General features: G+C 42.1%; 1 protein-coding gene across 2 annotated transcripts; it reads left to right on the forward strand.

The window, feature by feature from the left end:
* Window positions 1–13,896: 13,896 nt before the first annotated feature.
* slc4a4a (solute carrier family 4 member 4a) lies at window positions 13,897–101,150 on the forward strand. 2 transcript variants are annotated; one of them, XM_071204337.1, is made up of 27 exons: window positions 13,897–14,041; window positions 14,653–14,737; window positions 20,326–20,399; window positions 31,165–31,338; window positions 51,223–51,358; window positions 54,980–55,140; window positions 57,714–57,893; window positions 60,291–60,386; window positions 62,018–62,094; window positions 66,929–67,086; window positions 67,817–67,904; window positions 68,721–68,875; window positions 69,856–69,966; window positions 70,398–70,572; window positions 70,656–70,789; window positions 71,946–72,220; window positions 73,579–73,637; window positions 77,814–77,999; window positions 79,513–79,626; window positions 80,298–80,459; window positions 81,203–81,381; window positions 89,896–89,968; window positions 90,674–90,742; window positions 90,863–91,036; window positions 92,640–92,801; window positions 94,796–94,875; window positions 98,666–101,150. In XM_071204337.1, exons 2-27 carry the CDS (start codon window positions 14,721–14,723, stop codon window positions 98,772–98,774), a joined length of 3,378 nt encoding a protein of 1,125 aa, XP_071060438.1. In that variant the 5' UTR covers window positions 13,897–14,041; window positions 14,653–14,720; the 3' UTR covers window positions 98,775–101,150. The 2 variants fall into 2 exon arrangements, with proteins under 2 accessions (XP_071060438.1, XP_033946415.1); XM_034090524.2 differs by lacking the exon at window positions 60,291–60,386 and adding an exon at window positions 93,704–93,800 and having other exon boundaries at window positions 13,899–14,041; window positions 57,714–57,866; window positions 98,666–98,754.
* The last annotated feature ends 43,029 nt before the right edge of the window (window positions 101,151–144,179 follow it).

Raw genomic sequence — 144,179 nt, forward strand, 5'->3', positions numbered from 1 at the left:
TATATCGCCGTTTAGGAGAAGACTCGTAAACCGCGCGTTCACGCTCAACACCACTAAGGGATGAGCGGAGGTGTGTGCAGTGCTGTCCACACAATGCGTAATAATGGCCCTCCGTGGGCTTATTACGACCGTGGGTAGGAGGTACGTCTGAGACAGAGAAAAAATCCGTGCTGCCTAAACCCAAAAAGTTTAAGGTAGACGGATTGAATAGTAAGCCCTGCTGTTTTATTAACCGATAAGTTAAAAAACCCAGCCGGCTTAGGCAGCGAGCCGTGCTGCCAAGTAACCAATAGGCTATTGGCAGCCGGCTTAACCGGGGAGCCTTGCTGCGTATTATCTTCATTTCATTTCATTTCAAACCTTTATTTATACAGATAAAATCCCATTGAGATCATTGATCTCTTTTCCAAGGGAGTCCTGCTCAAGTAGTTCCACATGAAACATAAAAACATAAATAGAACAACAAAAAAACATAAATAGAACAACAAAAAAACATAAATAGAACAACAAACAATCTTCCCTCTGTCCATTGAACACACGCGCCGCCACTCAGCGCGCCAACCTGCATTTCACACAGGCTCTCATTATGTCCACTGTAACACATTTCCCTGTCAAATAACAGTAAAGTGCCGGCAGTCTCTTCACAGACGCCTGCACTTCACTGTAATACCACAGTACTCATACTGTGAAATGACTTCACAGCCTCTTATTGTAAAAATAAAATACAGTATACAGCTGAATTTTTTCAATTAACAGTAAAATACTGGCAGCAGAGACGCCAGCAATACACTGAAATTATACAGTATTCATACTGTTGAACAATTTCAGTCCATTACTGTAAACAATTAAATAATTCACAGTAACATTCTGGTTAGGGGGCTGCCAGTAGATTAGTGCTGAAAATTGGCTGTAAAATAACAGCAATTGCTTACAGTGTTAAACTGGACACCGAGGTGCGTTCACACTCAACACCCCTAAGGGATGAGCGGAGCTGTGTGCAGTGCTGTCCTCACTGTAATAATGGCACTCGTGGGCTCATTACGACTGTGTGTAGGAGGTAGGTTTGGGACAGAGGAGAAAAACCGAGCTGCCTAAAAACCAATAGGTTTTAAAGACAGCCGATTTATGCAGCGAGCCATGCTGCCTATAACCGACAGGCTAGGGGCAGCCGGCTTACCCGGTGGGCCTTGCTGCTTATTATTATCCATCTGTCCATCGAACACACGCGTCGCCACTCTGAGTAATATTCTGAGAGTGCGCAACATGCTCTGGATGTGCTGTGGTTGTCATGGTGACGAGCCACATCAGAGCCCTCGCCGCCGTTGCCCGTGAAGCAACCCAAGAGGGGCCCGGACCGAAAAGCTGCGAAGGGGCCTCCACACGCTGCATCTCACACCGGCTCTCATCCTGTCTCTGTTTAGGAGAAGGCTCGTAAACTGGACATTGAGGCGTGTTCATGCTCAAAGCTGCTGAGGAATGACCGGAGGTGTGTGCAGTGCTATTCACACAGTGCGTAATAACAGCCCTGGGCTCATTACGACCGTGTGTAGTAGGCACATCTGGGACAGAAGAAAAAAACCGTGCTGCCTGCTAACTGACAGGTTAGGAGCATCAGGTTTAAACGTCAAGCCCTGCTGTCTAATAACCGCCTGGTTAAATACAGCTGGCTTGCGCCACGAGCCCTGCTGCCTGCTGACTGACAGGTTACAGCCGGCTCTTGCACGTCCACACGCTGTATTGCACAGCGGCTCTCATCATGTCGCCGTTTAGGACAAGGCTCGTAAACCGGACATTGAGGCGTGTTCACGTTCAAACCCGCTTGAGGAATGAACAGTGTGTGGAGGCATATCTGTGACATAGGAAACAAGTCCGTGCTGTCTAATCAACCGACAGGTTTTAATGACAGCCGGTTTGTGCCGCCAGCCCTGCTGCCTAATAACCGACAGGCTAAGAGGCAGCCGCTTATGTCATCCGGAGGAGAGCTCTCCTGAACCGGGGGAACGAATCATTAGGCGGCTGCCTTTCCGATGATCTCCGGGAGTTCCTGGAGAATACCGGCTATACGGCAGAGCCGAGATGGCGGATAGAGGGACCCGGTGACCCGGTGTCAGCCCGGCAGCCAAACCTATAGGCTCGGCTGTCGGGCCGACACCGGGCCCCGCCCTGCCTCCCCCGTCCGGAGGAGAGGGAGGATGGGGCCGGGGGAACCACATGGTGATCCGTGAATGGAGGGGAAGGAGGCGCCTGACTGCTGCCCGCCACTCGGATCCAATAATCAAGGGCTTGGTCCACAGAGTAAGACTCCTGGACTAGCCAATCATCCCCGGCCGCAGCAGCGAAAGCGTTCGCTCTCCGCTGTCTGTGGGCCAGAGGGAGACGGACACAATGAGTGCACGACACCTGGGGAGTGAGAGCCGCGTTTGCGTGCTCCAATCCCCGGCAGGACTCACTTGTATCATCTGTGTAAAGCCGCTTCCTCTCTGGAACGAGCCAGCCACAGCTGGTCGTAACTCATATGTCGGCTAACACCGAGCCCCGCCCTGTCTCCCCCGTCCGGAGGAGAGGGAGGATGGGGCCAGGGGGAAATGTTTATTTCTAGTAAACAGCTCTGAAAAGAGCTTGTGCCTGTACAGTGCTTCTGCAACGGATTGCTGAAGAAAAGTGGGAGCAGATTGTAGGGACTACTTCCTATTTATACGGAAGTGAGTCCGTAGGTGGGGCCCACGTCATTGGTGGGCGTGGATTAAGTCTGTCAGTGCTGCACACGTGCAGAGGGATTACCTAATAGCGATAGCCTTAGAGGACGAAGCCTCATACGAAATAGAATTGCTATTTTGCACATCCCTTTCAAGATTTCAATTTTTTCAAAGGTTTATTGACATATCATAATACACAACTATGGTGTATGCAATGAATACAAAACTTGGGTCGCAGGTTCCTCAACAGTGCATTACAAGACATCTATCAATATGTGTATGCCTCCACCATTAAACTGTCATATTCTGCACATTTCTTATACTATCTACATACATCTTATAAGAGTATAATTCATATGTATCAGTTAAAATAAGTGCTTTTCATCAAATATAACAACAATTTAACCGCTAGGCGGTGCACACTAGGTACACACAGTGTTGTGCACCGACAGAAATGTTAAGTCTACTCATGTTTCATGTTTTGTTTAACCATTTTCTGTCTTGTCTCCCACTTCCTACCCTTGTGTGTTTCCTGTGATCATCAGCACCAGCCCCGCCCCTTGATTGTTCCCACCTGTGTCTTGTTCTTCTGTGTTTAAATTCCCCTGTCTCCCAGTGTTCAGTGTCAGTTTGTCTTGTCTCTTGCCATAGTCAGGTCTATGCTCTATTTGTGCTCTTGAAAAGTTTTGTTCCTCACTACGTGAGCGATTTCATTTTGTTCTCATTTTTTGTCATCTCAACCTGAGATTCGATAGTGACCTTTTTTTGTAAAGTATCTTACCAATACTTTACCTCTGTCTCCCGGGTCGTGCAATTGGGTCCTATATCCTGAGTGTCTGAGTTCATAACACACAGCCATAATCACTTTTTATTATTAGTGTAGGACACTTATGTATGTACAACATCTGAAGATGTGTAGTTTATTCATGTTTTCACATCATTTTACAGCATATTGCTATATTATTTCTGTCACAGTCTTAAGGAGAACCCAAATGCAGCACTCGAGAAACCAAGGAGAATTGGTAATATCCTTTATTGGAGATTCCACTGGATCGGAGGAATACCAACCGGGCAGTATAACGCACCGGAGGACAGCGGGCAGAAGGTGAGTCAGGGACAGGCAGAGGGTCAGGGAGTAAGCGAGGCGGTCAGCGTGGATACAGGCAGGGTCGGATAACAGGCCAGGCAGGATAGTCGAGGGACAGGCAGGATCAGGAAACAGGCAGAGCAGGCAGGTCGGGGACAGGCAGGGTCGGAACCGGGTAGGCAATCTAGTGTTGAACGCGGGAGAGACAAGCATGAGGCAAAGTACAATCTGGCAAAGAGTGTGTGTCAGGTGCGAGTTTAAATACTGGCAGAAGCTAATGGGTGCAGAAGAGAAAGAGAGTGAGTTAACGAGTGGGTGTGGAAAACAGGTGAGACAGGTGAATGGAAAACTACTGGTGAATGATGGAGCAGACTATGACAGAACCCCCCCCTTAATGGACGGCTCCTGACGTCCCTAAATGCTAATCTACAGATGAAGGTGGGAGGTGGGATTAGTACTCATCTGAAAAAGTTCTTTCCGCCTCCCTCTCCTGCCCCCTGTGGGAATCTGCATCCTCATCAGAAGCCTGCCCCTCGCTGTCCTCCTCTGACGAGCTGACGGTAAGAGGAGAGACTCTCCCTGTGTCTCTGCCCGTCAACGTGACGGTCTTAGACGGTTGCTCGGGATTACGCCGATGGAACTCCCTGATGAGCCGGGGGTCCAACACATGACGAGCTGGAACCCAACACCTCTCCTCAGGGCCGTAACCCTTCCAGTCCACCAGGTACTGGACTCCTCTTCCTCTGCGACGGGAACGAAGAAGTCGTCGGAGAGTGTACGTAGGCCCGCCGTCAATCATCCGGGGGGGTGGTGGGGGAGGGATCGCAGGAACCAAGGCACTCTCTCGGACAGGTTTGATCCTGGAAACGTGGAAGGTGGGATGGATCCGCAGAGTCCGAGGCAGTCTTAGCCTTACTGCTGCGGGATTGATTATTCTGACAATCTCAAACGGTCCAATGAATTTAGGTGCAAGTTTCTTTGAATCCACCCGTAAAGGAATATCCCGGGAGGAAAGCCATACCTTTTGGCCCACCTGGTAGACAGGTGCTTCAGAACGTCGGCGGTTGGCAGAGGAGGCGTACCGGTTGGCCGAACAGACGAGAGTTCTCCGGGCTTGATTCCAGGTCTGTCGACAACGACGGATGAAAGCCTGGACGGACGGACAGGTAACCTCCCTCTCCAGGGCCGGAAACAGAGGGGGTTGAAGCCCGTAAGCACACTGAAATGGGGACAGCTTGGTGGCCGAACTGACCAGAGTGTTGTGGGCGTACTCGACCCAGAGCAGCTGTTTAGCCCAGGCCGCTGGGTTCTTGGAGACTATACATCGTAAGGTTGTCTCCATCTCCTGGTTCTTTCTTTCTGTCTGACCGTTGGACTGCGGATGGAAACCGGATGACAGACTGACCGTGGCCCCAAGGAGCGTGCAGAATTCCCTCCAGAACACCGAGGTAAATTGAGGACCACGATCGGAAACCACATCAGTAGGCAGCCCATGGAGCCGGAACACATGGAGCAGGACCAGCTCTGCCGTCTCTTTAGCTGAGGGGAGCTTGGGTATCGGCACAAAATGAGCCATCTTACTGAATCGGTCTACCACCGTCAAGATGGCAGTGTGTCCGTTGGACGGTGGCAGACCAGTAACAAAGTCCAAAGAAATGTGAGACCAGGGGCGATGAGGGATAGGCAGAGGTCGTAGGAGACCAGCAGGAGCTTGGTGAGAAGACTTGTTCTGATTGCAAACGGGGCAGGCATTAACAAATTCCCTGGTGTCCTCCTTAAGTGTTGCCCACCAGAACCTTTGCTGGACTACCTCCCATGTGCGTTGGATCCCAGGATGGCAGGTGAGTCTGGAGTTATGAGCCAACTGGAGAACATCAGACCTCAACGTCTGCGGAACGAACAGGCGGTTCGGAGGACAGGCACTGGGTCCCGGCTGGTCCTGCTGGGCAGCCTTGACCCTCTCCTCCACCTCCCAGATGAGGGCGGCGACGAGCTGAGAAGTCGGAAGGATGGTGTCCAAGCCCCTGGGAATGTTACCTCCCTCTCCAAACTGACGAGAAAGAGCGTCAGCCTTAATGTTCCGAGAACCAGGGCGGTAGGAGAGGGAGAAATTGAACCGAGTGAAGAAAAGGGCCCATCTAGCTTGTCGGGAATTCAGTCTGCGGGCCGACCGGATGTACTCCAAATTCTTGTGGTCGGTCCACACCAGGAAAGGTTGACTGGTCCCCTCGAGCCAGTGACGCCACTCCTCCAGAGCCAACTTCACTGCTAGCAGCTCCCGGTTTCCCACATCATAATTCCTTTCCGCTGGAGTCAAACGCTTTGAAAAGAAAGCACAGGGATGGAGTTTTTGGCTGTCCATTGCTCGCTGAGACAGGATGGCTCCCACCCCCATATCAGAAGCATCCACCTCCAAAACAAACTGTCTTACAGGATCGGGTACTCGGAGGATGGGGCCGGAGGTGAACCTCGCCTTAAGGTTCTGGAATGCCTCCTCAGCCGAGGAGGACCACTGGAACATGACCTTAGAGGAGGTCAGGGCTGTGAGAGGAGCGGCCAAGGTACTGTATCCACGAATGAACCTCCGGTAGAAGTTGGCGAACCCGAGGAACTGTTGTAGCCGCTTCCGGGAATCTGGAACCGGCCAGGAAGTGACTGCATCAACCTTGGCAGGATCCATCTCGATGCTCCCTTGTCCCACGATGTATCCCAGAAAAGAGACAGAGGATGTGTGAAACTCGCACTTCTCCGTTTTAACAAACAGCGAGTTCTCGAGTAATCTCCTGAGAACCGCCTGGACGTGGTGCACGTGTTCTTTCAGTGTCTTGGAAAAGATCAGGATGTCATCCAAGTAAACAAACACGTGTCGGTCCAACATGTCTCGGAGCACATCATTTACCAACGCCTGGAATACTGCAGGGGCGTTGGTAAGCCCAAAAGGCATGACTAGGTACTCGTAGTGCCCCGAGGTGGTGTTGAAGGCGGTCTTCCACTCATCCCCCTCGCGAATACGTACCAAGTGGTACGCGTTACGCAAGTCCAGCTTCGTGAATATGGTTGCTCCCTGCAACAACTCAAATGCAGAAGAGATAAGAGGCAGTGGGTATCGATTCTTGATTGTAATGTTATTAAGACCCCGAAAGTCGATACAGGGCCTTAGGGTCTTGTCTTTCTTCTCTGCAAAGAAGAACCCTGCGCCAGCAGGTGATGAGGACGGGCGAATAATCCCAGCCGCCAGAGCGTCATTGATATAAGTCTCCATGGAAACTCTTTCCGGAGCAGACAGGGAGTACAATCGACCCCTGGGAGGGCTGGTGCCGGGATGCAGGTCGATGGCACAGTCGTAGGGCCGGTGTGGTGGTAGGGAAGTAGCCCTCGACTTGCTGAATACTTCCTTGAAGTCCAGATATTCCGGTGGAACTCCTGTAACATCCAGAACTTGGCTGGGGTTCCCCGAGCGTTGAGGCGCGGCAGCCTGTTTCAGACAGATCTGATGACAAGAGGGGCTCCATCCCAAAATGGCTCCCGTCTCCCAGTCAATGTTAGGGTTGTGGCGGCGGAGCCATGGGTAACCCAGGATAAGCGGGATATGTGGAGACCGGAGAACATGAAACTGAATAGTCTCGTGATGGTTCCCAGACAGGAGCATGTGAACGGGTACAGTCTGATGAGTCACTGTCCCCAGCAGGTGACCGTCTAAGGCGTTGGCTGGAACTGGGCGAGATAAGGGAACCCGGTCTATACCCAACTGCAGCATAAGCTCTTCATCCATAATACTCGCGTCCGAACCAGAGTCAATAAAAACTGCAAGAGCCTGAGAGCTATCCGGCAATAGCAACCTGGCGTGGCTCAATGGTCTCTGAGTGGGAACAAATCCAGGGGTTTGGCTCACCAGTATGTTCCCCATTACTGCTGAGCCTTGCCTTTTACCGGGCAGTGAGAAACGAAATGGCCGGCCCGGCCGCAGTAGAGACACAGGTTACGACGTCTGCGATGCTCACGTTCCTCCAAAGTGAGGTTGGTGCGACCCACCTGCATGGGCTCATCCCCCCCTGGTTGCGGCTCTGGAGTGAGGTGAGGAGTCGCAGCCAAACTCGGACGTCGGGGCGCCCAGGCATGTTGAACTTCCGCCGATCGTCGCTCCCGTATCCGTGTCTGGATGCGCCGATCCATGCGGGAAGTCAGTTCAATCAACCCATCCAGTGAATTGGGCAAATCAAACGACACAAGCTCATCTTTGATGTAATCCGCCAACCCACGCAGATAGGCGTCACACTGGGCTGCAGAATTCCAGTTGCTGAGGCGGCTCCGGGTGCGAAACTCAATGGCATAATCCACTATAGATCCATTACCCTGGCTCAGGTTCAATAGTCCTCCTGTAGCGTCTGGACCCACAGACACGGGTCCAAACACCTTGCGCAGCTGCGCAGAAAAAGCGGGGAACGAAGAGCAGGCGGGTGTTTGTTGCTCCCATTCCGCTGTGCCCCACAGTCGGGCTTTCCCAGTCAAATGATTGACCGTGAACGCCACACGAGCAGCTTCAGAAGCGAAAGTGTGTGGCTGCAGTGCAAACAGGATAGAACAGTTCGTAAGAAACGGGCTGCAGCCCTCCGGTTCCCCGGCGTAGCGCTCCGGAGTTCCCACCCGAGGCTCCGGGGTAAATCCCATCAGAGGTGATGCAGAAGCGGGTGTCGACAGCATAGGAAGAGGCGCTGGAGCAGCCACTCCTGCCACTAGCTGCTGCACAGTAGCCGTTAGCTGCTGTAGCTGCGCAGCTAAATAGGTTAGCGTCTGGTCATGTGAAGATGTAGCATGATGAGCCTCGGTGGCCAGGGCGGCTATCGAGGCTTCCTGCCTCTGGAGAGCGTCCTCAACTCTCTCGAAACGGTCTCTTGGTGAAGAGGAGTGCGCTGGGTCCATGTTCTGGCCAGATTGTTCTGTCACAGTCTTAAGGAGAACCCAAATGCAGCACTCGAGAAACCAAGGAGAATTGGTAATATCCTTTATTGGAGATTCCACTGGATCGGAGGAATACCAACCGGGCAGTATAACGCACCGGAGGACAGCGGGCAGAAGGTGAGTCAGGGACAGGCAGAGGGTCAGGGAGTAAGCGAGGCGGTCAGAGTGGATACAGGCAGGGTCGGATAACAGGCCAGGCAGGATAGTCGAGGGACAGGCAGGATCAGGAAACAGGCAGAGCAGGCAGGTCGGGGACAGGCAGGGTCGGAACCGGGTAGGCAATCAAGTGTTGAACGCGGGAGAGACAAGCATGAGGCAAAGTACAATCTGGCAAAGAGTGTGTGTCAGGTGCGAGTTTAAATACTGGCAGAAGCTAATGGGTGCAGAAGAGAAAGAGAGTGAGTTAACGAGTGGGTGTGGAAAACAGGTGAGACAGGTGAATGGAAAACTACTGGTGAATGATGGAGCAGACTATGACAATTTCAGACTCAGTATTTATATTCTTTAATTCAAAGAAAATCAGTGATATCTTTAAAAACTACAAATCCTTTTATATCAGCTGTGCACCGTTATGGTGAAAATATAACCTATCTACCAATTAGATCAAATATAAAAGTCAGCTGAATTAATGTTGATACTGCAAGGAGACGTATTGTGTGAAGAAAAATGGAAGATGTTGTTTAATTACTGATATATTTATGGCAGTTCTTCCAGTCTGTCTAGAAGTCTTCTAATCAGGGCTCTATAAATAGAGAACTACGGCAGATGTGTAATATTTAGGGATGCTCCGACCGCCAATTTTTGGGCCGATCGCCGGAATCAGTATCGGCCGATACCGATCGAGTGGGCGGGGCCTATGGGGATCTTCCATTTAAAGTGATTTTTATAACTCAGTTAATGGGGCTCATTCACTGGCGCTTCCACAAACAACAACCAACATAATTATTACATTCAAATGAAGTACATTATTCAAGTTTACATTAACTTTGGATAATAGCACGTGAGAAATTAGCGGAATCTCTCTCTCTCTCTCTCCTGAAAGCCTGTCAGTATCTCATGCAGCTCACTGATCCAGTAATGAGTGACCCGACAGTGAAGAGTAAATGTAGCTCAGCGCAAGTTCAATCAGGAAGACCAATATCCTCTGGTGTTACACATCATTCAATACTCTCTCCTCTCTCATTAAGTGATCAGGGGTGTTACTCCCTGGCTAGCCAATCATCGCACCCACTAACCCCTTTAAATCTGCTCTTCCCTCTCCGTCAGTTGTCATTTCAGGTGTCAACGCGCAACCCTCCTCCACCCCTTCGCCTCCTGTCTACTAATACAGGGCCAAGCTAAAACCTTCTCCCTTCAGACTGGACCGAACTACTTATCACCACCACCAGTGTCTAGACCCCGAGGCGTTCATCGGAGCGGTTTTCCCCTGCTGAATGATCATCCTGCAAACCGGGGCCTAATCGCCAAAAAATCACTTCATTCACTTGTTGTAATCCGTCAATCACTATTCCTTCATATTATGTGTCCCGGTAATAAACATGTATTTTATGCATCACGTCTCTCCTGATTGAAATATATTTATAACTAATTTAGCTAGTTCCAGAGGTAGATAAAATAGCTAAGTGTGTTAGGTTTAACTCTTAGTGTGTGTTTTTCTCCACTCACCGGTCCGTCACAGCGGGTGGAGCTGCAGGATTTCTGCTTCACACACGTTGCATACCGCTATTTTATTGTCATTTTCGGACACCTTAAAATACTACCAGACTCGTGAAGCCATTTTTGCAAGCTTGTTTTGCTTGCACAGAGAAAAGTGTCATGTATTTTACGTCATGTATTTTACATCATGCGATCAGCTCTCGCGATCGGCATTTTTAGAGAGCACCGATCGATTGGCAGAGTGAGTATCGGCCGATACCGATCGGTGGCCGATCGATCGAAGCATCCCTAGTAATATTTAATGCAGCCGAACTGTGTATTACAATGCCGTTATGTGATGACTTCCAAAGAGAAAAGCAAGCACACTCGGATTAAAGTATTTTCTTTTTTTAAAATGTTTTTTGGATTTCATATCGCATAAACACCATATCCCAACGTGCATTGCGGCTAAACAATCCAATCGCCGAACTTAAACCATAGCTGAGGATCTTGGGTAATCAGTTCAGTGGCTGTGTATATGTTTCCGGTTATTTTATTTTTACGCCAAAAAAGCCAGAGATTATGGAATTAAACAAATAAATAAAAACAAGGATAATTGTGTGTCATTGGTGAGTAAATAACAGTGTGTTATTTAGAAAAAAATAACAAATTAGAAGGACAAAAATATTTAAAATAATACAGATTTCAGTATTCTGAGGCTCTGAGCCCCATTTCTTTTCCTCACTGATGGCAAAAAAAGCCTTTATTTAACCAGGTGAAGCCCCTTGAGATCAAAATATCTCTTTTTCAAGTGTGACCTGCAGCACATTAGTTACACATGTAACATAAAAACAACAGAACAACAATGAGGATGACATACAACATAATGTACAGGGTACAGTACAAACTCTATTTACAGTGACAGGTACCATGAGTATCAAACAGCATGTCACCCAGCCGAGTTTTAAAATGATGCAGGGGAACCAAAGTGCTCAGTTTTAAACATTTTTGCAGACTGTTCCAAGTTAGTGGAGCTGCACAACTACAGTAAAAGCTTTCTTCCCTAAGACAGTCCTAGCACTTGGCACATTTAATAAAACCACATCATGAGATATCAGGCAATAAGTACTTTCAATTCGTCGAGAGATCAGAGAGCAGATATAAGAAGGTAGTTTACCCAGCATAGCTTTGTAGATGAACATGTACTGAGTCTCCGAACAGTAAGTGATGGCAGACCTGCCTTGGTATACAGTGAGTGTACAGTGATGAGTAAGTGCTTTACAGTTAGTAACAAATCTCAGAGCACTGTGATAGGCAGCATCTAACTTTTCCAGGCAATGGGCAGGTGCATTCATATAGATCAAATCATTATAGTCCAGCACAGGTAAAAAGGTCAGTGACTGCCTTTTCCTGGCCTCAAGCAAGAAACAGGACTTGTTTCTAAAAAAGTAACCTATTCTAACCCTCAGCTTTTTAAGCAGATTAATGACCTGAAGTTTAAAAGTAAGAGAATCATCAAGCCAGATACCTGGTATTTATAACAGGTAACCACTTTGAGTACTTGTCCTTGCATAGTAACAATATCCAAAGCAGTGTCTGGAGTCTTTTTAGCTTTTGAAAAGAGCATTACCTTGGTTTTCTCAACATTTAAAAGAAGCTTAAGCTCAGCGAGCTGAGTCTGAATAATGTTAAAAACAGCCTGTAATTTAATAACAGCCTCCTTAATGGAGGGACCTGCACAGTACATCACGGTATCATCCGCATAAAAATGTAAAGTAGCTTCATCCACATTTTGACCTAAACTATTGATATATATAGAGAATAAAAGTGGACTTAAAACAGTACCTTGAGGAACACCATTAGCAATGTTCAACCACTCAGAAGACAGCCCAAAGTGAACACATTGGGACCTTTCAGAGAGGTACTTCACAAACCACCCCACTGCATGGCTGGATATGCCTATACTGACCAGCCTCTGCTTTAAGATGCGATGATCAAACACTTTGGAAAAGTCAACAAATAACTTAAGGTACACATTACACAACAAATGTAGTGCAGTAAAAATACATGATTTACCTCTGAATTGTAGTGAAGTAGCCTAGAAGTACAAAGTAGCATAAAAAGGAAATACTCAAGTAAAGTACGAGTATGTACTCGAGTAAATGTACTTAGTTACTTACAACATATGATGTTGAGCCTGACATGGATGGGTAATATCAAAGGAAATCATAGTGAAGCTAAAACAGGACTCTTTTTTCCGTTCCTGAAAGACCTTGAAACTCTAGTATGACGTTTTCTTGTTCCAGGTCCGACTTGGCCTTTAATTAATTAAAAATTAAAAAGAAAAGAGTAAATCCCATGTCGAATCCAAACCATAAAGGACAAAATCGTTCTATCTTTTTTGTAGTTCTTGAATAGTTTGCTATGACTAGAGCCACAAAAGCGTTTGAATCCCAAAACTATGTCATTAGATCTTTAAATTGAATCTTTTGAATGTTGATAATCCTTGATATACATTTGTATTTCTATTATTGTGTTGCACTGTTGGAGAAGCCTGTGAGTTGTTCATCGACATAACTACTCTGTAGCTAAGTTTCGTATGACAAATAAAGAACCTTGAACCTTGTATGATCTGATGGTGGCCTTAATTGTGAAAGAAAGATGATGACATACTAATTTGTCAGTGTGTTTTTATTCATGGTTCAACCTTTCTACAAAATTCATTAACTTATTTTCAGATGATGGTTGTTTTGTGGTGCCTGGATATAAAATGATCTAAAATGTGACTCTTTGGTGTATAACTCATGATGTGGAGGTCTTGACATGTAATCCTCGTGCTTCCAACAGATGGCGCTGTATATTCAAAATACAGTTGAAATTTAAACGGACAATCCAAACAAGTGTCATATACAGACACTGAAGTTATCCTGCAATACATAATCATTTTGGATTCAAATACTTAATACAAACAACATTTGACTAAACATTAAATGTGCCACAGATAGCTTTGACCAAAATGTAAACTCTTTTTTCTTGTGTAAGGACGCAGGAATATTGTTTATTTTTTTCAGATCAGAGATACTTTTTTAAATTCTAATAATTCAATATTGATACAGAAAATGAATGAAACCGACAATCAAATACAATAGCCCTCCCATTAGTCATCCAGTTTCCGGATAACAACATTTTTAAATAAATCAGTATACAAATACACACATTCTATATATTTTAAGAAACCTTTCCCAACTATCAGTTTTTTTCATTAATAACGTAAGACTCCTTATTGAATTATTGATACATATATTATACAAAAGTTATTATTGCTTACTATTAACATATGACTTTACAGTTGAACTGAACTGTGTGTGTGTTGAGCATTGACCCTGCAGCTGTTATAGCTGCACAATGCCTTGGCGTGTGTGTTTTTATGTGTGTGTGGGTATGCGCGCGTGCTGAAACAGTGATGATGGTGCAGCGTGGAGCCGTTGACCTCCCCCCGGAGGAGTGGCTGACAGGAGGACGGTCCGGCAGCATGCTGAGCGCAGTCCCCGCACAATGCCTCAGACTAACTTCCCCGAGCTGTGGAAGTAGACTTCTTTACCTTCATGCCACCGCAGGGGTGACAACAGAGCCACACACAGAGCACCAGATCAGACCTATAGCGGTAAGTTGCTCCACCTTGAGATTTCCTGCATGTGCGAACAGGCGTCTTTCATGAACATAAATCACCATAATATGAAATCCTACAGCGTGCTTTGAGCGACTTTATGTCACTTTTTAATAGGTTTCATGTCATGCTTTCTGCGTGGCCTTTAGTTTTGTTGAAGCAATTTATCACACGATTAAAGGGTGGCGTGTGCATGAATGCACACCGGGAGCGCGTTTTGTTTTGGCTCAGTTGTTGCGTGATTTATGACCCTGCTTCAAACTCATGTGTATACTATTAAGAGCCTAAACATCTGCAAAAAGTCTGATAATTTTCAGTAAAGTATCCTGAAATAAACAGCTCACGGGACTTGCAATGGTCCACAAAGAGTGTTTGCAATTTGTTGTGTCTGTATTTTACCCTTTTAAAATTAGACTAAATCAGATTTTTGGCAGACCCATATTTGGTCAATCTGTCACGTGCTGAATGTCCTTCAGAATGTTGCTTTCTGATGGTTATATTGTGGCTTAAGAAACTTTCATTTGAGTCAAACTATTTGGTTGTGTCGAGGCTCTGAGTGTGCATTGATTCCACAGAAAGCAGAGATATGACATGTGTTTCTTTGTCAGGTCAAGCATCAGCAGCCGCTCCGGTGAGCCGCTCTGTTCGGGAGATTTATCACACGCAACCTGACGAGATGAGCAGCGCAAAGAAGTAAGCGACTTCAACAAGCTTTGCAGGAGTGGTGTACACGGAGCTGCTTGACATTTAATACATTGAATAATGCACACTTGGATGTAAAAGAGCACACACATCCTCCGGTGCTTAATTTAAGGAAATACATGATTAGATATGATGTGAGCTTGAGTGGTTCAGTAATGTGCTCTGGCTGCAAGAAGACGTTTCAAATATTGCTTCTGTGACAGGATATGCTGAAACTGCTGTATTTTAAATCTGACTTGCATGTAGCTGAGAAACCACCTTTAACTAACCAAACAGGGCTGGGTATTAACAAATCCTGAAAGGTAGTTTATTAACAAACTCCAGAGAAGATCATTACAAGTTTGTTAAAGTTTAAACGTGAAGACATGAACAGATATGTAATGGCTTTAGAACGATCCAAGCCCTGGAGGTAAACATACTTGCAGGTGACCCTGAACACACCGTGCTCTGTTCGTTTCATGCTGCACAATCTCAACTGTGATGAATCAGTCAGCATCCCTGTGATCCTTAACAAGTATCAAAGTGAGATTTTGATATTATAGGCCCTACAATTTTTGGTTATTATTTTTATTATTTCATTTTGTGAACGTGCTCTGAACTGATGTCCCCAATGCATTTAGTTTCTCCGGGGCACATTTTTTCTCAAGTTGTCATGCCAAATTCAACTCTAAATCCACATTTTATAGGTGATATATTTTTTAAACAAATGCAAGTTTCCTCCCCGATGAGAAGGCAGTTATGTTGGTTAATGTTTACTGAATATATCAGTTGTTCAAATTCAATAAAACGTATTAACGGTGTATACTAGATTGTATTTAGTTGCAGTAATTGTATTATTTTGTACTTATAGTGGTAAAATGTCTTTAAAAAGTAATTCAATTTATACTTAAAACATGTGCAGATACCCTGGTGAGTGTATATTGTATTATAGAGTTAAAAAGGCGGTATTGCATCTTTTAAAGAAGACTATCAAAATGGCTTAAGGATTTTTTTCACTTAAGTGCTGTCAGTGTTCCAGGTACACGGCATCAATGTGACTTTGTGTTTTTGTGATTGCTTTTAGAAAACTATCAACAAAATGTTGCCCCTGCTGAATAATTGTTTTATTTCTGATTTCAGGATAGTAAGCAGGTTGTTGTTGGACAATATGTATTGTTACCCTAATTATGCTGTTTTATCTAAAGACAAAAACGGAAAAAAGCAGGAATTCATGAAAGTGACTAAAACCAGCAATATGACATTAATTCAGTGATTTCAAAAGAGCTATTTGATGTTTGTCATCATGATTTAGAAACCATGATTCCAGGATGTTAAATCCCAGTTCAAACCTGGCCTTTCCCATGTGATCCACATTTATTTAGAGAGAGCAGTGGGAAATTTGTGTGACAATTACCATGTCACAAAGCTTTGCATTTCTACCTCATGCACCATAGTAACTTCTGTCAGACTAAAGCCTGGTGTGGCTATCATTAAACAAAAACTGTAATTGTTTATTGTGTTCAGAAGCCCTTGGAGGGGTTCAGGTCAATGAGATATCCGATGACATTCTGCCTACGTTGCATGAGGGATTTTCTAAACTTGATTGGAGTACAGCATACTAGATACACATTCACGTTCGTATCTCATGCTTTGACTACAGTTGATATTATATACCATAATAACACAGTCGGGATGCCTGAAGGCTGTTTGATGTTTCCACGGTTTGGACGCACAGCCGCCAGTTTAGCTTGAGTACAGAGAACACACTCACCTCCTCACACAGATAGTAAATGTAGGCTACAGGCAGATTACTGTACGCCCTACAAGGACAGGGAGACTGATAACATATCTGTGGAGTGAAATATAGCAGCTAATAAACAATCAAGAGTGCAAAGTAACAGCTTGTCAAGGTTTGATTGCTTGTTAGAAGGTTGTTTGATTGATTAGATATTGATAGTCAATACAGACATAACTTAAATTATTGACCGAAGGGAAAATCCACCCTAAAATACTTTAGATTCTTAACAGCGCATTGGGTTGGTTGTGTTATTTGCATGCTTTTTTTTTTTTACCTTTTTACTTATTTTCTTATGTTGCTCTTATCCATAGGAGATAAATAAATGTTAGATTGAAATATTTAATGTACTTCTTTAAGGGATTTTGATAATTAAAATGAATTCAGTGATCTAAAACAGAACAGGCAGAGTCAGAATTTAACATCCAAACTTCGAACAAGTCAAGATCAGTAACCAGTCCTGAATGAATCAAATCATAAGTAGAAGTACTGTATAGTTGATATTGTTGTTAATGTCATAGAAATCAAAATGCCCTTTTGCCTGATTATATGTAGACTTATAATAATAATAATAAAAAAAGATTACTCTGATTTACGCCGTGTAATTGTCAGAGAAGCATCAAACATTTGACCTTAACCCTAACACCTGCGTTTTCTTTTGCATTTTGTGCAATTAAATTCCTTAATTGATGCTTTGTGTTGCAAAGTACACAACAAGATCAGCAGCCTGCAGAGTAAACACACATGTACAGATTTGGCCTCATCACTGAGTTTGTAGTCATATTGATTATTTGCTGGTTTCCTGTTAAAGCCATTTCATGCACACATTATTAAAATATGTGATTGAATAATCCTTTACTTATGGTATCCTATATTCCTTGAGAAATATAATACTCAGTGAAGAGTTTCTTTTATCCCCAGCTAATACACTCTTTTTTGCAATAATTGTTGCCCTTGTCGTTTCCTTCTTTTACTGTGTTAAGTTCAGTGTAGAAATACAACTCTGGAGCAGACATGTGTGGGGGTCAGGCAGAGTGGAGTTTGGCCTGTTATGTCCATGATTGTTCCATAGGTGGCAATGGAGGAAGTAGGAAGGGCAGTATTAGCAGGAGAGCTGCTGAAGTCCAGAGTTGAACTGCTGTGGAATCATGGTGTTGTTTTAAAATGCTTTACCAGACCACCCAGAGCGGGAAGAGTGACACATCAAAGTTAAACTATGATAAGGTGTGTTTGAGTAATCAATCAGATTACATTGACCCAGATTTATTAAAAATACAATTTCTGTAGTGACAGAAAAAACATCTGATGGCATTTTGAATAACATTTTGGATTTTAAAGAAGTTAACAAGTTCAATTTTGGAGTAAATAAACCAGATAGCGTCAGTATGTTCTGAAATTAACATATAAAACTTGAGCTTTAACTTTATTTCTAGAATAATTGTAGTTTGTGTGGTCTAAAAATCGTACAACTAAAGACAGCAAGTGTTGCATTGTTTTCTTTTCTTTCTTTCTAAAAGTATTGATCAGGGAGTTGTTTGTTCTCACATAATCTGCACATGTTAATCAGAAACTCTGATTGGCACTTCTCGGATTGTTGCTAACAGATTTTGCCTCCTGATTTTTCTTTGTTAAATTTCAAAACAAGACACTTATAAACTAAATGTAATAATATGTACAACATGAAGATTAGCATGGCATTATGCAGAGAATGTCTACTCGTGGACGGAACACTCAATCCCCACCAGCTGGAGGAATACTGGGTGTCCCCCTGCCACTCTGCTTAGCCCATGTCGTCCAGTCAACTTTGACCTAGAATGGACTAAGTTGGAAGGTATTAATGACATAAGCACATCAAATGCATTTATCACTCAAATTTAGGGGATTATTGGACACAGATACAACATTTAATTACTAGCTAATTAATTAATAACTAATTAATTAATAGCTTGCACATTCTTTTTTTATTGTTGTTTTTTATATATATTTCTTTTATGTCTTGTAATTGCACTGTAGAGGAACCTGCGATCTAAGTTTTCATACAATACATAACTACAATGTAGTTGTGTATATGTTATGATAATACAACTTGCATCTAATAAAACAGAAAGTAATTCTTTACATGCAAGTGGACAAACACTTCTCTAACCAACACTCAAGAAAACAAGTGTTGAACTCTCGTTAATGCCGATTTCAGATAGTAAATATTTCTCTGAGCCAACACCAGAAAAGGCTACTACACTTTTTCTTTTATTATGTAAGTTTACACATTTTAGTTTTCTCTCACAACAAGGAGATTCTGCTATCTACTGTTAATTACACAAACAATAATTAGTTGTTTTTTTACAATAATCTTTTTTGGATTGCCTGGGGCCGTTCAATAAGTTCATACCTTTTTATCTAAATGTGAAATAAATGCATTGCAGACACACTGAAAATGTGCTTAAACCAACACAGAAAACGCACATACTAACAGTATAACAACGTTTAATGTATGTTCAAAAATATTCAAGTCGAATGTCTATTGTTATCAAGAAATGACACTAAAGAAAACAAAGATTTATGCAATCTGTCCAATCCAAATCATCCAGAGATTTAAATCTTCAAAATTGACCCAAAGTCTATCAAGAACAAATATGGATATTTCCTGGTTTAAACTGCAATTGTTGTCCTGAAATGATAGAAATTGACTCAGCATCCTCAATAACGCCCACAACCACTTCAAAATTGTTCAAATCGGCAAAGCCATTTTTAAACTATTGTTCCTAAACGCTATATTGGTAAATCATGGTAACTAACTCAATGTTTTTTCCTCACTTTATCTGCAGTTGTAATCATATGCAGACTCTATGCATTACATTAATACACACAATGTTGACAATATCTATTTCTTTTAACTGCACATATTTTATTCCATTCTATCTCAATGTAAATAATGCTATATTTTATTTTACTATATTTTTTATTATCTTTAATGTTATTATAGTTTTCTTAAAATAGTTCTCTATCTGTGTTTTGAACTTTCGTTTTACTTTTATGTATGCACCACGACACCAAGTCTCCTCGTAGGTTGACACCTACGAGGAGGGGGGGGGGGGGCTCCCACACACCGTCCTGCTACAGGCTTCTGTGTGTTGTCACTTAAGTAAAGCCGGCGTAATCCTGTAAGGGAGGATGAGTAGACAGACATGTGATGCCCCACTTGTTCCTTAGATGGAGGGTGGTGGAGAGGGGGCTGGCAGGCATTACCAGCCAGATGGAGAGGCTTTGTAGTGTGTGGGCGTGTAGCTGATTAGACACAACACTAACAGATACCTTTTCAGATTCCTACTTCCACTTCAATTAAAACACCTTGATTCAGAGTCGTACGGTGTGGATATATCTCAAAGTTTTAATTTGTCAACTTTTCTTTTTTTTGCGTATGGCCAGCGCCAGTCCCTTTGGTCAATACGCTCTATTAGCAGAGACTTCCTGTCCTCTCCCTAACCCCCCCACCTCCAGATTAAATCAATTACATCCTACCTATCGACTGCGCACTTTGCCCTCCTCAAGGACGACCCACATTCTCACACTTGAGGGTAGTTTAGTCACAGGGGAGCAGATCTCAAGGTGCTATCTCAGAGCTGCCAGGCAGTCCCATAGCGTGTCTGTCAATGAGTCTGTAACGGGTGGAGATGAGCGCCACCAGCAGCACCAGACTGAACGCAAATCCAAACTTACTGTATCCGAATGAGCCGAGGAACTATGGAGCCATGTTGTCTCAGGAGGAGAAGTGTGAACAGTCTTTCTTCCTCTTTTACTACTACAGGATGGAGGATGAGGCGGTGCTGGACCGGGGGGCGTCCTTACTCAAGCACATCTGTGACGAGGAGGAGGTAGAGGGTAAGTTATCCTGTTCCTGTGCATTCAAATGTCTCAAAATGTGATTTGAAGAGGTTTATTTGACCTACCAAATAATATAAACTACAAAACAATAGTAACTCAACTCGCAAAAAACAACAAAGGTGGTGCATTATAAAACCTTTACCAAGGTTTAGCCTCCAACTGAAATATTTGTTTAGTACCTTGAAGAAGTTCCTCAGACATAACTGAGTCTGCTTAACAAAAAGTACGACCTTAAGCTAAGCAATTATTTACATTTCTGACGCTTTCTTTTATTTTAAACAACTCACCTCGTCTGAATTGATTTTAGAAGCATTCATTGACATAAACAGGAAGGACTTTATCTAGCGTTTTTTAAGAGTGCCACATTTCTGGCCCTTCCTGCACGTACACAGTGACGCTCACCTGTTAACGAGCTGGCATGAGAGAGATGTAGAACACGGAGCATGACACCTTGTGTTTACCTCACTAATCCCCGTAAATACCCTCAGGACAACAAAGAGGATACAAATGCCGGTATGCTCATGTCTTCAAAGATTGCCTCCTGATAAAATGACAATTGTATTCTATTGGCATCTGTATAAATTGATTAATGCCACCAGAAAATAGCCAGTAGCATTATTCATTAAAGTATAGATCTCTATTCGACAAATGAGTGATGAGACAATGATATGTTTCTCCCTTTTTTATAAATGACACAACCAGATAAGGCATATATATTTATATATCTGTGGTGCATGATATCAAGACAATCTAATTTCACAATATTTTTGACCAAATATTGATATCAGTATTATGTCGATATTGTAGGGTTGACCATACACAAAGTATTTACACAATGAGAATCTTGTTAAATAATCCCCAGTGATGTGGATTTGATGACTAAGCAGGCAAAGGCCAATAATAGAAATGCTAGAACAGTCTGGTAAGTTCATGAAAGAACATTGCTTTACTGAGACATGCAGCCTTTAAAACCACCAAAGGAAGCACTTACCATATCCAAAATGTAACCTGTTAGACCCCAAGCCTATACAACATATAATAAGTACCCTGTATCAAGATTGATGCAAAACAAGTGACATTTGACCTTTTTAGAGAGGTTTAGCAAAAAAGACTCCACCTCTGAGGTGATTTGGGTGGAAATTAGCATTTTTACCGTTTCTCTGGAACCCATTGGTCGATTTTGGTGATTGACATCTCTTTCTGACCGTTAGAGCCAATAGAATCGAAGGGGAGTTTTCACATAGACACCAACGTTAACACAAAAAGGTGGGGGCTTTGCGCATGTAGTTTTGCATGAGAGCAGTGGTTGCATTAGACTTTTTCGTTGTCCGTCATTTTGACGGACAGGATCGTAAAATTTCCGTCATAATCCATTATTATCCGTCATTTTATTTTTCATGTTTTAATGATGAGATGAGACCTATTTAATATTTATGTTTGGGTACTGAGCAGCAAATGTTCATTCATTCATATTTTAATGATTCATACAGAACTTTTAAGGGCATGGAGAAAAAAAAGATAAACAGAGACACCGACCGTGTGGTCACTTTTCATGTCAACACGAACATGAATGATTTATTTGTTCCTGCACTGACAGCAGAGGGGGGCTGAGGCTGCTAAAAACACCACGACCATTGTGCCTAAACAGGCAAATATGAACAATGCTATCGTTTTAAACGAGACAATTACAATCAAAATATGAACAAAAAATTTACAAGAACAACTCAATTGACCTGCTGTAGCCTAGCCTGAACGCTGACTTCTGCATCGTCGTGCACCCTCGGACAAATCCGTTACTCATCTTAGCTTTTCTACAGATGTCTTCCCTCCTCAGCCACTTAAACTCTTGCTCCCACTGAACCCGGTACTCCCGCTTGAACTCCTTGCCACTTACTTGCCCCTCTGCCGCTGGCTGAACATTGTCAGTTTTAGTCTTACTGGTTTGTCCTTCATCCTCCACCGCATCAATCCCTCTTTTCACCTCGTTTATCCACACCATCACAATTACTGGACTTATTAAAAAAGCTTCGGACGATCAGCTGCCGTGACATTTTGCGATTGCTAAAGCCGGTTAAACAACGAGGTAATCAACGAGGTCAAAAACAAGAATAGACAATAGCTACTTAATATACACACACTCGCCACCAACTGGACAGGGGTGTGAATTACTACATAATAGTAACAGACTACAGTAGAGTACAGTAGATTGCCCTCAGTCGACCTGGCCACTAAGGATGTAATATAATGTGGGCCGCTGGTGGACATTTTGGCGCTGTTCCGAGTTGTCTTCTAATCTGTCAAAATGACGGACTGCTTTCAGATTTTTCCGTCATTGTTAGAAAAAATCCGTCATTGACGGAAAATATTCGGTTAACGCGACCTCTGCATGAGAGTGAAGCTATCTCTCGCTCTGACATCTGGAAATGGAAAAGCAGGTTTATTGCTTATGGATTATCAGAAATCATTTCAAAGGGACACAGACACATTGGACTAACCTATGGATTAACTTCAGCAGCGTTTTTATCGTTTGAATGCCATTGAAGACCACTTTTGACCAGACAACGACCATGGTAGGCCCTGTTGCCGGTTTTAGCTACCTAGCGCCACATCTTTTGATGTCTGTTCTTGTTATTACCTCCGCAAGTTCTTATCATAGAGTGATAATGTATGTACCAAACGATTCTGTGTCATCTCACGATGCGAATCGATGGGTTGGATGTGCAGAAAAGATAAATAATAAGGGTTTTACGAGTGAGTTTCTGTGCTGTAATCTGTTAGCATTTTACGCTCGTTGCTAATTCAGAGGCTTTCAGTTTTTCAGCATTGTGGGTTTAAAAAAAAAAAGATCAGTTAGCTGAGTTTCTTCCAGTTACATGGACCTAAAACATTCATAGTTTATTACATCTTAAGAAGCCCTCAGACACTTTTGCTTGCAGATGTTGTGATTTCGGCCCCTTCGGCGGGTCTGTGGGGTTTAAGAGGGAAATAACATCTCACATCATGATATTGATATTATATCGATATCATAGCCCTATCCTTAAATAGATTGGTAAGTTTTTGTAGCAACTTTATTACTTCAAAAATGTTTTATGGCAGTGTTTTGGAGTGACAGCTTTTATTTCCATTTATATTTATTTGTTATGCCCAAAACTCAGCTCATTACAATTTCAGTAGCCCTCAAAGTCCCCTCTCCCTCATTATGCTTCTTGTTCGGAGCAGGGCTAGGTTTACATGGTGAGGATTTTATTTTGGGTAATAGTCCAGCAGGTTAAAGGGCCTGGCATAGTGACAGTTTTACCACCAAAGAACTTCATGGTTTGTTTTGTTTTTTGACTAAAGTAGTCAATGGTTACACACCATTTCAATACTGTTTGTCTTTTTTGGCAAGGATAAAACCCAGGACAAAATGAGAACACAAAGTTGAATTCCCTCTGAATGACAATGTTTGTTGTTTACTAAAACATCAGTTCTGTCCGGTCCCATTAATTATTAGATTACACTTTATAAGCAAGCTTGAATGCCTGGCAACTTGTTTATGCACTGAATAGAAATACATGTTAAGCATTGGCTGTTTAAAAGAGTTTTCAACACAATAGAAAGGTTTTTTAACTTTAATGTAATGTAAAACATGCAAAACCACTTGTAAAAACACTTTAAATTAACTCAGTTATCTACAAGCTTGAAATACATATAACAGGGTCAACATTGGAATTTTCACATCAGTCCCTCATGCTGGAGGACAACATTTTGTCAGGTGTCACCTCAGCTTGAACCCTGCCTCAGCCTCTCTAACTTCCTGTTCCTAACCAGCATCTCAGCTGTGACTGCATGTGTCCTTGACTGCTGACTAATTCTCTTTTTGGAGTCTTCACTGTTCAGTCTCTTCCCCACTGCTCGCTCAGAGCCCACAGCTTGACTGATAATAAGAACAATAAGAAGTAAGATAGCTTGTCATTTCACACATTGTACAAAATGAAAGTCTGGAGGATCCTTAGCTCACTTAATTATCTTTTTCTGATACTGATTAGTTTGTGGTTTCACTCAAGCCAAGATGGATCATTTACTTACGCATGCAAATAAGAACTCTGGTGTGACCTTAGGTGACATGATTGTACTCCATTGATGTACACTGAACATTTTTCATGTGATGAACTCAAAGATCTAAAACATTTTCTATATACACAAAATAACCATTTCTCTCAAATATTGTTCACAAATCTGAAAAAATCTGTGATAGTCAGCACTTCTCCTTTGCCGAGATAATCCATCCCACCTCACAGGTGTGGCATATCAAGATGCTGATTAGACAGCATGATTATTGCACAGGTGTGCCTTAGGCTGGCCACAATAAAAGGCCACTCTGAAACGTGCAGTTTTGCTTTATTGGGGGGGTCTGGGGGGGTCCGAAAACCAGTCAGTATCTGGTGTGAGGGGTAGGGGTAGGGTTAGGTTGGGGAAGAGCACAGGGCTCCGGAGGTGCGTGGTGCACTGGCTCTCGGTAGATAGGTGTTTAAGAAAACATTAAAAACCTCTGTAAACATAAACCTTATAAAAACCCTTTTAAAAGCATCATAAAAGCTCCGTAAGGACACGACCGTTTCAAAAGAATGGTTAAAAAGTGCAGAGCGGAGCTGGACCACGGAACGGCGGCAGAGTATGTTAAAAAGAAGATCTCCCCGTCCCAGGTTCTCTGGAGGAAGTGTGTGCGTGTGTGCGTGTGTGTGTGTGTGTGTGTGTGTGTGTGTGTGTATGTGTGTGTATGTGTGTGTGTGTGAGTGTGTGTGTGTGTGTGTGCCGATGTTTTTACGTGTGTGTGCGTGTGCGGAGCTTGTCCCAATGGAATCTGTAAAAGACCCTAAATGATAGGGGGATCTAAAATGGCCAATTTAAAAGTGATTCCAGTCCTATTAGTACAGTATAAGCCATGCATAAAAAACATTTAGAAGTGTAAGTGAAGTTAAAACACAAGTGCAATGATAAAGATACAAATAATTAAAACAATCTCCCCAGTAATATTAATTTAAAAAGTAAAGGGAGTGTTAAAATTAACTAATAATAATAAAATAAAGGAAGGCACACCGGGTTAGTAAAATCGTGTAAAATGAACTGGATGTCACTGAAAAACAGAAACCACTAAAATCAAGGTCGGGTAAGTTTAAAAGATTCCAAAAGGCAGATGTTTTTTGGCTCTGTTTAATTAAAAGGGTAGCAGGTAGGTGAAGAGTTTCTCTCTGCGGGTGGTCTTCTGGCCTCCAGGTAATAAATTCATTTAAAATAAATATAAATAAACAAATAAAAGCCTCCCTCCTCATGTGGCTTTGATCATTATCAGATAAAAACATATATACATTACAAATATAAAAACATGTAAGAAGTAATAAAAACATAAATATGAACACCATTAAGATAGATAAGATAGTGCTAAAAACATGCGATAAAAATGTAGCACACCAATAAAAAAAGTCCAGATGAGGAGGATCTATAAATAATTAATAAATAAATATAAGTGCTAAAATGCGTGGAGGGCGGATTAAAACAGGCTGACACACCCGCAGAGAAGGGAATTACAATCACCCATCTGCAGGGGAGAGACCCTGGGGGGAGAGGAGATCACACAGGTTATTAAAGTTAATAAAACATGTTTAAGTCGTGGGAGGCGGACCCATCAATTGTATTTTTCATTTAGTCTGCCCGGGTCAATGGTGCCCAGGCGATGGATCCACCTCCACTCCGCCGCTCGCCTCTGGCCCGTGATCCAGCCGCTACTGCTCTTCAGGCCCATAGACTTACATTCTGAAGGCCATGGAGTTTAAAATGGTTGTATAAAACGCTCGTGCCGTCCCCGTCTCTAATTCTATATTGATGTTGTTTAATTCTGAGGCTGATCTCATTGCGCGTTTCCCTCACATAGAGTCTCTGGCAGGCCTTGCACCTAATTGCATAAATAGCGTTTTTTGTGTTAGGTGTCAAGGCCTGCCGTACATTGCTCCCCTCTCGAGAGAAGGGATTGAAAACGTGGGGGAGGCGAACGAAAGCAACCTCAGACACTCGAGGCGCCTCCCTAGTTGTAATGCTTTTACTCAGTTTGGTATGGACTAGGAGGTCTTGGAGATTTTTGTTACGCCAGTTCGCCATTCTAAGGCAGGCCTGTGCAATAATCATGCCGTCTAATCAGCATCTTGATATGCCACACCTGTGAGGTGGGATGGATTATCTCGGCAAAGGAGAGGGGGGGTCTGGGGGGGTCCGAAAACCAGTCAGTGTCTGGTGTGAGGGGTAGGGTTAGGGTAATGTTGTGAATAAAGTGGCCCATGGTGGTGGTGGGGTTATGGTATGGGCAGGCGTATGTTATGGACGACGAACACAGGCCACTCGATTCACAACATTACCCTAACCCTAACCCTACCCCTCACACCAGATACTGACTGGTTTTCGGACCCCCCTAGACCCCCGCAATAAAGCAAAACTGCACGTTTCAGAGTGGCCTTTTATTGTGGCCAGCCTAAGGCACACCTGTGCAATAATCATGCTGTCTAATCAGCATGGGATGGATTATCTCGGCAAAGGAGAAGTGCTCACTATCACAGATTTTTTCAGATTTGTGAACAATATTTGAGAGAAATGGTTATTTTGTGTATATAGAAAATCTTTTAGATCTTTGAGTTCATCTCATGAAAAAAAAAAGAGGTATAGCTAATTCGGACAAAAAACTGTCTCCCCCCCACTGATCCAAAAGTATATTTTTAAAGCCATTTAGCATTAGCATGCTGCTAGTGCTGCGTGGCCGTATGCCATCCTCCCCACTGGTCTGGTCAGGTCCCAGCGGCGCGGTTACTGGGGAAACTGGCGGTGGTGTTGCCTCTCCTCAGAAATCTAGTGAGCTAAACAAACCTCCCGGCATACACCATATTTTAATTCATTCAGTGTGTGCTTACAGGCAGCTCCAAAAGAAGTTCTTCTTCCAAGCAAAAAAAAGAAGAGGAAGTTGCCTCACAAAGCTGCTCTGGCAGTGTGCAAATCTTCCTTTCGAGCTCCTTGACTCGACTATTTTTTATTCTTTCTCTGTCACCCTCCTCTCTTTCTCTTACATCCTTTCTTGGCTCGTTCAACCTGTGCAAGCATCTTCATGCTCTGCTTTATTGCTCATCTATCAGCCCGAATAGCAGCGCCGTCTTTCTTTCTGTCTGTCTATGTCTCTTTTCTCTTTTGTTGTTCCTGTCCAGCCATCTGCTTCTCTTGTAATGCCCACTTTCTGTATGTTAAGTCTGATCGCTTCATTGTTCGACTCTGATATTACTTAATGAACCACTGTGAAGGTAAAATGTAACAATATGTTGCGTTTTTTTAATTCCATTATGATCTCCTCATATATATCCTAAACTATATAATAATAATAATAATAATACATTACATTTATAAAGCGCTTTGAGCACCAGGAAAAGCGCTTTATAACTGTAATGTATTATTATTATTATTATATTCTCATAAAGACAATCGGATTTCTTATGCTGTACTCGACAAAGCCCTTAGGAAGTGAGCCAGGCATCAAAGCACATTTTCTTAGTGGCCTAACGGTGCTACTACAGCTGTCATGTCAGTACGTGATGTCATTTTATATGCCCAAAACACCTTATCCCCATTTGTTTACATTGGCAAGAAAATGTCTGTAAATCAGTTGCTGATTGTTTTTTGCTATATCAGCTACTCAGGTGGAACACTTGAACAACCCTTCTTCAAATTGGTTCCTAAAAGTTGTTAAATGTGCTAAAAATGTTGATGCTCCAAAACTCAAATGTAATGTAAGTGGGCCTGGTTTCCACTCCATTTCAGTTTGGTACACAACATGACACATGCCTTGACTTGACATGCCGACTTAGTGTGGCATGTTAACAATGTCCCACGTGTACTTGCAGCATTGTAAAAATACAGACACAAATATTTTCCACATGTCATGGTTCCAAAGGGGAAAAGATCCTCTAATAAACTGTCTGAGCTTCAGCATCAAGCTTGCAGTCTCATTGGTCACTCGCACTTTCCTCCATCTTGGCAACACTTAATTCGCAGGATGTTGCCAGCTCAAAATATTATGCAGCATCCCACATTTTTTCTTTCACACTAGAAAAGTGTCAGGATGTGCAGTATTCTCTCATCATACAATGCCTTTTGGAAATGAAGGAGCTGCCCAGAGCTTGGAAAAAATGTCCCTTGTCCCTGATATTTGTAATGTTTTAATATTTTAATGAAATTGGGAGAAATAACTAAAAACATCACAGAATCATAAAATAAATCTCCACAATTCCCCCAAAAATCTCAACTTGGAGTTTTGTTTCTAGGTGAATCTATGTTTTGATGCCGTCGGGGTTTTAGCTGTGTACGATTGATCTAGCGCTTTTATGTTATCCCATAAACATTGGATCGGTGGCGTCTTTGTTGAACCAAAAGCCAAGGCTGCAGCCCAGTAGTGTGGGTGATGCGGGTCTGTCTCCAACTGTTTTCTTCGGGATAGTTCCTCTTAATCTGTCCCGTGTGACGGGGAAAAGTTACCGAAAAAGACTGATTGCGGAAGTTATAGTAAAATAATCACCAAATATTTGTTCATACACATCTTTTATATATATTTCATGGCTTGAAATGCATTTAAATCGCATCAGCTGATGCATTCATATATTTTGATAATGTATTTAATTTTTGTATTTTATAAGATGTAACAAGCAAATCGAAATGCACAATGTTTTATCGCCATTAGAAATCAGCAACTAGCATGCTGCTCTCTTAAAATCTTATTTTTATTGTTTATTTTCAGATATCTTGGAGAATTAGTTCTCATTGACATCAATGGTATAAGCACACTACAAACTGATGTCTGATATCTAGTATTTAACAACTAGCCAATATCTGCTCAGTGTTTTGGTTTCATTTACATGAAAACCACATTGAATTCCATGACTTACAATATCCCTTCCCATTTTAGGTGAAACAGCTCAAACCTTTTTAGATCTGTCATGTCTATAATACAATAGCATAGCTTTGTATCCACTTTGGTGTCAGTGAATTTAAATGAATCCTAAAAAAACAGGCATTGTGTAACCATAGAATAATGGCTGCTGTTGTTCTTCAAGAGAAAACATTGTTTGTTGTGTTGAGGGTTTCAGCCACTTCCTGGTTGGGTCATGTGCAGTGCTTGGCTCAGCGTTACCCGACGCACTCCAAAAGGAGACGTTTGACTGATAGTATAGAGCCTTTTGTTTCAGCAGGACGTTTGATGTTTACCCTGAAAGGTTGCTTTTAATAGCCTTCCTCTACTTCGGAAGGCAACCTTGTGGCACCAAAAACGTGGTCAAGAATGTCAGTTTCAATACAGTGTCTGGGTAACCGTATTGTTGAAAGAAAAGTACACAGAAATCATCAAGAGTTATTGATTTATTATAATTTACTTGAACTACAGTATGACATTACTTAAACTAATAAAGAGCAAACATTAGTCAGCTTACAAAGTGTATACTACAATGGATATTAAAATAATTAAAAGCAACCTTTCAGGGTCCATTGTGTAATAATATGACTGCTATAGAGCATCTATCTAAAAGTTTCAATGTTATTGAAAGTGAAACCTAATTAGTGTTTCTGAGTTCTTTCTTGGTCCATGCATGAAAATTGGGCCTTTAGTTTTCCCATAAACGCGCGACAAGCACATCGCGCTTCTATTGGCTAGCGTTCTGACGCATTGTATGTGATAGGCTAAGGGGCGGGACATCTCTAAGTGGTTTACCTATCACAACAGAGCCGGCCAGCTAACCAATCAGAGCAGACTGGGCTCTGGTTTCAGACAGAGGGTGAATAGAGGTGCTGCAGCACAGGCAGTATGAGAAAAATAAAGAGATTTTTGAACATTAAAGCATGGAGACATGTCACAGGAGAGGCACAATACAAATATGAACCTGAAAATGAGCACAATACTCCTTTAAAAACACCAAATAATAAAGTGGCATAAATATCAGAAATGTTTCGAACCATTCCAGTTGCACAATCCACGTGTTTCCTGTCTATTATCATTTGCAGCATTTTACAAGCATTAACGTCAGCAAGTTTAAGGGGAGCTTCAGATCTTTAATGTTGTTGTAACAGAAAAAGATTTGCAGTATGGTTCATTGCTGTGTAAACACACGTACATAATGTATCACTCAGGTATGATTATATTAAATTTCACCTGAAATTCCAGACTAGCAAAAAATGTAATAAGTTAGGAAGAAAATCCATCTAAATGGTATGTTATCAACAAACAGTCTGGTCTGCTTGGCACTTGTCTGCTAAACCACCAAACTACATGTAAAACTGTCCGGCTGTTGGTATTGTGCCAAAATAAATACATAGCAGGGATGTAGTCATGCATGCAGTTATGGCGTTTTCACTGCTATATCTTACTTCTTTTTCTGTCCAAATATTTGTTTTGACAGTGTACTGCAACCTCTATAACCCCGCTCCTCTATGCTGACTTGAGAACGTGAGAATGTTCCCTGTTTGACTGAATTGAGAAGTGGTCATGTTTGGGTTCAGGTCATGTTGTAATTTATGTGTTTTGCAGTATAGTTATCACATTGTGATTCTCTAATTATTCTATCTTTGCACTTCTTTATAGGAGTTTTGGTCATGTATTTAGTACATATTTAAGATCTCAACTGTGAAGCCTAGATGCATTACAGCAATCTGGATTTGTCAGGATATAGTGTCAGATAATTTATCAGCTGTTCTGTTTTTGTTGCAGGTCACCACACCGTTTACATCGGCGTGCACGTGCCCAAGAGCTATCGGCGTCGGAGGCGTCACCGTCGGAAAACCGGCCACAAGGACAGAAAGGAGAGGTTGACGGAGAACACCTCTGACAAGTCGGACGCAGAAAACAACGATGAGCCCAGCAACAGCATCCTCAGACCTCTCAGTAAGTCTAGATGGACGTCCTGTCGGGGCGGATTAGGGCTCATGTCGCTCTTTTCTGAAGGATGCTCTCTTTTCCAGAATAAATGCCCCTGTAACTCTACATGAAAAGTTGCTGAGTCCATTTAGTGGCCAGAAATAGCTGTGCGTGTCCTGCTGAGTTAAGAGTCCGTTTCAGTCAGAATTTTCATTGGAAGTAATGGCTACTCGGATGTAATTGTACTAGTGCTGATTTGGGTGTCTTAAGGATTGTGTGTAGGAGCATGCTGTGCTTTTGTCCTTGGTTGTAGACATACGTGTATCACTCTTAGAGTGCATGCCCATGTGTGGGGTTCAATTTGTGTTAATGCTTACGTTGGCTGGAGCGTCCTCTGTCCTTTATAGAGTATAAAGTGCGATATGCCCTCAGGCGGACCCTCAGACAAAGAGCTCCAACCAGTTTGAGGAAAACTGAGGAAGAAAGGGAAGAAGAAGCGTTACATCCATTGGGTGACATCTTTCATGAATTGGAAGGGGTTGAAATATAATTTACAACAAGATATATATTATGTGTCGTTGCAGGTTCGGCCCCATTGTATCACAATTGCTGTCTGTCTGGAGGGCGGTAGAGAAACTATGTGGCTGCCCCTATGCATGGAATCCATGTTCCCCATTATTTAACAATGCCAGATTGTTGATTGGGGGCCATCCCATTCAGTTTCCTCAGGGGAAAGTGAGAGGGGTTCATATACTGGGGAGAATCTATGGAGATGAAGGTCTGCGTTCGTTTCAGGAGCTGTGTACAACATTTGATTTACCTCGTTCTTCCTTTTTCTTTTATTTACAGTTGAGGTCGGCTTTAAGGGCTAGCGGTGTTCCACTGCAAAGTCCTCTATCACCACACCCGCTGCATACAATTCTACACTCCACTAGAGGCACAAGTGGCCATGTTTCTAAACTTTACTGGTTCATTTCACAACACACTTATAGACCCCTGGCGTTAGAGGCGATATGGAGGGCCGATATCCCAGATCTGGATCCAGAGTTTGATTGGGATGAAGTCTGGTCCAATATACTAATAGCTTCTAGGAATCCTGACCAACAGCACATACATTATAATTTCACTCATAGAGTTTACCTTACGCCTAGAAAGCTCTGTTTAATGAAGACGTCACTGGGTTTTGTTTCTTTCTTTAGATTTGTTTTGTGCAAAAAAACCAAGATATTATTAAATAAATAATGGTAACTAATAATATAAAATAATCATAATGGGCGTGCACTGTAGAAAATAATAATCATTTCAATATCATTTACATTTTCCGAATTCCTCTCGTGCATGCACGTGAAGTGACAAGAGGACCAAAACAAAATGTGATTGTTATACATCGCTTGACGTGGGGGATTTATTTCAGGACATAAATCCAATATAGATCTAACTGGAGTTGCACCGCTCTGTGAGGAGCCTTCAAAGCAACTGAAGAAGGTATTACAGGTGGTATTGTTTCAGATATCATCCAGCTTGCTGTTTAGAATGAAATGCATGAGAAGCTGTGTAATCTGAGTTTTTCTGTCATTAAGTCTTATATCCCACTACATTCAGGTTTAGTATTACCATGTCATACTGTTGTAAATTCCCCTTGTTTTCCTTGATCTGCGTTACATCGTTCGTGTTTTAGTCAGGCACATTTAGGGACAGCTAAAGTAGCGCAGCTGCGGGTCCTAGAGCTGATTAGGTTGCGCGTTCATATATATATATACAGTGCAATCATTCTTTCATGCTAAATGAAGCTCTGTTGCTTGGATATCACTAGATCCTGTTACAGTGTAATATAAGTACATAACGATCGATGTGTATATTAGCATAATGACTAGCTAGCCGCTAGCTGCTAACTACCGCCTCGTTAATATCAAATCCATCATAAGAACAAATCATTACCATGCAGTCATGAACGCATGGTGCTGTTACATGTACGCAAATTGACGTGCTTGATGTGAACGAGCATTTTGGTTAAAGTTGCGCATGCTCTATGAGCGCACATAGGGGTACTTCTCAGGCATGCCGGGTAATCTGTGACGTTTCACTCTCTCAAAAGTTATCATCATGCGCTAATGAGCAGCTCTCATAGGAATGAATGAGGCCCGCCTCCCACGCTGTATCCAGTTCTTATTATACATCCATGCTCCACACTCGTTGCTTTGGAACAGCCCTCAATATGGCAGACCCTCCGCGTGAACGCGCAAACGGAGGGGTAGGGTGTAGGTGTAGGGTGTAGGGGGCGGTTTGGGAATGGGCCATAGTGTGTGGATCAGGTGTGAATGAGATGCTAACTTAGCCTTGATTAGCCATGTGTGTGTTTGCAACGTGTCTAATGTGTTTTAGCATCAATTAGTATTGCTGTTGCTTATTATTAATAACCAGAGTCTGGTTAGTTATTGTAATGTGAACCTTATTTCTATTTCTGTGTATTTTGCAGAAACCATTCATTCATCTCTACTCTACATTCATTCATTCTCTTCTCTACATTCATTCATCTCTACATTCATTCATTCTCATCAAACCCATTCGACATCCTGTGTGTGATTCCACATAAAACATGATGTATTCTGTGTTGATGATCAGAACCAAGCTAATATAAAGTCCAACGACTGTACTTCCTGTCTCCGTGCCAACTCTCTAACCGGAGTGCTGTTTTGGATAAAGCGGCTCCAGCACAAACATCAAAACATACATAAGATTCCCCAATACATACAGTGCGTGTTATCATTGAAATCCAAGCAGTTCCTACTAATGACCCATTCTGATCATTTCCGTGAACTTAATCATTTCTAGCGTCCTGAAGATACAGCTTAAGTTACTGTAGCAGATATTTCCTCTTTTTTGTTTGTTTGCCATTGGTGTCACAACCTGTCAGATTTATACTGATTATATTTGTTTGTATGGATATAAGATATATGTATATATATATATATATATATATATGTATAAACAGCAATGCAGTAACTCTTTAGCCTTGCCGGCTAATATGCTCACACTTCGTTAAACAAGATTAGTATTTTTATTTAAACAGTCAAGGAACATTTTCTTTTGGGAGTTTGGTTATTGTGCTTGTAGTTACGTGATTGCGAAGCCGACTTTTATGTTGGGGTCTTACACTTAATGCTTGAATGTGCAAGATGAACTGGAAAATGACAGCTTAATTGTTTCTTTCTATTATTGTAAACTGCATAAAGTGTTACAAAAAAGATAAATACAAAGACTTGGCTAAAGAAAAACCTATTCTAAATCACTCAAATATCCATTGCAATGATTAGGCAACTGATCAATCAAAACAAAATAATCACTTACTATTTGTTACAAAAATAAGTACATACATTTGTTGACAATTACCTGTTGTCCACTCGGTAAGGCAAGATCTTTAAAGATGTTTAAATCTGGAATAAAACCGCTCACACCCACAACTGGTGTAAACAAGGTGATGTCACCTCAAAGTGCTGTCCCATTCATGTTTATACAATTTCAGGCCCCGAAGAACCCTAAACCCTGAACCCTTACGGCCCTTCCACACAGCGGCGTGCGTTGAAAGCTTCACCATTCACTTTGAATGGGGTGACGTCACTTTTTGCCGAACTTCATTGTGGGAAGCGATGCGGAGCTTTGCTGGCGTGGCTCGCGGCAAAAGTTGAGCAATGTTCAACTTTTGAAGCCTCGGCAGAAGCCTCAGCCAATCGAATCGTATGCCAGAACAAGCTCTAGCCCAGGGGTACTCAAATAGAAATCTTAAAGGTCCAAAATAAATGTTTCAATAAGAGAAAGGTCCGTTTATTACGGTCATTCAAACTTTTAAACAATTGCAACAAGATTCTTAACACGAGGTTGCAAAAACAAAAATAATCTGTATGCAGCAGTTTTCATTGTTATTGTGTCTGTGCATGACCCCTCAGAGTCGCAGCCTCACGGAGCGTCCACACAGCAGCGTACGTTGACGCTTGGCGGTGGGCATGTGAAGCTTGGGGATTTTTTGCGAGCAACGCGACCAACAACCAATCACATGAATCTCCCGCCCCCGACATACAAAGCAATAGCAATGTTAAAACGAAGTAAACTGGATATAAAATCCCCAAAGAGGCGAAAACCTACCAGTTTCACCCACTGTCTCTGCCCCCTCCCTCCATGCCTGGTTCCTCCGGTTTGTATCCCGGTAGATGAACAGAGACTGATCATACAGCACCGGGTGATTCACTACCGCTATAATGAATTTTCCCTCCATTTTTTGTAATATGAGGAAATTACCTGCGTAGTCTCTCCCAGCATACACACGGTTTGATTGGCTGGAGCTTGTACTGGCAGATTTGCATAGACGGGATTTCATTGGCTGACGTTTCTGCCGAGGCGCCAAAAGTTGAACATTGCAGGAAGCGAGTAACGCTCCACGTCGCTTCCCAAAATGCAGTTCGGCTAAAAGTGACGTCACCCCATTCAAAGTGAATGGGGTGAAGCGTTGTAAGCTTCAACGCACGCCGCTGTGTGGACGGGCCGTAAGAGCTGCACAGTTATGAATCAATCAATCAATCAATGTTTATTTATATAGCCCAATATCACAAATGTTACATTTGTCTCAGTGGTCTTCACAGTGTGTACAGAATATCAGTATGAATAAAGGCAGCTGCACCCTCTTTCATTTAGCATTCCCATTATTGCTTTATAAATGTCTTGCCCCCTTGTGTGTCCACTGAGGTTCGTCAGGCCCAACACATCTTCAACAAACTCCCTCTTTGCCTCATCATAAAAACTCACAAACACCAGCAACTGAGCTTTGTCAGTGGTGTCAGTGGACTCATCCACAGCTAAGGAAATGCACAGTGCATTTTTTATTCCATCACAAATCTGATTAATCAAATCACCAGCCAGTATTTATGTTCTTCTGGTTGCTGTGGAATCTGAGAGGGGGACCTGTTATTTCCTCTTTTTGTTTGCATTCAACATGGTCTCCATCACTTCAGTCATGCATTCTTTTATACTTCAGTTATTATCCAGTGGAGAGTCCTTACCTACTGGCCTAGTTCAATCAAAGTGGTTACTTTTTTTTGGCTGGGCAGTGTAGTTTTACACACCGTCTTATTTGACTTTCTCAGGACTTAAAACTGTTTTTTGGGGGCAGACCCCCTCAAAGAAAAATATATTTTTAGGGCTGTCAAACGATTACAATTTTTAATCAGATTAATCACAGCTTAAAAAATAATTAATCACGATTAATCACCATTCAAACTATGTCTAAAATATGCCATTTCTTTATGTAGGCTATATTGTTGTGGGAATGGAAAGATAAATGAAAGAAGGCGGATATATCCATTTAACATACATATGTATGTTTATTATAAAAAAATTCTATGTGTCAAAATGAAAGACAGCCCACACACCTATCAATCATCAAACCGTGGGGTCTTAATTCATTATGTGTTGATTTCTATCAACGGCGGAGTACTTCAGGAAAGTCAACGGGGGGGGGCTAGTGGAGTACTTCGTGACCACAGAGTGTTACAACCTGATCTCACCAGAATGCGTGACTCCACCACGACTCCTTAACACCACAATGCGTGGTGGAGTCACGAACTTTGTTACATTTGCGTGTCGGCACCACGCAAACAACCCCAATGTAAAGTGAATGAGGCTCCTTTGTCGTGGTGCACACACGCATTTCTACAACGTGCATTGTGTGTAATGCAACTGTTATTTTTATTAAATTAGTTAGTTTTTAAGGAAGGCCAGAGCTTCAGCTGTGTCAAATAGATTGTTCCCTTCAGTTAACGTTATTTAAAAGATAATGATCATGTCCCCTGTATTGTATTACGAGCGTCCATTCCCATTGGATAACGGAGAATTTTACACCCGGAAGTAAGTAGCCTATTCCCCTTACTGTCGATTGATTTTACAGTGATATCTGCACTACTCATCGACTAAAAAACACCAAATTGTCCTTGTTAATTACACAACATTGATTGGTTTGAATTGTGTACAATGCTTTTGTATTTTCCCCCTTCGATTCGGAGAAACAAATATATTTTCGGAGTTTTTGGACGGCAGAAGACACTACACTACCCAGAATCCTCAGCTATCGTTTGGGACTACACCATGTGCTTAGCTTGACAAACCCCGTGATCAGTCCTCAACCTCTGTGATTGGATGCGCGACGTTTACACAGAGCGTCCAAAAGGACTTTGAAATGGAATGAAACCCATCTACGGCACACTATTCAAAACAGGAATCGAACGTGTCCTACCCCCCCCCCCCCCCCCCTTAGGTCACAGGCTCCTCCAACAGTGCTACGCAATAAAACAGATACACAGAAAAAATAGTGAAATAATGCAATAAGAGTCTACAAGTGATTGGAATATGATATATTAGATAAATAATTTCTAAGTAGCAGCCAGATGAATGTTATTTCTAAGTTCAGGTGTTTAATAGTCTTCTGGCCTGTGGGATGAAGCTGTCTCTGTGTCTGGTGGTTTTAGTCCGAATGCTGTGGTACCGCCTGCCAGACTGCAGCAGACAGAACCGTTTGTGGCTGGGGTGATGGTGGTCTTTTATAATCCTGAGGGCTTTCTTTAAGGTTAACCTGGTATTTTTAATCCACTACATTTATTTTAGTTACTTTACAGATTTGGATTAATGATGTGAAATATAAACAACCCTTAAATCAGACTTTAGTTACACCTGAATGAAATTCAGTGAAGGTGATTGTCAAGTGCCAACAATCAGGCGAGATATTTGATAGTTGGTTGCTTGAGAAGACTAAATATTTATCTGCAGATCCGTTTAAAGCATATTCATTACTCGTTATTCTCTAATAGTTCATTAAAGACTGTATATAATTGCTATTTTGCACATCCCTTTCAAGATTTCAAGATTTTCTAAGGTTTATTGACATATCATATACACAACAGTGTAGTTATGCAATGAATGAACAACTTGGGTCACAGGTTCATCAACAGTGCATTACAAGACATCTATCAATGTGTGTATACTTCCACCATTACACTGTCGTATTCTGCACATTTCTTTAATTAAAGCCTTATTAGTTAGCACATCCTCCTATCAGGCACTAAACTGTTTTACTCTAGATATCATTTGAGTATCTTCTTGATATTTTCTATTCTATATTTATATAATTGACCTTCTACTTTCCCACTATTTTGTATGTACTCTTAATATTTGAATGTTTTCATAAAATATAACACATTCAAAAGTGCGTTACAAAAATGAAAGACATTAAGAAAAAGGCATTTTAAACAGTCATTAAAAAGCAACACAATCTTCCTGCATTGCAATTACTCTAAACGTGTAATAACGTGCTTTAACCAGTAGGTGGTTTGGGTTAAAAGGCTGTCAAGTTTACAGTGTTAACAAAATAAAATATACTGCTGTTTCCGGTTTAGTTTACGACGAATATTATTTTGCACAACACAAAAGCGATGGAAAAAACCCATAGCAACCAAAAAAAGATGGTCTTAACATGATCCAGTCGTCTAGTAGTTAATACAAAACAATAATATCAAAACAAAATATTACTACTAACTTTATTGTGAAATTAAAACAGAACGGTAAAAGAATAGTTTCCGGTGTATTCTGATGCCCGATCTCTGTAGATAAATAAAGAACTAAGACAGATGTGTAATATTTAATGCAGCCAAACCATTTATTACAATGCATTCATGTGATGACTATCAAAGAGTAAAGCAAGCACTGCTGAATAAAGTATGATTTTCTCTTTTACGAAACGTTTTTTTTTCATATGGAATGCAGTTGGAGGTCAACCAATCAAAGAACTTGAGGACTGATCACGGGGTTCATGGTGTAGTCCCAAACGATAGCTGAGGATTCTGGGTAGTGTAGTGTCTTCTGCCGTCCAAAAACTCCGAAAAAATATTTGTTTCTCCGAATCGAAGGGGGAAAATACAAAAGCATTGCACACAATTCAAACCAATCAATGTTGTGTAATTAAAAAGGACAATTTGGTGTTTTTTAGTCGATGAGTAGTGCAGATATCACTGTAAAATCAATCAACAGTAAGGAGAATAGGCTACTTACTTCCGGGTGTAAAATTCTCCGTTATCCAATGGGAATGGACGCTCGTAATACAAGACATGATCATTATCTTTTAAATAACGTTAACTAAAGGGAACAATCTATTTGACACAGCTGAAGCTCTGGCCTTCCTTAAAAACAAACTAATTTAATAAAATTAACAGTTGCATTACACACAATGCACGTTGTAGAAATGCGTGTGTGCACCACGACAAAGGAGCCTCATTCACTTTACATTGGGGTTGTTTGCGTGGTGCCGACACGCAAATGTAACAAAGTTCGTGACTCCACCACGCATTGTGGTGTTAAGGAGTCGTGGTGGAGTCACGCATTCTGGTGAGATCAGGTTGGTGATCAGTGTTAACGTTGTGATCAGCTGTTTTAGCGCAGTTCTCCAGTGAAGGGGGGGAGTCTCCAGAGGCGCGGGAAGGTATTTTGAGTGGGGGTGCTGAGGTGCTGGACTTCAGTGAACACTATTACGGGCACTATAGAGCACGCACAAAAGCACTCCCCACACGCAAACACACTACACCCGCGACTGTTACAATGAAGGCTCGATAATCAGCTCACGGCATAGGCTATAGGCAGGGGTAAAGTGCTATTTTTTGCGAGTGTGGAGCGGACCTCACCTCCTCTAGGGGGGACCTCACCTCCTCTAGGGGGGACCTCACCTCCTCTAGGGAGGTCTGGGGGAATGCTCCCCCGGGAAGATTTTTTTTAAATATTGAAGTTAAAAGCATCAATCTAGTGCACTTTGAGAGCAACATTAAGAGATCTATGGATACCTCTCTCAACACCCAGATGAAACACAACTGTAAGCAGATGTTCTTTTTCTTTATGGATATTTTACAAATCACTCCCCTTTCAAACTGTATTCTTGTTTTACTGCCATATAGTATTTCATAACTGTTTTTCCTTTATTCTCTTATTTGTTTTATAACTATAATGATCATATGAAGGTGTGCCGCGGAAATAATCTTTTGAATAATTTGTGACCAAACCGTTTGAGACCCACTGAGATAACTTAGACTAAAGTTAACTATCTAAACACTCAGAGAGTCCTTTAGCTCACCTGAGCCTCTCAGTCTGAGAGGAGAGCTCTCCTCCAGCTTGTTGTGGAACCAACAGCTCCGTATGTCCGTTAGTGCAGCTAGCTAACCAGATGCTAACAACACGGTCCCTGCTGCTGGCACCGGTCCCGGTCCCGGTCCCGGTCCCTCTCTCTCCCTCTCTCTCCCCCTCTCTCTCTCTCTCACACACTACATGCGCTATTTCCACACACACACACACACACACACACACACACACACACACACACACACACACACACACACACACACACACACACACACACACACACACACACACACACACACACACACACACACACACACACACACACACACACACACACACACACACACACACACACACACACACACACACACACACACACACACACACACACATTTATTTCCATGCAACTTTCTGATTGGTCTGGTGTCTTGCCTCTGTTGCATTCACTGAACACTGGAAATTACAGACCTGCCGTCCTCTCTAATGTCATGATGAGGTTCACGTAAAGCACGGTTAATGTATTATATTATTGAGGTATAATTGTCCGGGGCTACAGAATTGTAGCTAACAATGTGGAATTTATTGGCTACATATTACACAGATTATGCACAGCGGGAGCAGCAATAACCGTCAAATAATAATTCAGACAGGGGAGCTCCGCACCCCCTTCCCGCGCCCATGGGAGTCTCCCTCCGCAGCCGGTTGGCGTAGTTTTGGCACAATTCCGTTGTACAGACCGACGTTAACAGCAGCCGTGTCTGTGCACACGGAGACCGACTCAGTCGTCCAGTGATCTAACCGCCTTCTGGAAAAGCTTCACAAGTACGTCGGTACGCAAATGCGCTTTGTGACACAAGTGACGGTACGCATTTCAGATTACGCACATAACCTGCGTACCAGTTATGTGCACGCCTGTCTACAGCAAAAGTATTCTCCGTCGGGACTTCCTGCAACAACACCACGCCGTTATCTTGATTCTGATTGGCCAGAAGACATTATCAAAGATGTTCTATTGAGAAGACGATCACTACGTGACAAAAAGTTTTCAAAACCGTTTCTGTTTTCTGCTGTCTGTGCAATTCTCGGCGCGAGTTGGCGGACTTTATTTGGGGCTAAGTCATTTCTTGGTATGGGTGTAGCCTACTCCAGCCATACCCTGGCGCTGCTACTGGTGGGATATATGCGGCAGGCCATTCTGCACATGCGTTAAATGCGTTAAATATTTTAACACAATTAATTCCAAAAATTAAATACCGCCGTTAACGCGATAATTTTGACAGCATTAATATTTACACACCTACGGTCATCATCTTAATAGTTTTGTATGCTCATCCGTGAGCAGAGCATCAAGTTGACATGTCTATTACAGCTGAATGCGGCGATTACCATTTTGTTCAGCAAAACGCCTCACAAACTGATTAAGATCAACAGCTTTAGTGCGTTTTGATTCAATGCTGTGTCCAGCCAAACTGACAGTCTCTTCTCTGTCAGTGTAGACCGCAAACACCTCATTCCTTCAGTGCTTGGGTCCGAATGCTTCTCGTTTTGCGGCGTCCCGTTCAAATGAAATCGACGGCAATCATATGTCCACGCTCGCGCCAGGACCGGGGGAGGGGTTACATGACGTGCATCTTGTGCTGCATTCACTTGCACTCGGACATTGGAGACTTTCTCTCATAAATGTCTGATGAGCCACAACTTTTCTTTCAAAACAAAGCTTCCAACTGGGGTAGGTGAAACTAGGCTACTAGCTACAGTACAGATGGAACTAGATGAGCTGTTAACTCTCGCTCTGAATTTTGTTTTATTAAACTCTCGCTCTGACTCAGAGAGGTTGAAAGAGACGAGACACACATTTTTCCCACCCGCATTCCGTGAAGACCCGCCCTACTGTGCCTCTGATTCGCAGATGTTTTGGGGGGGAAAAACGCTGACGGGATACTGAATGTGATTGGACCAATGCGTTGATAGACACACACAGACAGTGGAACAGGACATGCAGAGCGCTGTTTGCAGTCTATGGACATAGCGGATCATTTTGACTCGTTGCGTTGTGGCGATGTCTCGCAGATAACACAGATAATACAGATAATACATATGAAAAGTATAATTTGCTCAGAGTCCAGAGACAGTTGTGGTTCGGTCCGGATCCGGACCGGAGTCCGGACTTTGAGGATGCCTGCTCTAGCCAATCAAACCGCTGCTTGTGTGTCAGGGGCGGGAGATTCATGTGATTGGTTGTTGGTCGAGTTTCAGACACGCCCGCCGGCAAGCTTCAACGCACGCCGCTGTGTGGACGGGCCGTTAGGGACCAAATGCCTTGGGGGTGGAGCATTCGGCTTGTGCCATCTATTCACATTTTACTCCCTCGCTTTTCCATTACTGATTATGCTTTATATCCAATCCATCATAGCTGCATCAAGTCTTTACTTGCCTGCCAAAAATCCAATACATACAAAAAAATGTGTCAAAGGGGAAATAAATCCTATCCTTGATTCCTGAAAACACCCCATGAAGTCAGCATGTGAAACCCTACACACGGAATATGTGAAACCCTACACACCTGGGTTTGTTTACAGCAACACTGGTAATTCTCCATTCATGGAAAATGCGACTGTTGGCTGGGGAAGCATTGACATTTTAATAACAGTCAACACTGTGCTGCTGGCTCTGCTGGTTCATATGGGTAGAGTAGCGTAAACGCTGTTTATGTTATGTAGAAATCTCTCATGGATTTAAGGGGTTAATAGATGGTCCTAAGTCCATTTTTTTTAAAGTTACTAATATAAAGAGTTGCTGCCTGTACTGGTGAAACTATCAATAGAATAGCAACATGTCTGATTTCAGTTTTCTGAAGCATCCAAACACAGCTGTATTAGCAGGACATTTTGAAGATAACTCACTGTGATGCAGAAACATTACAAAAAGAGCACATAATGTGAGAACCAATTGCGCAACAAAAAATGTATTTCCTGTCTTTTGCAGTTCTAGAAAAGTCCTTCAAAAGAACATCCCCCTCATAAGCATTAGTCTTAACGTACCGACAGTATGCTGAGAAAGAGTTTTAGTTTAAGAGGGCATACTCTTATTTTCTGGTTCATACTAGTATTTTGGGTTTCTACTGTGAGAAATGTTCATACTTGTTCAAATATACCTTCTGTCTCCGATCAGGGGGATGGGCGATATATTCTAATGAGCCAAATCTGAATGGTTTGTTGAATCCCATGTTTTGTCAAGCAGGCAGCCAACAAAAAAACTGACATGGTTGTCTTCTTGAATCTCTTATTCATTGATTCCCCAAGTTCGTTTCTAAGTGATGATCACTATTCTTCTCAAATATATTCCTTCCCTTGGTGTTTTGGTAGGGACAGCGCTCCAAAGTCTCCCATTGGGTTGACAGTGAAGGCAAGAGCATGGTTTGACTTGATCTTGTTTAGCTGACCTTTCAGGGTCAAAGTAGCTACATTAGCATGCAGCAAGCTATTAGGGAAAGCTAGTGAGCTAGCCTACTAACCTTCAGACGTCATGAATGTCATAGGCATTACACGTAAAATGGAGGTCATTGCCATTTAGATTTTTAGTAGAGGTTTTCAAATCAGTGTTAACAATTATTGCTAAAGAGAAGGTTTTTTTTGTGATCTGGTGACTCCAAAGCAACTCTGCCTTTGTAAAATGTTGGTACGGCAAAAACTGGAATTTGTAAGGCATGGAAAAATTGACAGGCATGCAGTTTACCTAATGTCCTACTGTTATTCACTTCCCTTCCTGTGTTATTCCCTCTGGGAATCATGCCTCCCCCCAGGGGGACGGCCCTTGTCTGGATTGAAATCCCCTTGTTTGGTCAGATGGACGCTGCAGGGAATGAAAGTGCATCCTCCTTGTTACATGTGTGTCCACTGCAGGGACATTTGACCCCTGCTCGTTTTGATGATTATGTTTTTTTCAAGGCTTTCCCCCCCATCCTTTTAGATCCAATGTCCTCTCAAATAGGATTTCAAAGATTACTTAGGAACTCTGTTCTCCTACAAATGGGTTTAACTTCACAAAGTCAGACAGAGCAAGCCATGACTGCCGTGATGTTTGCAGTTTTTTGTAAATGATCTCCAATGTCTGTTGCTTCACTGGAAGAATACCCGCTTCTCTTAGAAATGAATGTCTTGAGATTTATGGAGGGTTTCAAAGTTGATTAGATAAATACAAAGGTCAGGCAAAAAACTTGATTATGTTCCCTTCTTGTTCCTGGAAAGGTGGCATTTTGAATGTATCCAGCATTCCTATGGCAACAGTGATCCCTTTACAATTACAACTATTACTTTAAAAGTGTATACACAGTGCGATGTTCCACTTGGTGGTGAATACTTTCCATGTGTACATGGAAGCATCCAAATGTATTCTGGTGAGTTATTCAACTATGATATAACGTAATGGCTTATTGGCCTTGATGATTCTAGTTGGAATAAATATTCAAAACATTTACTATTACCCTTTAACGTATCACAAATTGAGGGGAGGTTTTGTTAAAGACCTTTGTCTGTGCTCACACAGTGCCAGCAATGGGAAAATACTCCCAAGACATGGGAGATATTCTTCTGTGTCATATCTTTTAATCTTTTTAATGTATATCAGTAGAAAAGGTCTGTCAATATTGATTGGATAAACTACTTACACTAAACCTTTGAAGGCCATTGTTTTTGTTTGAATTCTTCTATCTGGACATGAGTTATTGTTATGATGAGTTAATATTCATTGATTTGATTCTTAATTTAACATTGCCCCCAACCACAAACATTCAAGCCTTTTTAACCCTTTGTCTACATGTCCCACATAGGTCTTCTAGCTTCATTGTTCAGTGTTAATAACCCACAAAGGGTATTTAAAGAGAAAAGGACAAAACGTATTTCTCAGTCTAGTCTAGACAGTACATTTGATGAAATTGCACTGTAGTAAGGATTATACGCATTATCACATCTAATATCTCATAGGAGTTTAGTTTTTTACTACTTTTATTCAACCTGCCTCCACTAATTTACTTCACCCAAATTGCTATGATTCTGTATCTTTGAACACGTTCTTTGATACGTCTTGACACTGGCCTGAAGATACTCTATCTAACAATAAAGTATCCACTAAAATACATACGTCATTGATATGGTGAAAAGATCAGTACCAATAAAACAAGGCTTTACCTTAAAAGGTACGTTTTCTTTTTGTTGAGTGACCAATCAATGTTAGCTTTGGCAGGCAAGTATGTTTTAAGATAGAAATAAAAATGGCCTGGCTACATTGATCCAACAAAAAAGAAGAAAAATATGACATTGTTTTTTTTAAATTGGAATCCGTCATTGTGCGCCTCTGCCACTTGCATGTGACATTCTGTAAATTCATCATATGTCAACTCACAGCTCATTTATTGATGCGGGGGTGGCTAACTGGGAAAGTGCCTGCATGTCTCCCTGACAACAGGAATAATGGCAATATTTCTGCGAGTTTCTGGAGAATCAGTGCATCATGCCCTTTTCCAGACAAACTTAGAATTGCACTTAACCCTGCTGTGATCAGTTGCGTTGGGCTGTTTACAGTGAACGCACAGTGAACATGTGGCTGTGCATTGAGTTCACCTTTTTTCATTTCAGGTTGTGTCCCCCAGCTAGTATTTGTTCGGTTCTCATCAGAACCTGCTCTGCTCAGCTATCACAACAACATGCCAGCGCTAGATGGTCTGAGTATAAACAGTGTGCTTTCAATGAACCACCCTCTGGCTGTTACTCTGCATTCAAGCCAATCCCTGTTTTCTGCCTGTGAGCTAGCTGCCCTGCATACTGAACCTCAGACCTTGTGGCACGAAAAACATTTCCTGTACACTCAGTGATCCTCTCTTTGCTATGAATGAGCGATGCTGAGTTGCATTATTATTGCATGTACAGTCACAGACAATGAGCATGCTATTAGACCCCTTAGCCTTACACCGTGCTGAGTTTTTCCACAACGGTCAGAGGGGATGGAAGGTATTCGTGTAGGATGCATGTCAAGAGTGGGACTAAACAGGCCTTTAGAGGCAGTCACACTAAGCTTTCTGCCGGGCAGCGGGCATTCTTCCTCCATCCCCTATCCCATGAGCCTCTGCTTCTGGGACAAAGTCCTCTTTGTATGCCCATGGCTCTTGGCTAGTGCACACAGAGCTTTGAAATTGCGTTTGAACGATGGGATTTTCATCTCTATCCCTCCTTTTCGTGCTTGCTCTCACCCCTCTTTGCTTTCACTCTGCTCTGAGTCTCACCCCCTAACCCTTCTCACCCACCCTCCCACCTTTTGTAATATCACCAACAAGGTGCTTGTGTCCAGCTTGAATATTCTGGACAGGCAATATCAGTTTTTCCCTAACAATTTAAATATTTATCTTGGATAACATTTTGACCGTCTGCCTCCCTACACTGCACTTCAAGAACCTTAAGATAATTTCCTTTCTAATTGTATTCTAATATTTCAAATGTTCACATATTTGATTGTGTTTTATAGGTTTTTGTGCATGTAAATGGTCTGCAAAGGCTAAAATCCCAAAGTTCCCTCCAGAGGGAGTTTCTCTCTCACACACTCCCCCCCTGCCTGAAACACCTCCATTGGACTCCTTTGTTTACTTCTGCAGCATAGTGATCTTATTAGGTAACACTTATGCTTCTATTGGCTAGCGCTCCAACACATTGTAGTTGATAGGCTGATGGGCTAAGGAGCGGGACATCTCTAAGCGCTTGACCAATCACAACAGAGCCGGCCAGCTAACCAATCAGAGCAGACTTGGCTCTGGTTTCAGACAGAGGGTGAAAAGAGGTGCTGCAGCACAGGCAGTATGAGAATAATAAAGAGCTTTTTGAACATTAAAGCATGTAAACAAGTCCCAGTAGAGACACTAAATACAATTATGAACCTGAAAATGTACATTATATGGCCCCTTTAATTCTGCTGAGATGATGTATTTTCTTCATCAGGATGTCTTTACATTGATTTCATAGAGAAGAATAAAAATGTGTGTTTGTGGGTTATTTTATCATAATTATACTTTAATGGCGCTATTAGTAAAGTTAAAAAACAACACAGAATTGCTGTTGCTGTATTCCTTTACTGCTTTTTTATTTAACTGCATGCCCATAAGAAATACAGCAGTGACTCTCCTTGCAAGGCTTGCTTTTGTTTGCATGCAATTATCCCCATATAGATATTTAAAGCTTAATTTAACTGTTTACTGTAATCAGCTTGAATGGCTGTGGTTATGAATGTCAGCTAAATGTGTGAAACGTACTTGTAAATTATTCTACCCAAGGTGTTATTAAACAAGTAGTGTTGACTTAAGCTAGTTGTAGCCTGTGAAAAGTGTGTGTGTGGCTGTGTGTGGCTGCATGTGTGTGTGTGTGTGTGTGTGTGTGTGTGTGTGTGTGTGTGTGTGTTTGCACGTGTAGACAGTTTGTCCTCCACCTAGTAATCTTCCAGCTGCTTGTCTGTCTCGTACCTGCTGCTATTATTGTACCTGCCAAACAAAATGGGGGCGGGGGGGGAGTTCAATCCCTTTAACTTTTTGACTGCTGACTGATTGAATGATTGAATGAATGAATGATTCACTCAATGTGGTTAGTGTTATAGTGCAGAAGTGTGTATGTAATTGTCTCAATTTCACCTTCAAGGGAAAGACCTTAAAGGGGCCCTATTATAATTAGTTTTTTCTTACCATTCCTGTTGTGTGTTGTATAGCTGATATATAGGTATTTATGCCATGTGTATGTAAACCAAAAGGGAGTTTCTCTCCCAAATACCCCTACCCCCCGCCTCCATTGTAGTCCTTCTGTAACATAGTGACATCACTACGTAACACTCCTGCATCTCTTGGCTTGCGCTCCAACAAATTGTACGTGAGTAAGGGGCACACATCTCTAAGTAGTTGACCAAAAACAACAGAGCCCGCCAGCTAACCAATCAGAACAGACTGGGCTCTGGTTTCAGACAGAGGGTGAAAAGAGGTGCTGCAGCACAGGCCGTATGAGACAAATAAAGAGCTTTCTGAATATTAAACATGTAACAGGTCACAGTATAGGCACACAATACAAATTAAACCTGAAATGAACTCAAACGGGATCAAAGTTATTTCTCTGTAATCCAGCTATTTTAAGGAATTCTTTATTTTAGAGCATGGCATACATCCATTTCATCACATGGGTGGTCATTTTGCCACAACCTGCTTTTTTCTCGGGGCTTCTATGTCCAGATGAATAGTCCACAGGAAAAACGGATTTTATTAATCAACTCTCTGATGCTGCAGTATGAGTGAGCTGTTATGTAATCAGGAGGCTTTGTCACTCGCTTACATACAGATAGTTGTGCTTTTGTACTTGTGAGGACCTTCACTGACATAATGCATTCCTTAACCCTGAGCTCAACTATCACAACCACATGCTGGAACATGGCTGTGTCCGAAATCACTCACTCATTCATTTCTCCCTAATCAGTATTTATGGAGCTCTATAGGACTTTATAGTGAACTCATTGCCAAATAAAAACGCTTTTGGGCACTTGAAGACGTGCCAGATAGACAGTGGATCATCCATGACAAATATGGAAATGTGACAAATACATATCAAAATCTATATTTTAAAGTTGCCTCTGAGAGAGATATTCTGAGTGATTTAATTCACCTTGTAAGCATCGTATTTATCTATACCTTTTTTTGTGTCAGAGAGAACAGAGTAGCGTGGTATCTTGTTTTCAAACTCGGGGGGCAGTAGGTGTATTTTTCTAAACGATCCTTTGCTAAAATTATTTCATGCCTTCAGAGCAATACATGATTGTACGCTATAATACATTATATAAATAAACTTTGAGCGTGGTACACCTGGAGTACTGCAATTTGTATCGCTATCTCCGACTTTTATTTTTGTACTCTATTTTATATTTTATTTTTTGATTTCTTATTATTATTACACTTATTTGTTTAATCTCTCAAAGTGTATCAGTATCCCTTGTTGTGAAGCACTTCGAGATTTGTCTTGGCAGATGAGAAGCGCTATATAAATTAAATATATTATTATTATTATTATATTATAATGTATTATAGCTGGTTAGTGAACATTGTTGTAGAATACCTTTCACGATCTATTGTGGGATTTTAGTCAGTCCACCAAGTAGCGTATTATAATTCTCACCATACTTCTAGTGGCAAAATCACTATAGTGAACCATATAAAGTTTAAACTTGGCATATTTCTACCCTCAGTTGTACATATAAGTAAATACAATAGAGATTCGCTAACGTTAACTAGCCAATATATGAGTGGTTTAAAGTATAGACTAAAATATCATTTGAATTGCAGTCAACATGTCAGACCTGAAACCTGATTGAGTACATAATTTGATTGAAACTAGCAAAACATTCACAGGACTTTCATCTCCAACTGAAAAATAAATGTATAATTAACTGATGCAAACCAATCTAGGGCCTTTCATTTAAGTTGAGCTATCATTATGTTATGAGGTACACCTGCACTTTAACATTGTTGCAGCTCATAAGACCTGATATCTGCTTCAATAATGTCCTTCGGATTAGGTTGGGATGAGTAGTTACATTTGAAGCAACACCGGGGTATGGACAATGTTGGAGTCACAGTTACTGTATGAACAGTGATAAAAAAACGGATTTTTTTTCTCCCATCATGCAACATTTGCAAGACAAGCAACTTTTAAACACAAGGAGTTTAATTTCCTAAGCAGAGATGCCATCTTTAATCAATTTGAGCTTTTCAGTAAAACTTAAAAAAACAGTAAAACTTAGTAAAACAGTAAAACTTTTCAGTAAAACAGTAAAACTAGTAAAACAAGCTCCAATGATTCCACTCACAATGATGTTGTGTGGCTGTTTGCTAAGGACAATAATCCTTGTGTACAGTGCTCTACACACATGGGTCTGCTTTCATGAAAGAGGGTTAGTGATTGTTTGTGGGCTTCCTACTTGAAGTTCAAATATTGTTGCCACTTGTTGAAACGAGCTAAGGTGGTGTCTACCATTGGCAACATGTTTGGATAGCACTAGTATAATTCATATATCAATCCTGTTGAAATTATGTTCTGTTGCTCTTTAAATATTCAAATGGGAAGACAAGGAAAGAAAGAAAGCCAAGCCTCTGCTGGAGAATAGGCCAGTTTGTGAACCATTTCCTAATTGTTAATGAGGGGCTCCAGGGCAGCTTGCCAAGGCTGGAGGGCCAATAGCGTAGGCCTATTTGAACAGTAAAGGGGGGGCAGAGAGGGAGAAGGGGCTAGCTGTGGGGACTCTGTCACTGAGGGGACAACTAAACCCCATCGGCCCCCTCCTACCTGGTCCACAAAGTGCTGGAGCAGGCAGCTGAGAGTGACTGTCACTTCCATCCGGGGCTTTAATGAGGGTTCTGCTGCTGCTTTAGGACTCTGGTGAGCTTGTGTGGCTTACTATCTGAGGAGCAAACCCAGGGTCAGCTGATTTGGAGAGTTTAGAGGGGGGTCACCGAGTTATTAAAGATGTCCAACAACAACAATAACCAAGAGGAGAAGGAGGAAAAGGAAGAAGACACGGAAGAGAAAGGAGAGGAGGTCATGGTGAAAATCCCCCCACCTCCATCTCCTCCTGAGGTCAACGGAAAGGGTCCGACTGAGGAGGACAAGCCGGACCCCAAACCCTTGCCCAACGGGCACCAATGCCAGCCTATGAACCGCAGTATTTTTCCTCTCTCCGCAGTTTCACCGGCAGCCGAGAGGATCCGCTTCATACTAGGTGAGGAAGATGATGGCCCGGCACCCCCTCAACTCTTCACGGAGTTGGATGAGCTGCTGTCGGTGGATGGACAGGAGATGGAGTGGAAGGAGACGGCCAGGTAAGGACCACAGTCTGACACTCAGGTTCAACAGAGCTGTCAGTGTTCCATTTTGAGGGACCCTCTTCATTATTTGTACTCGATCATTTAAGAAATCACAAACTAAATTCTTGATGTCAATCTTATTGACATTTATTTTAATAAGTTCACTTCAAACATCGTTTGGAGCTTTGGATGTTTTTTCAGTCACACCAGTGGCTGAAGAAAGATCCTTGAATTTATTCTTACATCAGGGAATTTTGTTGTCTGCATTGAATTGAAAAAGCGAGCACACAGGGTTCCCCAGGTCTCTCCTGTGTGGCCCACTAGTGGGAGAGAGATGGGCTCATTGTTTTATAAATCATTAGCGCTGGATGAGTGAAGCTCTCTCAGGGGGAAACTGGATCCCTGGGCTGGTGTTTGAGGCTCCACATGAGTTGATCTGTTATCCTAACCTCTGACCAATTGTACTGCTGAAAAAGTTACATTTTGGTTCACTCTTCGTCAAATGACTTGCAGCAGAATTGTACTGAAGAACTTAGCCAAGTTATGATGATGCATTTGTCCTGCCCCTGATGCACATATGTGATTGATATTAGCTTGGTAAAACATTTGCTTTAACTGCGTCACGATGTCAACATTCAAAAAGTTACATTAGAGCTTGACATTCAGGCAAAAATACAACCCTTTAGGGATAGTATTTACCTTAGTTTTACCTGGATTGGATTAGATACACACGTCAAAATGTAAATTAATTGAAAGTGCGTCATAGCATTTGACACTTTCGGCTTGAGAATAAGACTTCTGATCATGTAATGGCATCCATCTAGGAAAAAACCTAACTATCGAAAACAGACACAATGTTTTTCACTGATTGATTCCCAGGTATGAGGTAGAATTGAGTGTCATATTTCCCAATGTACAATATTAATTATACAGGGGAACACAGTTACAATAAATACATAAAACAAGTAGAAACGATCAAATAAGGTTAAAGGGAAAAATACAAGTTTTTTCTTCTCTAAAGGGGATATTTCTCTGCAGTCAAGAGTTTCAACTGAAATACCACAATACAAGTGTACACACAAAAAAAATCTATTCAAGAGGATCAGCAGGACTGAAAAGGTTGAAATAAGAGGCCAGTTCAACCCTTTAAATCATGTCAGTTACTTATTTAAAGCGTACATTGCTTATTAAAGTTGGCATAAATCCATCCTGCATCTTAATTCCAAATTATTATTCGGCAAATAACTGCAGAGATTAAGACCCGTTCCAATGTCTCACCAAGTGCACTCAGTGGACCCAAACTAAATAAAAGATCTCACAAGTGCTGGGTAGTGCTGGCCGTCTGCCAAGTGCAACTTTTGCAGCCAAGACTGAATAAAACCCTGGCATAAAGACAACTGCTCTGTAACAGTTTAGTTTCTCATCTCCCTGACTCTGAGGGGGGGGGGGGGGAATGGGAAGTGATTAAAGAGATACATGAAGGAGATAGCAATGACAGTGACCATTATCTGAAATGATTCTCACCTGTCCATCACACAACACATTTAATAATTAAAAAAACATGAATTAATTACAAAGAGGCAGTTTTGAAGTGTTATTATTAAAGTAGAAGGGGAATGTAGTCGTGGTGTCATTTACTTGACCAAATGCCTTAGAATGTATACATATTTAAAAATGTTTTACATAATCTGTTAATACTTGCACCCATACAAGATCATTTTAAGATATACTTTGGATGTTATTTCCAATATTAGTATATGGACAAACATGACACATACATATATGCACTGCATTTGTGTCTTATTTAATGTATTATGTGGTGAGTTTCCAGGTTATATTGGCTTCAACTCTATCAATCCAGCTTGCATTTACAGCTCCATACATGTAATATAACAATGCAAAGAACTATATAATATATTAAAGGTCCCATGTCATGCTTTTCTGGTTATTACCGCCCCCTTGTGCTTTTTCTGCATGTAAACGGTCTGCAGAGTCACACACCCTCAAAGTACACCCTGTAGCGAGTAAAACTCTAACGGAGCGTCCACACTACAGCTCCAAAAATAGCTTGGAGCTGGGCGTGTCTGGAGCTTGGGGATTTTATTCAAGCAACACGGCCAACAACCAATCACATGAATCTCCCGCCCCCGACATACAAAGCAAAAACCCCCGGGGATTTTATGCGAGCAATATATATATATAAACTCCCCAAACAGGCGAAAACCTACCAGTTTCCCCCACTGTCTCTGCCACCTCCCTCCATGCCTGGTTCCTCCGGTTTGTATCCCGGTAGGTGAAGAGGGTCTGGTCATACAAAACCGAGTGATTCGCTACGGCGATAGTTAGTTTCTCCTCCGACTTTTTTTGAAAATATAGAAATGAACGGCGGGATATCTCTCCCAGCTTAGACGCGGTTTGATTGGCTAGCGCTTCAGCTGTCAGATTTTGGGAAACGGGATTTGATTGGCTGGCGCTGGCTACTCCGGCGTCCAGGCGACCAGAAGTTGAACAATGTTCAACTTCTGGTCGCCTGGGTCGCCTGAGACGCCTCGCTCGGCTACCCACAATTCAGTTCGGCGAAAAAGCGCGGCTACGTGACGTCACCCCATTGAAAGTGAATGGGCAGCTTGGAGCTGCTTGGAGCTTTCGACGCTCTCGACGCTGTAGTGTAGACGGGCCGTAACACAGAAAAGACCTGTCTGTGCTGCCCCAGAACACCTCGTTGGAGATTTCTCTTTTCCATTTCTCTTTTCCATTTGTTTCTTCTGGGAACCAAGTGATGTAACCGACCCAATGGACCCATTGGTCCAAATGGACCAATCCGCGGAGCCGTTACGTTACGTCCGCGGATTGGTCACACACACACACTCCACCTTTTCTCAGCTGCAGCTCCACAGATTTGTCAGCCTGAGACGGCGGGACACGTGTGTGTGTGTGTGTGTGTGTGTGTGTGTGTGTGTGTGTGTGTGTGTGTGTGTGTGTGTGTGTGTGGGCTCGGGCTGGTTTCGGCTGGGTTTCGCTGTGTCTCGCTGTCTCACCTACCCCACGCAGCAACTAGGAAACCACACCAGTAAGCCAGCTCACACTGTCCGCTCCTCGCAGCAGCGAGCCTCGCAACGTCCCGCCAACACGGCACCCAGACCCCACGGCACCCAGACCCCACGCAGCATTCTCATCTGTTTGTCTTTACTGGTGTCATTTCCTGGTTGCTAACAAACGCCATTGTAACACATAAACACTGATGTTCCGCTGTAACGGTGGTGGACTCATCAGAACAGAGTGGGCGAGCTGACCAATCAGAGCACACTGGGAGGGGGGGGGGGGCAGGAGCTCCAACAAGCCATTTAGGGCAGAGAGTCAGACACATACTATCTGTTAGGTAGCTATTGGTACCTGTTTATGTGGATAATTATGTAAATGATGCTGGATGATGTCCTTTTGTTGTTCTGTTTATGCTTTTATGTTTCATGTGGAACTACTTGAACAGGTCTCCCTTGGAAAAGAGATCAATGATCTCAATGGGATTTTATCTGTATAACTAAAGGTTTGAAATGAAATGAAATGAGTTACTGTATGTAGCTGTCTTCAGGTTCCAGTGTAATCCTATCCTTGTTCTGCCCCTTTTCATTCCTCCAGGTGGATCAAGTTTGAGGAGAAGGTAGAGAAAGGAGGTGAACGCTGGAGTAAACCCCACGTGGCCACGCTGTCCTTACACAGCCTCTTTGAGCTGCGGACGTGCATAGAGAAGGGCACCATCATGCTGGACCTGGAAGCTTCCACTCTACCTCAGGTTGTTGGTAAGTTGGCTAGAGTTGGTGTTTTCTCAGTACTTGACCAATATTAAAAGAGCACACATTTTTCACAAAAAGGTTCAGAGACTGATTGAAAACAGAAAACTTGAAATTCTTCATCCCCCTTTTAATTCTTCTTAATATAGAGTGCTTTCATGAGACTCTCCATGCTGTATATGTCTTTCAAAGTCGTCGTCATCATCAGTTTGTAACACAGGCTTTCTGTTGTAAATGTATCCCCTTCAAGCCCAAACTAAAATGACTCAATGTCTCGCAGACTTTTCAAAACTCTACAAGACCCACAGAGGACATTACACTTTACACAGGCAGAATACTACTGTTCATGACTCCATTCATTTTAAAATATAGAATCTGGGGATTGCCCTTTTAATAGAAACGTAAGTCACCTAACGTCCTAACCATACCCCACAGTAACCATTAAAAAAACATTCATAGAAAATAAATGTTATTGTCTCTTTAAAACAAAATCATTCTGCGAAAAATTATTCTGCCAAGGCTTTTTTTATGGCATATAATCACTCCAGTGAATGACAGAATTCTGCAACATGTTGAGTTTTAATGTGTATAAGTCTTTATTTTAACTGTTACCCAATGACACAAGTGAAGGTCAGAAGAAAATTCGTCTGCCAGTTAGATGTTGTTTGCTCTGTGATGTGCGATGTGTTGCGTGCAGGTTTATTGATTCCTGCGCATCACACAAGGGGCTCTGAGGATTTACTTCCTTCCTCTGTTTGGCTTTAAGTGAAACAAAAGGTCGCTTCCATAGTCAAGTCCATCCAATACTGTACTTTATGTTGGAACAGTGAGGAACTCAAATAGTAGTTTGTAAACGGACACACACTTCCTTATTTGAGGACAGCCAACCCTCTTCCTTTTTGTCTGCATGAGGGAGCAGGAGGAAGAGTTACCAGTTGCGAGTGATTAATGTGATGTAATTGAGAGCGCTGCACGGACTGAGCGGACACAGTGGAGCTAGGCCTCTTGCTTTGAGGCCGGCAGGCTTGACTGATGGGCCATTAACAGCGCTGCCCCTCCACGAGAAGAGGAACTCCCCGAGGCTTCTATCTTTCACCATTCAGGCTCCTGACCTTCTTTTTCAAAATAGCCAAGACCTTTTGATTGAGCCGTTTCATGATGCCAGGAAGACTTTCATACAGGAGCATTACAGTCTGGGTGGCACTAATTAAAGCCTTGCAAAAGTGAAAGGACTTTTTATGTCGCCTCACGCATTTGCTTTGTGTTGTTACTAAATTAAGACTGCCGAAGGCTGCACGAAGGGAAAAAATAGACCCATGATAGGGAAGAACAGAGGATCTACTTTTTGGGCAGCATGTGCATGTATCACAAAGTGTTTGTTTTGTATTCATTTTTCTTTTTGGCTCCAAATTCTTGATGAATTCATGTAAGAAAAATAATGATGTGCTAAAACAATTCAATTCAAATTTTAATGTCTATGTTACATACACTGAACAAAAATATAAACGCAACACTTTTGTTTTTGCTCCCATTTTTCATGAGATGAACTCAAAGATCTAAAACATTTTCTATATACACAAAATAACCATTTCTCTCAAATATTGTTCACAAATCTGAAAATATCTGTGATAGTTAGCACTTCTCCTTTGCCGAGATAATCCATCCCACCTCACAGGTGTGCCTTAGGCTGGCCACAATAAAAGGCCACTCTGAAACGTGCAGTTTTGCTTTATTGGGGGGATCTGGGGGGGTCCGAAAATCAGTATCTGGTGTGAGGGGTAGGGTTAGGGTTAGGGTAATGTTGTGAATCGAGTGGCCTGTGTTCGTCGTTCATAACATACGCCTGCCCATACCATAACCCCAACACCACCATGGGCCACTCAATTCACAACATTACCCTAACCCTAACCCTTACGGAGGTTTTTAATGTTTTTTAAACACCTATCTACCGAGAGCCAGTGCACCACGCCGGGCTCTGCGCTCTTCCCCAACCTAACCCTAACCCTACCCCTCACACCAGATACTGACTGGTTTTCGGACCCCCCCAGACCCCCCCAATAAAGCAAAACTGCACGTTTCAGAGTGGCCTTTTATTGTGGCCAGCCTAAGGCACACCTGTGCAATAATCATGCTGTCTAATCAGCATCTTGATATGCCACACCTGTGAGGTGGGATGGATTATCTCGGCAAAGGAGAAGTGCTCACTGTCGCAGATTTTTTCAGATTTGTGAACAATATTTGAGAGAAATGGTTATTTTGTGTATATAGACAATGTTTTAGATCTTTGAGTTCATCTCATGAAAAATGGGAGCAAAAACAAAAGTGTTGCGTTTATATTTTTGTTCAGTGTATAAAGTCAGTTGACATGAGGCTTTGCTGGTGTTTTTTCCGCCCTGCAAGTTGAATAAATGTAGGTTTTTACGACGAAATAAGCAATTGCAAGACAATTCTAGTTTTTGGCGGGTCTAATTATATAGTTGTCACATCTTGAAAACAGTGGTTAAACGTTCTTCCCTCCAGAAAAAGAGTGAAATCATCGTTCCTCACCCTCTTCTTTTCCTCTCCCCTCTCTGCACCTTCAGAGCTGATCACAGACAACCAAATAGAGATCGGCCAGCTGAAGCCAGAGCTGAAGGACAAAGTGATGTACACGTTGCTCCGGAGACATCGCCACCAGACCAAGAAGTCCAACCTGCGCTCTCTGGCTGACATCGGGAAGACGGTCTCCAGTGCAAGTAGGCTGTTTTCCAACCAGGAAAACGGTAATACTGATGCCAGTGTGGTGCAGTCTTCTTTTCTTTTTAAATGGTGTAAAGGAAACTAAATCAGCTACTTTACTCCTATAATTAAATAAGCGGTAGTTTCCCGAACCCTTAGTTACATTTAGTTTTTTCTATTGTCACTCAAGTTATAATGGGTGAGTAGTTTGTTTTTTACTATAGACCTGATCGACCCTTGAACTTTATTTTTAAATATTATTATTTATGCTAATATAGTAAAGGATGGAAGGTGTTTTTTATACAACACATTTCAACAGAAGGAGATTCTTAGTGTTTTACAAAAATTAAAACATTATAATATTACATTTTTATATTTTTTTAAAAGCCAAGGAAAGACAAATAAAACAAGCTAAATAAGAACAAAATAGTTATACAATACAATAATAAAAGTGACAGTGCATTGTAAGATATGAATAGTTATTTAATGTAATAAAAGGCAACAAATAAAGTCTCCATGCAGCAGATGTGCAGTTTTTTGGCAGTTTGTTCCAGAGGATAGTCACTGAACGCTGCTTCTTCACTATACTTTCTCACCAAACTATTTACAACATTTCTCATTCAACTAGAGAAATTACATTAGATGTCTGTTGCTAATCCATCCTTCTAACATCATGTACTCACTGAGGCAACTGTACTAACTGCATTTACAGTTGCTTCATATAGAATTGCAATAGCAAGACTTAGCTGTACATTCTGACTCTGAAGAGTTGTTTTATGACACTAGGTGTGAAAAGTCCAAGGCCAAAGGAGAGATCATAAACCTGAGCCAGTCATTTGAAAGGATATGACTACCTGAGAACTAGAGAGATTATAATTTAAAGCGAATGCAGTCAGAGGTTGACATAATTCTTGCTTCTTTCTTTTTTCATGTTGTTGACATTTCTGAGAATCATGTTTAGTTCACTGTATAATGTAACAACTCATCACACAGGGAGGGCTGTCACTTTGCCTCACTTAAAGTTATACCAGAACGTTAATACCAAGAAAACTGATTCCAAAATAATGCAAAGAGTACACAAAAACAGTCAATGTAAAAGAACAAACTTATTTTTTAAACTAATGCTAAACTTAATTGGCGATCTTGACAGAATTGTAGCTGCTGTAGGATCTGAATTTAACAATAATATGCCCCATGTTTTATACAGAGCCCTTTGAAATAAATTCACTCAACATTCTTTAACAATTTAAAGTAACTATTTTCTCAGCACAGAGTTGCAAGAAAACAACGCTTTATAAGTGATTTACATTATCATGGTTTCCTCAGGTTCAGTCTTAAATTAGATTTAAAAAAGTATATTATTAACATAAACATGATTATATAGGTCTACTGTTGTTTTTTTAACTGCAAATCCAGAGGGTCATCAAAGTTGCTCGGTGGAACAATGGAATCCATAATAAAGTGCAAAATGTAGCATCCCCAAACAAGTGTTATTATCATTTTGGTGACTGCTCTAAGATTTGAGATGTAGCTATATTTTTAGATAATACCCTGTTTAATGCATGGTTTAGCATTGGAGCCTAAATGAATCCAAAAGCTGCCTTTGTATGAAGACGTTAACATTAGGGACAATTAACAATCAAACAGGAGGAACCGCACATGGATTGAATGGATGAACCAATTTAACTATATGTATGTGTTGTTTAAACAGGTCAATTCATTTATGCACTTTAATTATTCTAGAATGTCCTTCAAATGTCTGTCCATATGTCTGCAAAATACAAATAGGTATTACATTTTGTTCTTTACCCTCTTTATAACGTCTTGAACTGAAAGCTACATGCCTTTGATCACTCTACAGCAGTGCGATCTAAAGTAAAGTGACAGCCCTGACACACACTGATATCTAAAACACAAATGGGTGCTTTGATTGTAACACATTACATGAATGAATGTTTCATTGTACTGACAATGTAATTAATCTGTTAGCAGCCATGGGTCCTTGGAGAGTGAAGTTATTAATGACCTGCTATCAGATTTATGAAGCCGGTTTATGATTCCATCAAAAGAAAAGCTCATGGAATGGCCAAATGGAAACCTGTCATATAAAAAGTTCTGAGATAACGAGCTTCACTGATAATTATAATTGATACTAAACTTTACAAGGATAAAGTACATCCTCTAGTTTATTATAATACAATTTGGCTCCTGTCAACTCTCTAATGGCCCATTGCCTCCAGATGTAATGACCCCACTTCTCTTTCCTTACTTCTCTGCACATAAAATGACATGTTTTCCTCTTTTAACTACTTGATTGTGTTTTCCTAACAAACACCTTGCTTTGGCTCAGTGGGCTTGTCTATCAACTCTTCCTTCTGTCTCTTTTCCCTCCTTTGCTGCTATCCTGGATTGGGTTTGTTAACCTGCTGCTACTAATAAAGCTCGTAGTCCTCTTGACAATTCTGTGACTTGCCTGTCGGGTCACATATCAATGGAGGACTTGCAGAACCAAAGAAGTACCAGCATGGACTGGCTTAGTAAGTGACCTGAACCACGTCTACGTTCACACTGCAGACAACCGATCCGTTCTGAATCATTGCTAGTATTCGTATGAACAGAAACATTAAACCTATATATGAATTCATTTGACCAACTGAGGCCTCTTTAAACATACCAAATATAGCCAATTTGACATGCCAACCCAAATATTATTTCTCTTAAAATGCCTCAGTAACTCTTTCAGTATCCCATATCCATGTGACTCACTGGAACATTTGACTTTCGTCACATCATGTAAGTGAAAACGGTCAAAATGGTTAGCTGCAGTTGGAACGTAGTCATAAAAGCTGTAGTGTAAAATGTCACCTGTCCCAATGTATAAAGTACAGTAGTAGTCAGTAATTGGCTTTATGTAGTAGTGGCTTTGAATAGTTTTTCATTCCTATTAGTTTAACAGATTTTTCTACCGAACGTAGAATAGCTGTTTGACGGCGAGGTAAAATATTTTAAATATAGAGTACACTAAACCGATATAGATTTTTTAAAATATATTTACCCTGTCTGACTGACTCTATACAAGTCCCTCATACAACTCCACTTCCAACTCTGCCTTTATTTAAATGTTATTTCCAAATCCTTCAATCTATATTTGGCTAGGAATCCTGTTGACTTTATTACTGTATCTACTCTACATCATTTACACCGGCTGCATCATACTGTCAAGCATGTTATTACCCGAAATCCTCAGGTGGCAGTTGTAAGAAAGGCTACAGTGGCTTCAGAATTTGCTCTCTGAGATGTGTACCGCTGTGGATACTCTCTCTCATCCCTGGCATCTCCAGGAAGAAAGTGAGGTCACGTTCGGCTGTCAGATCTTCAACGCTCAAGTTGGTGGGTTAAAACCGGTTAAAACCAGAAGTCAGCAGAGCATCAGTCTGCTGTTTACCTGCCTCATAGGAGGAACACACTACCGCTTTGATGTAAAGATAATCCAATTGTCTCTACAGTAAAGCTCCAGAGTAAGGATATGCTCAATATGAGAAAAGCTCATTTGTGTATTTATATTTTTTTTAGGAGGCAATGCTTTGGGCATTTTAGCCAAGTCTACACAAAATTTTTTTTCATGATTGTTGTAGAATTAAGTGGGCCAAACACTGATTGAGTTGTTGTGCTGTATGGTGTTAAATACCATATCAAAAATGGTTAAAAGAGTTGCTAGGGTTTTATACTGGCGGAAATGATCAAGGTCAAGGAGCTGTTGATCTGTCTTTACAAAAAGGCAAATAGAGTAAAAGGGAAAATTCCACATCCGACTGAAAATTGTTTAGGTGTGGCTGTTTTTCAATTTTCTGAAGACTTTATTCATACCAGGGCTATCCTTATTAGACAATGAACATATGAGTACAATACTTTAAAGTTAGCTTAAACAGTGACCATAATTTAGTCAGGAATGTGTCCTCCGGTGTTAGTTAATGGTGGCTGAAACATCTTTATGCTTTCAAACACTGTTGCCTTGTTATTCATGTTGGCGCTGCATGGGGAGCAAACTGTCTGGGCCACTGGCTTTTTTTGCGGTCTCTGCCATCCTTTTTACCCCCACTTTAGTTCTTAGACCAGCTTCACCTTCACCAAGATCTAACTCTATAGGGTTGATATGTTTTTTTTACAGATAGTCCTACTACAACTCCCCGGAACCGGACCTCCAGCAGTATGAACGACATTTCTGACAAACCAGAAAAAGAGCAGGTGAGTCAGCCTAATGACTTGATTGTGCAAGTTCATTTGTTAACATAGAATACAAGAAAAACATTTGTGTTACTTGGAATATGAAGCTGATGTTTCTGTTGACAGATGGCAAATATTTTATGAACAGATTCATCCAATTACGATGTCTTAAAATCTCTATGAGAATTATTGTGAACGTTTTTACATATCAGATAAATCTAGGAAGTGTAGAAATCATAAAAGAAAATCTCCAAGGTTCAGCTTATTTAAATAGCCAATTGAGAATTATTTGTAGGTGCTTGAACAACATTGAAAAAGTTGTAATAGATTTTTTAAGAAATCAAAAGCTAAATATCTCATTGATTGTGTCGTGCAAAAAGAAGTGTGGTAAACGTGCTATTGTCCGTCATTTATTCCACAATTTTTTTGAAATGACTCAGATGCCTTTTAAAGTATAGCTTGACCAAAAGGACAAAATCACTGGCTGGCGTTGCAAAGCTAACATGTTAGCCTGAAGTAGCTTTATCCACTGCAGAGGTGCAGGAACCAGTCAGAGCAGTCTGTGGCTGCTGGCTCAGAGCAGAGTTTAGATTGTCTAAAGTCCACTGTCCCATCTGCTGTCGTCATCCCCCGGCCTGCTGCAGCTGGATCCAACTTTCCACAGCCAAGTCTGTAGTACATATATCCAAGTTCTTATATAATATCTCTACTTGTTGAAGCGAGGATGACGCTTAGGCAAAGGATCTTTGGAACAATGACTAACAGAAAGACAAATGAATGCTAAATCAATGATTAAGTGACAACGAAAAGTACACACCCAAACATACGTTCATTCTTTTCCAGTCCACTACAACTTTAAGATACAGTATGTCATAGATTATCTGTCCAACTCAGAGGAGATATGGAGGACTTTCTCTTTGTGTTTATCAATGAATTTCCCTCATTTTTGTAGCAGATGAAGTATTTTAGCTTCTTCAATAGTTACCAAGCATCTGGGAGAAAATGAACGCTGTCTTAATTGGTTTTGAAGCCAGTCAGTGCAGTATAAAGATTATTTAGCTTTTACTAAATCATGTACTTCATAGTGTTTATATTTATATTCATATGTGATGTAGAAGCACCTATGCTGGGCTCAATGCACTCGTTGCAAGTTAACGTATTATACTCACTTTCAGGTTCGCGTTTCTTGGGTTTCTATTCATTCAAATGATTCAGCGTTTTTCTAAAAACGTATTTTTTCTCAATATTTTCTGAGAATACCTGTATTCTCTGTTTTAAATGCTTCGAACCCATCCTTTCAAAAACATCCCCGTCAGCACTGATTGGTTGGTAATTCCGAAATGGTTTGATACTTTTAAAGCATGAATAGGCCCAAAGAGAAAAAAATCACACATTTTATAATAAAAAAAATACTTGAAATCAAAATGTCTTATTATAAGAGACCTTACATTCCTTAGTTTTGGTTTGATTTTCCATTTTGAGGGGATTCTTGACTTTTGAGATGGGATTAGTGGCAAAACTAAACTATATATTGTAGAGCCGATGAACGGGAGTGAGAGGTGGTGCATTCAGAATGGACTTCCAAACTTTATTATTCTTTAATCAAGAAGACGTAAGTACATGTGCTGCTCTGTGTAACCAGCTAGCATGAATGATGTCAAACCCTGGTACCCTCACTAACGGGTCCGGGTTGCAACACACACGAATCACACTGTGAATTATATACCAAGAATGTGTCACCACAATATCACATTATTTTGCCAAAGGTAATGTAGGAAATATGCATTGGTGAGATGCTTACACCTTAATGTAAAAACCCAACTGTGAACACCATTGATAGCGGAATAGTTAGAGTTCACAGCAGCCATTGGTTCATCTCACACCAGAATAGGCCTCTGCATGGGGGGAGAGAATTAGGTCACACCAACCCAGTTAGTCCTCTTGTGGGTCAGACATGCAGACAGGATGCACATCTCCTAAACTGAAGCTCTTCCACACCAAATTAGACTATAAATACCATTCAGACATTTCCTCTGATCCCACAGGCCCTCATTACTGACCACATGTCACCTCACGACATGAAGTTAGAGGCAGAAACACATTCAGAAGTAATATTCGGTGCTAAATTATAAAAAGTGTAGAGTTTCTATCACTAAAATCTTGGTTCATCGCTGCATTGCTCGACGGAGAATGTTGTGGTACCTGGTGTGTAACACATCTTATCTATTTGAATATCTGCATATTTTTCAACCATCCCAACATAAATCAGGCAAATATCATTAATTCCAACAGCAACATATTTATAGAAATGTAGAAGCGTAAATAATACACAATTTTTTTGTATTCTCTGTCAAAGCGTCTTTGAGTTTCTAGAAAAGCGCTATACAAGTCTCATCTATCATTATTATTATTATTATTATTATTATTATTATTATTATTATTATTATTATTATTATTATTATTATGAGAACTACTACAGGTAATGAAGAATTATTATGTTTGGGGAATGTGTAAACTAACCCTTTTAAGAGGTAGGGAGCAGTACAACAATTTTAACAAAAAGTAATGTGATTTAGGATCTTAAAAATGTGTACAAGTAGATTTGTGCATCATGGCGGTTCAGACTGAAGTGTGACGGGAACACATGCATGTGCGTGTGGATTAGCAGTGATCGGACTCAGGTCAGGGTGTGAAGTTACGCAGGTTAACTTTCTGATCAATCATTTACAGACAAATGTCTTTCTAGTATGTGTGGCTTACAAGGCTCTAAAGCCGCTAATGGGATGTGTTTGGATCTTGCCAAGAAGAACAAGTTTATGAGATTCAAGTCCTCAGAGGTTGATGGCAGTTGAGTGCATTATCTGTATTTTTGGCGGGCCGGATGACAAGTGAACAACAGCCATTTTGTTCTTTTTGTCCTGTTTTTAAACGTTGTTATTGGTTGAAACCAATGATGAAGAAAAGAAGTCTCTTTATTTACAGTTTAATTCTTACTTTATCTTATTTTGGACCCATTTTATTTTACAATGAGGTTACATTTCAAGGTTGGGGGTTCGATCCTAACCCCCGCAGTCAGCATGCCAATCTGTCTTTGGGCAAGATGCCCTCCAATTGGAGTTGTATTTTGTATTTCTATTCCAATCGAATGGCAACCTCTGCCTCTGCATGAATGCGTGTGAATGGATGAATGCTAACTCTTAGATGTAAACGTTTTTTAGAGGTTGTAAAGACTGGAAAAATGCTATCCATTTCCCCTTACAATTTGGTGGACAAAGTCATTGTGACCTCACTAAACAAGTTGTTAGCCATAATTCTTATATAAGTTCTATAAATTGTTTTGTTTTCTAGTATGTGTGGCTTACTGGCAGCTTTACTTTGATTTTGATTTGAGTTGTTTGTGATCTAATCCAATTTAAATCCTGGCTCAGTGGATTTTAAAAAGACAGATAGTAGTCTTCCTCAGTTTGGTATTCACAGGTATGGACAGGTGGTTTATTTTAACAAGGCTTTACATGAAATAATCCTTATAAAATAGAAGAATCCTAAACAGCAAGTTAACACTGTTGTCCAGCTAGAATCAGAGGAAAATAAAGTGTTTATTTTCATAATGCGCCAGAGTTGAGATAATGAAGCATTATAGATTCTTAGTGATCTTATTAGTCCAATCCATTTGGCATCTTTATTGCATTGTGCACACATTTTGCACCTGCATGTGGTTACAGTTGAAATAAAATGGGCAAATATTACATTTCACCGCTTTGATATAAACTAGCTATTGCGTATACATATTGACCAACAATTTATATTCTGTCCAGTTTCACATAACTTTGCAACATGTTTTTACATTATCTTAAGGTTTTTTTCATAGGTTGCGAATTAAATAAGTGCATCTTTCTATTTATTTGAAACCAGTGGACCTATGGAGCCTCTTTACCGCTGAATAAGAACTTACTTACTTCTGTTTTTTGTTTATCTGAATTAATTGTCTTCAAAATTCAAGTTGAACTGTTAAATAAAATAGTGTTATTTGCACTAATGTTTATGCAAAACACACTTGAATGGGGCCATAAATGATTCAGAGGTGCTTTGAATTGTCACTTGCTGGGTCTCAGTAAATGATTCCTGCTTGCTCTGCTGTTTGAAAGTGAATAAATAACCCACTAGTTTTCCATGACAATCTTGTCTCGATGTCTATGGTTCTTTTTCTTTGATCTATTTATTAATGATTTCAATCTGGTCATAAACATTCCACTATTTTTATTATATGGAACATCTAATGAAGCAAATAGCATTGTGGCATAGAAATACGAGTAGATTAAATGAATGTGGATCTTCTCAGTCCAATTTACTTAACAACGAGGTCATTCTTACTTGGTTCTCTTTTCATCAAACAAGCAGTGTGTGTAGTTATTCTTTAATTGGTTAGATCTTCCAACCAGCCATTCGAATCCAAAAAAACCTACGTTATCACTCGTATATGTTCCAAGAAAGAACAGAAATTAAACACTTTAGTGGGTTAAACATGCAAAAACACTGGTATGTTCCCTTTCTTTTACAACTTGGAAACAGCTTCTCAAAAACACATTTGCAAGACTTTAATGTCTTTTTGAGTTGTTGAACCTGTGAAGCCCAGCAGGTGTCTGACCCCATCTTTAGACATCTCACCATCACTAGAAGAGAAAGAAATACGGACCTCATGTTACTAATTGTTTCTCACCTAGATAGCTTGGGAGCCTCCTGGTTTGGTATTTAGGCTGAAAGGGATTGTCCTGTTTGATATAGGTTGTTTAATTCCGTGTCGAGTAGCTTGCTGGTGTGAACATAACACTTAATGTCTCCTCTTTTGTACTTTCAGCTGAGGAACAAGTTCATGAAGAAGTTGCCGAGAGACGCCGAGGCCTCCAATGTGCTGGTGGGGGAGGTGGACTTCCTGGACTCACCGTTTGTGGCGTTTGTTCGTCTGCAGCAAGCTGTGATGCTGGGAGCCTTAACAGAGGTCCCTGTTCCCACAAGGTGGCTGAGATTTGTGTCTGAACTAAAGGAATTCTTAAATATAAGCTCAAGTAAAACTAGTGAAAGCTGCATAAGTCCAACATGTCCTAACAGATACCAAGGTTTCATAACGCCAATAGAAATCTGTAAAAAGATTATGATAAAAAAAAGTCTGAAAATATGCTCCCGAAACAAACACAAAGTGGGTACAAGTAGGGCATCTATATTTTTTATTTATCTATAATTGCATAGTTAACACAACAGTTTGGATTAGTTTGTATAGGCTTTTCCTTTATTGTGTCTAACTGTTTGTTCTCTGGCTTTTGATGAGGTTCATAAAACTACAGGTGTGACACTAAACTGGTGTCAGTAGTGTTGTTGTAAACAAGGAGCCATAAAGCAATGCTGAAGTCCTGTTGAACTCGTACGTTATATTATGTCCTTAAGAGATTTCTCTGCTATGTTGACATATTGTGTCATAGGCATATTAATGTAAAACACATATGTAGCATGGCAAATATTTGGGAGGGATTTCAATGGATGGATTGGACCAAATGATGATATGTGTGCTTGTAGTGAGTGTGTCCAAAGCTTAGAAATATGTGAATAACTGTTCACTCAAGAGTTTGTTCTGTTTAGATAAAAGTAAATAAAAATGAAAAGATTTATACTCAATTCAAAGCTGTATCCATTAAATGACGACACATTACATTACATACACACTTACTCAATGATTTTGTCCCATTGGCAGATTTTTATTCATCTTGCTTGGACCCAAAGGCAAAGCCAATTCGTACCATGAGATTGGCCGAGCCATCGCCACGCTGATGTCAGATGAGGTGAGACTGCCACTAACACACATCAGCTGTAAGCCTGTCAAGATACTTACATCATCGGCTTAAGCCCAGAGAGAGGCGTGTTGTTGCAGTAACCTATATCTGACTTACAGTTGTTGCTTTGCCAGTTTTGTTAACAAAGGTCCTAGCCATCAAGAAATGGATTGGCAGTAAATAGGATTATAGACCAAAAGGAATGAATGACTGCTAATAGCCATGTCTGAAACGTGTAATATTTATTCAAGTTACATTTTGTTCAATTTTGTGAAAGAGCTTATGGTATTGTGGTATTCAATTGGTTAATGTTCTCAGCTGTTGATCCATTGATCCTGTAGGGTGACAATCAATTTCACAAAAACATGAGACGCGTACTTCCTGTTAGACCATCATTTTATTCAACCATTTTTTAACACGGTATTAATTAATAAAGTTAACCAAGGAAAAGTATGTTTTATGAATTAGGAATACACGTAAAGTGGTCCTGTGAGGAAAAAGTGTTTAATTTTAGTATTCATTGTATCAACATTTGTATATTAAAGTATATCGACCAGATACAAACCTACATTTAAAAAATGTTGCTTGCAAATTCGGTCTAATGTGAGCAGTAGTAGTTTTCCAAATGTATTCAGACACAAATAGTACATTTCTAGTCTGAAACTACACACTTTGTTGGTAAAATACATCCAAAGGGTTTTGGGATGATCAACATTGCTCCATTGGTGCTCGATACCACAATCATTTGTTTGTTCTTGGTAGGATATTGCATTTGGCAGACTTCATTTACACTTAAATGCCTCGTCCCTCTCTGTTTGTGTTCAGGTATTTCATGACATTGCGTATAAGGCCAAGGACAGAGAAGACCTGCTGGCCGGTATCGATGAGTTCCTGGACGAGGTGATCGTGCTTCCTCCTGGAGAGTGGGACCCAGCCATCAGGATAGAGCCTCCCAAATCCCTGCCCTCCTCTGACAAAAGGTCAAACTCTTTTAATGTGAAGCTATCATAGTCCTAGTTACTGATGATTCTTTAGCTCTGCTGAATATACACACAATGGTTTGTTTAACACTGCACAATGTTGGCGTTTACATTAAAGAGCACGCTGTCTATTAGTTAGACACACTTCCAGGTAGCAGACCAATAGAGCTCACATACAGCTTTATGTCTTTACACTCTATAGATTTCTACCTGCACAGACGGCCGTGGGAAAAATAATTTCACTTTCTTAGAATAGTTTTCTAGTAACTAGAGGATTGTAAAAAGTGACTTTCCTAGTTGTTATCTTATCTAAGATTACACTGATTCTACAAGCTGCGTAGTTGTCCGCTGGTCATTCATTAAACCACACATACAGTTGAGGAATCTTAAGACTTACTTTTTACTTGCAAAACATTCACCTCTGTTATACAGTATATCCAGTGAGGTGTTAAGCTTTAGAAGCAGCTGGAATCAAAGTGTAAAAAGTGTCTGCAACAGGTTCCAACAATGGAAAATCACATATTTGAATCACCTGAAAACTAAGAAAATGCTAGCACGTACAAGACTATCTTGCATTAAATATGTAAAGAGACACACATCTGTCGATCGGTATGCTGTGTATGCACTGACTACGTAACGTTATAGAACAGCAAAGGTTGCAAAATCCCTGAAGTGCGTCAAGCTGTACAGCAAAGTGTTTAAATAAATAAAATATGAAAGTGTGTTTTATTTAAAACTCGCAGTTTAACTCAGTAAACTAGAAACATACTGAATGTGGGCACTGATCAATCAGACTATTTAATCACGCGCATCGTCTGATTTAAAACTCAAGAAAAGAGGCCATGAGAAAATGCTGACACTGACATTTTCACAGCAAAAAACTGCAAGCTGTTACCTTCAGTAGTGTTAAAAAAAAAAATAACTTTAAGGTGAAGTGCCCTGCAAAACTGAACACAACTGTGTGTTTTTCTGTATTTCAGGAAAAACATGTATGCAGGAGGAGACTCTCATATGAACGGAGACATGCCTCATGATGGAGGTCACGGAGGAGGGGGACACGCTACAGGGGACGAGCTGAATAAGACCGGAAAGTATGAAATTGTGGAGAGAAAACAAATATTTCTAAATATCTGTTTTTATACAAGAATCCGGGTTCCTGTGGATCCTTAACTAAATAACCATTGAAAAGTCTTAGAAAAGTTACTTGCCTTAAGCAGTAGGAGCAATGAAAAATGGACAGCTTGTGTATATTCATTCATCTTTCATTCTGTTTATTCATTCCAAGGCATTTCAAACAGTACAACATGAACATTCAACAGCTAAAATACATTTTAAAACAGTACACAATAATCCAGAGAAAAATGTCAAAAATGCCAAAGCACTGTTGCATAAGTCATGTTTTTGAAAAAGATTCTTGTATTGCAGTTCTCAGCATACTTTAGGTACATATCCAACATATGTTTCTCTAGCTCATTGGTCCATAATGTTGAAAAAAACACACCCTTTATTTCACTGTTTTCAGGTTTTGTGGGGGTCTCCTACTTGACATCAAGAGAAAAGTGCCCTTCTTTGTCAGTGACTTCACCGATGCAATTCACATCCAGTCCTTGTCGGCCATTTTGTTTATCTACCTGGGAACTGTGACGAACGCCATTACTTTTGGGGGTCTGCTAGGGGACGCTACAGAAAACATGCAGGTCAGATTGTGATTTTTGTTGGCAGTTTTCCAGAGTGTTTATGTTCTGAATGATTCCCTTACGGTTCCCCTTCATGTGTGCAGGGTGTGTTGGAGAGTTTTCTGGGCACAGCGATCACCGGGGGGATTTTCTGTCTGTTTTCCGGCCAGCCTCTCATCATCCTCAGCAGCACAGGTCCTGTTCTGGTGTTTGAACGGCTGCTCTTCAATTTCAGCAGGTACTTTCTCCATCTCCTGAGTTTTCCAGAGGCCCAGTAGCTAATTATGGATGGTTCAGATCTTGACAAGGAATTTATAATCATTGTAAACTTGGGTTGGTATTTATGAAGCTCCAATCCGGCCTATGAATGTTAGTGTTAGTCATGAAGAGTATCAGGGCGACTGTGTAAATATTTGGGTGTAAAGAATGTTGAATGTGCAGAGTTTGACACGTCGCATTTCATCAGCTGAAGCTGGAGAGTCTTTTAAAATACAATTTTAAGGGGTGAACGTTCAAGCATGATTTGTGGCACAACAAATAGGTTTGATGCTAATTACCGTTACAATATTCAATTTGCAAAAGTGTGATAAGGAAACCTAAAGCATCTACATACCTACACAAACCATGTCTGTGAAGTTTTTTGCTTAAAATACCAAACAGATCACCCATTGTAGCCATGCCTCATACTGCTCATACCCCTCTATTGCAGCCCTGTTAGAGAAACGCGGATTATGGGTGCTTAGCTTTTTTTTTTATAAAGGAGGCGGAGCTAATACCTTATCAGAATTCTACCGGAGATAAAGTTAAATTCTGTTGTGATAAAACGCCATCCTGTTCTAAACCACATCAAAGATTATTTCTGAAACAGTATGGAGCACAAATGCTTTTTCTCTTGTGGGTTTATCACAAGGTGAGTTCTTTTTTTATTTCCTGCTTTTTAAACACATGTGCTCTCCAGTACAGTTTAGCTCTGAGCGTTAGCGAGGCTTGTTAATGCAAACAAAGACGAGATTACGCCCGTAACACGTCAGGCATTGTTTCTGATAGCAACTTTCTGTGGGTCCGCCGCCGATATTTATGTATATAAGACATAAAAAAGGGCATTTTGCATGATAGGTCCCCTTTAACTCAACAAGTGCTTTGTGTTGTTTTTTTCAGCAATAATTTAATTGCCAATGTACAATCGAAATAGATGCGTTTTCAGAGACAAGACAGATTTAATCAAATAAGGGATATGATATTTATACTTTATTCATGAAATGTATGGAGTTGTTCCAACTTTAACTACTATATTCTCAAGATGTTCTATTTTGTGTCACTCTGTTCGTATAAAACCTATATTATATATTTCTGATTATTCTTTGATATTTGGTGTGTTTATTTTTTCCATTCAGAGATAATGAATTTGACTACCTGGAGTTCCGCCTGTGGATCGGCCTGTGGTCGGCGTTCTACTGCCTGGTGCTCGTGGCCACTGACGCCAGCTACCTGGTTCAGTACTTCACCCGCTTCACTGAGGAGGGCTTCTCCTGCCTCATCAGCTTCATCTTCATCTACGATGCCTTCAAGAAGATGCTCAAACTAACTCTCCACTACCCCATCAACTCAGATTTCAAGATGGACTACGTGACACAATATGAATGCCTCTGTATGGCCCCGGCTTTTTTAGGTGAGATGTTGTACTTTGGGGTGTTTTTACACATGGCTGCTTATTAGACATTCATATGGATTAACCCATTAGCTGTTACAGGTTTTGAGATCAGTTTGCCAACCAACCGAGCGAAACATTGAGGAGGCAGTGAAATCGTTTTTAAATCGTTTTTACCCTAGTAAAATAAATCCAAATCAGTTTAGGTTTAAAGCCCTTTTGCTACAGGGAACTAAATAAGTTATATTTAAGAAAACGTTGATTAAAAACAGTACATTTATCTTGAACAATACAGAAGATGTTCCTGTGAACTGATGCCTTTTTTCAATGTGTTGATGATACGTCACAGCTTGCCTCTTTATTATATGTTCTAACTGAGGTTGGGAGATGAAGAGGGGGCAGCCCTTCTGGTAATCCTCTGCGGCTTTTGCTGACACAGGCTGTTGCCCTCTATATAAACTGTCTATGGTTGTAACAAAGATGGGACATGGATGGAAATGTTGGTTGGTAGATATTTGTCGATGAGATAACCTATTTGGGGCATATTTTGTTAGAAATGTTGCCAGCAGAACTAGAGTGACGTCATTGAGCGTAAAACCAGTGAGCTACAGCACCCCCCACCCCCCACAGTCAAATCTCTTAACAATTGGATTGTCTGGCAATTCTGTCATTTTCATTGCACCAACAATATTTTGAATGGCCTCAGCATTTGATATAAATGTTCTCAACTTGTCATTATAAGGACAGTGCAGAAAAACATTGTCAAGCTTTCCTAATTTACATAATTTACAAAACATGTTGTTTAACATCATTAAAATAAAAATAATCTACCAACTTCAAAGGGCCAGAGGAAGGATTCCCTGTGTCAACTGTGAAACTTAAGACCGTTTAATTATTCATGAGTTTGCTAAAACACAATATCCAGAATTAAAATTGTGCTTGATATATTCGTAATTTTTCTTCTTACAAAATATCTTGAACCACATTTCTTCAAATTGACCAAGTAACTTTCTTCTAACAGTGTTCATGCTGCAGGATAAACTACTTGTATACATGTATTATAATTCAGTTGCCTCAATAATGAAATGAAGCTCCATTGCCAAAAGAGAATGGTGCGGTTTATTCAAACAAAAACCTTCATATTCAATCTAGGTTCTGACATATGAAGCAAATGATTCCACAGTCTTATCATTTACCTTTTTTGCCTTATTGATCTAGGAATCACAACCATACACTCCCTGAACAGCCGACATATGAGCAAACTCTCGATAGACTAAAAGACAGTGTGCTGCTGTTAAATCATCGTTTCAGACAACTTGTCTTTTTCTTCGGATATTTGTTATGCATGCAAAATTCAAACTGTTGTTGTGTTTCCTCAGTGAACAGTACAGATGTGGTTGGAGATGCTTCAAGCTGGTACTGGAACAACACTGAACTGGTAAGAGATCCTGTTTTGATCCATGTTTATTTTATTATTATTTTCTTTCTGCGACCGAAAAAAAGAAAGAACTGTTACGGTATCACTAGGCCACCAGGGTGGGTGGAGGGGGTTAGGAGGACGGGACTGAGCTGACCGCCCAGGGGCACAGCAGAGGACCAGGAAGGGATCTCGGGCGGACGGCCCGGGGGCAAGGCAGAGTTCAAAAAGGGGAATTCGGGCGGACGGCCCGGGGGCAAGGCAGAGTTCAAAAAGGTGTATTCGGGCGGACGGCCCGGGGGCAAGGCAGAGTTCGAGGAGGGGCGAATACCACAACTCTCAGGGGACCGGGCAGCAGGGTTTCCGCTAGGATTTTTTCTCGCCGGTCAAATGCCCGGGCAGAATTTATTTTACCGGACAAATTTGAAACTTACCGGTCATATTTCAATAATAATAATAAGAGTTATGTAGCAGAGTTTCCGTTAGCAGGTAATTACCGGACTATGAGCAGATATGCTTCAGTTTAAAACTCAGTTCACGGGGCTCATTTTTATATTGCTTCAGTTTATAATCGTAACAGATCGAAAAATTCAGATTCATTTTTCAATAAATTATTCCGCAAACAACAAACAACATAACTATTACGTTCAAACAAACTACTTGTAGTAGATAACGTACATTATTCAAAAGTTTACATTACATTTGAATAATAACACGGGAGAAACGGTTCCTCTCTTTTCCCCTCTCCCTCTCTCTCTCTCCTGACAGCACGTCAGTTTCTCATGCAGCTCGCTAAACAGAGGGCGGGGCTTCAGGTGATTATGCAGAGCTGCGTGTCTCGGTCAGACTCAGCAGCTGATCTGATCTCTCTCTCGCGTCCTGTTACACTTCACTCGCGTTTATGTCCATATCGATCAGATCCAGCTCTCCTGATCGGCCTTTATAGAGAGCACCGATCAAATTATTAAGAGTGAATATCGGCCGATAATGACCGACGGCCGATCGATCGGAGCCTCCCTAATTATTACCAGACATTTTGACCGGCAGGTTTTGAATTTACCGGTTTTTAATAAATTTTACCAGCTAAAAACCGGTAATTACCGGCTAACGGAAACCCTGCCGGGCAGGAGCCGGTGTTGACCTGACAGTAACCAAAGCCGGTGGGACAGGTGTCGGCAAGATTCCCCACGGAAGAGGAAAAGGAGTTGGCAGGACCCCCGGCGAGACATGTGATGTCGAGGCCTCCAACGAAACAGGACATGGGGTTGGCAGGATCCCCGGCAGGAGAGTAGTCGGCGGGGCCTCCAACGGCACAGGACATAGGATTGGCAGGACCCCCGGCAGGAGAGTAGTCGGCGGGGCCTCCAACGGCACAGGACATAGGATTGGCAGGACCCCCGGCAGGAGAGTAGTCGGCGTGGCCTCCAACGGCACAGGACATAGGATTGGCAGGACCCCCGGCAGGAGAGTTGTCGGCGGGGCCTCCAACGGCACAGGACATAGGATTGGCAGGACCCCCGGCAGGAGAGTTGTCGGCGGGGCCTCCAACGGCACAGGACATAGGATTGGCAGGACCCCCGGCAGGAGAGTAGACGGCGGGACCTCCAACGAGACAGGACAAAGGGTTGGCAGGACCCCCGGCAGGAGAGTAGTCGACGGGACCCCCAACGGGACAGGACAAGGAGCTGTCAGGATCCCCAGCGGAACCTCCAACGGGACAGGACACAGGGTTGGCAGGACCCCCGGCAGGAGAGTAGTCGGCGGGGCCTCCAATGGAACAGGACATAGGATTGGCAGGACCCCCGGCAGGAGAGTAGACGGTGGGACCTCCAACGGGACAGGACAAAGGGTTGGCAGGACCCCCAGCGGAACCTCCAACGGTACTTGAGTAGGAACTTGAGTGGGAACTCGAGAGGAAACTTGAGAGGTAACTCGAGAGGAAACTTGAGAGGTGATTTGAGAGGGGACTCGAGAAGGAACTTGAGAAGAAACTCGAGAGGGAACTCGAGAAGTGTCTTGAACAGGGACTCGAGAGGAGATTTGAGAGATGACTTGAAAGGGAACTCGAGAGGGGACTCGAGAGAGAACTGGAGGGGTGACTTGAAAGGGGACTCGAGAGGGGACTTGAGAGGGAACTCGAGAGGAGACTTGAGAGGGAGAGGAAACTTGAGAGATGACTCGAGGGGGGACTTGAGAGGTGACTTGGAAGGAGACTTGAGAGATGACTCGAAAGGGGACTCGAGAGGGAACTGGAGGGGTGACTTGAGAGGAGACTTGAGAGAGTTGGTTCGCCAACAGAACATGGGGGCTGGAGTCAGCCGGTATGCTGACTGGACTCGGGGAGCTGGCGTCGGCTGGAGAGCCAGCAGGAGACGAGGTGCTGGAGTCGGCCGGTACGCCGACAGGACACGGGGAGGTGGCGTCGGCCGGAGACGAGGGGCTGGAGTCGAATCCATGGCTGCTGGGGCCAGGACTGAGGCTGGAACCATGGCTGCTGGGGCCTGTACTGGAGCCGGAACCATGGCTGCTGGGGCCGGCACTGGAGCCGGAACCATGGCTGTTGGGCACGGAGCGGAAGCCTGGACCCTGGCTGTGTAAGCCAGATAATGGAGTATGGAAGCAAAGCTGCGTGGGCCGGTACTGGAGCATGGAGCCATGGCTGCTGGGGCCTGTACTGGGGCTGGAACCATGGCTGCAGGGGCCAGAACTGGGGCCGGAACCATGGCTGTGTGGGCCGGTTCTGTAGCCGGGAACCATGGCTGCTGGGGCTCGGGCTGCTAGCCTGGCCTTGCGAAGACTCCTCTTAGCAGCCTCCTGAATACTCCGTGGACCTCCATAAGCCAGACGAGTTCCGGAATACGACTCCTGGACAGGAGCAGGAACTGGGGCAGAAGCACGGGTTGACTTCAGGCGGAACCCACCAAGGCGTATGGTGCCAGGTTGGGAATTGGGAGACATGGAGCTAGCATGCCTGGGGCTAGCAGGCCGGGAATCACATGCTTGAAGGAAGTCCAAAATCCAGTCAGGTAAGAACTCAACAAAACATGGTTTCTCTGCTGCCAACCGGAGCGCCTCTACCAGAGCGGCCCTCTTCTGCCGAACACTGGACGCTCCCTTCCACCAATCGAAGCAGCAAGCCAGATAGAAGGTTAAATGCTGTAATTCAACCTCCCATGGATCGTCTGCTGGGTCCATTTGTGGTCGGTTCGTAATGTTACGGTGTGTGCAGGAAGCAGGACCCAAATGCAGATTAAAGTGTCAAAAATATCTCCTTTATTTCAAGGCTATACTAGATACAAAGACAGAACAGACCACTCACCGAAGACCAAGTCAAAACACAAGACAAACCGACAAAGACAGACAGAAAAACCAGAACTTAAATACTTAAAGACTAATCACACAAACAAGACACAGGTGAGGAGGGAGGAGAAAACACAGGGACACCAGGTGAACACAATCGGGTAAATTAGACACACCAGGGAAACTAACGACAGGGAACCACAGACAGAAACAGGCAAGACAGGAGGTCAAGACCTTTCAAAATAAAACATGAAACAAAAGACAAGACAAAATACAATACAAACAGATCGTGACAAGAACAACTAATAGAAAAGTTAAAAAGACTATTGCAATATACATATATATTGTCTCAGTTTAATATATAATATGTCATCAGTGGTGGAAGAAGTACCCAGATGTTTTACATATGTAAAAGTAGCAGCCTGACAGTGTTTTACAAATACTCTGTTACAAATGTTTTTCATTTAAAAACGTACTAAGTAAGTAATAGTACTCACAGTACGTCATCTATGTACGGTAGTTTACTGTGCTATTTCATGGATTTAAGTTATGCAACACTTTGGTTTGAATGCCGCTGGAATTCTTCGACAATCTTAAAAAAGACTCTTTGAAATTGGGTCACAATTTACAAACCAACTCCGTTTGGTAAGAGAAAGATAAGAGTTGAAGAAGAAGGTTTTGCTTGTCAGTTCAACAATATTCGGATAAGCACATTGTTTCTTATTTGAGGTTATTGTGACACTGATTTTCTGATCTCTGTTTACTCCAAAACTCTCAAAGTCAGAGTTATCAGTCCGCTCTTCTCAGCCTCAGTGTCTTCGCCTGCTTTGGTGGGACGCACAGTTTCATGACTGCTTTTACCTTATAATGAAGATGCTCTTTGTTTCTTTTGTGCAGCCAATGAACGCCACATGGTCGTCCCTGTCAAAGACGGAGTGCTTGAAGTACAATGGAGAGCTGGTGGGGAAGGCCTGCGACTATGTCCCCGACATCTCCCTCATGTCCTGCATCCTGTTCTTAGGCACTTACGCCTGCTCCATGTGTCTGAAGAAGTTCAAGACCAGCCAGTTCTTTCCCACCACTGTGAGTCATCGTCACACACATTGGCCCCATTCCAAACTGACCCCTACACTCTCTGACTCGTGGCAGAATGTACTCCCTCTATAGTCATACTCAAAGCTAATGAGCCTCTCCTCCTTAAGGTGTAGGGCTGAATTCATGGATATAGGAAGAAACAGGAAGTGCTGTAGCCATAGTTTTGTATCATCCAAAATGAAAAACACAGACAAACACTAAACCCTTTGAGCCCGATTGCCCCCGCCAGAAAACACAACAATATTCACGAAACTGTGTCTCAGGGCTTCTTAACATTTAACAGCCTATTAATGTGTCATACCCACTTAACGAGAGGAAACTCAGCTAACTCACGATATTCACCATTTTTACCTAAACAAAACACAAGTCTAGCACCAAGCCTCTGAATTAGCACTTAGCGAAATAATGTTAACGCACTTAGCACATAACTCACGGTAACGATATTTTATACTTCATGCTATCTGCACAAACTATATATCATATGAAAGCTGAGATTCCATAGATTCCATTGGTATAAGTATCATCACTGGGCGTCCAAAACTCACTGCAGCGAAGGCAAGCAAAGACAACATACAACTTCACTTTACGGGGCCGAAACTGCAAATACGTCTTACCTTTGCTGTTTTCTGATCAAAGGTTGTGTTCAATGGAATTAAAACACATTTAAACGCTGCTAAAGGTTAATCCAATGTCTCTGTGTCACTTTGAAATTATTACTGATAATCCATCATAACATTTATGGCAATAAACGTGTTTTTCATATAGAGTGCAACGGAGCTTCCGGTTTTGGGCATGCTGCATGCACATCATTTTAACTCACCAATGGTAATGTTTAGATGGATTTAGGAACTTCCCCTCGATTCTATTGGCTCTAACGGTTAAAAAGAGGTGTCAATCACCAAAATCGACCAATGGGTTCCAGAGATATGGCAAATACACCCAAATGACCCCAGAGGTGGGTTTTATTTTCTAAAACTCTCTAAAAAGGTCAAATTGCACTTGTTTTTCATCAATCTTGATCAGTGTTGGGTGTAACGCGTTACAAAAGTAACAGAGTTACAGTAATGTATTACTTTTTGCTGTAACGAAGTAATGTAACGCATTACTAATGAAATGTGGGTAATATACTACCCGTTACATTACATGTCACTTGTTAGACGCTTTTATCCAAAGCGACTTACTTACTCAATACTGTGGACAATCCCCACAGGAGCAATTTGGGGTGAAGTGTCTTGCCCAGGGACACAACGACATGCTGACTGCAGTTGGGTTTTTGAACCTCAACCTACTGCACCACACGCCTCCCGCACTGCACCACACGCCTCCCAACAACACTTGTTGGTTTAAATCTCACTGATTGTGGTGAACCCTTTACGTGACGGTGTAAATGAAGTGGGAAGGGAGAGATTGTAGGGCCCGATCTGAATTAAAATCTTGTGTCCAAATGTTTGATCAGCAGGTTACATACAGTACTTAACTGTTTCTATTGTTTTACACACAGGTGAGGAAACTCATCAGTGACTTTGCCATCATTCTGGCTATCTTGATCTTCTGTGGAGTGGATATGCTCGTCGGAGTGGAAACTCCTAAACTTATTGTGCCAACTGAATTCAAGGTGAGTTCCTTCCTATCTCATGCTGCTGCTGAGTTCAAGTGCAATTCTCTATTGGTGCATTACTTCATAAAACATAATTAGAACCAGTAGATTCTGGTTGCTCGCAATTCTTAACATTCAACCTATGTTGTTCATTATATAATATAATTATAATAATAATTATAATTAAATAAAGTCTTTTGTCAAGTAAGTTTGACTGAAATGACAAAATCATTTGCATTGGCTAGATTCAATTGACTACATTTTTCCATATATTCAGGCGTCCTAAAAAAGGACTATTGATAAAGCATCAAGAGTAAAATTAAACATTTGAGGAAAAAGTTAAGAGAGAAGACCTTGAACATTACTAAATTACAACTTTGTTTCCCTAGCATAGTGATATAATAAAAAATACTGGCTGTTCTTAGAAAGCAGCAGCATTAGCTGAAGTTAGGGTTGGTTGATCCACAGCTCCTCCTGTTTGTCTATATGTCAAAATTACCTAGATACAGTGAACCCGGAAAGTGCTTTTCTGAATTTTAAAGCGCCATATGCATGAAATGTAATCAATCGAGCGGTTTTGAAAGATTATCTGAAGGAAGGTAAAGTGATCAATAGTTTATGCGCTAACAATAAAGGAGATGAGCAACATTGTTTATTGATAGTAAACATTATTTCGTCCTCCCCAACAGCCTACAAGTCCCAAACGAGGCTGGTTTGTGCCCCTGTTCGGAGGAAACCCCTGGTGGGTTTACCTGGCGTCAGCTCTCCCTGCCCTGCTGGTCACCATACTGGTGTTCATGGACCAACAGATTACTGCTGTGATCGTCAACAGGAAGGAGCACATGCTGAAGGTACAGAAGAAACATTACTGATGAAAAGTGTGTTCAAAGCCACAAAATGTGTTACCCAGCAGTTAAAAGTCTTCCAAATGGTAAATACAGTTTAATACTCGTACACAAGGTCGATATAGATGTAGTTTTTGCCCTACCAAGGAAGATTAGCTATACAACATTTCCCAGAACCTGCCCAAAATGTAGTGCAGCATAACTTGAACATTGAATTTCATTATGGGTGAAATGCTTCAGTCTGCATTTTGGGTTTTAAAATGAGAAATCCCACAAGAACAACAACAAAAGTTATCTTAGTCCTGACCTGATTTATACGAGGATTTTCATGCTGCAGCTTGTACAGGACACTGGCTACCTTCACACTGTAGTTACATATTGTTGTCATTCTTCTCGTGAGGGTGAGAGATGTTTGCATCTCTCACCCTCACCAGTCCTCACCAGGTCAGTGACTGGACACAGTTTGGTTCAGAAAGGAACCACTTGAAATGTTCGCAGGGTCATTGCTAGAGCTGAGCAAGACTGCCATTGATTTCTGCGGTGTTACTGGTGTCTTTAAAGATAACTTGGAAAGCGCTATGAGAGAAAGAGCCGACACGCTACTGTATTAATCAGCATAATGGTGTTATATAAACATGGAAAAGTTTTCTGCTGGTTTTTACATTTGCCTGTGCTTTCAGCTGTGCTCTACATACAGTCTATGCCTGAGCATGCACAGCCTCTGACCTTGTGTTTGTTGTCTGTACTAGAAAGGGGCAGGCTACCATCTGGATCTGTTCTTGGTGGCTGCTCTGCTTATTGTGTGCTCCTTCATGGGTCTGCCGTGGTACGTGGCCGCCACAGTCATCTCCATCGCTCACATAGACTCTCTGAAGATGGAGACGGAAACATCGGCTCCTGGAGAGCAGCCCAAGTTCCTGGGTGTGAGGTAAGACTGCTACAAGGTGTTATTCACATAAAATACACGTAACAGAAAATCTTATTTATCGAAGGGAACTTAATTTTAAAGGATGCAATGTAAAGCATTTAAGTAAGATTCATAGTAAATGAAGATAATACAAAGTCCTTACTGCATTAAAACAGTTTCATAATGCTTTGTAACATTGTTCATAACACATTAAAAAGCATTTTATAATGACTTATATGGCAAAGTATATCTCATAAATGCTGGTCACTAAATAACTTTCTTTAGCAAGTATCATATTGTATTATAATTAAAGTAATAAGTCTTAGAATAAGAGTCAGAATCAGATTTTTTTTATTTGTCCTGCTGGTTATAAATGTGTCTTAGTATGTCCATCAATAACAAGATAAATAGTTTCACGTACTGTATGTACTTGCATTGTTTCTTTAAATAAAGTAAACAGTCACTACCTATAGTACTGATACCGTCCACTAGACTCCTAGTTACGTCGCGAACTGCGTACGTGATTTCGTTCAGCAGCCAAATACCGCGAAATAATCTGTGACGCATTTGTGTGTATTGTGTTTGTTTCCCGGGGAAACCCTCGCAAGAAACACCGGCTGTTGTTATGCCTGCTGTGACGTTAAGTTGCCGCTTGTAATTATGCCGTTACAAGCTTCAAAGTTGTATTTATCATCTGGATTTGGCGAAACAAGTTTAATATTCTAAAAACCAAGACTTTGTTTATTTGAAATCAGATGAAAACAAACTGTCACGGACCCTGCCGTGTTATCTATTATTACTATACATTTTTCATTTATAATTTCAGCGGAGTGAAGGGGAGCGGTGGTAAGGAACAGCAGAATGCGGGCTGACAGGTGTCTGTGTTGACATTCCCCTTATTGTGGAATAAGGGAATGCAGAGACAGGCTATAAGTGTTTTAGGTTCAAGTTAGACAACTAATGTCTGGGTTAGTGTTCATGACTTCATGTTTATGTCATCTAATGGTTAATCTCAATGCACACACATTTTCCGTGCTTTCCAATAGTTTAAAATAGTTTTATTCCATTGTTAAATAACCTGTTCAATACAAACATGCCACTTGTACAAATTAAATAATATTTCTGTGAACTGATATTTGTTTAGTGAGCTTATCCGAGGATGTTCCCTGAAAGATTGTAAAATGTCAATGAAGATGTCAGACTTAGTATATTTGTTAATAATTACATACAACACATGGAATTTGTGTGTGTGTTTTCCAAGTGAATCTGCAGCCCCCTGGTGGCCAGTACATTAATTATGTGGCCCCCACCACCATCCAAGTTGCCCATCCCTGATTTAGAGTGTCCTAAAACCACATAATAATGCATTTCAACAGTGATGATTATATTGAGTTATAAAACACTATGGTCATTGCAAAAACATGTCAGGAAGTGACAATTATAAACTAATAGAGACTGAACTTTAATCATTGAAAAATGTTTTATAATGTGCTATATTGTAATGCCTATAACTATGATTATGCAGTGCTTGTAAGCAGAATATTACTCATTAAGATGCTGCGTGCACCTGCCATCACAGTTTGGTCGATATGACTATTAAATCAAATAAAAAAACTGAGAAACAAATCTGATTGACACTATTCAAACCCCCCCCCCCCCCAAACAAGCATCAATCTCATTACGCCAATCCTGATTGGCTGGTGATCTTGACGTCAGCGTCAGGGAATTACCCCCTATAAGTAGCTTGCGCCACGACGCATGCGTCATTCAAAGACCTCTTCTCGCTTCAGAGCACATCTCTATAGTAGCCGGACAAGCTTAACGGTCCACAGACTGAACCCAAATATAACCATTTCGGTCGACGGGCGCTCGCCGGCTACTCCTTCTGCTTCGCAAGAAGACGGTAATACTAACGCCAGTTAGTATTAAAATCGACCTTGCCGTTTCCTTCCCCGGAAAGTAAGGTACGGTTTAGATTTTTCTCAAGCTAGCTACGCACCTGTTGCTAGCTAGCTTCCCCTTACTACCGACACCACGGTAGGGAGGACGCTTTTCTTTTTCTCTCTCACGGAGAAAAGGATTAGAAGTATATTGACACACCAGTCAATATTCTTTGAGAACAAAGGACCCACACCGTCCCTTTTTCTCCGGATTAAGGACGGGTTGGTAACACTTTTTCTCTCAACGACGTACCTGTTACGAGCGGGTCCTCTCCACGCCACGAACAAGATGGACGCCTCTCCCCCTCACACCAGAGGAGTCAGGGACTCGGAAGCTCGGTCATGCGGCTGCAGGTTGAAGATAGCAGGCACAGACTCACACCAGGTCTGCTCGTCCTGCCTCGGGCTGGAACACACCCAGGAGGCTATCGACAACCCCGGCTCGTGCGGGCATTGTGCCCGTTTCACCCGAAAGAGCCTCCACCGACGGCTAGCACACCAAGCTAGTTGGAACAGGACTCCCTCATGTCCACTGATTCGCCGTTTGGCAATCAAGACACGGGGGCGTCCGCCGCAGAGACTGAGCCCCTCACTGTGTCGGTCTGGGGCTCACTAACAGCGGCAGCTGCGGAACTGGGATCCCACGCCGTGTCAGGCCGGGACCCGGTGGCGGCAAGAGACGCGGGAACGGAGCCCCACGCCTCACCAGGCGGGAGCTCTCGGCGAGACCTCACCATGGTCTCGCCCGCGGAGGATGTCCTGGAATTAGACTACATGGAAGGCCCCAATCCAGGGTGCCTCCTCCCTAGACTGCGACGGTATGGAGAGGCTCGGCCTGCTCCGCATACCGCCGATGAAACTGCTGGTAAACTACAGAGGATGGGCCCGTCACCAAGCAGGAACCCCACGCTGCCAGCGAAGGTGGACCGTTTCCAGTCGACCATGACTGAACGGTCCTACAGAGCCGCAGCGTTGTCCGCCAGGGCTCTGAACGTGTCCTCACTGCTAACCGCATACCAAGCGGAGCTCTGTGAGGATATGTCGAGTAATCCTGGACCGGCCGTTCTGGACAAGTTGGCCGCGGTCACAGACATTTGTCTCTGTGTCCAACGCTGCGCCGTCCAGGCCACGGGAAAAACAATGGGGATCATGGTGGTGCAGGAAAAAGCTAGATGGCTCAACCTCACCAACCTCCCAGACCGGGAAAAGGAGGATGTGCGGCTCCGCTCTTGCCTCCATGCAGAGGAGATGCGAGTCGAAAAAGAAGGAGGACGAGGCCCTCCACCTCGGCCTCCCTCGAAGGGCCCAGCCGCTGCCTTCGCAGCGGCAGCCCTTCGTCCAAGCTGCCCCGAACCCTGCTCGGTTCAAAACACCGAAGACGTAGAGGTCGCAGCCCATCCCGAGTCCCCAGCCCAGGCTGGAGACAAGGGCAAGTTGGCCGAGAAAATCTCCGGTTCCGGCTGCAGCTCAGGCTCAGCCAACCCAGAATTTTGGCCAGCAGTCGAGGAAGAAGAAGCGAGCGGCGTGACAGCCCCTCCTTCTCCCCTCCGTGAATATGTTCCCGCCGCCTCGAGAGATGCCTCAACGTCATCCTCAAGTCCGCATAAAACACATGTCACATCTTTCTGTCTGAATAAACCATTTTCCGCTGATGCATCCAGGCTCCGGCCAAGTGCGCAGCTCAAAAAAAAATGAAAAGAAAGACAATAAACAGTCCGTTAACTATAAATCCCCTTCTGAGAGCAGCTACGGCCTCTCTCAAAAGGCGGATAATAAACGGGTCTGTGAAGGCACCACCGCCACGCGCATGCGCAGTGCCAGTTGGGGCTTTAAGGGCACTACCGTCACGCACATGCGCAGTGCCGGCTAGAGCTGTAATGGACAGCCCGCCAATTCTTCCCCTTTGGAGAGTAGCTACGGCACCTCTCAAAGGACGGATTATTGACGGGTCCGTGAAGCCACCGCCACACACATGCGCAGTGCCGGCCGGGGCTTTAAGGGCACCACCGGCACGCGCAGGCGCAGTGCCGACTGGAGCCGTGAGGGCACCACCGGTACACACATGCGCAGTGCCGGCTGGAGCTGTAAAGGCACCTCCGTCACGCACATGCGCAGTGCCGGTCGGAGCCGTAAGAGTGACATCCCAGCTGGCTCTAAGGAGCATACAGCAGGAGATACTCACGATGTCTGCCTGGGCTTCTCAAAACAGTTATAATTTATCTGTTTTCACAAACCCAGAGAGAGTCAACCCATATTCTGGAGAGAGAGGTTCTCTCTCTCCTAGAAAGAAGGGTTTTATCTATAATGCCCACCGAGCGGAGTCAGATTACGGAGGAAAATGTCCTCGTAAAGCACCCGCTCAACATGGGCCTCATAATAAAACTAAACCCCGAACACCACGGCTTACAGAGAGTTTTGGTGATTATGAAATGCGTAGTGGCACTACACCCGACTTTTCCAGTGCGGGACGCGCCTACGGGTGCAGTCCTTTCACGGAAGGTGGTCACCACGGACGCAGGTCAGACGGGCTGATAGGGGATTTACGAAGGTCGCCCGGTGAGAGGTCTCTAGAACAGAGACTTCCAGCGGGCACGCGTAAACTACCCGGAGCTTTTAGCGGTGTTCCCCACCCAAAAACGCTTCCTGCCTTCTCTCAGAGGACTTCATGTCCTCGTGAGGACAGACAACACGATATCGTGTATGAACCGCCAGGGGAGATTGCGTTGTCTCCAGTCACACACACTGGCACACAAACTGATCCCTTGGAGCGGCAGACGTCTCCTCTCTCTGAGAGCGACACAGGTACCGGGAGTTATGCACCTAGGGACAGAATTACTGTCCAGAGGTGCACCACTCTATGCAGACTGGACTCCTCATCCAAGGATTGGGAGTCCGCTGTGGGTGCGTTACGGCGGAGCCGCGTTAAGTCTGTTTGCAAGGGGAGAAAATGCTCAATGACAGCTGTTTCTCTTTAATGCACGATTTAAACGCACCGTTAGGCGGGGACGCACTCGTACACGATTGACCTCCGGGTCCTCTGTACACGTTCCCACCCATGGTTCTGTTACCCTTAACTCCGGCCAGAGTGAAAGAGCAACGCCACACACTTACTCTGATGTTTCCACCCTAGCCCGCAATATACGGGCTGGCGGAGATATATCAGCTGTTGTGCGGGCAGCCATGGCAGCCCCCACCACGCAGGGACAGATTGTCTCAGGCGATCCTTCACCCACGCCCAGAGCACGGGGCACTATGGGCCTGACCCGTGAGTGGTACAATCTGAATACAGTGGGACTCCCTCAGAAGGTGATAAACACTATTCAGAGTGCGAGAGCTTCCTCCACCAGGTCTCTTTACGACTGTAAGTGGAGGGTGTTTGAGGAGTGGTGCCTTCAAGAAGGGCACATCTCTTTTCAATGTCCTGTCGGGGTGATTTTATCATTCCTACAGGACTTGATCGATAAACACAGAGCTTTCTCCACGATCAAGGTGTACCTGGCTGCTATTGCTGCCTGCCATGTGGGCTTTGAGGGTAAAACGGCTAGCCAACATCCCTGTCTCCAGGTCGTTGGTGCCCTTATGGGACCTGGCAGTGGTTTTAAATGGGCTCAAAATGACCCCATTTGAACCCCTGGAAGGAGCTGACATGAAACATCTGTCACTCAAGACAGTGCTGTTACTGGCCCTGGCATCCGCCAAGCGGGTCAGTGATATCCATGCACTGTCTGTACATCCCTCATGCACTCAGTTCGCCCCAGGGCAAACGAGAGTGTTGTTGAAACCCAACCCTGCCTTTACACCAAAGGCGGTTGGTTCATGTACCCCAATTGACATTGAGGCATTTCCTCCGCAGCTGGTTTCCTCCGGGGAGCAGCAGCAGGATCTATTGTGTCCAGTCCGGGCTTTACACACATATATGGACAGATCAAAAGAGCTTCGTCTTAATGACCAACTCTTCGTGTCCTGGGCTAAACCTCACAAGGGTAAGCCTGTTACTAAGCAACGACTATCCCACTGGATCGTGGAGGCGATTGCTTTGGCCTATACGAGTCAGAATCTGCAAGCACCTTCGGGTCTGCGGGCTCACTCGACTCGGGGCCTGCTAACTAGCTCCCTGAAAGCGGGTGACTCCACTGTAGCAATAGCCTGCATGTGTTCTACAACATACCGTGCAATGGCTTTATCGACTTTTCCCTGGCTAGCAGTCCCTTGGTTAAAATCCAGCCGCTGTTGCTTAGGTGCAGGTGGAGTGGCGTCGGCTGAGTCTCTGTGGTCTTAGCTACTAGCTTCGTCCCAGCATGTTGTTTTTGCAGATGTTTTAAGAGATTTGAATGACTGGTTTGGGCAGTAGATAGGCTCTTTGACCCGCCAGGACACAACTTACATTTAACTAAAACGTTATTTTCTTTGTGCTCGACAAAAGTGAAATAGTGAGAATATCTCCAGGTGGAGAAACTAGACTTGAGCTCCGCCGCCGCCATGATAGTCTTGTTAGTAAACAACACAAACACGCCCACAGCCTGTCTCCGCATGTCACACAGGAAGTATTTAAGTACATTTACTCAAGTACTGTACTTAAGTACAGTTCTCATCTCTGTTCACCTGGCTGTTGACTATATAAAAAAACTAAAGCAGTAACGGAGTAACGCACCATGTCGTAACGGTAACTGAGTTACTGAATTTAAAAAGTAATGCCTTAGACTTAGAGTACTAGTTACTGCCAAACATAACGGCGTTACAGTAACGCGTTACAGTAACGCGTTACTTTGTAACGCGTTAGTCCCAACACTGGTAGGGACATACTGTCACAAGCGGGGGGGGCGATCTTTCACCCACACCCAGAGCGCTTGGCTCTATGGGCCTGGCCCGTGAGTGGTACAATCTGAATACAGTGTGACATGAAGCTGACCCTGGCAGCTGCCAGGCGAGCCAGTGGCACTCATGCTCTATCTGTACAGTCTTCATGCACTCAGTTCGCCCCAGGGCAAACAGAGTGTGGTTGAAGCCCAACCCTGCCTTTATCTTAAGACGGTTGGTTCAGGTACCATATTTGACATTGAGGCATCCTCCCCGCCACTGTATTCCTCCGGGTAACAGCGGCTGGATTTGCCGTGTCCAGTCCGTGCTTTATGCACGTACAGGGACAGATCAAGGGTGCTTCATCATAATGACCAACCCCTTGTGTCCTGGGCTAACCCTTATAAGGGCAAGCCTGTGACTAAGCAACGGCTCTCCCACTGGTTTGTGGAAGCAATTGCTTTGGGGCCCATACGAGTCAGAGTTCGCAGGCACCCTCGGGTCCGCGAGCTCTTTCGACTCAGGGTCTGGCTGCATCCTGGGCTCTGTCCAGGATGTCTCCCATCCAAGACATTGGTGCAGCGGCGAGCTGGTCCTCGCCGCTCACTTTTGTCCGCCTCTTAACAGGCTGGACGTTCTGCTCCCAGTGTGACTCAAGCAGTGCTGGGCACCTGGTTGAGTCAGAGCTCTACCTGTTAAGTTCTGGTTGGTTTGGTGATTTTCGAGATAAGCTCGTCTGACAATACGGGAGCTACAGTATCCCATAGTGAGACATCGAACGGAGTGTTATAAATGAGAACTATAGGTTACTTACGTAACCCCAGTTCTCAGAGTAACATGAAGTGAGATGTCTCACCAGACGGCCCTCCTTGCTATGGTGAAGCGAGAAGAGGTGCTTATTTTGAATGACGCATGCGTCGTGGCGCAGGCTACTTATAGGGGGTGAATTCCCTGACGTTGACGTCAAGATCACCAGCCAATCAGGATTGGCGTAATGAGATTGATGCTTCTGTTTTCTCCGCGATGAGGCGCATCCCATAGTGAGACATCTCACTTCATGTTACTCTGAGGACTGGAGTTACGTAAGTAACCTATAGTTTTGTGATGTCTTTTATAACTAACACATAAACCATGGACTAAAAACAAGAAATATCTCGTAATAAACTCAACTGTAACTATTTTATTTAGGTTGTGAATTAAGCTTAAAATATATTTACACAGAAATCTGTTAAATTGTTAATATTATCTCCCCGTTAAAAGCACAAAGGGAAGTGAATTAAAAACATATTACAGAAATTGCACTTTAAAGAAACATGTTACAAAAAAAACAATATTTTCTTTTTATCCCTTTAGAGTTTCGTAAGGTACAATTCTCTTACTCTATGTACACCAGGTAACTTGCAATAAGAAGGTTAAAACATAATGTTTTGGAACATGTAACTTCATGTTCATTATGAGACAGTTAAGACACTTTTCTTGGTGTTTTCTGAGTTGTTTTTTGTGTTTCTGTTGGGAGACGTCCCCGGAGCGTCCTGAGGTGTCAGCTGTAAGCTGAAATAACAAAGTCTTGAAACATCTACAACAACTTTGAACTTCAACAAATGTTGGGGGTGTTTTTGTGTTGGCTTAACTGTATGAGATTCAGGAAATGGTTGATATCCTCAAGTAATCAACACTATTATTATTATTATTATTCAGGCTTTTATGGGATCTTGTCATTGTAGGAAAGAAAGAAAATCATCCCAAAAAAATAAAATAAATTAAACACGATGACTGAATTATTCTCTCTTTTTTGCAGAGAGCAGAGGGTCACTGGGGTGGCTGTGTTCATCCTGACAGGACTGTCTGTATTTATGTCTCCTATCTTAAAGGTAATTCATCATTGTGTCTACATGTGTAAGCTTCAAATGTATTCTTCCCAAACCTTTAGAAATCAGTGCAGCAGATGTTGGATATGACCACCAAAATGATGAATGTTGCTTGAGTCCCTGAAAGACCATTTTGTGTGTGCTTACTGCCCTGTCAAGTTGTCATTTCTCAATCAATAAAGCCCTTGAAAATGCAATAACTGCAACATTAACACAGACTAAAAACAGTTTGATCTGAAAGGTGGTTGTGCAACATAAAAGAGCATTCATATTTGTATAATCGACAGGACACAAAAATAAAGATAAATAAGCTTTTATTTCTGCATCTGTAAGTCCACAATATTCACACACTGAACTCTGATCTTGATGAGGTCATGATAATACTTCAAGATGAATAGAGATTAACAGTTTAAAATGTAAACGTATGCGTTGTTGTGTTACCATTGGGGTTCTATACAGGAAACAGAAAACCTCTCGGAGACATTGTTTGTATTAATATGTTATGTGTTATAATAGTTATTAAGGTTTACAAAACTAGCCCTTTTATCCCACTTATTCTTATTTTTGCATTTTTTTACAAGGTGATATTAGGATGATAGTTGGGTATTATATCGTATAAACAAATATTATTAATTACTGCTTCTATTACTCAGTGAAAGCTACACATTTGTTTAATGTGTATTCATTGTTTCTCTCTGTTTGATCTAGTTCATCCCCATGCCAGTGCTGTATGGAGTCTTCCTATACATGGGAGTTGCCTCTCTCAATGGAGTGCAGGTAAATGTTGCATAATAACGTCATAAACATAATACAGACACATGTCATGTAAGAGTTTCCAAGTAACACTGCATGCCAGACACTAGCTGTTTCTCTGATACACACTCTGTCCGTCTGCAGTTCATGGATCGTCTGAAGCTGCTCCTGATGCCAGCGAAGCATCAGCCGGACCTGGTGTACCTGCGACACGTTCCCCTCAGGAAGGTCCACCTCTTCACCTTCATCCAGATCCTCTGCTTGGCTCTGCTCTGGATCCTCAAGTCCACCGTGGCCGCCATAGTTTTCCCTATCATGGTGAGAGACAATTGTTTTAACGTTCAGCCAAAATAATAAAAGTGGCTACTGGCAATATTTAAAGGTTGCCCTTTCATGTAGTGTGTCGTATAGGTTTTTCTGCATGTAAATGGTCTGCAAACGCTAAAATCCCTAAGGTCCCTCCAGAGGGAGTTTCTCTCCCACACACTCCCCCCTGCCTGAAACGCCTCCATTGGACTCCTTTGTTCACTTTTGCGAGATAGTGACATCACTATGTGAAACTCGGGCTTCTATTGGCTAGCACTCCATCGCATCGTATGTGATAGGCTAAGGTGAAGGACATCTCTAAGCGTTTGACCAATCACAACAGAGCTAGCCAGCTAACCAATCAGAGCATACTGGGCTCTGGTTTCAGACAGAGGGTGAACAGAGGAGCTGCATTACAGGCAGTATGAGAATAATAAAGCGCTTTGGAAACATGTCACAATCAAGGAACACAATACAGATAACATCAGTGTGACTGAGAAGCCAGTTGAAGGTTGAATACATGATTTGCTGGAGAAAAGAAGCCTATGATTGATCTAAATTGTAAGGGCAACTGATCAAAATGTGGCATTGGAATCATTTAATTTGTAGTTGTTGTAAATCAGACACAACCAACTCAGGTGAAAACTCAAAACGAAAATAGTGCAAATAGCTAATGTGAGACGTCATTTATAATCACCACAAAAATAATTATCTTGTCTTTTTAAAGGATAAGTAAAAAAGTCTTGCACAATCATAGTGAATTATCACCCCGCTGAATCACTCTGTGTACAAACGATAGGCTCAATTTACGTGTTAGAGGATAATTTTTCAGTCAGACAACTCACGTGTTTCTTTAACATGTTTATTAGAAGCAGCATATAGTTAAGTTTGGCGACTAGGCTCGGGCATCATCACTCCATAGATATATATAGCACGATGAGTGATGATTAAATAACTAACCCCCGAGCCTACAGATGGAAGCTGGGGTGGAAGCTGGGGTGGAAGCTGGGGTGGTGGTGGGGCAGCAAGCAGCAGCGACGTAGAGGTAGCTGCGGCAATAGCAGCAGCAAGCAAAGCATGGAGAGAGATCTGGCAGGTTCAATAGTGCGGCATATTAAGGAGACTCTGTTTGGTTGTTTGCAGAGTGGCAAGGGGGAGTTATGTATGAATGCAGCATAAGTGCTCGAGTTGACTGCCTGAACTAGCTCGCAGGCTTCGCCCCATAAATGGTGATAAACCACAGCAACTGTTATGGTGTTACATAATTATAGTTCAGGGTCACTAATGCAGCACTCAAGACCATACTCACTGAGTGATTGTACTTGATGTTGTATTTATTCTATTAAGAGGTTCTACTTTTATCATGTGCCTTATTTAAGTATAAGTTTATAAAACAGATTAAACATTTCTTGACTGAAACCTATATAATGATATGGTTAGAAATACAACTAACCTGCTTGATTTTGGCTTTTAAATCATTAATCATTGAACATAGTATTTTTATAGTTTTGTATCAGTCTTTTTCATCAGCTCACATTTAAACTGATTATTCATTTGAACAAATGACTTCCAAAGTACCTCTTGAGTCAACTCTTATCCACCTGTTCTGCTTTAGATCCTCGCTCTGGTGGCCGTCAGGAAAGGGATGGACTACATGTTCTCCCAGCATGAACTGGGCTTCCTGGACGACGTCATCCCAGAGAAGGACAAGAAGAAGAAGGAGGACGAGAAGAAGAAAAAGAAAAAACGAGGCAGCATAGACAGCGACGCTGAAGACGTAAGGGGTTTGAGCTGAAATAGTATACACTGTAACGCACAAGCTAGTATCTTTGCAGAAACAAGCTTATGACTCATTTTGTACATGTAATGTGTTGCACATGACAGCCCATTTCCAAGTCCTAATGACCCTGCTCCAAACTCCCAGGTTTCTCTTTATTTAGCAGCATGTACCATCGACTATCCATCCACTGGTAATACAATCAGTGTAAAGAGAAGAGGGTTTAACAATTCAACATACTTTGAAATCTTTAAAACTGTACGTCCGGTCAGGGAATATAACTCTACATATGGCAATTAGTGCATTTTAAGCCTTTAAATAAGGGCTATTTAAGTGATTTATATTTACCTCAACATATTTTTATTTGACAGAGTTTCTTTCCCAATTTATGTCAAGGGAAAGGGTCTTTTTGGGCCCAGTGACATCAAGTGACTGACTCTGGTGTTTAAATACCATCAGGTTCATTTCTCCTCAGAAAATTCACTCGTGGACATTGCATTTTGTGAGTTTTTAGTTTTCAAAGATCCAGTTCAATAAGATGAAGCCAGTTTAAAAAATGTAAAGAAAATATGTAAAATGTATTTTTGTAAGATCAACTCAGTGTCTCTACTCTAACATGATTCAAATTGTTATTAGATATAAAGATCGATGTTCCTAAATGAAGCTCCATCCCCTTACATCCTTACAAACAGACAGAAAGGTTGATCACATCACGGTGATATGATTGAACCCACCACAAAATGTTTCCATGTTGCATTGTCTCTTTCAGTTTCGAGAAGCATGGAAGTATGGAATGGAGCCAGAGATCCTAAGCGATGTTTAGCAATGTTTCCTTAAAGAAAAGGTTATCAGGTTTTGTGTGTAGGTCCCGTCTCAGGATGTGTGTTTCCTCTGTCCAACAGTCTGACTATCCTCCTTACAATGAGAAAGTTCCCAGCATTAAAATCCCCATGGACATGATGGAGGAGGAGCCTTTCTTAGGTGATAAGGCCTCCGACAGTGAGTAGACCCGAACTACCTGCAGCGGGGGGGATACTTCTTCCTCTAAAGCACTGACTGACTCCTGCTCTGCTTCCTCATTCAGTGTCTCTGGTGGCTTCCAGAGTTTATCTTTCCTCTTCGTCTTTCACTGATGTTCATTATTTCATTCTCTTTCTTCTTGCAACTGCAGTTTTGCTTTTGTTCAACATGCAATGAAATGAAATAACTTTCTCCTGCTTTTAAACTTTTCTTCTTGAATTGTGATGCTATGTTTATATTTGTCTTTTGACTTTTGCATTCTTGCTTGACCTAACCTTTTTTCCCTTCTGCTTAATATATTCATTGTGGACTTCCTGGTTCATTTGGTTTTAGACTTAGTTTTAGTCATCACAGTTATTTAAGCTATGCATAAAAGAGCCTGTACGACTGACAGTTAGCACACCTACATCATTCTTGACTTATTATGTAACTTTTTGGTTAATTAACAGTTAATGTTTGAACAAATCACCATTTACTACATTAAATTAACTCACTAGCTTTGTTTGTACTTTATCACTACAAACTATAGTAAAAACATTAGTATTATCTGGTATTTTTAACAACCAAAAAGTAGTACAAAATGTCTTTTTTACAGAAGTATTTATAGGAATATACACCATAAACTGACAAGGAACCCCTACAACTGAAATTGTTAACTGCACCTTAAAACACTTGATAATAAGCTTTTGAACTCGGTTTGATTTCGGTTTTTTGGCTTTTCTACTAAATGTAGGAAGTACTGTCAAAAATGTAACATGGACGATCTAATCTATTCTGAACACAAGTTGTCAATCCAACCTAAACTCTTGAAGCAGCTGATAACACCTGCTGCTTCCTTCTTTCTGCTTCAAACGGTTTTTCATTTTAATCATCTCTCTGTAATCGATTAACTGATTCGTCTGATTGATATTCAACTTTTTAAAACTTGTGTCATAGCCACATGCAAGCTAAATGCTATTGGCTTTCATCTGCAGGAGAGAAGTCCACATCATCCCTTGAACGACACACATCGTGCTGAGCAACTTCGCTACTACCAGGCCAACTACCTGTCCAGGTGAGATATGAGAGAGTGCAGCTCAACAGGCCGCATACAATTATGAAGAGGGACAAAGCTAAATATAGGCAGCTCTGATTTACCTTTTCAATTCATTCTTTGATGACTGTGGCATTAAAGTCGCAAAAGGTCAGAAGGCAAGCTAACTAACTATGATAGCCTGATCTTTAAAGGGCGGCTTTTAACTTGTAGTATTATGATTATATGGTGAAAATGGTTTAGCTGCTAAATGCTCCACAAAAGGTCTTTAATTAATTCAGTTGACTTCCCGAAAGGAACTGCCAACTGGGGGCTACAATATTTATATTTTACTCATTGTAGAAAGCTGAAATTGTGTTTAATTATAAATGATATTGTAATCTTGCCAACACACATTCAGATTAGAAGTATGTTACCTGCTGAATAACAGAAATGAATTGCTTCAAATTAGTACAATGTAAATATATGTATTCAGTAATTGTTTACTTTTTTTGCAAAAAACTTAAACTGTTAGTTGGTTCAATGATATATGCCTCTATTTGACTCCAACGTCTTCTAACTCATCATCACATTTTATTTTCCATTCTGACAAAAGCGACGAGGCACATTTAGGAAATAGAGAGAAATATTTAGAGAAATCAATGATAGATTCCAGTCTTTTTATGAGCACTGACCTCGTCACTACATGAATGTAAGTGTATGTTGCGTGATAAATATACACTGTGCTCACTGATATGAGCTTAAAAGGAGACAATCAGTTTTCAAGAGGCAAAACAAGCCTTGGTTTTTGGGCAATATTTAAGAGCAATTAATTAATGAGATGTTCAAGAAGAGATTAGATTTCCCCATCATGACGTCCAGGGTCCACTGTTATGCTCCGGAATTACACAATCTGCTCTACGGTTGTTGCAACGGGATTAGTGTTTTGGGACAATGTGTGAAAAAGCAGCTGGGAACACAGCACATCTGTGATGACGACCAACAACTGCACAGGATTTGTTTTAGTATTTGGTTTGGTCACATTTTATCACTTTATTTGATGACAATATTGCGGTCTAGATAAACATAATTTTCTTTTCTTTAAATAAAAATGTGCTTAATATTGTATGTACTTGAGCGTTAATTGAATCTGAAGAAAAAATGTCCTGTCCTGACATGATAACACTTTTAATTAAAATAAAAACGTTTTAAAAATATTTTAAATACATTCTATTTATTTGATGGTCATTGGTACTTTTTACATACATAACTGGAAGTAAAGTGTGATCAATACAATGAAATGTTGTCCAGGTCCTTGTATATGAACACATACTTGGCCAATGTAAATGATTCTGAGTTTGATCTCATGTTATACTTTCAGATATCTGGCTACATAGCTGTGTCAGTGATGTGTAACGGGGCATCAATCATGTTGTGATGACATTAGGGTCTAATAATAATAATAATAATAACTGAGATTTCTATAGCGCCTATCCCAGGAATAGGGCGAGTACACACAAAACAAAACAAAACAAAGGTCAGACAGACAAAACAACAGATCGATTTAAGGGCCGAAAGCCTTGATGAACAGATGGGACTTGAGGGCCCTTTTGAAGGCGTCCAGTGTGGGGATGTTGCGAATCTCCGCAGGGAGAGCGTTCCAGAGGGTGGGGGCTGCCACACTGAAGGCTCTGTCCCCGAAGGTTCTCAGTTTGGTGCGGGGGGTGGTAAGCAGGCCAGAGTCTGAAGACCGCAGGTTCCGGGGTGGGGCATGTGGGTGGAGGATGTCCGATAGGTACTGGGGGGCAAGGGCATGGAGGGACTTGTAGGTCAGGAGGAGGACTTTATAAGTTATGCGGAACTTGACCGGCAACCAGTGGAGGTGGATGAGGGTGGGAGTGATGTGCTGCCACGGCTTTGTGTGTGTGAGGACCCGAGCTGCACAGTTTTGGACATACTGGAGCCTGTCCAGGGTAATCCTGTCAAGACTGAAGCCAAATTGCTTTTAGCTCATATGACATCAGAAATCAGCAATCCACAATCTCTTGTTTTATTTCTGCCTTAAGACACCAAAAGAGAACTCTAATGCAGACAGTCAAGTATGCATAATAGTATTTGCATTACTAATGATAATTTCACTTTAGTATTCAGTGTTTAATCATTTTGTGCAAAGATGGCACTGTTTGTCAGAGCACTTCATCCTTCTGGGATTTCATGAAGAACAGCTCCAACGCCTGTGTGTATGGGAACGCCTCTGGTGCTGGTCCATTAACTGCCAGTGTTTCCCACAGATCTGAAATATATTTGGGGGGGTGGTGGTAGCGGGGGGGGTAGCCCCTATAGTTTAAATCTACTACCCACACATGAACACATTATTAATTTATTTTTGGTTCATTTATAGTTGTGAGTGTGTCTGTGCTCCTGAATCAGCCTCTCCTGTCTCCCTCCTCTTCCCCCTGCTCCTCTTTGAGGCAGAAGCAAAGACTAGTTTTCTCTCAACAAGTTTTAAAAGTGTATCTTACCTTTTTATTTATTTATTCATGCATATTTTACTAATCACATTACATTTCATTTAGCTGACGCTTTTATCCAAAGCGACTTATAATGACCGATTACAGGGACATTCTCCCTGGAGTAACTAAGGGCTAAGTGCCTTACTCAAGGGCACACTAGTGGTGGTGTTCCTTGCGGGATTTGAACTCACAGCCTTCCGATCTTCAGCCCACCTCACTATCCATTAGACCAATCACTACCCTCTCAAATGGAAATATGTGTTTACATAAATGGTGACCACACCGTTTGAGACCCACTGAGAACTTAGACTAAGTTAACTATCTAAACACTCAGAGAGTCCTTTACCTCACCTGAGCTGAGCTTATCCCGAGCTTGAATGACACACAGAGACCAATCAAGGGCTTTGATTTATGGTCTGTATGACAGTGGCCATGTCGGCAGGCCACATCATGTAGACAGCCAGTCACCCTGTGTGAGGCAGGCCACTTAACAGGCCAGAAGGAGGCGAGATCAGAGCAAGGGAGCGAGGGATCATTGTCCACAAGTTAATTGATCGCAGATGGCGTCGTGGTCACGGACGAATACACATGTTTTTAATAAAAAAAAAACAAAAAAAACCTAAATGGGTCGCGAAATATACTTGGTCGACCGTTAATATACCTGGGCGGCCCGCCCAAGTATAGTCTATGTGTGGGAAACCCTGGTATTACTACCCAAAGTGCGAATAACACTAAAACGTATGTATGCTGACACTAATGATGAAACTGTTGTTCCAACTCTTGTAGTTTTGAAAGATGTTTGTAATGTTACGTTACGTTTCTGTTTAGTTCAGTTGAGTTTTTTTGTATCTATAAAAGCTAATTTCTATTGCAAAATATAACAACAATTGACCCATCCAAGTTGTAATGAACCAGAACAATCCTTTCAAAAGAACATCCTGACATTGTGGACTTATTGTGTGTCTTATTCACTGTTTTGACGATCCTTGACGAGAAGATTGTTGCTACAGCTAGTTAGCCTAGCTTAAAACAAAAATTAGAAGCGGCCCTTAACAGCAAGCCTGCCTCTCTCCTAAACTTAAAACCCCTCACTTATTAACAACTCTAGTCTAATAAAAGTCGAACATGTGTATCACACTCGAGGCAGATTATACTTTCCAACAAAGCGAGACCAGCTGTTTTTTCGCTCTTTATGCTAAGCTAACTAGCTGCTGGCTCCAGGGATAGTGTATTTTTCAAAATATCAACTATTCCTTTAATTATAACATTACACTACCATCCCATCATGTATCCAAACAATACATATGTTTGTGTTTCAGCCCTGAGATGAATCCCCTGAAGACTGTGCCTCGGATTACCATCGACATGGACCCAGACGATGATAATTCATTTTACTGGAAGAGCAGAGGATCGGAAACGTCTCTGTAGAGCACCGAACCACCGCCAGGCGACTCTCTCTTATTTCCCTTTTTAAAAAATATACATTTTAACTCCAAAATCCTCTCCACCATTTTCTGAATTTGTTCAAAGTATGTGGGAACGAAAACAAAGGGAAAACACTGAGGAAAATAAAACCACCTTATGTAAAACCATTTCTTATCTGACACTTTTGCTCACCTCTGCACTGTAGGCTGATAGCTCTTCCCTCTTCCTCTTTGAAACACTTCCCACACTTTCACAGAAATGCTGCAGCTCTTTGACCTAGCATGAAATCCCTCCCTGCTCCTTTTTATAAAAATATAAATATCATCGGTCTGAATTTTTTTATAAATCAATTTACTCTAATTACGATTTCCTGTAGCAGGAAAATTATGTTTTTTTGTATAGCTCTACCTCTTGTTTTAGATTAAATGCTTATTATAAACAAATGCAACATGTTGATTTTTGACGTGGCATGGGCTTTTGCTATTTTCTCTTTCCTCTTGAGAGTTGAAATGATTCAAGAGGTTCACTGTATTATAGCTTGTGACAGAAATGTGTTTAAATTAAATATTTGAAGTTAATTAACAATGCATAATATATGATGCAGATGAGGTAAATATTGTATTATCACTTTTTCATGTGGTTTTAATTCCTCCACCTTCTCTTTCTAATTCTCTCAACCTTTCTGTAACGTTTTCACTTCAAAACTTTTGTTACTCTTAAATCAAATCCTTTCTTTATCTTTTTTTTTTAAATGATTATTTTGTGTGTATGTTGGTAACTTTTTCTTATGTCCTTTTTCCCCCCTTTTGTGGGTAGAAAACAGTTGAGCGATACGTTATCATCAGAATTTCCTCAGCCAAACTTAAATAATACCTAGGAACGTATTTCATATAATCGCTTTTGCTGCACAAACTACTTTACCTAAGTGGCTTATAAGAGATCGATTCCGACTGAAAATATTATCGTGACGAGGAATTATGAGAAGGGAATCAGATCCATGTGAACTTCATGCAGCGGGTTTATTTCTTCTTGTCTCAGCTACTGTGGGAACTATCTGATGTGAAAATGGTATCACTTGTTTCTTATGTTTTATATATATTTAACATTTGTATTTTCTTCAAGTCTTTCCTTATAATAGTACTACTCAGATGCAGTACTGTGTGTACACCAGGGAGTTATTGGTCGCTGTCTTCATTATTTTCTGTACTTTGCAAAGTTTGCTTATTCATACGGGAACATCTGTGTGCAAAATGTCTCCTTAGGTTTTCATCCATGTCCAGAATTTGCCTTGAGTAGTTAAAACAAAATCTAGAAAGACTTAATGCCACACAGGAAGGTAGCATAAAAGGATAACTTCCTTTACATTCAAACTAGCTAAAAGTCTATTTTATTTGAAAAATACACATTGAATTTGAGACATTTTGAATGGATACATGTTGGCTAGCATATCCTACACATACTGAAGTTAAATGATTAGCTTTAAGATTAATTTTGTTCTGGATTGTAGATTTTTTTGTCCTTGACATCTTTCTTTTTATTAAGGTGTAGCATTAGGACTATATTGTTTCTCGTCCAGTATGGAGAGGAATGATTACAGCGAACAATAACTCAATATGCTTGTACATAGACTTGTTCAAATCCAAACATCTCCTCAAACAAGGATTTATTATCAATCTGCTGAAATTAGGCAGAACATGTTGTACAAACTTTGTTGCTACAGAGCGCCCAGCTCGTCCACACTGTCACAGCCAGAGATAAAACGTTGACTTTTATTGGCCAGTATTACCAACTAAATCACTGTTTTTCATTACATTATCTCCACTTTATCTCTAAAGGGCACACTGACGCACTTTCTCAAAAGTAGGATTTCAATTCTTAATTCTTCTCTGTCTTCATCACCACTATAGAAATAAATTCAAACTGAGTGATTCATGAGCCGCCTTCCTCCTCTGTAAATCATGTACATATAAAGGCACTTCGGCTCAAACCAAAATGCAACAAGTTTCTTCGTACCATCGCGGTTTTTGTCTTGCAACTCGTTTTTGTTTCAGTTCATCAACCTAAGTACCAGCATCAGCTAGCCTACACTCCACATCAGTGTTTTTACTCGTCAGCTGCAGCAAGGGGACACAGCGTGTGGAGAACTGTTAGTTTAAAGTGTGTTGTTCTGTCAGCATGTCGGACACAAGTCGACAACATCAAATGAAGTATCTTGTTAATGATGTTAATTTTAGCCTACGGAATACATACAGTAATGATACAATGTTTCTTTTGATTAACGTTTTGTGACTTTTTAGAAACAGGTGAAATGGTTTATTTTAGAATTTATATTTTTCAAAATGAAATGTATATTGGAAATAAACTGAATTATCAAACAGTGATGGTGTGCTGCTTTTCAATCTGGTGGAAGAAAATAACGTTACATGAAAGAGAGCAAAGAAGATTTTGAATCATTTGAATTTATAAATATGCTTGATATATTACTCTGTTATGATACATTATTATATAGCTGAACAATGTCAGCATGGCTTTCATGTGGAATATGAACGGTAGCATAACGATTAATTTATTAATACATTAAAAGCATATTAAACAACTATTCTGTTATTTCGTTATCAATTCATGATTGAGAGTCTTAAATGTGATGATTTACTTATTTTCTCAGTTTTAAATCAATGCATTTTATTTTTACATATTTCTTCAACACATAACATTTCAACCACCACACCTTTAAGCTTTATCAAATTGTTGCATTTTTCAATAATTTATCTAAAATAATGATAATAACAAATAATCAACAGAACAATCATGATGTAAATCATTAGTTGCAGTATCTCAGTATGCACTACATTTGCTTACACCAAATAGATATTTTTGGAATGAGAAAAAACTGCTTATCTTCTTTGGGTCTTCATCTTTCTGCATATCAAAGTATAGTACATGCCATGAAAAGTAGAATGGTATTCTGCCCTTCTTGCCAGAGTTTTAGAAGGATAGCAGGTCCAGTGGCTCCCTCTAGTGTTTGCGCAGCTGCATCACAGCCTGCAGGACACACACACACACACACACACACACACACACACACACACACACACACACACACACACACACACACACACACACACACACACACACACACACACACACACACACACACACACACACACACACACACACACACACCACGCACACACACACACACACACACACACACACACAGCTGATATCAGGTTCACCAGCAGGGTTGCTCTTTCACACATATTTACAGAAAAAGCTTTTATGATTATGGTTGCTTTTATGTGTTTTCTTTATTCTGTTTATGTTTTCATTGAAACTGATACAATGAACATCTCTGTCTGTTCAGATACTTCAGATACTTCAGGTTTGAGTATACTTTAAACATTGACATATAAACTACATTTCTCTAGGGTTATTTTGTACCCTATGTCCAGGCTACAAGTATAACTAGAAAATGCGTGTGGATGCTGTAAGCTGTGCAGATTTGTTGCCCATAACACACTTGTGGACAAATGATTACATTTGAGGTTATTTTCTGTATGACTACCTGTTGTTTACTTGCAGAATCACTTCACATATTAGAGCGATATGTCTCCCTCATGATGATCTATCAAATGCTCATCCCATTGTACCTTGACATCTTGAAGAAAAACATGTTTTTCTTGCATGCCTTCAAGGTGAATACAGAATCTAAAAACTGGAGAAAACTCTTCACTTTTCTGGTTTCAAAAAGCGTCCTTCAGAGCCACAAAGTACATCATATCCTCCTGGGACCCAGCCCATTGAAAATGTCCACTGTAGTGGACATTTTGTTAACATGCATCTCCTTTTACTCTTTTGAGCTACTCTATCAATCTCTGATGTGTTGTACAGAGGACATCCTGGTCTTTCCAGTGATATGGCATTGGTTAAAATTGCATGCTGAGAAGTTCCTCTTTCTTTTCATCCAAAATGGCTGGCACACGAAAAACAAAATTGTATAGAAGCAGGAGGAGAAGTCAAATATTGTTGAATAATTGTTATTTTTACCATAAAAATCATATATATTCTAGTTTATTAACATGTGAGGAACTATATAATTAGTTCTGAAAGCAATTAAATAATTCAAGTTTTCAAATAACAGCCCTTTTATAAATGTCCATTCTAGTGGACGTCAGGACTATCTTCATGGACTTTATGACTCAATATTGTTGCAGGAGACGGAACTGAAGCAGATATTTTCTGCACCAGATAGTTCAGGGAGATTGTGAGCTCTCAGATGATGAGAGAGATGAGGATTTCACACCTGGGATAGAAGAGGGTCAAGAAGAAAGGGGGGGGGAAAGATGCAGGAGGCTCCATGAGCGCACAGATACAGACAGAGAGACAGATAGGGACAAGCTGGAAAGACATGGCCCTCTGTGGGCCAAGAGTAGCACGTATGTCTTATTGTTGTTTTTATTTTAAGTGGAGCTATAAAAATGAGAATTGCCTCAGGAATGTCAAGTTTGTTTCTATGAGCAGGTCAAATGGAGACAACATCCATAAAACTAGTCAAGATGACCCTACAGCCCGTGCTGACTGGAGTCAATGAGGTATTTTCCCATTACATTGACTACAAAGTCTTTGAAGATCTGGAAAGATTCACCAAAAACCAAACTAGTTTTGTATTGACCAAATAAACAGCAATGTTCAGATCAATTACTTATTCATGTTTTAAATAAAGGTGAATGTATTATTGTATTTATATCACTCTATAACCATAATACGTTACATAGTCCATCTGTTAATTTTGGCTGTCTTTTCAAACTAATATGGTCCCGACATCCTCTACAGTGGACATACTGTAACATTTTAAAATAAAATAAAATAAAAAAAGTCTAAATTGCAAGATGTTTTTTTTAACCCTAAATAGGTAGGAAATCACAAAAAAAAGGAAATTGGAAGACACTTTTTTTCCTCGGGTCCCAGGAATATACTTATTTTTCCACAGGCTGTCCTTGTGGCAAGTAAATATATCCTAATGTGTGTAATTAGTGGAGTGGCCCTTTCACCAAAAACTTGTGGGGACCAGTTTTTTGTCCTTAAATGAGAGGTGAGTGTACCGATCAGTCTTTGTTTCCTGTTCTATTTTGAAGAGTGTTCACATGTGTCATGTCTGTGTATAGCCTACTTCCTGTTTCTGTGTTTTCCCTCTTGTTTGATAACCTGATTCTCTTCACCGTGTGTTTTTGTGTTTCAGCTTCCCTCCCCAGGTGTGACTAGCCTTTGTGATTACTCTTGCATGTTTAAGTTCTGGTTGTCTGTTAGTAATGGTCAGATCCTTGTTCTGTCTTATGTGTGTTGGAGAGTTTCTCACTTTTGTTTAACTTGCTCTGCTTTGCCTTTTCACCTGGAATTAAAGGTATTTTGTTGTTCAAACCTTTTCCTACATTTTTAGTCCATTCTGCTCTCAACCATAACAGGGAGTTCCCCACTACCACATTACAACGAACTAATTAATAATTTAAAGGAATATTTCACCCTCATATTACCTTGAAGCCTTGAAAATACTTTCTCACCTGCCTTCACGGTGAATAAAGATTCCCAAAATATTGAGAAAACTCTTGAGAAATGGAAGTTAATTGGGGCTGCATATAACAACAGAAACACTTTTTTTAATATTGAAAAAAACATCTGTTTTCAAACTCACAACTCGTAGAGCATAAAGTCTTATTTATCCAGTCGTATACTCACTATAAACACGTGCATTTACATCTGAGTATATAGGAGTGTGCGGTTTATTTGTATGTTAACTGTTGTCTATTTCTGGTTACATTTTCACAGTTTGGAGGAAATGGATACCAAATGTGGGTTTATTTGTAGACTTTCGTGAAGCACTTTTCATGGATATATCTTGATGTGCACGCACGCACGCGCGCGCGCGCACACACACACACACACACACACACACACACACACACACACACACACACCACACACACACACACACACACACACACACACACACACACACACACACACACACACAAATGTAGTCAAATGTAATGTATGAAATGTACTTTTTAAATGTTGGCCATGAGAGTTGTGCAATAGGTCGCCATTGTCTGTGTATTGTGTTTGTTCAAACTGTGTATGACTGATGATATTTGTACAGTATGTCTCTTAATGTCCACTATGTTTGTATATGTACATGTAAGCGAAACTGCAGGACGGAGTCCAGAACAAATTTCCTTACGGGGACAATAAAGTATATCGTATCGTAACGTACACACAGCTGAGTTCAGGTTCACCAGCAGGGTTGCTCTTTCACAAATAATTACAGAAAAAGCTTTTATGGTTATGGTTGCCTTTATGTGTTTTCTTTATTCTCTTTATGTTTTCATTGTTACTGATACAATGAACATCTCTGTCTGTGTTCAGATACTTCAGATACTTCAGGTTTGTGTATAGTTTAAAGATTGACATATAAACTACATTTCTCTCTAGGGTTATTCCTATGTCCAGGCTACAAGTATAACGAGAAAATGCGTGCGAATGCTGTAAGCTGCGCAGATTTGTTGCTGAATTTAGCTGAAAATTTAGAAAAAGCTGAATATTGTATTAGTTGAATGGTCTCTGTAGCTGCTTTTAGCTACAATTATTGTATGGATGTATAGTCTTATCGCAAAATTATTCTCTGTCGGGACTTCCTGAAACAACACCACGCCGTTATCGTGATTCTGAAGGGCCAGAAGACATTAGCAAAGATGTTTTATTGAGAAGACGATCACTACGTGACAAAAGTTTTCAAAACCGTTTATAGTCTTCGGCATTTCCAGACAAGTGGCTACTGAAATCAATCTTACTGTCTGTGCAATTTACTCGGCGCGAGTTGGTGGACTTTTTTTTGCTTACTTTAACATCATTTTTCATGGTGGGGCTAAGGTGGGGCTATGCCATTTCTTGGTATGGCTGTAGCCTACCCCAGCCATACCCTGGAGCCGCCACTGCACATACAGTTTTTTTAACCGTTTTTTATGATCATCCGTGAGCAGAGCATCAAGTTGGCATGCCTATAACAGCTGAATGCGGCGATTACCATGAAATGATTGAGATTGAAAGCTTTAGTGCGTTTTGATTCAATACTGAGTACAGCCAAACTTGACTGTCTCTTCTCTGTCAATGACCGCAAATACCTAATTCCTTCCGTCTATAGCAGGGGTGCCCAACCAGTCGATCGCGATCGAGATGTGTCTAAAAATAGAACAACAACTTTCTGTTTTATCATTAATGTCCTATAACATAATCTTCCTGTGCCCGAATAATGCACTTGAACGCATCAAAGCTTTGTGATTGGCATGACCCCATGTGTCGGGGCGTTGCTGGTGGGCAGTGTGCACTAATTATCTGACGTTGTCCGTGTCAACAGGAGTGACAGTCCGCACACACACAAGACCAAAATTATGGCAGAAGCAAAAAAGCCCAAAATATATAATTTTCACTCCGAGTCGAAGGATGATTATTTTTTGGTTTATTCCAATTCAAAGTCCATCTGTCTCATCTGCAAGGCGAGCGTGGCTTTACCGAAGAAGGGTAATTTAGAGGGGCATTTAAAAATGGTGCACAAACGCTACGAGACGGAATTCCCTCCTAATTCTGCCCTACGCTCTTCTGGTCATTGCGTGCAACATAGTGTTATCAACAGCTCCCGGAAACGTAAGTTCTAATATTACACTAGATAGTAAACTAGAATGCTTTTCAGCCATAAACCTTGAACAATTAAATTAAATGATTTTCTCTTCTAAACCATCGTATGTTAGACCCAATTCCAACTAAGCTGTTGAAGGAAGTTTTTCCATAAATTAGCACTTCTTTATTAAATATTATGAATATGTCTTTATTATCAGACTATGTTCCACAATCATTCAAAGTAGCAGTGATAAAACCGCTTCTTAAAAAGCACAACCTCGATCCAGAGGTTTTAGCCTACTATAGACCTATTTATAATCTTCCGTTCCTCTCAAAAACACGCAACAGCTGTGTGATTACTTAAAAAACAATGATTTATTTGAACATTTTCAGTCTGGCTTTATAACATATCATAGCACAGAGACAGCTCTGGTTAAAGTCACAAATGACATTCTAATAGCCTCTGACAAGGGACTTGTTTATTCTTGTTTATTGTTTAGTTTATGCTATTCTTGTTTTGCTCGATCTCAGTGCTGCATTTGATACTATCGACCATGATATCTTATTGCAAAGACTAGCACTTAGTTGGCATACAGGGAACTGCTTTAGGCTGGTTTAGGTCCTATCTATCTGAACGCTCTCAGTTTGTACGCGTCAACGATGAATCTTCCACGCAAACCAAAGTTAGCCATGGAGTGCCACAGGGCTCAGTGCTCGGACCTATTTTGTTCACATTATATATGCTTCCGTTAGGCAATATTATAAGGAATCATTCTGTACATTTTCATTGTTATGCGGATGATACTCAACTATATTTATCAATCAAGCCTGATGAAATTAATCATCAAAATAAAATTCAAGACTGCCTCAAGGACTTAAAAACGTGGATGACCTTAAACTTTTTGATGTTAAACACAACCAAAACTGAAGTTATTGTACTTGGCCCGAAGAATCTACAAAACAAATTATCTAAAGATATACTAACTATGGATGGCATTAATTTGGCCTCCAGTGAGACTGTAAGGAATCTTGGTGTTATATTTGATCAGGATTGATCCTTTAACGCCCACATAAAATCAATTTCAAGGACCGTCTACTTCCATCTACGTAACATTGCAAAAATCAGGCATATCTTGCCTCAAAACGATGCAGAGACACTAGTCCATGCATTTGTTACTTCAAGACTGGATTATTGTAAGTCCTTATTATCAGGGTGTACCAAGAAGTCAGTCAAGTCGCTTCAGCTGATTCAAAATGCTGCAGCTCGTGTACTAACCAGAGTTAGGAAAAGGGACCACATTACTCCTGTTCTGGCTGCCTTACACTGGCTCCCTATAGAACACAGGATATCATTTAAAATTCTTCTTCTCGACTACAAAGCCCTTAATGGGCAGGTGCCATCTTACCCTAAATAACTCATTATACCCTACTGTCCTACTAGGGCATTGCGTTCCAAGAATGCAGGGTTGTTGGTTGTTCCTAGAGTCTCTAAAAGTACAATGGGAGCCAGAGCCTTTTCTTATCAAGCTCCACATTTGTGGAATCAGCTTCCAGTTTGTGTTCGAGCGGCAGACACCCTATCCGTTTTTAAGAGTGTAATATACCCTGTGATTATGTAATTAAACCATAATTGCAAGATTTTGTTGTCATACGTATTCTGCCTCCAGATTGTATTTGGCAAGATATATGTGGCAAGATAGCCCATCCAACTGCCAGTGTAGACAGTGCTGTAAAGATTGGAGAGACGATGTTAGAACAATTTGAAAAGACCTAGCTAGAGGGATTTTACAACACCATCTCAAGCAAAGTGAAGACCATGGCAACAACAACCAAATCCATCAAAATTGGCGACTCCAAAATGTATGACCTAAATGTGATCTATTTGAGGACCATTGCACTTGTCTCTAGTGACCACGATGTTGACGTGTGAGCTGGCACCAGTCCCAACTGCCATGTTCACAGAGGACGGAATGCGAATTTGTAAAGCCAAGTCCACACTGAAGAAGTCACTCCAAGTTAAAGTCTCCAGGAGGAATGCCGGTGATGCAGCACTTCTTTGGACCATACACTGGCCAGCTGATGGTTCTGTCACTGATTTTATTGATAATGTTAAAACACGGCTGATTTCATACCTGTCAGAGAGTGACGTCTACTGTACCTCATCTTTGACAGATACTATGATTACAGTATCAAGTCTGTCACCAGAGATGTCAGGGAGACGGTGGTCAATAGGAAACATAATCTCCTCCTATCAACTAAGCTACCAGCCCAGAAGGTTGTCTTGTCATCCATTGAAAACAAGAAACAGCTCAACCTATTACTATGTAAGGAACTGACCGAAGACAGGCTTTTCCATCTACGGGGCACAAACAAACACAAGTTGGTGGTGACAGGGGAGGACTCATGCCCCATCGAAATCAGGATGGAAGAAAGAAGGAGCTGATATGAACTAGAAAATCAGAATGGAAGAAGCTGACACCATCATTGTCCAACAAGTCCTGGGGTGTGCTGGAGAAGCCCTTCAAATCTCTGTGGTTTCTGATGACACAGATGTGTTCGTCCTACTCCTTCTGTCACGATTCTCATGTTTTGTCACGTTTGTAGTTTTGTCTGTGTTGGTGTTTTTCTTGTCCTTGGGTTTTATTGTGTAAAGTATTCACCCCCGTTTCCTGCCTGTCTGCTTTATGTCTGTTTCCCTCCCTGATTACCTGATTGTGTTCACCTGTTGTCCTTGTGTTTCTCCTCCCCTGCCCAGCTGTGTCTTGTTCTGTGATTACCCTTCTGTGTATTTAGTCTAGTCTTCCCCTGTGTTCCATGTCGGTTCATTGTTTCCCCTCCATGTTCTTCCACGGTCTGTGTTCCTTGTGTTGCTTTGGATATTTTGGATTCTGCCTTGTTTTTGCCACAGCTTTATTATTTAATAAAGCTCGCTTTTCGTTATTCTGCTTTTGAGTCCTATCTGCTTCACCCATTCGTAACAGAATGAACCGACCAAATTTGGACTCAGCAGATTTCAATGTTTTGGCCCCACAGGCGAATGTCTTGGGTATTCTCTGGAGTACATTTTTTACACCTGGAAGAACGCCTCATCGAGACGGGGTAAAGAGGCTGCTTTGAAGGAGGCACGCCGGGAGGTTGCTCGCAAGCCCTGGCTCAGGAGCTTGTTGCCGGAGTGGCTACAAACCTTTTCAATTAGCCCTGAAGAATTGGCACAAGCTTCTAACCCTTTCCTGGGATCCAACTACTGTCCTGTTGAAGGTCCACAGAGTCTCCAAAGAGCCTCTAGGAGACGCAGGGCCAGGATTCCAACCCGTGCTCCAACAGCCATGATCCCGGCTTCAGTTCCGGTTTCCACAGCCATGGATCCATGCACCAGTACCGGCCCGCAGAGCTATGTTTCCTTGCTCGATTACCTGGCCCACACAGCCATGGTCCAGGCCTCTGTTCCGGTTCCAGCGGCTCCAGTTCCAACCGCAGACCTTTTCTCAGGAACCCGTCTGGCGTTTGGAGGTCCACGGAGCCTCCAAAAGGTCTCTGGAAGATGCAAGGCCAGGATTCCAGCCCGTACTCCAGCGGCTCCGGCCCCAGTTCTGGCCCCAGCGGCCATGGTTCCGGCCCTGGTTCCGGCCTCAGCAACCATGGTTACAGCAGTTCTGGCCCCAGCAGCCATGGTTCCGGCCCCAGTCCTGGTCCCAGCTGCCATAGTCCCTTCTCAGGTCACTTCTCTAGTCCCTTCTCTAGTCCCATCTCCAGTTCCCTCTCGAGTCCCCTCTCCAGTCCCCTCTCGAGTCACCTCTCGAGTTCCATCTCTAGTCCCTACTAAAGTCCCGCCTCTAGTCAATTCCCTAGTCCCATCTCTAGTCCCTCCTCTAGTCACTTCTCGAGTCCCCTCTCGAGGTCCCTCCTTTAGTCCCTGCTCTAGTCCCTCCTTTAGTCCCTCCTCGAGTCCCCTCTCTAGTTCCCCTCTCAAGTCCCCTCTCGAGTTCCCTCCTCTAGTTTCTCCTCTAGTCCCTCCTCTTGTTCCTCCTCTCTCCTCTAGTCCCCTCTGGAGTTCCGTCTCTAGTTCCCCTCTCGAGTCACGTCTCAAGTCCCTACCCAATGTCCTGGTCTGCCAACTCCATGTCCTGTCCCGTTGGAGGCCCCGTCGACTACTCCTCTGCCGGGGGTCCTACCAATCGTATGTCTGTCCCGTTGGAGGTCCCGCCATCTACTCTCCTGCCGGGGGTCCTGCCAGCTTCTTGTCCTGTCTCGTTGGAGGCCCCGCCGACTGCTCTTCTGCCGGGGGTCCTGCCAGCTCCTTGTCCTGTCCCGTTAGAGGTCCCGCCGACTACTCTCCTGCCGGGGGTCCTGCCAACTACTCTTCTGCCGGGGGTCCTGCCAACCCCTTGTCCTGTTCCGTTGGAGGCCCCACCATCACCTGTCTCACCGGGGGTCCTGCCAACTACTGGTCCTCTTCCGTGGGGGATCCTGCCGAAGCCTGTCCCACTGGCTCCGGTTCCTGTTCGGCCGACACCGGGTCCTGCCCGGCCTCCGGAGCTGTCCGGTCTTCTCCCTCGAGCCCGGCTCCCTGAGAGCCGCGGTCTTCTCCCTCGAGCCCGGCCCCCTGAGTGCCGCGGTCTTCGTCCTCGGGCCCGGCCCCCTGACTCTTCCTGCCGCTGCTTTTGCCCTCATGCTCGGCCCCCTGAGTTTGCCCGCTGTGGCCTTCGCCCCATTTTGAACTTTGCCTTGGGGGACCCAGGCCCGGGACCGCAGTGTGAACGTGGCTCTTGACACAAACTGGAGAACCCAAATGTATGACCCAGAGACAGTCTTGAATGTAACACAAATTGTCTTTTTAATGTCATTGAACGGAAAATCCCGCTTAACAGAGTAAGTACTGGAATGAGTTCTGTTACTATTAATTATCCCTTGGTTTCAACTTGGTTTGGCCAAGCCACTATGGTGCATCTCAATAAATTAGAATATCGTGGAAAAGTTAATATATTTAATTTAATGCTGTCAAAATCATTGCGTTAACGGCGGTAATTAATTTAATTTAAAATATTTAACGCATTTAACCTATGTGCAGAATGGCCCGCCCCATACATCCCACCAGTGGCAGCGCCAGGGTATGGCTGGGGTAGGCTACACCTATACCAAGAAATGGCTTAGCCCCACCATGAAAAATGATGTTAAAGTAAGTAAAATAAAGTCCACCAACTCGCGCGCAGTAAATTGCACAGACAGCAGTTAGTAAGATTGATTTCAGTAGCCACTTGTCTGGAAATACCGAAGACCAGAAACGGTTTTGAAAACTTTTGTCACGTAGTGATCGTCTTCTCAATAGAACATCTTTGATAATGTCTTCTGGCCAATCAGAATCAAGATAACGGCATGGTGTTGTCCCGACGGAGAATACTTTTGCTGTAGTAGGTGCACATAACTGGTACGCAGGTACGCATACGCGGCAACAATCTGAAATGCTTACCGTCACTTGTGTCACAAAGTGCATTTGCATACCGACGTACTTGTAAAGCTTTTCCAGAAGGCGGTTAAATCACCCCCCCCACCTGTGTTGATAGAAATCAACACGTAATGACATAAGACCCCACGGTTTGATGATTGATAGGTGTGTGGGCCGACTTTCATTTTGACACACAGAACAATGTTATAATAAACATACATACATAGGCTACTGTATGTTAAATGATATATCCGCCTTCTTTCATTTATCTTTCCATTCCCACAACAATATACATAAAGAAATGGCATATTTTGGACATAGTTCGAATGGTGATTAATCATGATTAATTAATTTTTAAGCTGTGATTAATCTGATTAAAAATGTTAATCGTTTGACAGTCCTAATTTAATTATATTCAATTAAAAAAGTGAAACTCATATATTATATGGATTCACTACACACAAAATGAAATATTTCAAGGCTTTATTTTTTGTAAATCTTGATGATTACGGCCTGCAGCTAATGAAAACCCCAAAATCATTATCTCAGAAACCGGAAGCACCACAGTTGTAGGTCTTCCGGTTTGCAACGACATAGGGTCTTACAAATATATATAAGTATATAAAATATCTAGTATAGACTAGTAATTACACTGCATCAAGATTATGTATATATAAGAAAAAGATGTTGGTTTATTTGAGATATTTCTAGATATTCTAGAAATGGCGTTTTTCGGTTGGTTCTTTCTTTTTTGGTTACTGTGATCTTCTACAGTACATTGTTGGTTACTGTGATTATCTACAGTACATTGATGTTTACTGTAATTATCTACAGTACATTGTTGGTTACTGTGAATATCTACAGTACATTGATGTTTACTGTAATTATCTACAGTACATTGTTGGTTACTGTGAATATCTACAGTACATTGATGTTTACTGTAATTATCTACAGTACATTGTTGGTTACTGTGAATATCTACAGTACATTGTTGGTTACTGTGATTATCTCCAGTAGGCCTACATTGTTGGTTACTGTGATCTTCTACAGTACATTGTTGGTTACTGTGATTGTATACAGTACATTGATGGTTACTGTAATTATCTACAGTACATTGTTGGTTACTGTGATCTTCTACAGTACATTGGTGGTTACTGTGATTATCTACATTACATTGTTGGTTACTGTGAATATCTACAGTACATTGTTGGTTACTGTGATCTTCTACAGTACATTGTTGGTTACTGTGATCTTCTACAGTACATTGGTGGTTACTGTGATTATCTACATTACATTGTTGGTTACTGTGAATATCTACAGTACATTGTTGGTTACTGTGAATATCTACAGTACATTGTTGGTTACTGTGATCTTCTACAGTTCATTGTTGGTTACTGTGATTTTATACATTAAATTGTTGGTTACTGTGATTTTATACAGTTGGGACTTTACTACTGCTATTTCTACAGTAACTCCAGAGTTGCTGTAATCTTTGGTTGGAAACACGGTATTATACTCTAAAATTGTATACAGTAATTTACTGTGCAAAAACACTGTAAATAACTGTGGATTTCACAGCCATTTTTTACAGTGTGGGTACGAACTATCAGCAACATCTATGCACCATTACTGCAAGTCCTCTACCAAGCCACTGCCTTCATCTACCAGAAGATGCCAAACTTGTCCCAGATTACATTTTGGAGATGATCAGGTGCATGTGGCTGCAAGAGTGAGACCCCTTGCAACTCCAAGAAGTGCAGTTGTAAAGTGCATGGTTTGCCATGCATGCACAATGTTCTGTGCATGCTTCAGGGTGGGTTGCTCAAGATCCTAACACTAGATGATCATCAGCAATATTTGTAATGTGTCATTTCTATATGATAATGAGCAATTATCTGCTTGCCTTTCCTTTTTGTTGTTGGCAATAAACGCCACGCAGTTGCTTGCATTGTCTTTGCAGAATTCACTGCACTACAAAAGTATGTTTTGCTGGGTCAGCTTGAAAGGGTTTAATTAATTTAGAATACAATGCACTGTATGAATATAAACATTGGGGAGGGCAAATGTGATGCATTTGATTTGAATATATTTCAATATTATTGTCCTGTCTCGTTGGAGGCCCCGCCGACTGCTCTTCTGCCGGGGGTCCTGCCAGCTCCTTGTCCTGTCCCGTTAGAGGTCCCGCCGACTACTCTCCTGCCGGGGGTCCTGCCAACTACTCTTCTGCCGGGGGTCCTGCCAACCCCTTGTCCTGTTCCGTTGGAGGCCCCACCATCACCTGTCTCACCGGGGGTCCTGCCAACTACTGGTCCTCTTCCGTGGGGGATCCTGCCGAAGCCTGTCCCACTGGCTCCGGTTCCTGTTCGGCCGACACCGGGTCCTGCCCGGCCTCCGGAGCTGTCCGGTCTTCTCCCTCGAGCCCGGCTCCCTGAGAGCCGCGGTCTTCTCCCTCGAGCCCGGCCCCCTGAGTGCCGCGGTCTTCGTCCTCGGGCCCGGCCCCCTGACTCTTCCTGCCGCTGCTTTTGCCCTCATGCTCGGCCCCCTGAGTTTGCCCGCTGTGGCCTTCGCCCCATTTTGAACTTTGCCTTGGGGGACCCAGGCCCACTAGATGATCATCAGCAATATTTGTAATGTGTCATTTCTATATGATAATGAGCAATTATCTGCTTGCCTTTCCTTTTTGTTGTTGGCAATAAACGCCACGCAGTTGCTTGCATTGTCTTTGCAGAATTCACTGCACTACAAAAGTATGTTTTGCTGGGTCAGCTTGAAAGGGTTTAATTAATTTAGAATACAATGCACTGTGTGATGCATTTGATTTGAATATATTTCAATATTATTGCATGAAATCTGATAAATCCTTATCTTTCTGGGATTTAGGCGTTTTGGGCATGAAGGGGTCAATATCTGAAAATGCTAAAAGGTTATCAGTGGGCACCCTCTGTACTCCTATTGAATAGACATTGGAGAGAGTAAATTGGGTGCATTTGATTTGAGTATTTTGCATGAAATCTGATAAATCCTTATTTTTCTGGGATTTTGGCATTTTGGCCATGAAGGGGTTAATATCCAAACATGCTCAAGGGATATCACCGGGCACCCTCCTGTATTTTGAAGAGGTACCTCCAAGCTACAAGAAACAGCAGGAAAAAAAACGTTATCAGATGAAACAAGGTTCATCCAAAAATCAGGCTTTGGCTCCCGGACTAGAATCACAAAACAGCCGGTCGTCAAGGGCCGGCATGATTCGCTGACGGCCGTCACTGCCCTTCATTTTTTATGTCTTTAAAAGGCATAATTGAAATTGCACCGACAGAGGTCCGCCGTTTCCCCGCAGCGAGGCCAGTTGACGGTTGCGTGCTTCAAGACGAGACGCTTCCCATTCACGGTGAATGGGGTGACGTCCCGCTTTGCCAAACTGCATTGTGGTTCCGTCGCTTTGCCTCCGCTGCTCGCTTCAAAAGTTGAGAAAAATTCTACTTTTCAAGTGTCGACGGAAGCGCCAGCCAATCAAATCATATGCGAGTACAAGCTCTAGCCCATAGTTCAGTAACAGACGGACTGCGGTCCGGATCCGGACCCAGACGCCGACCTATACGGACCTGGACCTATAATCAACATTAATAGGGGATTTCAATTTCGACGGGGCGATTCTATTTTAACCACCGCCGACAGGGGGCGAAAGAGACGAGTGAGCGATACAGGAAGAGAAACACAGAAGAAAAGACGAGAGAGCAGCAGAGAGAAGTGGAGAGGAAAGTGAGTGGAGACAATAATTAGCGATACAGGGAGAGAAGCGGAGAGGAGAGTGAACAGGCGTGTTAGCGGCAGACAGGGAGAGACAAATAATTACACATGACGCTCTCTAAGAAGAGGAAAGTGGACAGTGAGAACAGAGCTTTTAACCCTGAGTGGACTCATTCATGTTCATCCTGCCCACTGGGAGCACAGTACCAGTGTGTCTCATTTGTTCAGAGACCGTGGCGCTCATTAAAAGTGCCAATGTGAAATGGCACTATGAGACAGAACTATAGGTTACTTACGTAACCCCAGCACTAAGAGTAACATGAAGTGAGATGTCTCACTATGGGATGCGCCTCAATGTGTATGCAAACAGAAGCATCAATCTCATTACGCCAATCCTGATTGGCTGGTGATCTTGACGTCAACGTCAGGGAATCCACCCACCCTTTAAGTAGCTTGTGCTACGACGCAGCGTCATTCAAAATAAGCACCTCTTCTCGCTTCGCCTTAGCAAGAAGGGCCGTCTGGTGAGACATCTCACTTCATGTTACTCTGAGAACTGGAGTTATGTAAGTAACCTATAGTTCTCATTCATAACACTCCATTCGATGTCTCACTATGGGATATTGAAACTCCCGTATTGCTAGACATGCTTATCTCGAAAATCACCAAAACAACCAGAACTTAATAGGTAGAACCCTGTCTCAACACGGGGCCCAGCACTGCGCGGGCCACACTTGGAGCAGAGACATCTAGCCTGTAGAATGAGCAGTCCATGAGTAGAATGAGCACGCAGGCCCGTTGGTGCCTGCAAACCCTGACTCGTATAAGCCAGAGCAATCGCTTCCACAATCCAGTGGGAGAGCCGTTGCCTGGTAACGGGCTTGCCCTTCTGAGGGTTAGCACCAACCCAGTCTCATAAAAAAACGTGTAATAACTACATTGGTCCACAACGTAGGACCTAGGACCTAGCTGATATATCTCTGCCAGCCAGTACATTGCAGGCCAGTGTGGAGCTATTAGGATCAGTGTGTGGCGTTGTTCTCTCACTCTGGCCAGAGTTGGGGGTATCAGAGCCAGGGGTGGGAACGCGTACAGAAGGACCGGAGGCCAAACGTGCGCGAGCGCGTCCACGCCTAACGGTGCATTTAAATCGCACATTGAAAAGAACAGCTGACATTGAGCATTTTCTTTTGATGCGAACAGATCTACCGCGGCTCGGCCGTAACGCACCCACAGCTGACTCACAATTATTGGATGTAGAGTCCAGTCTGCATATAGTGGTGCACCTCTGGACAGCAGATCCGCCCCGAGGTTCATCACTCCTGGTACGTGTGTCGCTCTCAGAGAGAGGAGACGTCCACAGCTCCATAAGATCAGTTTGCGTGCCAGCATGTGTAACTGGAGAGAACGCAAACCCCCTTGGCGGTTTATATACGATATTGTGGTCGTGTTGTCTGTCCTCACGAGGACATGATGACCTCTGAGAAAAGGCAGAAAGCGTTTCAGGGTGAGGAACACCGCTAAAAGCTCCAGATAATTTATGTGTGACCGTTGGAGGTCTCTGCTCCAGAGACCCCTCATAGGTCGACCTTCGTATATACCCCCCCAGCCCGTCAGACATGCGTCTGTGGTGACCACCTTCCGCGATAGGACAGCACCCATAGGCACGCCCCGTACTAGAAAAGTCAAGTGTAGCCAGTGGCGCAGTGCCATTGCGCATTTCATAGTGACCATCACTCTCCGCGCGCCATGACGCACGGGGTCCAGTCTGAGGGCAGCTACCCAACATTGAAACTCCCTCATGTGTAAGCGTCCCAGTCGTACCACCAGAATGGCTGACGCCATGAGCCCCAGCAACCACAGACATGACCTGAAGAGAACATATTTGCGTGGCTGGAAATGAGCGAGGCAAGCCCTGAAGGCTTTCACTCTCTCTGCTGACAAGCGGGCTGTAAAGGGCACCGAATTCAGGCGTAGGCCCAGGAAGAGTACAGTCTGGGCTGGGGACAACATGCTCTTTTCTGTGTTTATTACGAAACCCAGGTCGAGCAGGTGTTTTACGAGGACATTCGTCTGCGTAATAGCCTCTTGCTCCGACTGTGCGAGGAGAAGCCAATCGTCCAGATAAGTTGCCAGGAGAATACCCTGTTGTCTTAACGGGGCTATCGCGGCTTCCGTACACCGTAAAAACACTCACAGGCTGAGAGACAGACCGAAGGGAAGTACTCTGTACTCGTAACAGACAGAAAGGCGAACCTCAGATATTTCCTGTGTGGGTAATATACTGGGATGTGGAAATACGCATCTTTCAGGTCGACTGATGTGAACCAGTCGTTTTGGCGCACGAGACGCAACAGAGATGTGTGATTGAGCATTCTGAATTTGTATCTTTTGAGATATTTGTTCAGAGCTCTCAAATCTAGTATAGGCCGAATTCCGTTCCCTCCCCATTTGGGAACGAGGAAATACTTGGAATAAAAGCCGCTCTGACTCTGTTCGGCGGGTATTATCGATATAGCCTTCTTTTCTAGTAGCGAGAACATCTCTTGCCCTAGAATATGGGCTGACTCTCCCCGGGCCTGTGAATACAGAATGCCCGAGAAGTCAGGGGGGGTAACAACGAATTGGAGCCTGTAGCCCCGTGTTACTGTCTTGAAAACCCAAGCAGAATCTGTGAGCATCCTCCACTTTTCGCTTCTCAAAGCGAGCGGAGATGTCACAGCTCTGTCGTCTGCCCTCAGTGTCTCTATTTGTTGTGTTATGGGGCCCTCTAGTGTCTGAACACGGTGGTACCCCAGGTTGACAACCCCGGCCGACACTGCGCATGCGCGGGGCGGTGGTACCTTCACAATCCCGTCTATTGTCCGCCTTTTGAGACAGGCCATAGCCGCTCTCAAAAGAGGGGCAGACGACAGACTGTTTATTGTTTTTATTGTTTTTCTTTTCATTTTTATTGACTGCGCCCTTGGCTTCAAGCCTGGAAACGACAGTGGAAAATGATTTATTCTGAAACAACAATGATGACATGTGTTTGTGTGACTTAAACAGGCAGCGGAACTTGCTGTCTTCGATGTTAAGTCCATTTCCCTGATGGCGCGAACTTGAGGATGACGTTCTGGCATCACTCGAGGCAGCGGGAAGATGGGGGCATGGTGGCACCCTGAAAACACATGAGCGTCCAACACTGGAACGTGCTCTGGAGCTGGGGAAGAGGGAACTTCCAGCTCCTTCATTGAGTAGAGGAGAGGAGGCTGTCAGGCCGCCCGCTTCTTCTTCCTCGCCTGGTGGCTGAAAACCTGGGTCGGCTGCGCCTGAGCGGCAGCTGCCGGAACCGGAGATTTTCTTGGCCAGCTCCCCCTTGCCTCGTGCCTGGGCTGGGGACCCGGAACGGGCTGCGGTCTATGCTGCTTCGGTATCTTGAACCGGGCAGGACGTGAGACAGCTTGAGTGAAGGCCTGCCGCGGGACCATTGAAGGTGGCGGCTGGACCCTTCGGGGGAGACAGAGCTGGAGAGCCTCGTTTCCCTTCCTTTTTGACTCGCACCTCAGCTGCATTGAAGCTAGAGCGGAGCCAAATATGCCCTCGGGAACAATAGGCATGTCCAGAACATCCTCTTTTTCCCGGTCTGGAAGGTTCGTCAGGTTGAGCCACCTGGCTCTCACCTGTACCACCATCATTCCCAGTGCTTTGCCCGTGGCTTGGACTGCACAGCGCTGCACACGGAGGCAAATGTCCATGATCGCTGCGATCTCATCCCACACGGCAGGCTCAGGTTTGCTCGACATGTCTTCGCAGAGCTCCGCCTGGAAGGCGGTCAGCAGCGAGGAGATGTTGAGTGCCCTGGCGGACAAAGCTGCGGCTTTATAGCCCCGTTCGGTCATCGCTGACTGGAACCGGTCTGCCTTTGCCGGTAGCATGGGGTTCCTGCTCGGTGTCGAAGCCAGCCTTGGTTGGTGGTGGGCTGCCACCAGCGGTTCCATGGGCGGCATGCGGAGCAGGCCGAGCCTCTCCATACCGTCACAGTCCAGGGAGGAGGCACCCTGGATTGGGTCCTTGTTGCTAAAGGGGCGGTCTCTCCACGAGACCGACACCTCGTCCAGCATCTCCGGAAAGACTGGAAGGAGCTGCCTCTTCGTCCTCGCTGCCTCTTCGTCCTTGCTGCTTGGGGCAAGTTCTTCCCCTCGTAGCGAGATCTGGAGGTCTCCTTGGCCACTTCAGGCCATGGAATGTCCAGCCTGGACGCAGTGCGTTGACACACGGCATGCAAGTACATACTTAGGACGGGCGAAGCTGGTGTGCTCTCGCCCGGGGGAGCGGACATCGCTCCCGGCTTTGCAGCCTGAGCCGATGAAACGAAGATGTCATCCGAGTGAGACAGGAGGAACTCAGAGGTATCCTCTTCGTCCTCCATATAGTCCAACTCCAGGACATCCTCCGCGGGTGGAACCATGGTGAGGTCCAGTTGGGAGCCCCAGCTTGACACAGCGCAGGGCTCCGCTCTCGCGGCTCTTGCCACCACCGGGTCGCAGCCTGACACGGCGTGGGGCTCCGGTTCAGCGGCTGTTGCTGTTGTTGAGCCCCAGTCTGACACAGCGCGGGGCTCAATCTCTGCGGCGGATGCCACCATGTCTTGATTGCTGGCCGGCGAATCAGCGGACATGAGGGGGTCCCGTCCCGACAAGCTAGCTTGGCGTGCTAACCGTCGGCGGAGGCTCTTAATGGTGAAGCGGGTACAATGCCCGCACGAGCCGGGGTTATCGATAGCGTCCCGGGCGTGTTCCAGCCCGAGGCAGGACGAGCAGACCTGGTGTGAGTCTGTGCCTGAAATCTTAAACCCGCAGCCGCATAGCCGAGCCTCCGAGTCCCTGACTCCTCTGGTGTGAGGGAGAGAAGGGTCCATCTTCGTTCGCTGGGGTGTCGGCGTGGAGTGGACGTGCTAGTAACAGGTACGTTACTGAGAAAAAATCCAACCTTGCCGTTAGTCCGAAAGGAAAAAAGGCGACGGTGTAGATTTCATTCTTTAAAGAATATTAACTGGTGTGTTAATACCTTTTTTTTTATCTCTGTCTCCTCTGGTGTGAGAGAGAAAAGAGAACGTCCTCTTTACCGTGGTGTCGGTGTGGAGGGAAGAACAAACTAGCAACAGGTATGTTACTAGCTTGAAGAAAAAATCAAACCTTACCGTTATTTCGACAGAAAGAAACGGCGAGTCAGATTACAATATTAACTGGTGTGTTAATATTGTTCAGTCTTCTTGCAAAGCAAAAAAGTAACCGGCAAGCGCACGTCGACCGAATGTTAGCTTTGGGGTCAGTCTGTGGACCGTTAAGCTAGCCCGGTTATAATTCGAGATGTGCTCTGAAGCGAGAAGAGGTGTTTGAATGACGCTGCGTCGTAGCGCAAGCTACTTAAAGGGTGGGTGGATTCCCTGACGTTGACGTCAAGATCACCAGCCAATCAGGATTGGCGTAATGAGATTGATGCTTCTGTTTGCATACGCGTTGAGGCGCATCCCATAGTGAGACATCGATCGGAGTGTTATGAATGAGAACATAAAGTGTTTGACCAAACATTCCTTCTCAAGTCAGAACTGAGGTCACAAAAAATGAGCAGTCTCAGAGCCCAATATTATCAGTCCATCAGGATCAAAATTAAAACTAAATATCGTTCCAGGGCAGAATAACCGAGGCTAACCAATGAGCACCTGCATGTGTGTATGAGAATGGCCCTGACACCATTTCAGCCCAGATTTAAACTCCTGGCAGGACAAGCTCAAGCTCAATTCTCGCACTGAATAAAAAAAAGTGAGTGAGGGACTGCATTATAAGAGGGAAAGAAAGTGAAACTTTAAACTGTTCAATTGTTATGATTTGTAAAGACTGATATTGTTCTATAATCGTCTGAAACAGTTACATTTTGATGTTCCGGACCTTTGCATGGGGAGATTTTCTCTAACCTTGTTGAATTTGAGTTGAATACCCCTGCTCTAGCCAATCAAACCGCGTGCTTGTGTGTCCGGGGCGGGAGATTAATGTGATTGGTTGTTGGTCGCACGCCAGACACGCCCACCGGAAAGCTTCAACGCGATGCTGCCGTGTCGTGGATCTGCGGAAGTGAATCCGCGCAGCCGTGGCTCAGAGAAACTTCAGAAACTGTGTTTTTTGTGATATTTGGCAGAATAAATACAAAATAAATACAAAATAGAAAAAGAACGACATTAGTTCAATTGTATGTGCGGTGTTTGTTTTATCGTGAAGGTGTGTTGTATTATTATTATTTTATTATTGTATTATTATAATGGTATTATTATTATTATTGAATTATTTTATTTATTTACATTATTAATGTCAACACAGGTCAGTTTGTTATTGTATATTAATTAATTGAGAGAGGGTTAAATACAACTTTATTGACCGATTAACCTGTTAAGCCCCGAGCCTGTTTTTCAGGTTTCAGGCTCGAAAATGACATGCCCAGAACAAATGACTATAACTTCACTTCTAAAAGGTTTATATGAATATTCTTTGTTATCAAAGCAAGGTTACATCTGTGAGTTGGATGTAGAAGTGTCAGAATCAATATATATTTTTCTGTGTCAGAATAAATTCAGATGGAACATAGCAAAAAAATTTAAATTCCTGTCTCCGCCTAAAGAAAACCCATTACTTATAGTGAAGACCAACCTTGAATGATGGGTTAGTAGCCTAAAAGCTATAGAAATCTAAAGTATAACATAATAAGTACCCTGTATCAAGATTGAGGCAAAATAAGTAACATTTGACCTTTTTAGAGAGGTTTATGAAAATAAAGTCCAGGCGGAATAAGCTTCGGGCACATTTGGGCACATTTGGTTCCATCAGTGCCATTTGACCTTTTTCAGGTACCAGACTATACAAATCATTGTATTACATTGAATAATCACTATAGGTATTCATTCCACCCAAACAAATAATAAAAATCTTAAAAAAAATTAAAATATTTCTTAAAAAAAATTAAAATATTAAAAATATTTTTGTAAGTGTAGGTGTGTGTGTGTGTGTGTGTGTGTGTGTGTGTGTAGGTGTAAGTGTAGCTGTGTGGGTATGTAAGTGTAGCTGTGTGGGTATGTGTGTATGTGTAAGTGTAGCTGTGTGGGTGTGTAAGTGTAGTTGTGTGGGTATGTGTAGGTGTGTGTAACTGTACCAATGCACTATACAATAAAACTACACTGTAGGTCATTGCGTGTAGGTGTACTTGCACAATAAAAAAAAACGGAAACATAGGTAACATTTGACTCCAACTGGGGCAGATTTATTTCAAACATTTTACCAACACACTATAGGCATGTAAAAACAAACATTTTACCAACGTACTATACAATAAAATCACACTAGGTATATAAAAACAAGTATTTTTTTTTTTTAAATAAACACTCGCAAAACGTTATACCTACCTGAACTTTATACCTACCTGAATGTTCCAGTATTTAGGTCGTGCCACTCCCTGAAACAGTTCCTTTTGACAGTGAAGCACAGAGGGACCTGGCACTTCCTGCAGTACACAGGTGTCTTCACCCTTTTGAGTCCAGCATCTAGGCACCTCCTGCAGTTCTTCCTGAGCTTGGTAGCATCTTCCCCATAATACTCGGGCATGCATGTGAGTGGTGGAGGAGGGGGTGGTGGAGGTGCAGGGCCTTCAGCAAACTCCAACAATTCTGCAGCAAGCTGCTCCCTGAAGGACTTCTGGGTGTGTGGCTTTGTCCTGCTGGGGTCACTCCTCATCTTGAACAGCTCCTTGTGGAGAAGGAAGCTGTTCACCACTGCAATGTCGATGAAATGGAAAAAAAAAAAGTCTTGTACCATTTCATGGTTTTGTGGAGAACGCTGTAGTACCCGATCAAAGCGTCGGACACATCCACGCCGCCCATGCTTTGGTTGTAGTCCACCACAGCGTCAGGAACGGGAACGTTCTTGGTTTGCCACATGCCAGCCCGTTTCACTTTCCGCTGGACCGTCTGACCGCTGAAGGCCTCGTGCACGGTGGAACACATGGACACTTCACGGGTGTCCTTCCACTTCACAAACAGGAGTTTGCCTTTCCTTATCCACCGCAAATCTCCCCTTTCAGCCTTCTTCGGAAGGGCGTTCAACTGAGTTTGTGGAAAACCAACTCGATTTTTACGAATGGTCCCACAACAGCCAATGTTTTTAGTGGACAAATCCCCAAAGAGGGTGGGGCTGGCGTAAAAGTTGTCCACAAAGAGTGTGTAGCCCCCACCGAGCAGACGGAGTGGCAGGAGGTCCATCACGGAGGAGTAGCTGAGTCCCTTGCCTTCGGTGAACTCACTCTTCCCTGTATACACAAAAAAATTCCAGGTGTATGCCGTTGAGGAATCCGCCAGCACAAACAGTTTGTATCCCCACTTTGTTGGCTTGTCTTTCGCGTACTGCTTCATGCTGATGCGGGCCTTGGAAGCAACCATCCTTTCATCAATGGAAATGTTCCGATAGGGCTGGAAGTGGGCTTTGCAGGCAGCAATGATGTCAGTGTACAGGGGCTTGATTTTGAAAAGTCTGTCGTACTCTGCAGTGTTCCTTTTGCGATCGTTTTCCTCGTCTTCTTCAGGGTTGCTCAGGTGCAAAGACCACATGATGGCTTCAAAGCGTTGCCGGGACATCCTATCAGTTGGGAATGAGAAGTAGTACGGCCATTTCTTCCTCCAGTAGTCCGATCGTTGGTGAACGTGGACGAGGCCTGTGAAAATGATAATGGCCAGGAAAGTGTAAAAATCCCTTGCAGTCAGCACTTTCCAAAGATATTTCTTTCCTGCCTGTAATCTCCTCAGGGCGTGGGCGTTCGTGTTCGCAATGATTATATTAACCACGGCAGTGCTAAAAAAAAGCCTGAAAATGGAGAGGGGAGACCATGCTGCAGTGCTGTCAACGGTTGGGCCTGGGATCCTGGCTGGTATGAACCTCAATGGCTCTGGTCTTCGGTCTTTATCCTCTCTGTTGTGCCACCTGAGTTCTTCCTCGGTTGTTCTGGAAGAGGAAGACCCACCTCGGCCACGCTTCCTGGGTTTTAGAGTTGTTTTTCCTTTCCTTTTGTATGGCAGCTCTTTGGGTGTCTCAGAATCAGAAGATGATGGCTGAGGAGGGGGAGCAGAAACCATTCGAGTGGAACGGCCTAGCTGAGTGGAAGCAGACGTTGATGGATGTGAGGGTGGGGATGGCTGAGTGGATGGTCGTGGCTTTGTTGAGGCAGGCTGAGTGGAAGTAGACGGCTGTGGATGTGAGGGTGGGGATGGCTGAGTGGATGGTCGTGGCTTTGTTGAGGCAGGCTGAGTGGAAGTAGACGGCTGTGGATGTGAGGGTGGGGATAGCTGGGTGGATGGTCGTGGCGTTGTTGAGACAGGCTGAGTGGCATCAACTGCATCACTGAAAACAAATGTGGAAAAACAAAGAGATTAGATTAATTCACTGGCTTATACTTATAGGATAATATTGGACTATAAATGAATAATATTACACCAAATAGATAAGTTAACACATGTATATTCATTCACTGGCCATTCATTTAGAAAATGTAACTCCAAAAAGACAACACTATTTAGCATTTTTCCTAATCATTCCTGGAGCTTCTTGGCTAAGCTAGCACTGTTACGCAGTGTCACCAAACACAAAAGTAATATATAAAAAGGATAATATTGGACTATAAATGAATAATATTACACCAAATAAATAAACACATATATATATATATATATATATATATATTCATTCACTGGCCATTCATTTAGAAAATGTAACTCCAAAAAGACAAGTAACACTATTTAGCATTTTGCCTAATCATTCCTGTAGCTTCTTGGCTAAGCTAGCACTGTGACGCAGTGTCACCAAACACATCATATATAAAAACAGAGAGATTACATACCTTTCCCATGGTGGAAGTTCAACATCCGAGTCACTACTGTCCGGATCCAGGTCTGGCTGGAAGAGATCTTCATCATCCGACGAAGAGTCATCTGGTATGATCATAGCCCCGCTATCGTCAGCTAGCATCTCTAGCACCTGCTCGGTGGTGAACCTCTCCCTTCTGGCTGCCATTATTTGCTAAAATGGAAAGAGGATACACAAGAAAAATATCTAAAAGCAAAGAAATCAACGTCCTTGAAATGTGCTCTGTTACCTGTTACCTGTTACCTGCTATCGTCGCTGCGTGCTGTGGTGCAGTCCTGCTGTGGTGCTGCGGTAGGGTCCTGCTGCGTAATGCGTAATGGACCCGGAGCGGGCGTAGTTTATACCACGCAGGATCATATCTTTGGAACCCATTGGTCAATTTGGGTGATTGACACCTTTTCTGAACCGTTAGAGCCAATAGAATCGAGTGACAGTTAGTAAGTCCCACTAAACACTTACGTCAAGTAGAGAGAGGTTTGCGTAAACAGCACGTATGACAGCATTAGCTCAGGACTGCGAAACTTTATACCAACTCTGCTGTCATGAATGTAATGATAGATTATCAGGAACAATTCTAAAGTGACTAAGAGACATTGGATTAACTTTAAACAGCGTTTTTATTCCCTTGAACACGAGCTTTGATCACAAAACAGCAACGGTAAGACAACATTATTGTTATGGTTTTGAAAACTATTGTTTTTGTTCTTCTCTGTTCTGGCTGCTAGCTCAGTAAGTTTGTGTCCTACAGTGATAATACTTATAACCAAATAATCTGTGGAGTATCAGCTTTCAGATGATATGTAGTTTGTGCAGAAAATATTAAGTTTTAAAGATCGTTTTTGTTAGTTAGCACCGGAAGTAGCATCTGCCCGTTTTAGCTAAGGGCTAATGCTAACGCTTCTTGTGAGACTTGTGTTTTGTTTCTGTAAAAACGGTTCGTATTGTCAGTTAGCTGAGATTCGTCTCGTTAATCTGGTATAACACATTAATAGTTTTTAAATATTAAGATGCCCTGAGACACAGTGTCGTGAAAAAAAAAACCAGGGTCCCCGCCGGCGGTGACCTTCGTGGTTAACAGGTTTTAAACAAATAGACAAATAGCAAATCACATGAGCTCCGTTTGAGAGCGCCACATATTGCTAACAATAATATTGAAGCTGATGATGTCACTTCCTGCCCACTCCGAAGGGGTCAGAGGTAGCCCCCCCCCCCATTTACCAAAACTCAAACGTTGATAATTCAAAAACTGCAAAAGATATCAAAAATCTGAACACAAGTTTAATAGGTGAATTTATTGTGACCGTTTTAAAGTTGGAATGAAGTCGCTCTAGCTGAAAGTATGTGGAAGGAGTAGCATTGTTCACAAGGTGTAGGTAAAAGAGGATTTGAACTGTTCTCCCATGTTAAAAAAAGAGTTTAAAAAGCTGAATATTTTAAAAAGTTGAAAAAGTTTTGAAAAAATGTAATGTTTGTTTCTGTAGCTGAACGTATAGGCTGAAGATATTCGACGGAAAACAATGGGGTGACATAAGAAGAAGATGAAGAAAGATAAGATAAGATGGACCTTTATTAATCCCTGTGGGGAAATTCAGTTGTACAAAGCAGCAACAGGGTAAGTGTGAAAAACAGGACGGCAAAGATTCACACAGATTAATAAAATCAAAAATAAAATCAAGAAAAAAATTAAAATGATAATAATAATAATAATAATAATAATAAAAGACTATGAAATAGGAGATGAGTAAAAATAAGAGTAAAATAACTGTCAGCATATATACAGTACATATTTCGTCATCTAAATTATGAAGTACGAAATTAGTAAAAGTGACAAGTGAAAAGTGAAAATGGACATCTGTACATGGACATCTGTACAAGAAAGGTCTCATGAACTTCCCCACTCAATCTATCAAGACCCGAGCAGTTCTACCAGAAGTCCACGGTAAAGGCACAGGCCGGCGCATACCGCCAATGGAATCCCTCACCATATGAACTCTGACCCCCAGAGTGTAAAAGTGAAGAGGCACGACGTGACTACATAAATGCACTCTCCTAAAAAAAGTGGGAAAAGGTGAAAAAGAAGTGAGAACCAGGAATATGCACTGGACAGTGCTATCCCTGTAGACTAGGGTAAGCATAGAGACCAAACGTTTTGATTTTAATGCTGATCTTGATTTTTCATTACATTTTAATATTTTTCAAATTAATTAATTATTGATTTCATTTTTTGGACACATCATCAGTTGTGGACCTCGGGATCATCGAGTGTTTCGGCCATTATCACAAGACAGGAGGGCCCTGTCTGGTTCAGCTCCAGGTAAGACATATCTATCTACATATTTGGTCTACTACTAATATATTAACGTGGGTTGTGGAAACAGTGTATATTTATGTCCAGTGATTTAATTTAATTTATTTTTTACATTATTGACCCCTTGTTGTGCAGCGTGATGGCTACAGGCACAAAGGACTGTCCGAGGCGCTTGGTGCTGTGTCGTGGAGGGATGAGTCTGTGGCTGAACGTACTCCTCATCTTCACTAAGAAGTTGAAGTGGAAGAATAAAGAAACAGAAGAACAATAGTGGAATGCTGTTAAACAGCATTCACACTAAATATAAAACTGCTTTAATCAATACACATTTTTTATTTGAATTTATTCAATTCACTTGATTTGAATTCATATGTTCTCAATGTTTACATTTAAACTATTGCTATAGCACTATATATATATATATATAAATATATATACAGTATATATATATATATAAATACATATATATATGTATATATATAGAAATGTAACTACACACTGTTCCCACAAGAGGACTCAGAAGAGCTGTGGAGGAGAAAAACTGTGTGCGTGCGTGTGTGTGCGTGTGTGTGTGTGTGTGTATCTCTGTATGTGTTCTTGTACGTACATCTTAGTAAGTACCAGTCTGGCATTTTGACTTTGAGAAATGAGGTCAGTCTCTCTCGTCCTCACTTCTCCCAGATGGTTTGTGGACTTGGTTTAAAAGGTTAGGGTAGATCAGCTCCAGGTAAGAACTAAGGTCAGACAGGGGCTGTGAAATATCAAGGCCTTTTCCTGGCCTTTCATGGCTTAAGGGGTTTGTGCCCGGAGGGTCACCGGTTCGCAGGTTCAAGTGCTGACTGGCTTGTTAGAGAGCTGCTAATTCTGACAATGTGCCCTTAAGCAAGGCACTAACCCACACACACTGCTGCAGGGGCGATGTACTATGGCTGACCCTGTAAATGCACATGAGGGGCAACAAGGAGAGATATACAACGAGATACGTTTCAACTGTGTGTCTAAAAATGATTTGGGTTGTTGGACAAATAAAGCCTCTTTCTTTGTAGTCATGAGGATGTTGACTCAGACTGTATGCATAATCGTTTCCTCTGTGGCTCACAGAAACAAAAAGCCTGAGTTATGAAGTGGGGCTGAGGGGCTCCAAATATGTTTACTAGACAGAGAAGGTCTAGGTAAGGTGCATTTTCGGAAATGCAGGATAGAGCTTTAAGCCTAAATAAACAGAGCAATGCATTTACATATCCAGATGGAGATCTCTGGACATCTTCACTGACATTATATTTTGTACAAACATGTTTGGTCCCCAGAGGATGAATCCTACTGATTTAGGTGATCGGTTTAGTTTTCTCTAGCGCCATTAACGGGTCAAAATGTGAATGTCCAAAAGCCTCAGCTGTATTTTTTATTGGGCTCATTAGCAAACGTTAGCTAAACTAAAATGTTTTATCGTAAACACTATATAGTACTGCATAACATCACCCTACAAGTATAATCATTGTTAGCATTGACTTTAGCATTTAGCTCAACAGACACAGTAAAGAGCTTCTAGCACAGCTGTAAACTAAGTCACTAGATTGTGAAATGTTTTGATGTTTTATATATCGACTTATCATTATAATTATATACAAGGATATCATTTAATTTTCACACATTATTTAAATTCCCAGAGGTAAACAGTCTTTGCTTGAACCATTGAACTGAAATGCGTGACAGTGGGGCAAAAGTAGCCTCTTTTTTTAAAGAAAATATTCAACGTTCACCTTTTTAAACACTAAGAACAGTTTAAGCACGGATCTAATTCTGTCATTTTTACATCAGAGAATAATTATTGAAACAAAAGACAAATATTCCTCTTTCAATAAGAAGAATTAAGTGAAAACAACATAATTGCAACTTGAATCAATTATGTGTGAAGCGAGGATCTACTGTGGAAGCCCAAGATAAATAATCGTTTGAATAGAAATGAAAATAGAAATGCTAGAGCAACATGGAGGCACTCCCACTGACGGGATACATATAATATAACAAAGATATCATTAGGCTGTTAGAGTGGTAATCACAGGGCTGCAGCTGTATCTCAATGACGTCATGTGACAGCAGTCCAAAGCTGACTGGCGGGCAGGCACTGTTTTATGTTGTTATTTCACAATAATGTAATGTATTTGTTTTGATGACATCTGGAAGGCTTTCAGGGATTTGCCACTTGTCTACGAGGACATGATAACAACAATGTACTGTAACGTAAAGCAAGAGGAAATAACGATGCATTTGTTCTCTGAAGCGTCTTCAGTAGAATTCACAGAGGTCAACACGCTTGTTTTGGAGGACGTGAGGTAAACAAGGAAGCACTTTCATTATAGTGTTCTCCAAGGGCAAGTAAGTGTTTAGTGCAGGAATCAGCAATCCCGCCTTCCCTTGAGTCCCACTAGAGCGACTGTAGGCTTTTGAAACAGCAACACATCATTCTTACAAAGCAACTTCTATGGAAGTAAACATCTCATTGGATGATAATTACTCTAGTGAACAGGATAAAAGCATTAATTGAAAATGAACTTAATCTTTTAATTGCAACATAATTCAGTAACAAACAGCTATCGTGTTGAAAGATGAATTATTTCACATTGAGGAAGCTGGAACTGGTGAATGTTTGCCATTTTCTACTTGATCAAAGACTCAATCCATGGGCCTTCACTAGGGGGTCCCCAGAGCTACTGCAGGGGGTCCTTCAAATGATAAGCATGTCTGAAAATACACATTACAGGCTAAATCAATGTGTGGCATTAGTCTAGTTAGCTACTATGTCTTATTAATTGAATAACACCATAACGAGTGATGTTTATACAGTGTTAGTTTCACGATCACAGGTACAGATCAGAACCCAATAGCACGACACAGATACAACCAGTGTTTTGCAATGTTCAGTTTATTCAGGTCTGGGACAGGCAGGGTCAAAACCAGGAAATCCGTCAGACAGGCAACCAAAACCAAACTAGAGAATAACACACACTGGAGAGCTTGGCGGAAACGACAAGACAATCTGGCAAAGGACAAGTGATAGTGAGGTGGTATAAATACTGTGGGGTGATGAGGTAATGAGTTGAGGGGAAGGGCTGGGAAGACCACGTGAGGGAAGTGAGCTGATTACAAGAGCCTGGAGGAAGGCGGGATCTGAAATGACAGGAGAGTTAAGATGAGTCAAACCAAACAAACAACAATAGATGTGTCTAACTTGTGACAGTTAGCCAACTTCCAGGTCCCTGCACCCTCTGTCCTTCCAGCTCAGGAGTCCTTTGCCGGAAAAGGACTTCTGACTTAAACACCCAATTAAGAATAACATTTCGGTTAAACCAAAAGTACATTTTTTTACACACTATACTATGTCCTTTTTGTCCGTTTTTTTGACCTATTATAAAATGTGTTAAATAATATTTCAACCTACTTTACCATGCTGTTTTTTTCTATTGTTTTGGACATACTATAGTGTGCCTTTTCCTGACTAGTTTGACATTCTATACTAGGTTGTTATTTCTGATCAAATTTCAGATTTCTTCTTTTTACGTTCTATCCAATCTCTATTCTACTGACATTTAAAACATACCCTACTATGAATTTTTTCAAGAACTAAACCGTGCTGTTATTTCGGATATATTCGAAAAATTCAACAATTAATTTCTGATATTTACAACCTATGATACAAAGTTGATTGTTCGATATTTTTTACATACTGTCATTCTTTCTGATATTTTGGCCATGTTAAAATATGTGGATTTAAACTTCGTCGATTTTTCTGATATTTATACTATATATATATAGTATAAATATCATATAAATACAATATAGATATTTATACTCTACAATACCCCATATTTCACCATACTTTATTTATGATATATTTAGCATTGGGAGGAAGAATAACAGGCAGAGCCCAGCGCTCTGAAATCTGTGATGCGACCGGCTGGCCTGCATTGTTATCACCCAGGAAGAGCGCCTCTTCAACCCCTATTCATAAACAGCCGTGGACAGCTGCTAAAGGGAGAACTACAAACAATCCTCCTAAACCACCGAGTGTGCCAATCCAGAACAGATACGCTCTGCTGACCCAGAACCGGAGATCTCTTTCTGATGACCTGGATAACCTGTCCTCTTCACATAGCAGGGTAAGGACCAGCTACTCCAAAAGTAAAAGGCTAGAGGGAAAGCTAACGACTGGGCCTGAAACTCTGATTGTGGGTGATTCTGCTGTAAGAGATGTAAAAAGTCTATGTCGTAAGAACAACACCAAAGTACTTTGTGTTCCCAATAATATGGTCTCTGACTTGGCTGAGAAGATCCTGCATATTGGGGCTGAACATCCGACTGTGAAAAATGTGGTACTGTACATTGGAACAAATTATGTTGTCAACAGTCAGAAGTGCTGATAAAAGTTAAACTACTTTAAATGTCTGTTGGAAGCTGTCAGCTCTCTAAATGCGGAGGTGTTCATCAGTGGCCCTCTACCGCCAGTCAGAAGAGGAGTGGAGAGATTCAGCAGATTGTTTGCACTGAACACCTGGCTTTCAACTGCCTGTACTGACCATTCCGTCCATTTTATTGACAATTTTAACTTTTTCTGGGACCACAGACATATTTTTAAGGCAGATGGAGTTTGTCTGAACAAGTCAGGAGTGAAATTGTTTATCTCTAACATATTCAACTGCCTGCATCATCAATCTGTTCCCTCTGCCAAGGACAAGCAACAAGAGGAATCAAAACAGGAGAAAGACACAACACATCGCGTAGAAAACCTTGAAGAAGTATCACTGCACCCGCCTGAGGAATGTCTTGGTTATGGGAGACCTATGACACAAATGGAGGAGTCTCCATTGCCCTTCACCTCCCCCTATATATACCTTTAAGGATACTCTTCCTTCACCCCCCAGCGCTCTCTTTTCTCCGCTCACCCTTTCACACTCGCCCCCCCTCCTGGAGTTCGAGCAACTCTTACTACTTTTAAATCCAGGCTGAAGACTTTTCTTTTTGCCGCTGCTTTTAATTGAACTATTCATATCTTAAACTGCACTGTAACTTTTATCCATGTATTTTTTTCTTTTAAATGTTTATTTTATTATCTTTGCTTTTTAATGACTGATTTTAAATGCCATTTTCTTAATGTTTTTCATCGTTGTAATGCACTTTGAATTGCCTTGTGTTGAAAGGTGCTATATAAATAAACTTGCCTTGCATTGCATTGCCATTTCTTATATTTTTGACACACTCAAAGCAAATAATGGCTGGCAAAGTCAGTTAAGCTTCCAAGAGGGAAACCAGTGGATCAAGAAAGTGAGAACTGAGGGGGTTCAGGGGAGTGGGAACCAGGGAGGGCAAGCCAGGAGGAACGAGGTGGATGAGAGGCACATTGGAGCTGAGAAGTTGAGGGAGAGAGCTGGAACTGGCAGGCTGACAAGCAGGCACTTAGAACTACTGTACACAGGAGACACAGGGTTAGTACCAGTGTTGGGTGTAACGCATTACAAAAGTAACAGAGTTACAGTAATACAGTGGCGTAGCCACCATAGGGCCCAGGCCCACCCAGTTTACTCATTGGCCCACCCTGAGAAAGCTTCGGTGTTATTTAAAAAAATAAAACATTTTTTATATATTTTAATTATTTTATTATTATTAATAATAAAAAAGATTATTCACCCATTGAGAATATCCAATAATTCAAAGTGAAATTAAAGTGAACAAATATCGAGTTTAATTAATGTTGTATGTGCTTTATCCTCTGACTGAACCGAACTCATTTACGGCAGAGCCATATAATAGAAGAGTTACGACATCTCCGTTCACTCCAATGGACCACTTTTATACAGCAATGGCGGATCGTGGAGCCTCTCAATCGTTCCCCGGAAGTTAGCGCCAAGGCTGGCAGAGCTGTGGAGTTGCAGCATAATAGACCGTTCGTGACGGACTTTTAAAGGTAAGAAGAAGTTTAAAGATTTATATTGCGGATATTATCAGTACATCTGATTCAAATTAACATGTGTATTAAAGGATGTCAGTGGATTATCCCTAAATTAGTAGATTTAGGGAACGTTTACAGATAACAGATTAAGCTAGCATATCGAAGCAAGTTAGCCACACTTTGAACAGCCTTTTAATTGTAAATTCCGTTCTCTTAATGTCATTTCGTCCAACATGTTGAATTAGAGAAGAGGGGCTTCTAAACGGGATTGTATGGGGGGGGTGGAGGGAGTTCAATATTAGATAAATATAACTTTGGTGCGTGTAAGAGTGAGTGTTTTTAGCAGAGCCATATTGTGTCCTTGTGATTATTACCTGTCTGTATAATGTTGCAGCTCAGCTGATTTTGGATTGATGGCAAAGGGAGAGGGACTTAGGTGAGAGTGAAAACACAAGGTAAGTTTAATACTACTGTTTTATATAAGTAAACACCTTATCTCCCCAAGGCATTTCCCATCCAATAGGTGTGCTATGTGTGTATAACCCTTTCTCCTGTCCGTTACTCCCTCTTTCAGCACAAGAACCAGAGGGGGATTCAATGGAGCCTGAATACCTGCACTGAGACCCTCACCCTGCACCCTGAGTCTCAACTCTGTGTTTTTCAAGCCTTTCCCTGTTTTTTTGTATTAAACAAAACATTAAGCTTTCCCAATGGTGTGGTTTTCGTTTTGTGAAAAAGGGCAAATGCAGTGTTTGTATATAATTACATCACATATTTTGTTGCTGTTGGTCGTGAAATTGCTCCTGCTGACTTGAGCCAGCCATTTTTTCCTCCGCTCTGTGTCAGTGGGGAAGTCGTACATTCGTACTCCTTTCTCGGAGCGATTTGAGCATCCCCAGGCAGCACAGCAAACCATGATGGCGACTAGGAGGCAGCACAGCAAACCAGGACAACACGGAGGAAAAGGCACCGACAAACTGCATGATATGCTATTCAATGTTTATTGAATTCCATGTATTTGCAATGGATGTTCCTAAAACAACACATTTAACATCATCATCATCATATGGTGTGGAGCATGACATCAAATACAACGCCAGTAAGAGTGCTGTCATGATCTTTAGAACCAAAGAAGATAAATGTCTTACATTTCCTGATTTTAAATTGTCTGATATTAATCTTAGTGTCTGTAATAAGTTAAAATATCTTGGACACTTTATTACAGAACAAATGACAGATGATGAAGATATTTATAGGCAATGCCGCATGATGTGCACAAGCAAACATTCTCCTACAGTACGTAGGTTTGGTGCATGTACAGATGGAGTGAAGATGGCTCTGTTCAGAGCATATTGCACACCGCTCTATACGGCACATCTGTGGTCAAACTACAAAAAAGCTAGTTTACGGAAACTTCAAGTAGCTTATAATGATGCCATGAGAATATTGCTGAAGAGACTTCGATGGTCTAGTGCAAGTGAAATGTTTGGCTGCAGGAGTCAATACTCTACAAGCTGTTTTAAGAAATCTCATGTATAAATGTATTTGCCGGCTTAATGACTCTGATAATGAAATCCTCTTGGCCTTATCGAACATAAGGCTTAGTACTACACGCCAGAGATGGAGTACTCGAGTGCCGATGTTTGGGACTCGTGACTTGACTCGGACTCGCGCACTGATTGACGCGACTCGGACTCGTGAATTCTCACGCACGATGACTTGGACTTGGACTCGAACACAGGTAATGATGACTCGGACTCGGCTCGGACACTCCTTGGATGACTCGGATTTGGACTCGAGCAAGTTTTCTCTGGAGTCTGATGTCCTCTGTGTCCTGGCGTGTGCACCTGCGAGGCGAGTTCACGTACTGGGCGCGCCCCCGCTGCTATACCAGTCTAAAGATGTCCAGAGACACACCCCGCATCGTGCTGTATGCTTTTAAAGATTTCGTTTCCATATTGGGAAAGAGCAGCGCAAAATGCACATTATGTGGACAGAAGATAGAAGAGAAGACTGGGACAACGTCGAATTTCAATCGACACCTTTCACGGCGGCACCCAGAAAAGTAAGTAGAAATGCTATTGTTAGCTTGCTAACCCACGTTAACGTTAGCTACTAAATTGACTCCACAAAGGTTTTAAGATGTCGGGTTAGATGGAGGTAGGGGTTGATATCACATCCTAGGTACCAAGTGCAGTTTTATTGTCTAGATAGATACTGTTAAAAAGCTATACATGTCCTTGGTGATACTGCAGATGATGAGTAGCCTAGCCCTAGCCTACAATGAACGTGAAAATTAGAGACTGAAAATGATCTCCGTCACGGAGGCTCCATAACACATTACTCTAAGGATGGAGTTCATATATATATATATATATATATATTAGGGCTGTCAAGTTAACGCGTTAATAACGCGTTAACGCAAACAAAAATTAACGCCACTAATTATTTTAACGCGATTAACGCATGTGTATTCTTTTTCCTCGGCCGCCCCGTAGTTTCAGAGCGCATCGAGTTTAAAATACCATCTGCTGACAGCCCCGCTCCTGCCGCCTGCTTGTGGCAGACCACACTTCCAAGCTCACCGGCAGGCACCGACTGGCCATCGGGAGGACCGGGAGGGTGTGTGTGGCCCGAGCGAGCGAGAGAGAGACCTTACGTGCATTGTTGTTGTTGTTAGCATCTGGTGCTAGCTAGCTGCGCTAACGCATATAAGGAGCTGTTTAAATGAAAACAGAGGAGCGACATTTCGCCACAACTGCACCGACTTTACACAACAGCACTTGACTTGATGCAGGAAGCCAGACAGTGGGACATTGTAGGAGAAGTTAGCACACTCATGATTGCAGCAACATGATTGCAGCGTCCAGGCAGCTCCCGTTCGAGCATATGCCTTGAGTTGCACATAGCTCCAACGATCACTCACACACACACACACACACACACACACACACACACACACACACACACACACACACACACACACACACACACACACACACACACACACACACACACACACACACACACACACACACACACACACACACACACACACACACACACACACACACACACACACACACACACACACACACACACACACACACACACTATATTCATGAGAATATTTGTCATTGTTCAAATGATAATAAACATTAGCATAAAGCATATTTGTCCACTCATATGTTGATAAGAGTATTAAAAACTTGAAAAATATTCCTCTAAGGTACATTTAGAACAGATCAGAAATGTGCGATTAATTTGCGATTAATCGCGATTAACTATGGACAATCATGCGATTAATCGCGATTAAATATTTTAATCGACTGACAGCCCTAATATATATATATATATATAGGTAGGCTGTATTGAACACTATCATCATCATTCAACACTATCATCCGACACATTTTATTGTTTTAAGTGTTCATTGATGTGCATTGTCCCTGCTAAATTAAAATAAACGATGAAATATCCCTTTTTACCATTAGTGGCTTGCTTGGTTTGTGCTTGAACATTCCATTTTTTAAGGCTCAGGATTATGGTTTTGTATTTCACTGTTATATAGCACACCGATAACGATGTTGCTTTTAACATTGTTTCTCAATCCTTGAACTCAAACCATATTTGGATGGTCCAAAAATGTATTTAAATTATTATCATAAACATGCCACAACTAGTTTGCAATGGTTGAGGATTAGTAGTTGGGGTAGCCCTATTTTTAACCATACAATTTATTTAGCAATAAGAAAGATTTTTTGAAATTATTTGTCATCAAGAAGCTAAAGTGTGTATTCTTTCTTCCCCTAGGCACCAACAATACCGTGCATCACTTTCCTCCGATGTGACATCGGCTGCTGGGTCTAGTAGTCAGAGTATAACGTCATTTTTCAGTGAAGGACAGCGAAGGATCTATGACCCCAGTCATCCTCGTCAGAAATCCATAAGTGATGCTGTTGTGAAAGACCTTATCATTAAATGCTGTTTGCCTCTCTCCATTGTCGACAACGAGGACTTCAGGCACTTCCTCCATGTCTTAGACCCTCAATACAGGCCAATAGCAAGATCAACCATCTCCTCTGTGACCATTCCAGGAATGGTCACAGTCCTTAAAGAAAAAATAAAGAGCCAACTAGCAGCAGCATCAAGTGTTGCTGTCACCGCAGATATTTGGAGCGATCGAAAGATGCGGTCGTTCCTTGGAGTGACGGCACACACAGTGTCTGAAAAAAAAGACGAACTCATCCTCCAGACACATCTGCTAATGTGTGAAAGAGTGCTTGGAAAACACACAGGAGAGAAGATAGCCAATATGTTTGAAATGTGTGCAGAAGAATATCTTATTAAGGATAAGATCAACTTTATTATAACTGACAATGCATCAAACATGCGAAAAGCATTCCAGGCCAGCTTTCCACCAGAGGAGGCTACAGTGCTGTGTGAGGAAGAGACTAATGATCCAGGCACATTAGAGGAGGAGGAAGAGGAGGAGGAGGAGGAGGAAGAGGAGGAGGAGGAGGAAGAGGAAATATGGCAAGACCTGACGACAGAGGATCAACATGCAGTTATTGCTGCTCTGGATCAGAACTTCAAGATGGAGAGACTGTCGTGCTTCACGCATACACTGCAGTTGGTCATCAAAGATGGTCTGAAAGAAGCCAGTGGGCTGTCAGGTACACTAGCCAAGCTATCCCGCACAGCCAGCCTCCTCCATAGTAGCACCTCATTTAAAGATCGCTTTGAGTCCTGCTTTGGGGATGCCACAATTCCATCAGCAAATGCCACACGATGGAATTCAACTTTAAAGCAGGTAAAGGCGTATGTTAAATTTGACATGCAAAATCTCTCTTATATGTTGAACTCAGAGGGACACAAAGCCCTCATCTTATCCCAGCGAGATTATGCTCAGCTGAAAGAACTCATCGAAGTTCTTGACCCATTCCTGGATGCAACCGACCTGACTCAGGGAGAGAAAACTGTCACAGCCAGTGTGGTTGTGCCCTGTGTTCTTTCTCTGCACTGCCATCTGCAGGAAATAAGAGGAAGAGTCAGATACTGTGGGCCCCTGGTGAGAGCTCTGGCGAGCTCCTTGAAAACAAGGTTCACAGAGATCTTCCAAGCAGTGAAGATGCCAGGATGCGAGCCAGCTGAAGGAAGAGGTCCCACCAAATTTCCTTTCACGACTGCCTACTTCATAGCATCTGTGTTGGACCCATCGTTTGGTTTCCAGTGGCTAAAACATGATGTGCAGCTGGACAGTGATGACAAAGATCAGCTAATGACTCAGATCATTGGTGAGACATGTTCACTATATGTATGCAGGCTCTAACTTATACTAGCCATTATTAATTATAGTTATATGTGTACATGAATGTCTAGAAGTGGTTTATCTGTTTGTAGATATTGGGGTGTGTGTAGCCAAATAAGAATACTCAATCCTTATGGAAAGAATTACCCAATTATAGGCAATTTTTACACATTAGCCTCTTCAAGTAAAACAAATTAACATCATCTATAAATGGTATCACAAACAAAATAATAAGATCAGTAGCAGATGTATTCACAAAAGTATACCCTCTCATTTCAGATTCTATCAAGGCAGAGGGTGAGAAGCAAATGATCTCAACAGCAGACACAGCAGCAGGACCAGAACAAGGTGATGTTCCAGCGTCTCCTCCTGCTCCTGAAGCTCCTCAGAAGAAGCTGAGAATGTTCTCCCACTACAGCAAGACTCCCTCCTCCACCAACAGTCGGTCTGTCCAGGCTCAGCTGACTGCATACCTCGACTTGATCGACAACCAGGCCTCAGACGCAATGCTTAAAGTTTTGGCAACAAAATAAATCCCAGTTCCCTGTCCTCTATCAGGTTGCCACACAGGTGTTCTCCATCCCTGCTTCCAGTGCACCTATTGAAAGGGTATTCAGTCATGGCCTCACCGTGCAAGGTTGAGTTGTTCGATGTTGTCAAATCTGATGCTTTAAAATGCAACAAGGATGTTTAAGTGTGTGTGCCTGAGTGGGTGCTCAATCTGCTCCTGACGCTAGCAGCTAAAAACATAGTGTTATGCCAGACTAAAGTTCCCTGCCAGACTAGAGTGGCACAGTGACGCGTCCTAAAACCGGGGAAGTAAACTTCTTCCGGTTCCTTCGACAAAGAAGCAATGCAATTTCTCCATAGGATTTTGGAAAATAGCTCGAAATCTGTCCAATAGGGCCACATTATGGTAGGAGAGGGGACCCCATCACTTCAGTAACATAGAGAGGAATTGGTTCTATGACTTTGTATTCGAGCGAGATCTCAAATTGGAAATTGCATGAAAATGTTACTTATATTGCGTAGAAAGCCCTGCAATGCTTTCTCATGTTCTATTGTTCTTAATAATGTATTTTCAGTTTCTGTGGGTTTTCAAACCATTAAATAAGTTTAATTGTGACATTGTGTCATTGTGTTTAATGTATACCATTTTCATTGGTAAAGCAGCTCTTTGAAGATGCCAGAACGGAGCACTGGAGGCAATATTGGAACTGGACTCAACCTTGATGATGATAATAATAATAATAATAATAATTATTATTATTATTAGTAATAAGCTTTATATTTGTATAGTAACCTTTTTAATACAACAATTGTAGCCACACTCGCTTCACAACAGTTCAATAGAATAGACACATTAGTATACCATGACAGGATAAAAGCAATGTAGAGGAGCAACAGCTTACATTTCAAACACATATATCCACTAAGATTAATACATGAAGACTTGTGACTCGGACTTGACTTGGACTCTTCTTGGGTGACTCGGGACTTGGACTCGGACTCGAACACAGGTAATGGTGACTCGGACTCGACTTGGACACTCCTTGGGTGACTCGGACTTGGACTCGGACTCGAACACAGGTAATGGTGACTCGGACTCGACTCGGACACTCCTTGGGTGACTCGGACTTGGACTCGGACTCGACTACGACTCCTCCTAGGTGACTCGGACTTGGAGTCGGACTCGACTACGACTCTTCCCTAGGTGACTCGGGACTTGGACTCGGATTCGAAGAGTGGGGACTCGAGAGTGACTTGACTCGTGAATTGCTGACTTGACTACAACACTGCTACACGCTACCCAATCGCAGCTGTGGAGACATTGGTATAGTTGTCTCTTTGTAGGACACTGATTTAAATTATTCTTATAAACTATGAATTCTTTTTATGCTGTGTATGTAATTTATTGTATGTAATGCCTGTCTTTTATCTGGACCTGAGTCTGTAATAAAGTTTTCATTCATATGCTGCTGCTGCTGCTGCTGCTGCTAGTCCTTTGATAGTCACCTGTCGGTCTCCTGTCCTTTCTGAAAGCCATAAAGAGAGACATTGTCATTTAGATAACTTGTGTCCTCAATTACCATGGGATTACTGAAACTACCATGAATTTAAGAAAATGGTAGAAATGAATCTAATCTGAATTTTAAAGCATTACTTTAGATCCCCTCCCTCTAAATGTATCAATAAAACATTAGAAAGTGATGCTCCTGACTATCATACAAGTGTAAGAAGATAATATTGGTTTGAAAGAATTCAAAGCTATAAATAAACAGCAACAGGCTCTTTAACCAAGGCACTGTTAGCCTAACATGTGAACTAGTGTTCACACTAATCCTAATATTATCACTTAATATTAGCAAATTCGATTTTATTTTTTAAAACATATTGATGTAAATACATAACACATATCGATTTGTTGTATAAATATTGCAAAATCAAAACCTTTATTCACTAATAATTACCAAAAATCGTAGTTCTATCTCCTGTTATCAATGCATTCACAATTGCCCGCCATGAACTTCCGGGGAACGATCCTCGTCTACATGAACCACGTGACGATAACCGTTTTTTGGACTTCCGTTGTCGTAACTCTTCTATTATATGGCTTTGATTTACGGTAAAAACTGACTTGTTGGTTCCGGCGTGCGCCATAATAACGTGAGAGAGGCAGAGAGCTGCCTGCAAAATAATGATGGCTCAAAGTTCACTAATGAACTTTGGTTTTTAAAAAAAAAAGCCAGACTCCAAGAAGAGCCCCCCACTGCCCTCATCTAGCAGTGATCTGTACGATCATTTTTCTGATAACGATGACATAGCCCCGCTCCTCCTCTCCCCAACGCCTCCCTCTCCCCACCTCTCCTGCCAAACCTGATCTCACCAAGAATGCGTGACTCCACCAACGACTCCTAACACCAACAATGCGTGGTGGAGTCACGAACTTTGTTACATTTGCGTGTCGGCACCACGCAAACAACCCCAATGTAAAGTGAATGAGGCTCCTTTGTCGTGGTGCACACACGTATTCTCTACAACGTCCCGCAGTGAGCTTTTATTATATACAACAATTTTTAAAATCTACTATATAGCTGGTAGGAACTCACGGGAGGCTTCTTTTATTTAATTTGTATTCATAATAATTTTTATTTTTCGTCAGAATGTAAAATTACATTAGTTACGAATTTGTGTTCACAAAAAAACAATGCATTGTGTGTAATGCAACTGTGATTTTGTATTAAATTAGTTAGTTTTTAAGGAAGGCCAGAGCTTCGGCTGTGGTCAAATAGATTGTTCCCTTCAGTTAACGTTATTTAAAAGATAATGATCATGTCCTCCTGTATTGTAGTACGAGCGTCCATTACCCATTGGATAACGGATAATTTTACACCGGAAGTAAGTAGCCTATTCTCCTTACTGTCGATTGATTTTACAGTGATATCTGCACTACTCATCGACTAAAAAACACCAACTTGTCCCTTGTTAATTACACAACATTGATTGGTTTGAATTGTGTGCAATGCTTTGTATTTTCCACCTTCGATTCGGAGAAACAAGTATTTTTTCGGAGTTTTAGGATGGCCGAAGACACTACACTACCCAGAATCCTCAGCTATCGTTTTGGGACTACACCATGTGCTTAGCTTGACAAACCCCGTGATCAAGTCCTCAACCTCTCTGATTGGATGCGCGACGTTTACACAGAGCGTCCAAAAGGACTTTGAACTGGAATGAAACCCATCTACGGCACACTTATTCAAAACAGGAATCGATAACGTGTCCTACCCCCCCTCCTCCCCCTTAGGTCACAGGCTCCTCCAACAGTGCTACGCAATAAAACAGATACACAGAAAAAAATTGTGAAATAGTGCAATAAGAGTCTATATACAAGTGATTGGAATATGATATATTAGATAAATAATTTCTAAGTAGCAGCCAGATGAATGTTATTTCTAAGTTCAGGTGGTTTAATAGTCTTCTGGCCTGGTGGGATGAAGCGTCTCTGTGTCTGGTGGTTTTAGTCCGAATGCTGCGGTACCGCCTGCCAGACTGCAGCAGACAGAACAGTTTGTGGCTGGGGGTCTTTTATAATCCTGAGGGCTTTCTTTAAGGTTAACCTTGTATTTTACTCCACTACAGTTATTTAGTTACCTTACAGATTTGGATTTAATGATGTGAAATATAAAACAACCCTTAAATCAGACGTTAGTTACACCTGAATGAAATTCAGTGAAGGTGATTGTCAAGTGCCAACAATCAGGCGAGATATTTGATAGTTGGTGCTTGAGAAGACTAAATATTTATCTGCAGATCCGTTTAAAGTATATTCATTACTCGTTATTCTCTAATAGTTAATTAAAGACTGTATATAATGCTATTTTGCACATCCCTTTCAAGATTTCAAGATTTTCTAAGGTTTATTGATATATCATATACACAATAGCGTAGTTATGCAATGAATGACAAACTTGGGTCACAGGTTCATCAACAGTGCATTACAAGACATCTATCAATGTGTGTATACTTCCACCATTACACTGTCGTATTCTGCACATTTCTTTAATTAAAGCCTTATTAGTTAGCACATCCTCCTATCAGGCACTAAACTGTTTTACTCTAGATATCATTTGAGTATCTTCTTGATATTTTTCTATATTTATATAATTGACCTTCTACTTTCCCACTATTTTGTATGTACTCTTAATATTTGAATGTTTTCATAAAATATAACACATTCAAAAGTGCGTTACAAAAATGAAAGACATTAAGAAAAAGGCATTTTAAACAGTCATTAAAAAGCAACACAATCTTCCTGCATTGCAATTACTCTAAACGTGTAATAACGTGCTTTAACCAGTAGGTGGTTTGGGTTAAAAGGCTGTCAAGTTTACAGTGTTAACAAAATAAAATATACTGCTGTTTCCGGTTTAGTTTATGACGAATATTATTTGTTATTGTTTTGATATTTGTAACACAAAAGCGATGGGAAAAACCCCTAGTAACCAAAAAAAGATGGTCTTAACATGACCCAGTCGTCTAGTAGTT

This window comes from Pseudochaenichthys georgianus, chromosome 9, assembly GCF_902827115.2.
Source record: "Pseudochaenichthys georgianus chromosome 9, fPseGeo1.2, whole genome shotgun sequence".
Classification (NCBI taxonomy): Eukaryota; Metazoa; Chordata; class Actinopteri; order Perciformes; family Channichthyidae; genus Pseudochaenichthys; species Pseudochaenichthys georgianus.

Excerpts from the sequence above, each read along its gene's own strand:
- slc4a4a (XM_071204337.1), top strand. Across the intron at positions 57,894-60,290 it reads GTTTTCCAACCAGGAAAACG|CTCGTAGTCCTCTTGACAAT; the intron begins GTAATACTGATG and ends CTACTAATAAAG. Across the intron at positions 70,573-70,655 it reads ACGCTACAGAAAACATGCAG|GGTGTGTTGGAGAGTTTTCT; the intron begins GTCAGATTGTGA and ends TCATGTGTGCAG.